This window comes from Mixophyes fleayi, chromosome 11, assembly GCF_038048845.1.
Source record: "Mixophyes fleayi isolate aMixFle1 chromosome 11, aMixFle1.hap1, whole genome shotgun sequence".
Taxonomy (NCBI): Eukaryota; Metazoa; Chordata; class Amphibia; order Anura; family Limnodynastidae; genus Mixophyes; species Mixophyes fleayi.
In genome coordinates, this window is record NC_134412.1 from 93,981,882 (window position 1) to 94,126,060 (window position 144,179).

Here is a 144,179-nt window from a genome sequence, read left to right on the forward strand (position 1 = left end):
CCCCTTCAAAGGCAAAATCTATCACTTGCACAATGAGTTTATGGGCAGCACGGTTGCTCAGTGGTTAGCACTTCTGCCTCACAGCACTGGGGTCATGAGTTCAATTCCCGACCATGGCCTTATCTGTGTGGAGTTTGTATGTTCTCCCCGTGTTTGCGTGGGTTTCCTCCCACACTCCAAAAATATACTAGTAGGTTAATTGGCTGCTATCAAAATAGACGTGTGTGTCTGTGTTAGGAAATTTAGACTGTAAGCTCCAATGGGGCAGGGACTGATGTGAATGAGTGCTTTGTACAGCGCTGCGGAATTACTGGCGCTATATAAATAGATGATGATGGTGCATAGAACAATATACCACTGGGCATATATTGCATGGTATAGCAATAATGACAGGGAGGACACATACACATGAATCTCAAATTTACGTTTGTTATTAATCTCCTGCATGTCCGCAGACATATAACTGTCTAGATAAACTCCTTACGAAGGCATATTAAGTTAGTACTTACAAAACATTTTTTCCTCCGGGACATCAACTTTCATATACAATGATTTTACAGACTCTTCTAGTGTTTCTAGGCCAAACACAAGGTCTCTCTCTCTCTCTCTCTGAAGGATTTCAGCATGTCCTAGCAGACATAAGGCAAGGCTTGCTGGGAATTGTAGTTCCACCACAGCATGAAAGTCACAGGTTGCATAAGCCTGTTCTAGGCTTGTCACCAAATGTGCATTAAAGATACATATCAAATACCCCTCACTGTGACTCCGTTATAACAAGTCCCTATAATAAAGCGACATACATATCATTGACTTACAGTGCTCAGGACCATGTGCTGATCATCGCCCCGTGGCTGGGAAGTCCGGTCATCTACAGGAAGAGACAAAGTATAATAATTAGCCAACCCCTCCAAAACTCCCCCAGTTAATACAATATCTGTGGTGCAACCATTACCAACTTGTGAATCATATCTACGGGCGTGCATGATATCTGCAAGTCACCATTACAACCCAGCAACGTCCAACAACTTCCTCACAGTTTATAGTAAATTAGAGTGGATACAGAACTAAACAGACGTAGCTAATAAAGTGTATAGTGCAAAGCTGGTGCAGATTCAGAAATATCCTTCCAGCGGCTCCATCTACTTCCTATTTACCAACACTATTGCCGAAATACAGTGCAAATAGCAACACAATATCTGTCTTCCTCATTCACATTAGCCCCCCGAACCTTTTCACAACTATGATACCAATATTAGCAAAAGTCTGTTTAGGAGATGCAAAATGGGCGGCTTCTAATTTATTGCAAGATGACAAATGACAGCAGAAGAAACTAAACAAAACAAAAGACAAGAAAAACTTTGGGTGTAGTGTGCTGAAACCCACGGCAACCAAAGCAGATAAAACAAATCTGATTGGTTGCTACGGTAACAGCACCCTTAATAAATGCCCCCCATTGTGTTTTAATACAAAGAGTTAAATAGCATTGCAATGTGTGTGCGGAGGTCTGGCAGGTGTCTAATATACATAGCTGACCTGCTGTGTCCTGGAGACAGGGTTATGTGTAATGTAATTCATATCATATGTCTGTCATCAGCCTCACATCTGATCCAACAGCAGAAACCTTGAAACATATATTAAGATATATACATACTTGCACACACTGTACGGATAAAGGTTAATAAATAATATATAACTGCAGCTGTATTTAAGCCAAACGACGAAGTCTAAATAATCTTTGATCATAAGGCCCTGCAGTAAAAGATGCTATAGCTACTTTATAGAAAATGTGCCCAGTTTACAGACAGGATTCATTTCACTTTATCCGTCTGTAAATGTTCAATAAAGGAGCTGAAAGTTATCCTGCACTGATTATTGCACTTTATAAGCCCTTTATTGGTGTGACAGAGCTGAAAACTATAATCAGCCATAAATCAAATGGACCTCAATGACCAAATGAGTGTATCCTTATTTACTACAGCGAGAGGAGAGCACTGACATAACATTTACAGTACCTACCATCTACAAACTAAACAGATATCTGAACAGCCAACACATAATGACAAGTGGAACATTCAGGGCCCCATGGCGGTCATAAGTCTGACTCCTTACTTCTGCGATACAAACAAAAAGAAAAACAAAGCTATTGCCGCAATTTAACAACAAAATATTTCCCAGTCATAGGGTCCCGCAGCGGGGAGGGTTAGGTAACCTGTAACAGAACGGTCGTGGAAACCTAGAAATTTGTGACAAATGCTGAAATTCTTCATTAAGGTTGCAAATTAGGACACTTGTAAAAGGTGTTATTTCATATGTTATTTTCATTATTTGGCTCCATTACGGGCCCTCCTAAAGGTTACCCCACGTTGAAGTTTCTGAAGTTAATTTATTGTTGCAACTCCGTTTGTACTGAATGGAAAAAAACATTCAATTAGTGTCCTGTTTGTTAATTACTTGATAATTCTTTATTTTAGCTAAAGCCAATATTAATTAACATAAGAACGGAAATAGCATTATAGAAGTATATGATCAGGCTTTTTCGGATGTTAAGGACATTTAGATGCTATTGTATATTGGATACATTGTGGAAACTTGCAGGAGTAGGTAACTGTGCTCAGTAGAGCTTTATGTTTACCTGCCCTTAAAGCATCGTTTCTGCTTTTGAACCCATTAGAATCACTTTAGCACACACCGCTCCTACTCCCACCGAAATTGGACTTTAAAAAAAAAGAAGAAAAAAAAAAAAGAAGCATTTTCTTAATTGTAAAAACCAAATGGGAAAAGGCATTAACAAAGGATAAAAAAAAAGTGTAATGGCCATCGGGACAGCTATAAAACAAAATTAATGATGCATTGGAGGGAATTATACCCTCTAAATACCAGTTCCGAAACTCTTGTAGAAAAATGATCTGGTTTATATTGCCAAGTTTTTTTTTTCCTTACAGATACAAATTGTCTATGTAGTGGGCAGCAGAATACATACTACAAATATACTCCTAACAGCTACAGTGTATCAATGCTCACAGTCACTCACTGACCAGTTATCACAAAGCCCTTTGTGTGGCACACTCATACACCAGTTATTCAGAGATTACTGCCCCTGTCGGCTGAGGAGGGGAAGGCAGTGGGCCCCTGGCACCTATTCTCATTGCCCCCTTATTGTGAGCTCTGTGCTACTAATAGCCATGGACTGAGCCCGTGAACCCATTACTAGTTATGCATCAGTTTGTGTCCTTGTCATGATAAAGGACTGCTCAGGAGTTTCAAATTGCACTTCATCTGACTAGAGCATTTTTAAAGGTCATAACCATTCCACTAATGTGCTTAATAGTGCAGCAAGGAGGGGTCGTTATTAAGAACTGCCTATCCCTTACGCAGCAAGAACAAAGCACCTCTTAGATACTAAAGCCAGCCAGTTCGTTATCATCCACACCAACATGGCTCAAAAAAAAATTAAAAAAAAAATTACTGCAATGGAAAAAAGTAAATTCATTGAGGATTAATCAACAAAAATTAATATGATCCAGACATGTGAGGGTTAATAAGCCCGAAAGGGATTTTGTAGGCATGACATTTATAGCTGCAAGACCAGCGGGTAAATTTATCAAGCTGCGAGCTTCCAGTTGGTTTGAAAAGTGGAGATGTTGCCTATAGCAACCAATCAGCTTGCAGTTATTTATTTAGTACATTCTACAAAATATAGCTAGAATCTGATTGGTTGCTACAGGCAACATCTCCACTTTTCAAACCCACCAGAAACTTGCAGCTTGATAAATTTACCCCAGGTCCGTTTCTCTATAGGACAATGTTCACTAGGAGTTTCTCATCACAATTGAGTTAAAGTTTGGCTAGTACGCCTACTGAAAAGGCTGGCACCCAATCAGGAGCAGCCTCTCATTTTGAATATTGAGAGACCGCTCCGGATTGGCTTTACATCTATTTAGTAGGCGCAACTGTCATTTTTACTGATATCATGCTCTCAGTATCAGACAACCCTTATCACTAGGCCACATCCTCTTATTATTGTATTGTGATAAGATTATCACATCTCAGATTTATTCTGGGATGAGACAAAAAGTGATTATGGAGAAAAGGCGGCAAATAATGGAACTGTGCTAAATGGTGGGCTCTATAACTAACTTTCACAATCATAGAAACTAGGTAAAGAATATATTTTAAACTCCCTTTAAATCTACTACCTGCTTTCAACATTTATCTGTACTGGTCCGAAATTATCTGCTTAAAGTTTACTCCTACAATCAAATGCACTTTTTGTACATTTTGTTGTACATCTGATGAATGGTATCTCCATGGAACCACATTGAGCCATTATCATATCAGTGAAATCTAGGGGGGGGGGGAAATTTGGTGTGATGTTCTGATGAACATCATGACTGAGCACATTTACGGGTACAACAGTACCCCACACTGCAGATTTAGAGTTGCGAGGAGAAACACACAATGTTACATCGCTACGGAGTGCTCCTGCGCCCATTCCGGAGGCACCCCGCAAACAACTAAATTCTCCCCGCTAGAGTCTCCCACACAGAATGGAAGATTAGGCCTGTGGTAGGGCAGTGGCATTAGGAGCCATTAAACTGGTAGAGGAATTAGGACCCCCGCAACAAAAATTAAAGGTAATGGATATGATAAAATTGCATCATTAGAGTAAAACAAATGCTTTATTGGTTCTATTAGTTCTTTATGCAAAGTGCAGTTTCCAAGTACTCTGTGTTCAATATGTTCTTTTACATCCTTTGTCTCAGAAGAGTATTTATATTTTAGGACAGAGATACTTTACATCTAATAGACAAAACTAAGTGACCAATTTATATCTTGGAATCCATTACAAGGAATAATGAAAATCTTGCAGCGGTTAAAAGAATTAATTAGCGCACACTACAAACCAACAACGCATGGAAGTAAATTAGAAACAAACAAATACCAAACTGCAGCCACTTAACTCAGTTTCCATCATCGCATTGGGTTTGTGAACGAGTGAGTAAAGTCCGAGAAGGAAATCTTGAATCACTAAAACTTACGATTTCTTAAAAGTTGTACACTATATACATTTATGTTTCAAGATATTTTTAAAAAAGTGGAAGTTCCAGTAGCAGTCATTACGTTGGGGTGGGAGCAGGTGAGCCACAAGGTGTGATACACATAGTCAAATTACACTCCTAGTTTTCCTATATGTGCCATTTTCTTTTTTTGGTACAGTGGGCTACATGTATATAAAAAAATAAAATAAAAATGAAAAAAATGTTGCTTTCAATGTGCACACAGAAATTTACATAAACACATTAACCTCACCTACTTTTATATCCAAAACGCAAACACAGCGGGGATGTGGCAATGACAAATTGTGTACACAACGTGCACCATTTACTGCACACGTTTACTGATGCTATTCAGTGTCACCAGCTCTCCTGTGCATTCCCATCTTCTTTTACTAATGCAACAAGTTGAAAACAGTATAAAATACAAATATGGTCATAAAAATTAGTGCTTTTAAAGATTTTTTTATTAGGTGCATCACATTCCATATGGGACAAAAAGGTTATATCAGTGATCCCTAAGCTAAATCATGCATGATATCAATATAAGAAACTATCTGAATAGCAGCACAGAAAGACCCTCTAGGGAATAGCGCACAAATGATAACACAGCACCAGCCACTATCACTGCTACACAATACACCAATTCTAATATGGGGTCTATTCTTGATATCTGGACAAGAAATTCAGTATATTTCCCATTACTCACCTGTACCACTGACACAGTCACCAACCGCTATGTGTAAGAGCCTCACACACAATAAGGTCTCTGCGCTCCCCCCGGAGGACTACAATCCCCATCATCTCATGTTTACTTAATCTGATACGACCTCAATTAATAACTGCACAATGTTGATTTATAAACTCCAGTGAGAATTGCACTCAATGTGCAGTAAAATAAAATAAATGTTATTGTAAAATTGGTCAATATTGAAAATCTGGAATATTTAAATAGTTATTTAAAAATTAGTATTGTTCCTGGTAATTAGGATCAGGGTGCAGGAAAACCCCCCACACAAGACGCCTCCATGACAGGAGAACAGGCATCTTACACTGATTAATGGAGGGTAATGTAATGCACCTGACACAATGTAACCCCACAGACACTACACTCCTCATCTCTCCACACCCTGACTTAATAAACACAAACTACAATGCCAGCAGTTCTGGAAGCCTAGTGCCTAGTGCCTCACGCCTCGTTGCCTCTACACCAGTGATGGCTAACCTGTGACACTCCAGGTGTTGTGAAACTACAAGACCCAGCATGCTTTGCCAGTAGATAACTAGCTGATAGCTGGCAAAGCATGCTGGGGCTTGTAGTTTCACAACACCTGGAGTGTCACAGGTTAGTCATCACTGCTCTATACCACACCTGTGCGACCAATCTCCTCACCTCCGCACGTGCCGTTAGGGCGGCTCCAGTCATCCGCGCGCAGCGTGCTGATTGGCTGACACTGCTCTGACACATAGGTTGCCATGGGATCAGAGAAATGGCGGGCTCGGCTCTTGGTGATGCTCGGAGAACACGGAGCCTTCCTCACGTCGCCATTACAGGTACATGTCTACTAAGTACTTGTCTTACCTGGGCCACAGCTGGCTAATGTCCTTGTTTGATGACAGATAAGTCTATTAAGTCAGTAGGCAGGGAGAACGTATTAATCAGGAACCAGCGACGTCCCTGAGGCACGGAACCTCGTGCCTCAATGACGCCATTGGTTGTAGAGCAGTGCTGGACAGTCTCCAAATAAATATTGCTTTAGGCTTGATAATGTCTTCCTGGAGGTCATTTATGATTAATGTGTACCACAAAGCGCCTTTGCTTTGCTCTGCTTGCGGCAGTGTGGCCCTTACCCAGTCTCCTCAGCAAATTAGAAGGGCTCCTGGACCCCGGGTGTCTGTGCGCCATTGTTCTGGGGACCCCGGGTGTCTGTGCGCCATTGTTCTGGGGACCCCGGGTGTCTGTGCGCCATTGTTCTGGGGACCCTGGGTGTCTGTGCGCCATTGTTCTGGGGACCCGGATGCCTGTGTGGCCCCAGGATGGGCTTAAAACACGTGTATTAGTATATTATGTGTAATAACTATTGGGTTTACCATATTATTTCTCCCCTTGAACCTAGTATCCAGAATCGGATTTTCTCAAGTTTACTAACATTCAGAAATGACTTCTAGTAAAGGAGGAAGGAATCAAATAACTGGTAAGTTTCTGGCTACTATCAAAGGTAGAATATAAAATCAAAGGAAAATGTATTTTGGGGGTGCACCAATAATAGTGTATTACATATCTGAGTATCACCCGCCTCCTTTGGGGCCTTATAAGTGAACAATGGCATGCTAACACTTGGGATGTTACCTAAAAACCCCAAAAACAGTCTAGAAGATAACAGCATTTCTTGACATCTTGTGGAAAGATTCTGGTATGTTTGGCTGCTCTGGGTAAAACACTGCATTTAATGTGTTATTACTACATTTCAATATTTAGCTGGTTACATTTTTGGGTAAATTTCTAGGGTTACAATTATCTAAAAGTAGTTTGGGTGGGGGGAATCATGGAAATGTTTTTTTGTGGGTGGTTTTCTTATTTTTTCCCTATAACATATATATAAAACATATTTAGTCCAATATACTACCAAATAAAAGCCCTACCAACAAAATAAAACATACTTGGATAGACCCTGTGGTCATTAAGTAGTTAGTTAAAATGGTGATAAGAATAGGAAGGGGTGTAATGTGACTGCGCACATAGACGCTAATCTGTAACATGTTCCATCTCTTCTGGCTAACAACATAAACTATAATAATAAGCAAGGCTGCTTATTCCTTTTCTAATCGTGGCCCAATATTCCTGCGCACCGTGGCAAGTACCAACTGTCAGACATCACTATTTACAGCAGATAGAGCTACTATCTCGTAAAGTATAACCGCAGTCATGATAAATATCTGTTTTCCCTTCACTAGTAACAATTACCGAGCATCAGGATGGTGAGGGCCCAGCTCTGTTGTGGTCTGTGCTTGTTGCAAGTGTAACTGTAGAGTACATAGCAGAGTAAGGGGGGTATTCAATAGTTCGGCTTGACGGCCGAAAAACTCGCTATCTAAAACTATTACCGTTAATACGGTAAAATTGCGCTTAAAAACCGTTCATACGGTAATTTACTCGCTGAATTTCAGCTCGCAGCTCAGGGAGCTGCGAGCTGAAATTCAGCGAGTAATTACTGTATTAACGGTAATAGTTTTAGAGCGCGAGTATTTCGGCCGCCAAGCCGAGCAATTGAATACCCCCCCCTAAGAGTTATACAGGAGTGAGAACAGTCTACTTGGAAATACTGTTACAAGATGACAAAATATAACACTTCATTTTACCTTCAATCTCATGCACCTGAATTCTGCACTGCATGGACACTCCCTAATGAACTTTTTACATCCCACACATCCTTAATCTTAGTTTTAAAAATGCTCGCACCAGTTTTATTTTTGTTTCTCATTGTGATCATTTTTCAACCCATTGTAACTACTTACCTCATCCAGCTGCACACTTTGTGTTATTAACCATCGTTTACTAAGAAACACTGCACTTTCTATTGAATATTGTTGGATAAGTCAAAACGATCTGTTGGACACTGATAAAGGTTAGTTTTGGGGACGAAGGCTAAACTCACCTTGGCAAAATAGATACACTCACAACTCAGTCTGCCATTTTGTTTTGCAATATAACTACAGTACCTTGCAGCATGCTATCAGACCTTGGCTGGATATACTTGCAATCTATCTTATCTGTCTAGCCTTTTTACCAATACAGCACTTATCACCTTAGATCTACTTCCAGAAGCCTGCTAATGGTCCTATATTCAACAAACAACCCCATCACTCTACATTTGCTTGCCAGGCAACACATGCCAAGAACCATCTACCAGAGTGTTAAATCTACCTCCAGATTTTAAAACATCTGTAAATTCATAAAAGAATGTGTGTAATTGTACTGTATAACTGCCTTTTTCTGTAACCAGAAAAACCTGTATGATGTACCCAGGACATGATGATAAGAGGTAAGTCAATAAATAAATTGGTCAGCAGGGTTTCCAGGCAAGTACAGGATCGCAACTCTGACAACTATAATCGCATGGGATAGCAAATCCTGGGAAGCACAGTGAAGTGGTCCCTGTCTTTACAGGCCATTTAAAAAATCAGGGCTTAATTTGTGTGCGCTTCCATTCGTCAGGTTGTATTTTCTAGTCACCATTTATATTTCATATATTTTGTAATCTGGTTGCTAATTCTTAAATACTATTTTGATGTTATATAATAGTAATCTTACCTTACAGCATGTGATGATACATCTAGCAGACCTAGTGACAGGGAATATAGACAGTACACATTTGCTGACAGGCAGCTGATAACTGACTGTTCTGTGTCCAGCAATCACTTATATCCCCAGGCCGTGACCTTACAACCACTGATTATGATGTCGGTCACATGGCCAGACTGGTTACAGCTGTTATACCGCTTGCATTCTGCAGCTCACACATCTGCTTGCTGTCACTTGTAGTGCTACAAGTATGTACTTTTAAATGGTGTCCACATGAGAAAACATTAAGTGTTGTCACATCAGAAAAAAAGTATTATGTCCCCACTGGTAATCAAGTAGTATGCCCTAATGTTATTTAAATTACCATTACATATAACCATACATGAAATTTGGGCCACCAATTTATTAATAATAATAATTTTGCCCCTCTAAACAAGAAATTATGATTACCCTCATAATTAAAACTTGTATGATGCCTCCTGTTATGTTAGGACTGGTCAGAGAGCTATAACAGCAATGCTGTTGGAAATATTTTGTCAAATCTATAGCAGATCTATAAAATGCATCGATTTCTCTGTTTCTGACGATTTTGCAACGAGTTTAACTAAACTGCCAGCGGGATCGGTGTTTTAAAAGCAACACCCGACACCAGAGATTGGATTTGGGACTCTCAAAATCGCAGTTCAATACATATGGCGACTTTGGGCATAAAATCATCTGCGATCACAAGCGATTTCATATCACTGAAAAAAATCGCACTTTGTTACACTTACCCCTAGGAGTATTACTTATCTAATGAAACGCACATATAGCTACACCATAGGGGACAATGTGATGTATCTGGATAGATCTATAAATCATTTATGTCTTTGAAGTAGGAGCTTTGTTGAACAAAATGTCAGTCACATTGGAAACTGAATACAAAAAAAAAAAAATAACCCACGTGCAGATTTGTTGAAGTATACCCTGTCTCGTTTATAAAACTTTCATTTGTAACATTAGCCACCGTAAGGATTCGCTGGTGTCATGTTATCCCCCCCCCCCTCCCCCAGGTCATGGAGAGGGTCGCACTACACCAAGAACAGCTGATGAAAACAGCTGCCTCCCTCAAGCTGGGTCCTGGGATGAATGTGACGAGTCATCTGACCTATTGTGCAGCCCAGAGGTGTACAGCAAGTTACAGCAACTCAATATTTAACACTTTGTGAAGACTCTCAGAGTATAAAGGACACACTGAGAACATGCGGATGATTATTAATGTATGATGCACCAGTCCTGCCTTGTGTTTCAGGCACCGATCTTCATGCATGGAGGAAATAAAACATTACTGCTTAAAGTGATACTTACTCTCACCGAGGCCCCATAATAAAAATCCCCAAATTCCCCCAGACGCTCTCCCTTGACAAAGCATTACTTACATTCCTCATAGCGGAGACGGCCATTCATCGTATTTCACAAACTTTCCCTCTGCACCATGTAACGTTCCACAATGCTGAGCTGAACACTTTCAACCGTGTTTGTAAAATCTATAATTTATTTCCAACACATCTCATTTTTCTTCTGCCTGTTTCATATAGGGGCTCATAGCTTGGTGCATGTCTGCTAGGGTTAAAGTGCATTTATGCATAATTTGACTTAATAATGTTCTAGATGCTCAGAAAAATACATAATAAAATCCCGAAAATGTCACCTACCAGATGTCAATGACACATTGATAATCATCATTTATTTATATAGCGCCACTAATTCCTTAGCGCTGTACAGAGCACGCACTCGCATCAGACCCTGATTCTATAGAGCTTACAGTCTAAATTCCCTAACGCACCCAGACAGACAGACTAGGGTCAATTTGATAGCAGCCAATTAACCTAGTTTTTTTTGGGAGTGTGGGAGTAAACCAGAGTGCCTGGAGAAAACCCACGCAAACACAGGGAGAACATACAAACTCCACACAGATAAGGCCATGGTCGGGAATCGACCTCATGACCCCAGCGCTGTGAGGCAGAAGTGCTAACCACTGAGCCACCATGCTGGTCACTAATCCCTATTAACCAAAGTGTTGGGCTTAAGATTTAGCCACATTGCATAAAAAGTCCAGAATTTGCCAATTGTTCTGTTTAAGCCTCAGACAAGCACAGAGAAAAATGAATTGGGAATAAATATATAACTGGCATATTCACGCAATGTGTACACAATATGTCCTAGAAAGCGGAGCAGGGTATAGATAGCTGAAATTGATACACACGGAATGCACAGTGCATGCTGCAAGTCGGCAGTCTGTCAGTGTAGTATGGATTCTTTACAGTGATGATGACATTGGTCACTGACTGAGCAGACACTGTAATCTTTAAATTCAGGATGAGAGGAATTTTCAAAACTGTTCTGTAAAATTATCGCTTCATTCTGAATTTCGTGCATATTGCCCACGAAATTTTGCTTAAATATTCCCAGTCCAGTCCCAACTACACTAAACCGCTCAATGAACTGACTGCATAGATTATACATTTTACCAATACATTGCAGAATGGCGAAGCAGAAGTGGATCCCAAGATTGTGTCGCTGGAACTTTGCACTTTTGCAAAATGCCCCATCTCCCCTCACGCATACACAGAGGGCCAGATTCATTAAGACACGTAAATGCCGATATACGTGCTGTATTTTGCGTAAAAACACTCTGCACATGCCCAGAAACTAACCATACACCAGAAAACACAGCAACGTCCAGTTGCTCTTTGAGTGCAAAGGACCCTTACGTGTCAGGCGCCGTCCCCGCTGAGCCTTGTCAGCCAGGGAACGGACGCCCTCCTTCCTTCCGGCCGCAGCGGTCTGTTGCTAGGCAACAGACGCGCTGCGTCTTCAGCTGCAGAGTCCTGTCGGGCGCATGCGCCCTGTCTCGTCCCGTTGCCTAGCAACGGGACGCTATCTGCCCCGCTGGATCCCCGCCTCCTGGCGCCTCCAATCATCAGGTAGTAGCATCTATTTAAACCTGGCTCTGGTGCCATTAGCGTGCCAGAGTAACAGGTTTATCCTAGTATCCTGGTTCCTGCTGCCTTGTCCCGCATTGTGCCTATATTCTGCTCTCCGTGTGACCCGGCTTGGCGACCATCCTATTGTCTGTGACCCATCTTGTACTTCGACCTCGGCTTGCTGACCATTCTCCCTGGTACCGTACATTCCTGATTGGCTTTGACCCGGACCGTCTGACCCTTCTACACTACACCGGCAACTGGCTAGTAGGACTGCGACCTGCGTACCCTGTGCAGCGAAGTCCAAACCCCCTTGCGGGGGTCCCTGGCGAACACCAGGGGTACGTTAGACTCCGCACCTGCTAGTTCAGTGGCGCTAATACCGGTTAGTGTTCTGTTCCGTATACTTCTCAGAAGGCCTGCGGCCTGACATTACGATTTCAGGGGAGGGGAAGGTAGGCATTGTACAGTAAGAGTGTGCCAAGCTTGAGCACACACAGTAGCATACAACTCAAGCTTTTTGGCATCCAAAGTTACTTGATTTTCTGCCGTTTCACTTGCACCAGCTACAATGCGAGTGTAAGTGCAGATTACTAGTGATGACGGCTATGTATATATACTATTACATGTGTTTGCAATCAGGAGCAACTGTAAAAATGTATTTTATGTACAGTAGACATTAATATTATGATAAATGTATTTTATGGGGGGAAAAAAACCTCTTTTTTTATATTTGGTTATTAATGACAATATTATGAACAGATAACATTAATTGAATTTTTTTGTCCTGTTCGTTCTTTTGTGACTTTATATTCCACATAAGTATTTAACGTATCCTGCAGTGTATTGTCTGTTAGAGCAAAGCGCACCTAGACCCGTATTCATCACCAGACTTGCATCCGCTCCTAGTTGAATACGGACATGCGTATGCCCGATGTATATGCGTTTTTTAAAGAACGCACATTACGTTTGTTTTCTGTTTGTTAATGAATCATCCCCAGAGACACTTTCTCCTGGTTAATAGAGCAACAGGCTTTTGCTTTCATTCTTAGGATATGTAAATAACATCTAGAACCCTTTAAGTCTAGATTTTCTTCTCCATGACCAGTCCAACATTCATATCTAATAAATCGATTACATTGGTGATAACCTTTGCTTACTCTTCTTACCAAACAAAATAGGGTTTTGTTTGGTAACATATAGGAATAACTTGTGTGACATGGGCACACTTCAGGTGATGCACACATGAACGCCTTTTTGCTTTTTATAGTCAGGATAGCAAAGTAAATTCATAACAAAGTTGCACGCACTTTCTTGTGACCCTAATGCGAAAGTAAAAGAGACAGCTCCCTAGACATCGGTCACTGTCTAGCATCGGTCACATTGCATAAAAGAAAAAGACAAATTTAAAAAGTTTTCCTCCCACAGCCCTAATTTGATGGACAGATGACACTCCCATCTTGTCTTTAAAAGGGAGTTATTTGCAGGTGCTCTTTTTGATTGCAAACACACCCTGTCAGCCTGCTGCAACCTGTGGAACAGATTATGCTTTTTCAAAATAAGCAAGTTAAATCAGACTCGTTGCTGTTATTTTGTCACACATATGCCCTTTACCTGTATCTCTTTAACCTAGGTGCATTACCGTACAAATGTGTAACTGTTTGCAGCCTTTCTCTACAGATTGCCATCTAAATACCTAACGCCTCTCTTAGGAGCCTGTGCCAAACCAATCCCTTTATCACCCTTGTTCTTTATTTATATAACAGCTTATTCTGCAGAGCTGTGCAATAACATAACTTTATCCAAGTGGCCTAGTGGTTAGCACTTCTGCCTCACAGCACTGGGGTTATGAGTTCAATTCCTGACCATGGCCTTATCTGTGTGGAGTTTGTATGTTCTCCCTGTGTTTGCGTGGGTTTCCTCCGGGTGCTCCGGTTTCCTCCCACACTCCGAAAACATACTGGTAGGTTAATTGGCTGCTATCAAAATTGATCCTAGTCTCTCCCTCTCTGTCTGTCTCTCTGTCTGTGTCTGTGTGTGAGTGTGTGTCTATATTAGGGAATTTAGACTGTAAGCTCCAATGGGGCAGGAACTGATGTGAGTGAGTTCTCTGCACAGCGCTGCGGAATTAGTGGCGCTATATAAATAAATGATGATGATCCAAGCACTTTCCCATTAGTTCTCATTTCCCTAAGACAAGCACATACACACCAAGTCCCATCTTATACAGAAGCCAATGAACTTCTAGTATGTTTTTGGACATAGGACACAAATTCCACACATATAGCGCTCCTGGTCAGATATAAGCCCAGAATGACAACACTGCAAGGAAATAGTGTAGCAACCATGTTATTTTACTGTATTATATATAAATAAAGTAAAGGACAGGACTAAGATCCTTCCTTAATATTTTCATACTGTTAATGCAACTCCACAAATTTACCCATTCTGTACTGTTTGTAGGGACTTTATTTTATTAGAAGTTTGGGTTGCTTGTACGGGCCAAAGTAAAGGTTATTGTGTGTGTGTGTGTGTGTGTGTTTTTTTTTTTTTTTTTCAATTGAATGTTCTATTAACCTGTTACATCCCAAACCACACCCCACAATGACCTCTGATAAAAGTCTATCTGCCTGTCTGTGTGTGTGTGTGTGTATGTTAGAGAATTTAGACTGTAAGCTCCAATGGAGCAGGGACTGATGTGAGTGCATTCTCTGTACAGCGCTGCGGAATTACTGGCGCTATATAAATAAATGGTGATGATGACGATGATTGTTCTCATTTACATCCCATAGCCACATCGTGAATGACACCCCAGTTTTGTCACATTACATTTTACCAGGTATTCTCCATATTTATTTATTTTATTATAGATGTCCCATTATGAGTCATTATTAATTCAGCATGTTGTACTCTAAGGTCACGCTAATTCAACGCGCAAGATATGTGCGATTTGACACGCCTGTCAACACAATCTCTTTTTGAATTTGCCTTTCCAAGACACCCTATAGTTTTTCTATAACAGATGTGAATGTATATATAGCCTGCCATTCCTACAATCCTCCCAGAAGCATACATGACAACAGTAGCTCATGTTGCCTGGATAGAACAGATCTCTCAGTATTTGTGCATTGGACACGCACCGCACTGGCCAATTAATCCACCATCGTGTGTCGGTCCCTATCCCACATTTGCACACACAGCTCAGCAACGAAATGTCACATGGAAATTGTTGCAGTTAGACGGACAGGAGGACTACACAGCGTGTCATTGAAACACTAACCATGTCAAACTCACAATTACTAGCACAAACTTCCTTCAAATACGTCTGCTGCGTTATTAATTAGATTAACACAAAGACTGTCTTGTTGGGATCACTCGCCTGACTAAATGCTGAGCTCTCTAAACAGGAAACAAAGGGTGCAGGTTATGTCTGGTAGAAGGCAGAGCCCCACACCAGCAGCCACAACATGGAGAAGGGCCAACATGACTAGGTATTCACCATTGCCACACTTAGGCCGAATAAAAGGCTCATTGCGGGAATGTCTGGGAGCGAACTGGTTAATTGCAACACAACAGGATGCAGACAGAGAGCGTTGTAGATTTTTTTTGGCTCCTACAGTAGCAGCAGTCATCAAGCAACACTTACATACAACTACCCATTTCAAGAGCACAAGTCTATCAGTCATAACTGAGTGTGCACAGCAAGAACATGGTGCTGTCTGGACGTATATGGGAGAGTCACCTATATTTCATCTCGCAGAAAGGATGACTACAAGATTGAACCGTCGTGTTGTATATTGAAAGTGTCCTGTAGCATTTATGTCACCTTGAAAGAATATAGAATAGAAGAATGTAAACTAGAGACTAGCTTGCACTGCTTGGTTGCTTGAATCAATTAATGACCTACAGAGGCCTCTTACCAGCAATAAAGGAAATAATGAGAGCAGAAGATTGAACACTCAGTGGGGCAGGTAGCATTCCCCCCACCCCCCTCCTCCTGTCCCCTGCATTAACTCTTTGCAGCATTAATCGTCTTTCAGTGGTTTCGCACTTGACGTGAAAGTTGTTTGTCACAGAGTTAAATTATTACTAATGTATGATGGTCTCTATTAATTATCTGATTAGTTATACTTTAAGAACTTTAAACTTGTTTTCTGATTTAAATTGTGGACACTGCTCCTTACCTTAATCTAGGCACAGATGTAACATTATGTTAATTGTTCTTAATCTGATTGGAAGTCAAAATAAGAATAATTGCCTGACCCACATTACAGTTTTAATCAGAGCAGAAAGACATTTACTAGGCACGCACAATTTAGGACATATGTAGGACCATTAGCCTTTAATCTCATGATTGCTATACACACATTTCTGTCATCTTAAGGCTGGTTACCCAGTGACGTTCGAAGAACACCAATGACACGTCATGGCACATGTCATGGCACACGTCATGGCATTTGACGTGATGATGACCATCACTTGCAGTCAGGGGGTGTCAATGGAGGAACTGTGAGTATATAGAGCAGGTAGCTGCAAAAGATGGCACCTCTGCTCCCAACCACAAATGCAATTGGATGTAGGGTCTTGGGAACCAAAAGAGAACCTTTCTCAGATCATTTTCAGATAAGACAAACTACAACAAACACTGGATAATCGATCAGTTTGGCCATCTACATTTTAACAGTCTGGCAGGTTTGTAATCCACACATGTATTGACTCAGTACTCCAACATTCAGTGATTGAATTGTAAAGTGTGGTCTTAGTGTTACCAGCTATTATGCATAAGTAGAAAGGAACTGGATGTATCTTCTGCAGAAAATCCCTACTAGGGCAGATCAATTATTAGGACTATTATTCACATAGAACGAAAAGCGGCATCATAAAAGAGCAAAAGGAAATCTAACAAAACCTTTCAGAGCTATGTAAATAGGAAGAAACTTTTCAAGGCACTGTGGTCTCTTCTTCAAACATCACATTTTACCTTTGTACCAGTCTAAGTATAGAACAAGGTTGTATGTTTATATTTTGCGTGTACAGGCTACTTGAACAAGCATAAAATACAGAACAAAGAGATACAGCTGCCCGCATCAGGTATTAGTATTCAATAATGACATCATTTATCGCTGTGCCACCAGCTGAAGACAGTCACAATTATACAGTATATGATTCAACAAATTCCTTCTCATGTACACTGGTCAAAGAACATGTATTGATGTTCATGTTTAGTCATATGGTATCTATGTGTCATAATTAGGATGATATCTGAAACCCTTCTGACTTTTTTCTTTTATTCGGAATATAATAAATTCAGTTGATTTTGTATGGTTAACGTAGTCTCCCACAACAATGACGCACTGTATAGTCTCTTGTCTATCGAATACCTCAACTCTTTCCATGTAACTGGACTCCATCTTTCCTAGTAAGCTCGAAGATAATTCGCAAAGTGCAAAATGGCCAAGGTACAGCGCAAAATTCCCTTATGGTGATGTTGTACACCTCAATATGCACAGGATTGGCTCCAAAATGCGTTGGTTTGTGAAGTAAGTGCAGACACTAGTGCTCCAGATGTTATGGAATAGTGCAGAAGCAACATTTCATTCTACAAAGACATTATTAAAATGGAGATGGAGCATTGTAAAAGAGCTTTTCTTGCTATGTACGGAGTAGATGTAGTAGTGCTCCAAGTAGATGTTTCTACTGTTGATAACATGACACTGCCCAATATTTAGAGGAAGAAAAGCATTTGTTTGTGACGCCTACTCTCTGTTCTCTATGGGGCCCGAGCAGATGCTATCAGCGAGACACTCATGGAGAGAGATGCAGCTCACATGCATGAGGTAAATGGGGTCATCAGTCAGCAGAATGCAAGGGCTTCCTCACAGCTTCGTGACCAGGAGATGACATTAATCTCATCGGTTCAGACATTGTCACCTGTAGCACTTGTTGTACACGTTATGAGCACTGGAAATACTTGTGGGCTGCTTGCCCATCATGCATGCAAAATGATGCAAAATGAAACCTGAGGGGTGAAACTAAACTATCCCAGCTGCTGCTTCAGTCTTTTTGGTGCTGTCGGTCACATCCTAAACAAATGTAAATATATCTGCAAGACCTTCAGTAATTTCCTATACATATCTCCTAATATAAATATTACATACATCTGTAAACACACTTTTGTATGAAGAAAGAAGCAGTAGTGCAAGTATGACATGACCGTAAAGCTGAAGTACTTCCATGCTTGTACAAGACCTAAAGACAAGCTTAGGAACATTACAACTCCAGCAAAAAGAGTTCTATTTTGGAAGTAGTTGTAGAATGGATGTATATGTTGCTGTAAACTCTGTGGTCCTTTAGGTACATATACTCAATGAGACTTCTCCCAGAATTGTTGCTATTTTGAAGCTTCGTATCTCGCTTAGACTGCTGGTGCGATTATTGCTTTGAGATACGACCTCACAGACTACTTGCTGATGCAGTTGAGAAACTCTTGATCTCAATGAGATTACTCACTGGATTACGTCATTCAGATGCTCTTCATCTCAATTAGGCTATTTGTTGGACTATGTCATTGAGAACATTTAGATTTCACTGACCCTACTGGTGGTACCATTGTTTTGAGAAGTCTCTGATTTCACTGAGATTACTGGTGGGATTATTGCCTTGAGATGACGCTGAGATTATCGAGATTACTGGTTGGATTATTGCCTTGAGATGTCTCGGAGATTACCAAGACTACTGGCAGGTTTATTGCTTTGAGATATATATTAAGTTACACCGAGATTTCTGATGGGATTATTATTTTGAGATGTCCCACAGTTACAGTGATTGCCGACGAGGATAGTGCCTTGACGTCTCTTGTAACTGACTCTATTTTTGGTTTTGTCATTGAAATGCTCTTGACCTCACTGATTTTACTCATGGGATTATTGCCATGCGATGCCTCAGATCTCAATAGTCCTGGAGAGAAGATTGTCTGCAGTGTCTTTAATTTTACATAGACTATCCAGGAATTATTGCTTTGCGTTATGTCGGAATTATGTGATTATATCATTGACTCTGTGGTTTGCGATAATAGTTTTGAAATGACTTTGCTGAGACCCCTAGCAGATTTGTCTTGAGAAGCCTCAGATATCGCTTAGACCACGTTTGGGATTGTTGCCTTGAGATGCCTCCAACCTCACTGATCTATTGACTAGATTATGACTTTGAGGTGCCTCAGACCTCGCCAACCAAAATAGTTTGTTTATTTTTTGATTCTTTCAGTACAGTATCTTCACTCTCACATTCAGTTTAGAAACCACCTTTTCTACAAAACTTAAGTAATTATACGATTAAACCTACAACTAGGAATCGTTGTAGAATCATGAACATCTCATCTTTTACATCAAGTCCATTGTGCAGAATATGACACTGCTTTTTCCCTGCAATTAATTAACGTCTTGTAATCCAAGCTTTGAGAACTTTGTGATATTGAAGTTTTTACATTATTATTAATGCAACATGATTATTACCAGTCTGCTCGTGTCTAGAACTAATTTGCTTTTTGGGGAAAAGCAAAACATATTTGCTGTAGTCTACATAAACAGCTTCTTGAGTAGAACTCGCTTCTCGTCAGTGTCTTATCTGTCTTCCTCTCTGCCTCCGGGACTGCGTGCGTCTCCCTCATGTCTGTTAACAGTCCCTGGCATGTTCTTGGCACAGTTGACATAAACAGAAGGCTATATTTAAATGGAAAAATTAACAGCTTGAAACAGTAAAAATATAAACCTTCCCACAGAAAGATGCACAACTACTCTATAGAATTTTATATACACCATAAATTAGAGCTTAGAAAGGAATACTGCGCCACTCATTTGTAGAGGGGGGGGGGAGGGATTAGATTTATCGCCAGGGAGTATTAAAATGTCTGAAACCGCTTACATTCACCATCCCAGCGTGAGCTTGCCAGGGGACAGGGAAGATTGTAATTGCTGCTCTAAAACAACTCGTGTACCTGAAAGAAACGTTTAAACACAAGTATTTTAAAGGCTTCACAAAGGGCTTTAAATAACTTTGCCCAAACTTAAAACGGCAATGAAAGTAAGGAGGCTGAAGTTCTGTAGAGGGGCAAATTGTTTATTATTGTTAATATTTTTCATCCTTTTGTGATATTTCAGCACAGGTCTGACATATCACACATTCAGCTTCCCTGTGGCTTGGAGGTCTTGTGTTAAAGGGCAAAACATGGATCCAAGTACTCCTATTAGTTTATTGTATTATGAAACGTCCACATTATCTGTAAAATCAGTTTACTTTATGAATAATTTAACATAACCTTTAAGATATTAATATCCTGCATGTCAGTTTATTGTAAAAGATACACTCGGTGACTTGTCTGGACAAGATGCACATTGCAGGGCTTATTTAAGGTTGGACGTACGTCTATATGTTTTTTTTGGTCGTGAGATACACATTACCGTGCTGCCGATTGGACTAATTTGCAGATATGCCCGTCAGGAGGGGTATCTCTTGCTGGTGCAATGCTACTCAATTGCGATGATGACTATCTGCAGCACTAGATAGCCACTTTGATTGGGTAATTGCACATTGACCCTTCCAGCTGATACTTAATTCATTAGTGGCGGCTATATTACATGTAGTGGCGGATGACTCTTCACTTACTTATTTGTCATTTCCGTTTGGTCTACTGCAGAAAATACATTTGCCGTTTGGATTTTTAAAGGGGTAAAACAACAGATGTTTGTATTTAAGTTTACTGAATTTGTATTTAATTACAATTTATATGGAAAAAGCGACTTTTGCATTTATTACTAATGCTGTCCAGACATTGCTCTCTTGTGTATACAAATCTTCATTATATTATGTTTACAAATACAGAATTGCAATTTTAGCATTTACTACTAACAAAAAGTCATATCTCTACACCTTATATACCTATGCTATTATGGGGTGCAAATGCTGCTGTTTTGGATGCAGCTTGAGGTGTATCCGACTCAACATAATTCACATAAATACTTGCTGCTTGTAGGTTCTAAGCGCATATAAGTCTACAGCTAAACAAGCTCCGGATGTACTTATGTCCAGCAAGACGACACCTTTTAAACAAGTATAGTTATCTGAACACCAGGCCACTGTACACCTAATTCTCTTTAGCATGAGAAGCTTTCAAATTGAATAGAAATCTTCTGCAAACTCTTCCTAAGGATTCTGAAGATAAATTACAGGTAAACTGTTCACTAAATATTTTGTTTTATTTTCTCTTACAACAAAAGTGATGGAATTAACACTTTCTTTCATTCTGTCAACACTGGAGTTGTGTTTCACACGCCCCTGCGCTCGCTTACCGGAGAATGAAAGGTAGATATCTAGGCAGTGTCCCGACTAACAGGACAGAAGCTTCTAATTTATTGATACAAGACACAGGAGATGAGGTTTAAGGTCGCAGGTGCTTGTTGTCTGTACGAAGGATTCACTTCTCCTGTTCTGTGACCTGCCGAGCAATGCCCAAAGAGAGGGTTAACCTAGCACAAAACAAGAATATTGTTTTTGTATATTGCACATAGGGGTGAAGTTGTAAGCACTTGGCGTTGCCATGAAAAATTATGAACTTATTACACCGTATAAGTGAATACTTGGCATGTGTGCTTCTGTAGAACGGATTGCTTGGCGGTAATGCTGTCTCTTTCTGGCACAAGCTTGTAATAGTTTTTTGTATGTCGTCGTCCCCCCTCCCCCCTTGTCTGGGGTGCATGTTGACTGTTAAACTTAGTTAAGTTAGAAGCGGCAGCAGAAGAATAGTCAGCATGGGCAGGGGGGCAGCCAGCCTGATATTCTGCATGCTTTACAACACAGTGTAAGGGATTTGAGAAGTTGCCTATGTGACAAGCCTAAGAAATGACTACAGATTGAAAAGCAGTGGATACCAGAACTTGCATTGACGCAGAAATATGGTTTAAACAGGGACATAGACTATACAGTTTTCTTATGATAAGCAGTAATTGTTCCCTAATAGGCAATTAATTAAGCATTCAGATGATTTTAGCAAGTCTCTTCAGGTCATAATGTCTAGAAATATGTTTCATATAATTGTTTTTAACATGCTTGAGAAAAGCGTAATTGCAGATTATTCTCTCTGTCTGTTTTTTTACATCTCCTTGTATGACACAGAACGTTTGGATTCTTGCGATGCATTTTGGCTGCTGCAGCAATTGGTTTCCAGTAGTATTGGTCCATATATTGGTCCGTATAGCATCCATACACCCGCTCCAGGACTCTACTATGAAGTATAGCATCCATACACCCGCTCCAGGACTATACTATGAAGTATATCATCCATACACCCGCTCCAGGACTTTACTATGAAGTATATCATCCATACACCCGCTCCAGGACTTTACTATGAAGTATAGCATCCATACACCCGCTCCAGGACTCTACTATGAAGTATAGCATCCATACACCCGCTCCAGGACTATACTATGAAGTATAGCATCCATACACCCGCTCCAGGACTATACTATGAAGTATAGCATCCATACACCCGCTCCAGGACTCTACTATGAAGTATAGCATCCATACACCTGCTCCAGGACTATACTATGAAGTGTATCATCCATACACCCACTCCAGGACTCTACTATGAAGTATATCATCCATACACCCGCTCCAGGACTCTACTATGAAGTATATCATCCATACACCCGCTCCAGGACTATACTATGAAGTATAGCATCCATACACCTGCTCCAGGACTATACTATGAAGTATATCATCCATACACCCGCTCCAGGACTCTACTATGAAGTATAGCATCCATACACCTGCTCCAGGACTCTACTATGAAGTATAGCATCCATACCTTAATGTATAACACTCCCTTGGCGCTTGAAACAGATGGTACAGATAAGAAAAATAGTAAACAGATTTATTGATAGGCAGTATAGGTGGGTGGCAACCCTGCAGTGTGAATCACACTGACAATTTAAAAGGCACATAAACAATTTATATAACTTGAAAGTAGGTAAACAGTTATATATTGTAAATAAAGTCCATGTTGGCCACAAAAACACGGTTCTCTGATAGGGCTAATAAAGTCCACTGAATAGCAGAGACAACAACACAGTCAATCCTATGCAGATGTGGCAAATGTGAATTCTCCTTTCGGTTTGTCAGCCGACAATAGATTCCAATGGAGAAAGCCTGAGATGGGCTGGTGGTAGAGGACTTGCCCTCACTTTGATGGGCTGGTAGTGTCCTCTCAAAGAATCCTGCTTAGTGCCAAGAAAGCTGATGCGATGAGCACGCTTGATCTGTCCCGCTAGAGTGCAATGATGCAAACCCGGAAGTCGCGGGCGGTATCGTTTGTTTATGTGCCTTTTAAATTGTCAGTGTGATTCACACTGCAGGGTTGCCACCCACCTATAGTGCCTATCAATAAATCTGTTTACTATTTTTCTTCTCTGTACCATCTGTCCCAAGCGCCAAGGGAGTGTTATACATTAAGATTTTCCAATCTAGGGTTGAGCTATCCCTTTTTTTCCCCCAACTCCCATGTGGCTGCTCGTCCACTGACTTATTACAAATGGGGAGCGCTGAACATAAATCCTCTATTATTATAGCATCCATACGCCTGCTCCAGGACTATACTATGATGTATAGCATCCATACACCTGCTCCAGGACTCTACTTTGAAGTATAGCATCCATACACCTGCTCCAGGACTCTACTTTGAAGTATAGCATCCATACACCTGCTCCAGGACTCTACTTTGAAGTATAGCATCCATACACCTGCTCCAGGACTCTACTTTGAAGTATAGCATCCATACACCTGCTCCAGGACTCTACTTTGAAGTGTAGCATCCATACGCCGGCTTCAGGACTCTACTATGAAGTGTAGCATCCATACGCCGGCTCCAGGACTCTACTATGAAGTGTAGCATCCATACGCCGGCTCCAGGACTCTACTATGAAGTATAGCATCCATACACCTGCTCCAGGACTCTACTATGAAGTATAGCATCCATCCGCCGGCTCCAGGACTCTACTATGAAGTATAGCATCCATACACCTGCTCCAGGACTCTACTATGAAGTATAGCATCCATACGCCAGCTACAGGACTCTACTATGACGTATAGCATCCGTACACCCGCTCCAGGACTCTACTATGAAGTATAGCATCCATACACCGGCTCCAGGACTCTACTATGAAGTATACCAGCTATTCGTGTTTCTTCAAATCCTGTTTCCAGTCTCCCTGACAACAGCACACACTTACACCGATACCTGCATTTCCATCTGCAGTGTTTTCAGCAGAGTTCTCATACTAGCTAAGTTCTCGGCTTATTTCACGGAGGGACTCAACTACATCGTGACGCAACATGGATCCTCCTTGAGAGAAGTCCTTATCCTCTTGCAAGGATCACCGGTGAAGTCTGGTGGCGGTCTTAGACTCCGCGCCAGTGTATTTGGCTGTGCCAATGCTGTCTGCTAGTTTTTGCCATCTGTGTGTATGTACTCCGCTATACAGGGTCAGTGCGATATATTCCATTGTACCCATTTGTTTATTGCACACTACGTGCTGTTCAAACTGTGCCAACACATCCGTGTACCTCATTATACGCTACACGATCTTCAACCAATGCCAGCACACCTTATTACATGCTACGAGCTGTTCAAACAGTGCCATCACCTCCATGTACCCTATTACACGCTAAGCACTGCCAAGTCAGTGCCTCCAAACTCTGAATACTCCGTTGCACGTTACCAAACCCCACACTTCGTATACTCAGCTGTACCCTCAGCATGTTACCTACAGTGTCAGTGAGTGTGTTCCCCCATAGATACAAAAACCCAAGCTTTAACACCGTGTTTCTCTCTTTTTTTTTTTTTTTTTTTTTGCTTTTTTTTTTTTTGTCCTTCGTTCACAGGCTTTTGGGCCATTGAGGTATCTGAGAGAATTGAGGTAGTGTCTTCCCATGCACTCTAGTCCACTTCTATGTTTTAAGGATGATGACTGATCCAATCGAAAGAGATCACTTATGGGCATGTTCGTTGATCCAGTAAGCAGATGTTCACCATTTGTCTTTCTATGCAAATGTTTGGAACAGGCCTTAATATGAATAATCCAATCAGCCTGAAAGCCAGGATTTCACCCTATTGGAAAAATTAAGGTAATCATTTCACCCGGCGTTTCCTTGGCAAAATATCTGTTGATGGAGTAATAGGCAAGAAGTAGAGCAAAGTACAGGAAATCTCTTACATATCAGTGAAGTTGACAGCGAGCATTTAGGTATATTCTAATACTGAAAAATTATTAAATAACAGTATTAAAAAAGCCTTTACTGACAGCTTTATGAATGTCTCTCAGATGGAGATATGCGCTTGTTCTAGGTTAGGTTACACATGCACCTCACAGATTAGATCATTACAGCCCCCTTGCAAAAAAACATTTCATTATTTGTTTTTGTTTTTATTTTAAAATGTTTATTTTTCTTTTCTTTTTTACTGCAACTCCCTATCTGCAGCACAGGAGATGGGGGCACATTGACACAGATTGCCCTGATGGACAGCTCTGGCTGGTGATCCCACAGGAGCCTGTGCAGTTACCTTACATTCCGCTGTCCCCATCCTATTCCTGAAGGTCTATTTAGTAAGATGCAATCGGCCATAAAAACGGAGAAAACAGCAGTTTTCTCCATAAAATGGCCATTGCATAATTTATGAAGGGTTCAATGCTGGAGAAATCATAGATTAACGTTTCTCAACGCAGACCCCATGTATTAATATGAGGTCTGCAAAGTTCTCTTGTTCATTAAGCTTTGAAAAGCTCTGTTCTTCCATCTCAGGATGGCGTTACCTGTCATTTTCTATGGGATCCAGCTGACACCCCTCCAGCTTTGCTGGATCTCTCACCAGTAGAAGTGCTGTGCACATGCCCATAGCATTCCCTCCATTCACCGCCAGTCCAGTTCATGGAGAATGGGGGACTCCGCCGAGGTTCCCAGAGCAGCCCAGGCATGGTACATTACAGCTGTGTTTAAATATGCATCACTGCGATTTGCAGTGATACATATTGATTGACACAGCATGACTTTAATAAATAGAAACCTGATATGAAATGGATATATAGGCTAATGATGCTTCATATGTCACAGTACAAGTCTCTCACTAACAGAACTGCACCGCTGCTCCAGCTATATACCTGTTTCCACAAAGCAATTGCCGCTTGATCTGTACAGGAATATAACATTGAACTTAAATGACCTCACATGCATTTCATAAATATGTAACGGCTCCTCGGCTGCTGTGACAGTCCATATACAGTCTTGGGTCGAGGCTGCTGGGTTCATTCTGATGTTCCATATCTCATTTTCCATGTCAGGAATTGTGTTAATTTTCATCCACTTGGCTTCGTAGCTTTGACTGTAACTCATGTTGATGTTTTTTTTCCTGTTTCACTCTGGCTGAGTTAATTTATGTGCATTTGAGTTAATTCCAAGCCATCTGTCCAGAATTCTTTGAGCTTCATTGCTCTGTCAATTTGCATTATTTAGAAACAAATGGAAAAAAATAAACCATAAATATTTTATGTTCTTGGACCTAACATTGGCTCTATATTTTCTCCACACTTCACCAAAACACACCCTGCTTTATCCCCAAGTTTCCCGGGTCATTCGGTGCTTTTAGAGTGATGTATTCGGTAGAATCGGCTGAATGAGTTCTACATGATAAAAATACAAACACACATGGTAACAATATGCTGTTTCGGTTGGAAAACTGACTTGGACACTTTCCCAACCACTATTTAAATACCATTAGTCAGTCATTTACAAAAGATGCTGCAAATAAAAATATGCCATATTAATAGCAATCCGTTTTATCCACCGGTGGTAAGTGGTTCTAAAATTGCCACAGTATCCCGCCATAACTGTGTGTGAGCAATGTGTATTAGATATAAACAGCTACTAAACGTTGTCGCCTTTCTCATGCCACTAAACACAGTTAACTTTCCTAATCATTCCCACACTAACTTGTAGCAGTACTGTTCAAAACAACCATCCATTATCTTTCTGAACAACCCTCCAGTGATGACTATCATATACTTAATACGCTTTACTTAATCTGTTCCCTTTAGATTGTAAGCTCTAGTGAGCAAGGCCCTCTTCCCTCCTGTTCTCATTACTTATAACGTTTGCTCACTAGCTGCATTCTGCACCTCCTCTTTGGGCTCTTCGGCCATTGACTCCACCTCCTCCGTTGTGTTCGCTAATAGGCTTGCGCTGAATGTACCCCTTGCACCGCAGAAGCTGTGCCGAGAGTTGTAGTGTTATCTATTTACTGTATTGTGCTGTTATACCATGTACTGTCTTGTTGTTTGCCCTCTGTACGACACTGCGGACCACATGTGGCAGGCATCCTATTAATAAAGGTTAGTAATAATAATACGCTATGTAAAAGTATTGTTTTACATACTTCCTCTTATCATTAATTTGCTTTACCTGCAACTCCCACATATGACAAACTCACATCAAACCTCTGAAAAGGATCATTGACAGAGCTAAAGCCGTCCGCACAGAAGAGCGTTTGTGGTTTATCAGTTTTGTCACTTCAGCCAAATCGACCAATCTCTCTGTGATCATACTTCAAACGCTACAATCCAATCTGAACCAGCAGAAATGATAATCTGGTTGGGCAGTATTCCCCATTGGCACCGTCATCATCCTACTCCTGTCATGATAGCAAAGGCAGCAATCATTCATTACAGCGGATCTTATGGGATCATTTCAATCCAGTTGGGTCTCTGATCGGATAATTTTGCCCTTTAGAAATGTGTCCCAGTGTATCTCAAATTGGATTGGATCACATTGTGTGGGTCGAGCATTACTCACGGGACTTACTATTTGATGGCCCAATAAATACTCAAAGTCCTCCTGCTGGGAACAGTATTTTGGACCTGTACTATTTCTTATTTTGAAATTAAAGTAAACATATTGGTAAAGACAGAATGATCGTTTTTGTGAGGTTCATTGGTAGAATATCCATTGCTGATCGAATTAAAGACAATTACACATGTACTGTCCTGATTTAAATGATCTTCTGCATGCAATATCAATTGGAAAAATAAATATAAGGACTGGATAATGGAGAAACTATCCCAAATCTACGCATGCGTAAAGCATTGACTAATGAGAACAAAACACTTAAGAAAATTATTTATTTATTATTCATATACTTTATACCATGTATTTTATTGAAATATTAATGAATTTACCATCTGAAATGTAATATCACAATGTAGATTCCAGTGGGCTCTGGCTATAAGCCAGGCTGCCCTCACACCTATAACACGTTACAGTATCACTATAATGTATTATTATAGTTTAGCACATTATAAGAAGACCAGGGCTAGATTTACTAAACTGCTGGTTTAAAAAAGTGGGTATGTAGCCTATAGCAACCAATCAGATTCTAGCTGTCATTTATTTAGTGCATTCTACAAAATGACAGCTAGAATCTGGCTGCCATAGACAACATCTCCACTTTTTTAAACCCGCAGTTTAGTTAATATACCCCCAGATGTGTCAGGAGAACCAAGGAATGCTGGACCTTACAACCTTTATCAAACAATTACAGCCAGGTCTTAACATAAGAGCAAAGTCTGCAAATATAGCAGCGAGCACTGGATCGTCACTATATGGTAATTATAGCTGGTCAGCGGTATTACAATATGGTACTCCCGACAGAGGGATGGGGAGACACAAATTTAAGGTGAAGAACACCTCAAAATAAAATGGTTCTCTAATCTATTGTATTTATGGAGGGGTATTAGTGAAAATTTATGCTTTGTGCTAAATAAAGAAACAATGAGTGTTGATCCTGTAAAATAGTAACATTCTTGTAGTGTTACATTTATTTTACAGCCCTGGAATCGATCTGGTTCAGTACAGTAACTCCATGTACTGTATCAGCGCTCTATTAATAGCGAACACAAGAAAACACATACAGAGCTTGCCCTGGGGCTCACACACCATTAAAACTAATACTTGTGTCAACATTTGATGACAATAAATTTAGCCACAGAATACCCAAGAATCATGTTCTCAGGAGTGTATCGTCATTCCAGTTTCTAGAACAAGGAATAATGCCTCAGTAATTAAATAAGGAACTCGCACTGTAAACCTAGCAAGCTGTAAAATATGTTTCATGGTGTTTGTGGCACCTTATTAATGTTAAAAGCTAACCTATAACATTAATCGTGGCTTCGCCACACTTTGTTCCATGACACTGTCCAAAAATAGACGACTCTGACGCAAGCGTTGTTTCTCTGTTTGAAGCGCACACCGAAACATGAAGACAAGCAGAATTAAAAGGGTTATTCATCATCATATAGAGGATTTTCCATTTCATGTCCCTGTAAACTCTTGGTACTGACAGCATGAGCGAGCGATACACTGTTTTGCTTCGCTGCGGCAGACGTCAGATTTAACAGATGCTTACAAGTTAACCCTTTTAATTATTTACACAGGCAATTCATGACTGTCCAATTTTTTGGGTTTTTTTTAAATCACGTGGCTGACAATGAATTTTCCCCCTAAACTAGCCTGCCTTTCAGTTATAAGTCTGGTGAGAACCCATCCTCATGGAGTAGAAACTCCATTTTAAGTGGAATTCTCCTTTAATCATGAGGCGAATGTTTACGTACCTTCAATTGCTAATTAAACACATTATTTTGCAGAGCTTATAATATTCCTCAACCCTCTTAAGCTCTCTAGGTTACCTTATTACCTTCCTTTACACAATTCACAAAAGACAGCAACCCATATAGCCCACTAAGCACTTTTTACCTTTGCAATCTGGCTGGAACAATTTGCAATATGTAGCGCTTAACCTCATGTATCAAACTCTCTGTATTACCCAGTATTGTTTTATTACTGTGTTTGCTCCCAATTGCAAAGTGCTACGGAATTTGCTGGTACTATATAAACAAATGATGATGATATGTTTCTAGATGTATTAGCAGGACATTACTACAGGTGCTGTCAAACAAATTGTCATGTTATTAAATGAACAGTCTCTAGTCTGTTTTTCACGAATGTACAATTGTAGTGAACTAATATATGAGTGTGTTTGTGTGCATATAATCTGGGACCACAATGCTGGACAAATCTCAGTCCTTTTGTGCGGATTAAATTTGAAAGCAGTAATCCTTGAAGGGGTGAGAAGCCTGAAGATCACTTGTCTGTTGGGGACAGCTTATATAAAGTTTGTATTCAATACAATGGGTCTAGGGAAGTATAATTAAGAGTAGTACTCTAGCGCGGCCAGATTACCATTTTTTGTTAGGCTGTGGACTCGAAGGTGGTCTAAATTTTCACCATTGATCAAACGGAACTTTCAGTGGTGCATCAAGTTGTAGTGTATCTGTAGCTTTGTGTCTAACATAACTCATGGGTTATAAAGAGGGTCACACAAATGAGACATGGGGCTGTGAACAGCTATGATGGTATCTTTCCACAGTGCTGAGGTATTGAGCCAGTCCACTATCATCTTCATCCATTTATATAGCGCCACTAATTCCGCAGCGCTGTACAGAGAACTCATTCACATCAGTCCCTGCCCCATTGGAGCTTACAGTCTAAATTCCCTAACATACACAGACTTAGAGAGACTAACAGCAATTTAATAGCAGCCAATTAACCTACCAGTATGTTTTTGGAGTGTGGGAGAAACCGTAGGACCTGGAGTAAACCCACGCTAACACGGGGAGAACATACAAACTCCACACAGATAAGGTCATGGTCGAGAATCGAACTCATGACCCCAGCACTGTGAGTCAGAAGTGCTAACCATTAAGCCACTGTCTGGACCAAGGACTAATATTAGGCTCATATCTGTGACTCCTGTACCACCCTATTTCAGAGGCTTATTAATGGCCGGATATATCTTTTGTAAAGATGACCCGGTTGACTTTCAGAGTAAAATTAGTTTTTGGGGAGTTTTATTGCCGTGTAACATGAGGCCTGCACATACACATTCTACAGTGTTACATTGTAACCTGGTTTGTAACAAAACACTACCTCAGACACCAGCTGCATCACACAATGCTGTTCTTTACCTTCAGTTGGTCATTAAATGCAGTCGTAACAAAGTTAATTAGCAACTGACTTATAACTGGTACACGGGAATGACTACATTCCGATCATTGCCTTTCTGTTCAATTAAGTGGAGATCAGCCACCACCAAACCATATACAAGCACAACTGTTCACATAGCTAGTTACAACATATGCAAAACAAAAACAACATAACCTATAACTAATCAACACAACTGCACATGGAGCTGTAATTTATCCCAAAATAATGACTTTTCCCTATATAGCAATTTGTGACCATATGATTTTAGGAATTTGTTTCTTTTGAGGGTCTGAGCTATCAGGACATATCAATCAGGGTGTTATTCTGTGCTGAATGCAGGCTTGCAGAAGTAATGCACCGGATTCTGCACTCAAGTTAAAATACAAGATTATTTTTTTTTTTGGACTCTTGAACTTCAAGGGGTTGAGGCAGTACATTTAGGGGGGGTGCACAAAGTTCATTGTGTGTCCGCAATATCATTTTAGACTATCAAAATTTCCTGCCTTTGCACATCCTTTTTTCAGTTTAATCAGGGGAGCACACATAAATCACTGTAAATAAAATACAGTACATCCTCTTAGTATCACCAGTATAACATTCTGGATAAGACTATAGCATAAGTGTCGTTAAGAAAAAAAAGTGACATAACCGAATGATCTGCTCTCAATGCACTCACAAGAAAGGTCATGTTGGTAAGTAAGGGTGGCTTAAAGCAGGGGCATTATATAAAAGTATACAAATGCAACACATAAAATAAAGATAGCCTTGGTCTCCCCTTACTCTGATGGCTTAATCATGATATACTTCAGAGTGCTGAGGTTATGAGTTTGATTCCCGACCAGGGCCCTATCTGGGTGGCGTTTGTATACTCGCCCCATGTTTGAGTGGGTTTCCTCCTTGGTATGTAAATAACATGATATGAATATGGTTCTAGTAAGCATCATATTAAGTAAGAAAAGAAGAGTTGTAAATAGTTTAGAGGGTTGTCCAAAAGGGACGGTGGCCAGAACTTTGAAGTGACGTGTACTCTCGGCAAAGTGTTACAGACCGCAATCTCACCAAATGTGAAAAGCGTCTGCGCAGACGACAATGAAAGATGTGTGCAATTTATTTCTCCTCTACATATTATGCCTGAACAGAAGTCTACAATGAATATATAAATGTTGTCGTTTTTGTGCTGCATTCAGCCCCAGAACAGCACAACCAGACACAATTACTTACAAATGTTTAGCAGTTGATTTTATCATCCTGTCTGACTAATGAAGCAAAGAAATAACTAATTAGAGGTCATTTGTTTTAAGCAGGAAACAAATTCCAATACCCATTATAAAGTCTGATGTAAAGGTAGCAGGAACGTATGCAGTCATCTCTGCAGCAAGTGCTTTCACTCTTATCACTGGCATCATTAAGACCGGACGCACTGAAGAGTGGCTGCACGTTAGTGACAAATTAAATATCAAATCGTCCTAATAGTCTGCTTCCATTATTAACTTTCTCCAAATGAAATGAGGTTGTAAAGATGAAATGAGCATGCGCTTCAGGCATGTGTTTTCTGTGCATCGCACTTCTATAAATATGATCTTTTGCAGCACGCAGTAAAGCATGAGAAATAGGACATATGTTCTAATATTTTAGAACACCGCTGTGTGAACGGCACCATTGACTACTATTTATCCTATTTTTAATGCATGTATGTATTTATTAAAACATTTCCACCCGTGGTGGTGGGACACACCTTGCCTACCTCTGATTTTATGTATTATTATTATTAGCGTTTATTTATAGGGTTACACATGTTGTCCGCAGCGCCATACAGAGGGCAAACAACAAGACAGTTCAAGGTATTACAATGTAATAAACAGCATTACCACTCTCAACACAGCTACTGATAGCCTGGATGGGTAATGGGGTGCAAGGTGATACCTGTTCCCAGGTATACGTACACACAGCAGTTCTATACATTATAACAGAATGATCTTTTCATTAGACAATGTGTACACACACAGAATGATCTAAAGCTCATACACACACAGAAAAGCTTCATTCTTAAATCTTTTTTGAATCTTCATTCTTATATCTCCCATTACAATGTAGGTGCTCTCATTAGCAGAGGGCCCGTCCTACCCATTGTTGTCATATCTGTTGTATTATGTCTACCTGGTATGTCCCTGTTTTCTCCACAGTCCGGCACTACGGAGCGCTGTCTACAATAGTAATAATGATCGTTTCATCTAAATCTTTATCACACATAACAATAGATTACTTTTCATTTACTGGGCATTCAAGACTTTATAACTTGTATGGTCATATTTCTGAATTAACATTTTGATTACAGTGTTTCATGTGTCACACGCCTACAGTTAATTCCAATATTTCATCAAATAAGATCTTATTATGGCAAAAAATAAAATCATTGTGTGTGGGCACCCTTAGACAATGTCCACGTTACATTAAACATGACAGAGCTCAGTTTGCATCTACGGGTACCAATATCTGGTATCTGTTTATGACAAAACAAGGTTACAGATTTTACTATTTGAAAATGGAGATTTCTGTATTACATACATCTCCCATTCACAGGAAACCTTTCAGCACTGTGTTGAGAAACCACAAAGTAAACCTGTCAGCCTGTAATGTGCCCACGCTCACTGAGACCTCAGCATCCCCTGAGTGTTTGCCAAGAGAGTCAAGTCAAGGCTTTAAGATATTAATCATCAGCCATGAATATGATAACTATGACTGTTCAGTCTCGCATGAAAAATATGGAAATAAATGGCATTGTTTTATAACAAAAAAGAGATGTCAATTGGAAGCATAATGCTGCTGGGAGATCATGTCAAACATATCAAGTGGATTTTTTTTTTTACTCTAATGTAGTAGGTCAGGGTGGATCAGTGGGCACTGTCCTCCCCAGCCCCTATTTCCCGAGTGCTCCACCCGGCTGGTTTTACTTGCCACCCGGCTCTTGGAGCCCAACAGAGTCCTGTTATAATAGAATAAACCATTGTTTCTCTTATTAGAACAGGCAGTATGTGAGCACTACAGCCAGCAGAGTGTGTTAGACCACTGACCACTAGTCCTGGAAAGTGTGGGCAATAACCTCCAATATTTTTCGATATGATTGCAAAGTATTATAATTGCCCCCACCCGGCTGGCAACATTTTCTAGGGAGAACACTCAGTTGGTATAGTTTATTTTGATTTTAGCAAGGCATGTTTTACAGTATCCCAGGATAAATTAATTCAGAAACTGAAAACCATGGATTTGACTCAATGATAAAGGAAAAGAGACAGGCTAGAGAGGGCAAGATTTATTAAACTGCGGGTTTGAAAAAGTGGAGATGTTGTCTATAGCAACCAATCAGATTCTAGCTGTCATTTTGTAGAATGTACTAAATAAATGACAACTATAATCTGATTGGTTGCTATAGGCAACATCTCCACTTTTTTGAACCCGCAGTTTAGTAAATATACCCCAGAGTGTTGTAGCCAGTGGTGTAAGCTCAGATAAAGGGCCAGTAACCATTGAGACAGCTCAATGATCAGTCCTAGGTCCTGTTTTGTTTAGTGTATTCATTTGTGATGTCATTCGAGGTCAACAAGGGAAGGTGTCATTTTGCAGATGATGTCTTAGAGGAGAGAAGGTACAGAGGTGATAGAGAAACTTTTAAATATATGAATGATATTCATAGATTTGAGGGTGGCAGTGTTTTAAAAATAAGAGGATTTGTAAAACAAAGTCACAGAAAGGGTGATGGACAGAGCACCCCAGACGAAATTCATCAGAGTCTAAAAGTGTGTATGAATGTAAGGAGGTTATATTAGGTTAAGGGTCTATTATCAGGAGAGGAGAAGAGCTCAATGCATCATACATTAAGTGGCCAACAAGATCATTTATTCTTTAGTACTTATATAATATGCAAGCAATGCCTACTGTAAATTATTACGGGTATTAGAAGTCACCTCAGACTTCTGTGACCTATACTAGAAAACTTAGAATTCAGCCTTATAATTTTATTATGGTCACATAACTCCTTGCTAACTACTGTGTCCATATAATTAACAGTAGGGTTTACATTATCTGTATAAATTGTTTTCAAAGTAATTTATAATGTTTATGTTGAACTTTATGCAATACACGTTTTTTCCATATGCATTTGACAGATTTTTATATTTCTGTGTTTTACTGATATCTAGACAAATAAATGCCCTTCGCACTGCACACAGTGGTCAGGATTACAAAGACAATATGAAGCTGCCAGGAGGAGGTAGGAGAGAAACAAGGGGAGCAACTAACTGACTTGTGTACTGAAGTTACTAAGCACATCTATGGGCTTTTATTATTCATGTATTTTCAATTGTTATGGGGTCTTGTCATGCCTAATTTAAAATAAGCAACTGTCGACCTTAATGTCACATTCCTAAAATTACAGTAGCAAGGAACAACTAGTATACACTGGCATTAGGGAAGGGGCTGAAGACATTGAAAAAACAAAAAAAATACACTTTAGAAGCTGAACTATAGATCTAGAACAAATGCCTAGTATAATATGTATGTAGTATTTTATAGCAGGTCTTTACATTTACAATATTTATTTTTTTTACTTAAGAATTTCCGTACTTTTGTCCTGTTAAGTATCATCTGTCATCACAAGGATGACAGGTGACTTTGAGGCAATTTACTATAAAAGTCATTTTGGGTCTGCGCATTAGATAGGAGGCTGTACTGGCGATAACTTTTCTAATGATGACTCTGTGTTCTGACACGGAGCCTGTACTGCACATGCTCAATTGCCATTTGTGTTAAACAGCGCTGGAGAGGGATCCGAAAATCCCTCTGCTGCAATACTCTCCACATAGGATAGAATGGCTAACACCAACTTAAGATGTCATTAGCCATCTGGATCAAGTTTGATAAAAGTGTCCAGCCCGCAGTCCCCAGTATTATAGGGACTTCTGTATTGTGCTGCACTTTGCCTAATGCAGGAGATATCTCAAATATCTCATGCTTTAGGCTTTTTATTAAATGGCCACCTTCTCCGCATGGCATAGAGCTCCCTAAATAGGCCCCATAGTCTGCCGCATACATGACTATTACTTGCTGAGGTTGCAGTGTGGATGGAGTAATGGTACAAGGCAAGGTCACCAGGTATGTTTTGCTTCCTGGTTAATTTATATTTCTCTCATTGATAATATTACTGAATTTTCTTAATAGTAATAGTGCCAAATTGTGCAGGTGTCTGACCTTACGTGAGGACCATTCCCTGAGCTTTTATCCGTTCTGGTTGAGTTCAGAGAAGTTTTGCTAATTTTGGAGATCTCTCTACTTTTTTTTTTCCATTTTGCAGACGCGTAACCTTTTTTTTATATATGTCCTTCCATAACCTTGATGTTTTTATTAGTTTATTACTGAGGACACTGACAAATGTCCACAAACGAAGATTCTGGCACAATACAAATTTCTTGTGTAGAAAGGCTGATGGTCCTGTGACGAGCATGTAAATGAATGCAGCCCTCTGTCTCTGAGATTTCCTGCTTTGTGAAGTAAATCAATGCGTTACTATTTCAGATCTCTTTGATAAATTTACACTAAGAGACTCATTTAAAATGCCTCTCGGCATCGGTTTAACTGCAAAAACACTGTTTTGTGATGCCCCATTGAGTTGCAAATATCTAAGCCACACTACACAACTTGGAACATAAGCAGTTTCAAATTGTGAGAAATAAGGGAACGTGTTTCCCATCTGCCTGGAGAGCTCATGATTTGTTACTGCTAGGATAGAATATATTGTCAGTCTATGCATTAACACTTTCAATGCCACTTTGGGTCATATTTCTTATGTAGTATTCTAAATATTGAACAATACACATTTGTAGTTGTCTAGAAGGACAAGTTTGTGATAATTATAGGTTTAAAAGGGTTTTTACCCTCTATATATTTTTGTTAACTCCCCATACCCCCTTCCCACTATCATCACAGTAGTCCATCAGGGAGGGTCCGTTTGCGCAATAGGGTCCTGCTACTTATAATCACTGGACAGTAATATAATTTATGAGCGCTGGAGGAGAGCTATTCAGCTCAGCTCAGCTCTAGAAATGATAGCCAGCTCCTGGTCCTCAATAAAAACCGTCCAGCAGATGTCCTCAGTACCAGGACACTGCCGATTTGAAGAAGCAATGGATATCTAGAATGGGGTAGGGGTTGGAGAGATGGAAAATGTACCTTACTTAATATTTTTCAGACTTCCATAAGAATAGTAAGCTTTCTATTGAAAATCAAAGCTGGGTACACACCTATGCACACACCTACTTCAGATGCAATTGCTATAATAATTTTATCAATGACTGAAAGTCCAAATGAGCAATAAGATTCATGCGTACACACCTACACGACTTACCTTCAGCACTGTGATCTTCATCTCTCACAACAGTGGATCCTAAACTTTCTCAGTTCGAGGCACCCTTAGGGTCTCCGTAATCTTTTCAAGGCTCCCCTAAGCCAAAATATTTACCAATTAGTCCGCTGTCTTGCTTACTACAGGCCCAGGCCACGGCACCCCTGTGAGTTCGGTGCAACACCAGCGTACAGTTTGGGAACTAATGTCTAATAACCATGTGCTGAAAAGATTGTACACTGTACAGATATCTACTTACGCTGCTGGTCATCATCAATACCATCAACATTTATTTATATAGTGCCAGCAAATTCTACAGTGCTTCACAAATGAGACATGAGTGCGTACACACTTCCACATTTGCCCAACATGGTTGATCGTGATTTTCAGGAAATTTATAAAACCGAATCCACAGATGCAATGTGCTTTGCGATAAAACATGGTGGGAGCGTACACACTATACACAATTTCTGACCAAACGGTCGTTTATCGTGTCATCTGCACAATAATTGCATTAGTGTGTACCCAGCTTGATATTTTTGCCTTAAATTAACTCCGTTGACAACGGATGAAGCCTCGCTAAAGACAGGTAGGGGAGACTTGATGTAAAAGAAGAGTTCAGCCATCTTTTATTTTAATGGCTCATTCATACAGCCTGATCGCATAGCTAAATAAAATCAGCAGATAGTTCAGCTGGTATACAGATATCATTGACCCTATGTAATATGCTTGCTCTGTGGATCACACACACACGACTTACTAAACTTATTTGTGTTTGAGACCAGAGAATGTCCACATAAATTGACTTTACGATATGCAGAAGGGGCTGTCAGATTATACTATTATAGATGGCTGGTATATGACAAATGGGCACACACAAAATGGCGGATGTGCAGACCTGATAGTTAAATTCACCAAAAGAGAAGATTACCATGCAGTCCTTTTCTTGCAAGTATGAGCGATAATGAGTTCCAGTTTTACCTCCGGCCCTCTGATATTAAGCCAGATTTTTAATAGAATACCGTATTTGCCCCCAGCACAAATATTGCGAGGATAGGGAAGATGAACCTTTTATAATATCATTTTTTTTATTTTAAAACGCTGAACCGATGAATATCACAAAATCGTATTTTCTAATTCCTGAGCTACCCCCAATACAGCTTTAGAGAGTACTGAAAATACTTCTGTTTTATACTATAACTGAAATCTGCAATGTAATAAACGTTTGTTTTGTCCCCCTTTCTCCTCTTATTACATGGTAAGCTTTGTGCCGAAGGTCCGGCATCCTTATTGCAGACTTTTCTTATATTACCAGTAACCGTTGAGCCCATATCTTCAGAAGAATGAAACCAGAACACTCTTATGTGGGATTTAACTACAGCTCTGTACAGTTTAATCAAGACCTCTAATCACTTTGCCTATGCAGCCAAGAACCCTGCTAGCCTAACTACGTCTAGAGCTACACAGGTTACTCGCTGTATAATGTATGACATAATTATCTCAATCCCTAATTTTAGCAATCCCTGTTCGCCCAGCCAATGACTAGTCTGAAATTGACAAATGTGACAAGAAAAGTTTCTACTTTAATTCATTTTTATTTTTGTTTGTTTTTTTTAAAGCCTGAAAGAGGTGCTTTCTTGTCCAAGTGCAAAAAAAGATGAAAAAACAAAAAAGTGCACAAGACACATAGAATTTGACGGCAGATAAGAACCACTTGGCCCATCTAGTCTGCCTATATTTTAAACTATGGTAAACTCGAACCCTATTTGATTCTTGGTTCTTCGTAAGGTTATCCTTATGTCTATCCTAAGCATGTTTAATTTGTTCTACTGTATAGGCCTCTACCACCTCTGATCGGAGGCTATTCCACTTATCCACTGCCCTTTCTGTAAAGTAATTTTTCCTCACATTTCCTCTGAACCTACTTCCCCCCCAGTGTCAGTGCATGTCCTCGTGTTCTAATCCTTCTCTTCCCCCCAGTGTCAGTACATGTCCTCGTGTTCTAATACTTCTCTTCCTCCCAGTGTCAGTGCATGTCCTCGTGTTCTAATCCTTCTCTTCCCCCCAGTGTCAGTGCATGTCCTTGTGTTCTAATCCTTCTCTTCCCCCCAGTGTCAGTACATGTCCTCGTGTTCTAATCCTTCTCTTCCCCCCAGTGTCAGTGCATGTCCTCGTGTTCTAATACTTCTCTTCCCTCCAGTGTCAGTGCATGTCCTCGTGTTCTAATCCTTCTCTTCCCCCCAGTGTTAGTGCATGTCCTCGTGTTCTAGTACTTCTCTTCCCTCCAGTGTCAGTGCATGTCCTCGTGTTCTAATCCTTCTCTTCCCCCCAGTGTCAGTACATGTCCTCGTGTTCTAATCCTTCTCTTCCCCCCAGTGTCAGTACATGTCCTCGTGTTCTAATCCTTCTCTTCCCCCCAGTGTCAGTGCATGTCCTCGTGTTCTAATCCTTCTCTTCCCCCCAGTGTTAGTGCATGTCCTCGTGTTCTAATCCTTCTCTTCCCCCCAGTGTCAGTACATGTCCTCGTGTTCTAATACTTCTCTTCCTCCCAGTGTCAGTGCATGTCCTCGTGTTCTAATACTTCTCTTCCCCCCAGTGTCAGTGCATGTCCTCGTGTTCTAATACTTCTCTTCCCCCCAGTGTCAGTGCATGTCCTTGTGTTCTAATCCTTCTCTTCCCCCCAGTGTCAGTACATGTCCTCGTGTTCTAATCCTTCTCTTCCCCCCAGTGTCAGTGCATGTCCTCGTGTTCTAATACTTCTCTTCCCTCCAGTGTCAGTGCATGTCCTCGTGTTCTAATCCTTCTCTTCCCCCCAGTGTTAGTGCATGTCCTCGTGTTCTAGTACTTCTCTTCCCTCCAGTGTCAGTGCATGTCCTCGTGTTCTAATCCTTCTCTTCCCCCCAGTGTCAGTACATGTCCTCGTGTTCTAATCCTTCTCTTCCCCCCAGTGTCAGTACATGTCCTCGTGTTCTAATCCTTCTCTTCCCCCCAGTGTCAGTGCATGTCCTCGTGTTCTAATCCTTCTCTTCCCCCCAGTGTTAGTGCATGTCCTCGTGTTCTAATCCTTCTCTTCCCCCAGTGTCAGTACATGTCCTCGTGTTCTAATACTTCTCTTCCTCCCAGTGTCAGTGCATGTCCTCGTGTTCTAATACTTCTCTTCCCCCCAGTGTCAGTGCATGTCCTCGTGTTCTAATACTTCTCTTCCCCCCAGTGTCAGTACATGTCCTCGTGTTCTAATCCTTCTCTTCCTCCCAGTGTCAGTGCATGTCCTCGTGTTCTAATACTTCTCTTCCCCCCAGTGTCAGTGCATGTCCTCGTGTTCTAATACTTCTCTTCCCCCCAGTGTCAGTACATGTCCTCGTGTTCTAATCCTTCTCTTCCCCCCAGTGTCAGTACATGTCCTCGTGTTCTAATACTTCTCTTCCCCCCCAGTGTCAGTACATGTCCTTGTGTTCTAATACTTCTCTTCCCCCCAGTGTCAGTGCATGTCCTCGTGTTCTAATACTTCTCTTCCCCCCAGTGTCAGTGCATGTCCTCGTGTTCTAATCCTTCTCTTCCCCCCAGTGTCAGTGCATGTCCTCGTGTTCTAATACTTCTCTTCCCCCCAGTGTCAGTGCATGTCCTTGTGTTCTAATCCTTCTCTTCCCCCCAGTGTCAGTACATGTCCTCGTGTTCTAATCCTTCTCTTCCCCCCAGTGTCAGTGCATGTCCTCGTGTTCTAATACTTCTCTTCCCTCCAGTGTCAGTGCATGTCCTCGTGTTCTAATCCTTCTCTTCCCCCCAGTGTTAGTGCATGTCCTCGTGTTCTAGTACTTCTCTTCCCTCCAGTGTCAGTACATGTCCTCGTGTTCTAATACTTCTCTTCCCCCCAGTGTCAGTACATATCCTCGTGTTCTAATACTTCTCTTCCCCCCAGTGTCAGTACATGTCCTCGTGTTCTAATCCTTCTCTTCCTCCCAGTGTCAGTGCATGTCCTCGTGTTCTAATACTTCTCTTCCCCCCAGTGTCAGTGCATGTCCTCGTGTTCTAATACTTCTCTTCCCCCCAGTGTCAGTACATGTCCTCGTGTTCTAATCCTTCTCTTCCTCCCAGTGTCAGTGCATGTCCTCGTGTTCTAATACTTCTCTTCCCCCCAGTGTCAGTGCATGTCCTCGTGTTCTAATCCTTCTCTTCTTTTGAAGGATGTTTCCCTTCTGTAACACGTTAAATTCCTTGATATATTTGCAAGTTTCTATCATGTCTCCCTCCCCGTTCCCTTCTCTGCTCCAAACTATACATAGTAATATTAAGATTTTTTAATTACAAGGGTGAGAAACTAGCCCTTCTCCATAGAGAGAGGGCCCTAATCGCCAACATCTGGGAACCAAAAGGCCTCACGGGAGCAATAGTCTTCAGACCTCCTTCACCACAAGGCTAAGGGGTTCCCTTTTGCCCTGGGATCCACCAAGTCTTTACCCCAGGCTTGTAAAACTGGCCCACCCCAAAGAAATCAGTGAAACAAAAAACTCATTAACGAAAGTGTAATAAATTAGTACCGAATGGTTACGTTCAGGCTGTTATAAAAATACACATTTGTAGTTGTCTAGAAGGACAAGTTTGTGTTGCTTATAGGTCTAAAAGTGTTTTTATCATCCTTATATATTTTTTTTAACTCCCCCAACATTACACTATTCCATCAGGGAGGATCGCAACTCCAGGGTCACATTTAGTCCTGGGCTTTACACTCCGCCTCCTAGCCCCTGACCAGAGGACCAAACAGCATTGTCACTACTGCACTTCATCTTAGCCAAAGGGCAGAGAAGCGATTGCTTGTACTTTAATTAACAAGGTCGAGAATTTAGACTGTATGCTGTTGGGACAGGGACTTTTGCGAATGGTTAAATATTCTCTGCAAAGTGCTGTGGAATATATAACTGCTGTATAAGTAAAGGATAACTTATGGGTCATGTGGTTAGCACAGGCAGAAGCTACGGGAACCCTCTGAAATGAATGATTAAGCAACCTGTGAACAATCCCCTCCCTCTTATTAATCGCTAGTACACATTGGACATTGTTAGTCATTGGATGAGATTTAAATGTATACATGAAATGGAGAGTAGACCCCATTGTAATATGCTTGGACATTTCAGAGAGATGGCAGGTATAAAGGAAATGATTGGTCTGATAGAGGATTATTACAAGCGGCAGCATTATATCCAGTTACTGGAACGTAGGCTGTGAGGTCGCACAGCTATTTATGTTCCCCAAGGAAAGTAATTGACAAGTGAGGAATGTTTCCCCATGAGGATGTCATCGTTATTTGACTTAATGTGTCCTGACATTTCCCTTCAAACAGGAGGAAATACACTGAGGCATTCTGGCACAGAAAATAATTGCAGCATAAATTATTAGAGGTGCCGTGTAAAATTTAATTAATGATTCTGAGATTTGCCGATTCTGTGTTCGAGGCTGAGTCCTTCATCATTCCATTCATATTAATCAACTGATTTGGATTCCTGATTTAGCAAGTTACCTCCCAGCCAGAGGGACCAGCTAGAACCAGGAGGGTCTAATATCCGTAAAGAGTTACTTGAGAAGACCGTATATCCAACAAGAATTGTTTTTGTAGTCAGTACACCACTTAGAATGTTATATTTGTAAACAGAAAGTAATGACATTTATAGCAAGAAATATTCATAGGGCATAAAAAATTAACTTTTACTAGGTGGTTGCTCAAAGCCACAAATTAATTGTAAAGCGAAAAAAGCAAACTGTTCCCATTTAGACATAAAAGTGAGGCCGGGGGGGGGGGGGGTACTTTGCTCTTGATTGTGGACCACCCAGAGTGATAATATTTGCGGCCTATATACAACTGTTCTGCTATACAAATAAGATTTATGTATTATATTGTTACGCTGTATTGTAAAATAATAAGCATATCACCCAAACTATCCATCAATCAATGGGTTTTATTGACACCGTATATATTTTCACTCAGCCTAGCCCAGATAAGAGTGGATATGCTGATTCTGTCTTTTAATAAACATGCAATGAATGTCTGTTTCCAAAATTAAAAAGAAATGCACCACTACAGCTGATCTACTATGCTTTACACATCTGAATTTTAGCACTTCAGAATGACCCGTATCTCTGCAGCCATAGGTCCACTCATTACCCTAACGACCAAATGTCACGAGCCGCAGCGGCTCCTGGCACCGCCGTGACTCGCTTCCTAACTCGGCCCAGCGACGACCGGGATGTCACTTCCCCTTGATCCCGGCCGTTGCCAAGGCAATGGTCGGGACGCTCTCTTACAGTAGCGCCGCGTCCCGGCAGCCGGGCGCGCGCGCAATTAATTCATCATCAGCCCCCTGTGACTGATGATCCCTGCTGTGCCCCTATGTAGGCCATTGGCTATTGCCTATATATTAGGCATTGAGGGCCAAGCCTCCCTGCCGGTTATAGTCCCTGCTACCCTGCATACTTACCCTGCTGTGTTATTGCTCCTGCTATCTTGATTATCGTTGCTGACCCCTTGCCTGGATACTGACTTCGTTGTTTGCCTGTGACCCTTGACCTCTTGCTTGGATTATGACGCTCCTTATTTGTTTGTGACCATGACCCATTGCTCGGATACTGACGCTGCCGTATTGCCTGGACCTAGTCGCTACTGTATTGCCGGCGACCCTCAAAACCTTTGCCGGGATCTTCACTCTACCTCTGTGTGAACACCAGCACTACGTTCTCAGGTTATCAGCTCCTACTACTAGAGTACAAGACCTGGGGGCATCAGAGTACCTGTGAGCGCATCTAGCTCTACGGGAAAAGCGGTTCCAATAGGCGAAGAACGCTGAAGAGGTTCTAGGATACCTGGGGCGTGAGCCGTAACACCAAAATCACAACCTGAAAATTATGTTCTGTTAGAAATCTGAATGCTGCTTTCTCTGTATATGCCAATAAGGAAACCTATATCTAAAGTTCTTCCTTCATGTTTAACCATTCATTTTACTAGTGCCCTATCTTTGGTCTACTAACAAACCTCCACATGTCTATTATATCTACACCTTAACTCACTACAATACCATCAGTATCATCCAACAATATTCATTAAACAGATGTCACCAATCCTTTTGGATCATCAGCAGCTTGGAGACATTGATATAATAGTCTTCCGAGAAAGTGTTGATGAATCTTGTGCCGAGTGGTGAATGATGCGGCAGTGACTTCGTGCACTAGACAATTCACTATAAATAGCCAGTTATGTCATTTGATTGATATTATTCCAATGGCTGAGAATGAAACTAAACAAGAAACATGCTCAGTTCACAAGGACCTTCAAAATGAAAACAGTTCTTTTGACTTGCAGCTAAATTTATCAACTCAGCAATTTTCATATGACTTGGTTCATTTTTAGCTGTGATTTTACCCCCCTTCTCCACATCACTACTGGTGTCAACCATGACTAGACAAGGCAAGATATTATTGTTTAGGATAACAGATGGTTTGGAAGTGTCTAGTCATTTCAGTACAGAGTGGTTGGCTTGTGACGGTACAGCGTAATTGGACTAAAGTGGATGAGAAGACAAAGCTGCTCTTCCTACAGATCCAAAAGACAATACGCCTATTTAGACCACCAACAGCTACATGGCTCCTGTAGTTTCTCCAAATCATGGCAAACAATCTGCTCCTTAGAACTAGCCCTTGTCACGCTCTGAAATCCCAGTGGATAAAACATGATCCAGTAGACAGCCAAATAAATGGATTTTTATCAGAAGCCTTTTCCTGAATAGGAGTAGTTTATTTACACGTTGTATCTCTGAAGCAAGTGGCCCTAACTACTCACCTTGTTTCACTGAGTCCGTCTTTGGCTAAAAATATGTCTTACTCAGTAATGCTCTGCAACGCCACCTACTGAGCAATCGGGGAATTGCTTCTCGCTCATTTGGCTAAGATCGTCCTAGGTTGGATTGGAAAGCCACCAATAAGGAACACTCTTCTTGGTTATTTTTTATATATTGTACCCACTACAAATTGACTATTATCTGTGTACAGACCACTATAAATAAAACAATGGACATCAGGGCCTGAAGAGAAAATACAGATGAGGTTCAAGCATAAATAAGGGCAAGTTACATTGCAGAATAAACCTGGTGTGTGCAGTTCCAATCTTAACAAATCCCCAGGATCTATCGTTACAGTGACACATATTAAATACCAGCACAATCCCCCAACCGATAGAGATCACAAGTTATTTTACACTTCAATTATGTGTCACTTCTTTAGCAGACAAAATGCTTTTTTATTTGTGGTTAAACTGGCACAAGAAGCTAGGAATGTTATGTAATGTTGTTCTTTCCACTTCTTCTGCAAATATTATACATACAGAATTCACCATTATTCTGGCTATAAAGGCCCCCCCCCCCAAAAAAAAAATAATATATAGAATCTCACGTCCTGAAGGTCAAAAGGAGTGGATTTTATTCTCTAATATGGCAGAGATTTAATCTGTTTACAGAACTGCATCTGCTTTTATGATACTTGTAGTGTAGATAGAATACTTATAGATACTTATAGAATGACTAATGCATTCAGCATAGCTGCCTACTAATTGTATATAAGACCAAGCTATATATTCAGCATAGTTTCCTAGTAACTGTATATAAGGATCTGGCCATGCATTCAGCATTGCTCCCTGGTAACTGTATATAAGAACCATGTCACACATGCAGCAGTGCTCTAACTATATAAGGATCAGGTAATGCATTCAGCAATGCTGGTTGGTTAGTGTATATAAGAAACAGGCCTTGTGTTCAGCTGACCTGCCTAGTAACTACATATAAGAAACAGGCCTTGTGTTCAGCTGACCTGCCTAGTAACTACATATAAGAAACAGGCCTTGTGTTCAGCTGACCTGCCTAGTAACTACATATAAGAAACAGGCCTTGTGTTCAGCTGACCTGCCTAGTAACTACATGTAAGGATCAGGCCATCATCTCATCTTTGGACCATCCACTTCTCTGCCCACTGTACCTCCTCCCCCGCCTCTCACAGCCTTTGACATTGCTGGCTATTTTAAAGACAAAACGCCATTCAACATTTGGCATCCATGGAAAATTTTTGGGCATATTTAAATAACGGCCCACAAATTTTCCTTAATTTGGTGTGACTGGTTTATCTAATAGCCCCTCTACCCTCAGTGCTTCTTCTCAAGACCTGTTGGACCTTTTCCTTTGACCTTGGCCATTAGATTGGTTTGATTGTTACATAGAACCAATATCATCCTCTCATAGTAGCTGTGTGGCCGATGGGGGTCCCGCCTCTGGTCTCGGTTATTCCTTCCCACCCTCCCCCTCTCACCACCCAAAATACACTATTGCATATTTCTTTCTATTTTGTTATGTGTATATTTCCCCATTGCCAGTTATGGACTATGTAAGATGTCTATCCTGGTCACTGGTAACTATATTCAGTTTTTTACATTGTTTTTGAAAATGTAAATCATTAATACATTTAAAAACAAAACACCATTTAACAAGATATCTTCTCTTACACTTCCCAATCCACCCTCAGTTCTCCACAGAAGTTCCTGCACATATCCAATCATTTCATCTTATAACCTGCCCCCTGGACTGTATTCCCTCCCAAAATCTCCGCTCCCTCTCCACTGCATGTCCACGTCTAGATCACCTCTTAAACCTGTCTCTCTCAACTGGCACATTCTCCTTTAAACATGCTCATCTCACCAATCTTAACAAAGCCTCTCCAACTACTGTCTTATTTCTCTATTCCCCTCAGTCTCTAAATTACTTGAGTGACTTGTGTACAAAGACCTATCTCCCTTTCCCCTCACTCCTTCTTGACTGTGCAATTGGGCTTCCACACCCAACATTCCACTGAGACTGTCCAAAACAGAACTTAGCAGCTTCCCTCCTCTCTGAGTCACCACCTCCACTCAAATATCCCTTACCGTCAACACCACAATTTTTTCAGTCTCTCAAACAAACCTGCTGTCTTGGTTTCGCCCTCACATCCAGTCTCTCTACCAGCCTCCAACTTCAATTGCTAGAATGTTACCAAAACTCTTACCCATGCTCTCATCATCTCCTGCTTCAACTACTGCATCCTCCTCCGATCTGGTATTTACCCATCTATCCCTACTTCAGTCTTTCCTAAATGCTACAGCAAGATTGATGTTCCTCTCCTTCCATTCTGCATCTGCCTCAGCACTGTGGATATTTTTACATTCTCTCCCCATAACCTCCAGTTGCCAATTGAAATTGCTCAGCCTGACCTATGAGGCCCTCAACACCACCTCTTTATACATCTCAAACCTCATCTTGAAATACTGTCTAGCCCTCTTAGTTCTACCTCTGACCTGCACCTTGTCTTGTTTCTGGTAGCCATCTCTCACTCACGCCTAAAAGATTTCTTGCGTGCTGCTACCTTGCTCCCCACTTATGGAATTCCCTACCAAGTCCAATCAGGGTTTCCCACAGCCTTCAAATATTTAAATGCTCTCTGAAAACCCATCTCTTTATTGGAGGTTACGCTTCTCCCGCCAATGCTACTCACACTGGGACACCCTCACAATTGTCTCACTCTTGACTCTGAGCCACACTCATTCCTCTTCTAATTAGAATGTAGGCTCTCTCATGAGTAGGGCTCTCTATACCATTTGTTTTATGTCAGCACTAATAAAGGATCAGACCATGTGATCAGCACTCCTTCCATAGGCTTTAAAACGTCATTATTTTAGAAATAGATTTGTACTATGATTGTTGAAGGGGTGTGAGCCTGAAGTCATTTTATTGTACTTCTGAAATCATTCTGTTGCTACATTCTTTAGTTACATCACCATGAATGAGCCAATCCCAGATGCCACTGTTGAGTGCCCAATCCATACCCGTACCGACAACATTTCACAGATGAAGGCGTGGTCTTGATTTGTGAGAGTTTCCTTCCATCCACCACACTTCAACCTCTGCCATCACATTGGTCTCGTATCCCTCCATACCTCTGTTTTGTAGAATTGTACCTCTCAGGGACCTGTAATCATTCTATGTTCAGTGCTGCTGAGAGGTTTGTTTTGCATCTTGCAGGATAAGCTTTATAAATCTAGAATATATTTATTATAATTTGATTTATAATTAGAGTTGTCATCTAAAGTTCTGTTGATTTTTCTATCACTGCAATTGTTTTAATCATCTGGCCTTGTTGCTGCCTAGTTTCTAAGTCATCAGTATATATTGTTTTTCAGAAGAGTTTGCAAACTGTTTATTTTGCTATTTACAGTTTGTGTTGTTGTTACAATTACTCACTTCTGAATTTTTGTTAAGGGTCTGAGCACCTTATTAGATTTAATATTCACCTTCTGCTTCTTTGTGTGTTTCCTGTTTATTAGCCAATCAGATTACCAGAATGGTCACAGCAGCAGGAGATGAGCATGCTGACCTGTGTACTCATGTGATGTGTTAGTGAGGATAGGGCTGCATGTGACAGGGACAGTGACATGATGTGACAAGCAGAATGAGCGTCTGAGGCTGAGAGTTAGATAATGAAAGGAGCAGGTTCCTCCGACAGCACAGAGCAGGGATAGAGGAAGATTATGGTATCAAATGCACCTTTACAAAAAAAATATTTACTTTTATACGTCCAACTAGTTTTTTTTTCAGCAACCAAAGGTGTTGTTTTTCTTAGTTTCCTGGTCTTCATACTGCTTTAGGGCTACTGGTTCCAAGTTCAGACACCAAATGGAACTACAAAAAAATAACTCCAATACAACTTGTTCACCACTTAATGCAAAATCCCCTAACATTTCCAGTTTAAAAACTGGGACATATAAGGCCGCTACCACAGATCTGCAAATCCACATACTTTTTTGACCCACAAGGAAGGGACATTTGGGGAGTGTGTCTGTTTGCTCAGTTAATGAAAGAAGACGCCCAGTTGTCCCAATTCTTACTCTCCTTTGAAACAAGAATAATATAAACAACGCTATTATTCTAAGATGAATAACATATCATTATAGAAATACCCAAAATCAGAATGTATCGGTTTTTTATTTTACTGTCCCAATACATTTGGAGGGCACTGAGGCTCTGGATCTATTCATGCAGCAGCAGAACCAAACAGAGCGGTAGTCTCTTCTGAGCATGAATGGCTCCGGCGCATGTGCACTAGAGCCCCAAATGGCCCCAACTCTACTCTTCTAACTAGACAGCACAACTTTGACGGCCTCCGTACAGATAGGAGCCAGGCGATATAATTGTATCCTGCTCGTGGGGGCCTGTCTAAAAGATTACTCCTACCTAAATATATGATATGATACCCATACGCTTCCTGAAAATGTTTTATTATACGTGGTAATAATAAGGCAGATATGCAGTGTAGCGTTTTCAAACAAAGGAGAGACATCTTCTAAGTTAGATTACTTAGAGCTGCCTACAAGTAAAATGAACACAGAAAATGTAAACACTTCTTTGGAAACTTTAAAGGCATACGTTTATACAAGTTGAAAATTATAGTACATATTTTATACTGATTTAAATCAGATTTGCAATCCCAATCCCAGCTGCTGGGATGATGAGAGTGGGCGGCAGTGTGCACATTAACGCTAGCTTCAAAACTGTGTGATTTAAATTGATGTTTAAACAGAACCTTTAGAAGTGCATAGTTGATAGCTGTCTTGGGTGGATAGTGTTTTATACACAACGGGCTTCATTTAAAATTAGTAACAAATCCATCTGAAGGGAGCAAAGTTGCACCTGGACAAACGCAGATGCAATTAGCTGAGTCTCTGGGGCATATTCAATTGTTGGCGTTTTCCGCCGCGATAAAAAGTATTACCGTTATTACGGTAATACTAAGCCGGATTTCAGCTCGCAGCTCCCTGAGCCGCGAGCTGAAATCCAGCGAGAAAGGTACCGTAATAACGGTATTTACAGGCACTATTACCATAATAGTGCGCGCCGCGTTACTTTAGGCGGTAACGCCAACAATTGAATATGCCCTTCTGTGTCCTGTTACATATCACTATGCTGCTGACAACAGGTACCTGGTGTTACCTCTGATTTGCTGCTGGTGTTGTCTATAAGAGGATGGAGCAAGAGATATCACAAAGTGAGATGGGACAGCGGCTCCAAATCAATTACACAGAGAGGAAAACCTTCACATTTTATTGTGAAATTGATAACAAACAACACTTTATATTTGAAGGTCTAAAATAAAAAAGAAATCTTTTTGTGTCCCTTTAACTGTGGTATGTTAACAGTTACCAGATCAACTGATTTATTGATTATGTACTTTATCTTTTAGGTAGAAAGGTTCACAACACGTAAAATGTGTGCCGGTTACAATGTTATTTAATGAAGTTGATTTGGCTACTTTAAGAAAAAAAAGTGTTACCCCGCTCAGACCATGGAAATAAAACACTAAATTATTACTGCTGGAGCCAAAAACACCACTTAATTTCCTTCATAAAAAACACTATAATTTGCATTTCAGCATAGATTTACTCTGTGTTTTCCTGCAATATATAACGCTCTCCAGCGCACAGGAGTCTGCTGAAGCTAATGAAACACATCTTGGCCGAGCACTGAGCTGATTCTGTGTAACCGCAGCTTAAAATGTTTATGAGATGTGGTGAGAGCTGCAGCCGGGCACACAACACACTCTCCTAAGAAGCAACTTCATGAAACAATGCAATAAATACATCGCTCTGCAACACACACTGTCCTGTGCCCCACTCAGGGAACAATTATGGCTGGGCACATGGGGCTGTAATTGGGTGGCAGAACCCTTTCTGTAATGGTTATGGGTGGCTTTTCTGTATATTGCTTCCTATTTATCTATCTACTGCTTCCATGTGTTTTACCATTGATTATTTAATCCTGCCTAGGTAAATGGAATAAACTGGGACTTATCACTGTGTACATGGTGTTACTAGGTAAGATACAGATAGATAGGACACCAAACCTTCTAAAAAGGAATAGTGGAGGTGTTGTCCAGAGTATCCAATCAGATTCTAGCTGTTAATGTATAGAGTGTAATTGATTAGTCATATGTAGGATCTGATTGGTTGCTGTAGACAACACCTCCAGTTTTCTTTTATAGATGGTTTGATACATTCCCCCCAGGCCTATTGTATGATTAGTTACCATGCAAGGACAAATTACAGAAAGTTACATTTTAAATACATGTTCATTTCTATTAAGTGCATCAAATTAATGTCAAATAGTAATTAATGTCAATTAATGATAGGACAATAGAGGGAAGAGGTCAGAAGATGCAGTGTCAGTCAGAACAGCAGGGTATCAGTGGGAGGGTAAGCTGTACATAGGAAAGGTCAAAGTTTATCAGACATTAAGGGGGGAATTTAATTCCCCCTGAATTAGCGCGGCGTTAAAACTATTACCGTTATTACAGAAGTTTTAACCCGGCTTTCTGCTGGGAGCTGCAAGCAAAAATCCGGCGTTGAAACTACCGTAATAACAGTAATTAAGCGCATTATTACCATAATAACGGTAATAATGTGCAGGCCATAATAATAATAATAATAATGCGCCAGTAACAGCCAATTGAATTCTCCCCTAAGAGCTCATTCACACCCATACACCTTTAATGTGTTTTCTGCCGCTAACTTGCTTAAGTTACCTGAAAGCCACATTATAAGTAGGATGAATGTTTTCCATTGGTTTTTCTAGCATTATGTTCTAAAATTTTAGCACATGGCTAATGTGTTACTGCCCGCTTCCAGTACAATAGAAAAAAAGCACTCCTAAAAACGTCTCTAAAGTGTGTTTTAGTACTCATACATTTCTTTCCAGTGTATGCGTATGAAAAAGCCGTTAGAGACATCATATCACCAGTCTTCACTTAATGTAAAACAATCTATACAAGGCTAATAAGAAGTCACATGACCTCACCTCCATCCCACAAGTCAACACACATATGTTTGGGTTCTGTTCATGTTGTATTTTATTTTGCAGGTTACTGTGTAATATTCAGCTGTTCATATTTGTTGAAACTGGCTCCACATTTCAACCGTTTTACTGGCAGGCGAGGGCTGCTTGGCCAATATTAGGTCTGTACCGTGAGCTTATTATTGGTTTATCAGGACAGACCTGTATTATAGGGCAGCACAGTGGCCTAGTGGTTAGCACTTCTGCCTCACAGCACTGGGGTCATGAGTTCGATTCCCAACCATGGCCTTATCTGTGTGGAGTTTGTGTGTTCTCCCTGTGTTTGCGTGGGTTTCCTCCGGGTGCTCTGGTTTTCTCCCACACTCCAAAAACATACTAGTAGGTTAATTAGCTGCTATCAAAAAAATTGACCCTAGTCCCTCTCTCTATCTGTCTGTCCCCCTCCCTGTCTGTGTGTGAGCGTGTGTCTATATTAGGGAATTTAGACTGTAAGCTCCAATGGGGCAGGGACTGATGTGAATGAGTTCTCTGTACAGCGCTGTGGAATTAGTGGCGCTATATAAATTAATGATGATGATATTATTAAGAATCATGTTTAACTTTCTGGTGCAACCTCTAAAACAGTTTATATCTTACCTGTAATCTTATTTTTTTTAGTGTTTCTTTTATAAAATGTAATAAGTTTTCATGCCAGGAAGGTTGTTTGAAAGCACTCACAAATTACATAGCAACTAGCTCAGAACATTATTATAATTGTAGAATATGTATCACTATCAATGGCGACTTCCATAGCTCTATCACATGACCCTGTATGGGGTTTTGGGTCTGTTCCTGTTATTCGCCTCCAGTTTTTAATTTTAGAATCAAAATAATACTACTCTCTTTGACACATCTCAGAGTTTGTGCATCAGTTATATATTTTATTGTGAATTTATAGCATCTTATAATTAATATTAATCTCAGGTCTCTCAGTTGTATAACTTTTTCAATAGATTATACAAAAGAACTAGGGAAAGGGCTAACAATGTTGACCAGTAATCACTAATGAGTGTTAATTACTGGGTGGATCTCTAATTTTTTTTAGCAGCTAGAATTGTAATATTTTACCCATAATGCATGTGTGTGTGTGTGTGTGTGTGTGTGTGTGTGTGTGTGTGTGTGTATACATGTATATATATATTTGTCCATTTTTAGTGTTCATTATATTCATATCATTAATATCTCAAAAGATTTTAATGTAGACAAGTTGTAGTTGGCGGAGAGTTGATATTTGTAATGCTTTGTAAAAGATGTTGGGTTTGCACCAGGGCATCTCTTAGGCAGAACTTTATAAGGTTAAGCCAACCTGTTTTCTGAAATCACTGAATCAGACATAGTAATTGTAGGTAGAAGTATTTATTTAAATTTAGACACTACAAAACTGAGCTGATTAACTCGTACTAAACAGACTTAAATCATGTACAATAAATTACACCATAAACATGTCACAGGTAAAACAATGTACCAAATTAATTGATGTTCTCATTTAATAGATAATCTGTAATTCACAGAAACATCTCACTCCAGAATCCTTCATTCCAACATTCCCAAACAAAGTTTTCTTTAAATGGTAAAATAATCCCATGAAATGAGGAGTAACAGAGGCTGTTTTTGTGCACATACATATAGATCTCGTGGGCATAAGGTGGTGCTTGGTGTAATATACATTACAGTTAAGCAGCTACAACACATGTGGTCTTGGTGACCCTGTCTGAGGTGACAGTGGTTTATTCTTGCAGAGCTTAATGTACAATGTTATATCATTGTGTCTTTCTCAGCAGCGTCCCCTTGCGCTGGATATAGATCCACCGCTGGAGATTATTGTGCCATAACCATTCTTCTCATATGCTTCCAAATACTCACTGACCATTACTGCCATATGCCATCACTAAGATACACCCACAGCAACAGGAATGTCTTACGATAATAGATCAGGGGACCAGTCATCTCCCATCCAACTCACAACTGTATTAAATCTAATTCCAGACATAATGATCTCATTACTACTCGGTTATTGAAGATTTCTGATGATGGTGGAGACTCCTCTTCAGCTAGCTCTGTGCTTATTAATCTACATGTGACCATATCCGCAGGTCTGTGCCTATCTGTGTCTGCCGGTCGGTGTGTGTCTGTGCCTATCTGTCTGCCGGTCGGTGTGTGTCTGTGCCTATCTGTGTCTGCCGGTCGGTGTGTGTCTGTGCCTATCTGTATCTGCAGGTCGGTGTGTGTCTGTGCCTATCTGTGTCTGCCGGTCGGTGTGTGTCTGTGCCTATCTGTGTCTGCCGGTCGGTGTGTGTCTGTGCCTATCTGTATCTGCAGGTCGGTGTGTGTCTCTGCCTATCTGTGTCTGCGGGTCGGTGTGTCTGTGCCTATCTGTGTCTGCCGGTCGGTGTGTGTCTGTGCCTATCTGTATCTGCAGGTCGGTGTGTGTCTCTGCCTATCTGTGTCTGCCGGTCGGTGTGTGTCTGTGCCTATCTGTATCTGCAGGTCGGTGTGTGTCTCTGCCTATCTGTGTCTGCCGGTCGGTGTGTGTCTGTGCCTATCTGTCTGCCGGTCGGTGTGTGTCTGTGCCTATCTGTGTCTGCCGGTCGGTGTGTGTCTGTGCCTATCTGTATCTGCAGGTCGGTGTGTGTCTGTGCCTATCTGTATCTGCAGGTCGGTGTATGTCTGTGCCTATCTGTGTCTGCCGGTCGGTGTGTGTCTGTGCCTATCTGTGTCTGTGCCTATTTATGTCTGCAGGTCGGTGTATGTCTGTGCCTATCTGTGTCTGTGCCTATTTATGTCTGCGGGTCGGTGTGTCTGTGCCTATCTGTGTCTGTGCCTATCTGTGTCTGCAGGTCGGTGTATGTCTGTGCCTATCTGTGTCTGCAGGTCGGTGTGTGTTTGTGTCTGCGGGTCGGTGTGTGTCTGTGCCTATTTATGTCTGCAGGTCGGTGTATGTCTGTGTTTGCAGGTCGGTGTATGTCTGTGCCAATCTGTGTCTGCCGGTCGGTGTGTGTCTCTGCCTATCTGTGTTTGTGCCAATTTATGTCTGCAGGTCGGTGTGTGTCTGCGCCTATCTGTCTGCAGGTCGGTGTGTGTCTGCAGGTCGGTGTGTGGCTGCGCCTATCTGTCTGCAGGTCGGTGTGTGTCTGCGCCTATCTGTCTGCAGGTCGGTGTGTGTCTGCAGGTCGGTGTGTGGCTGCGCCTATCTGTCTGCAGGTCGGTGTGTGTCTGTGCCTATCTGTCTGCAGGTCGGTGTGTGTCTGCAGGTCGGTGTGTGTCTGTGCCTATCTGTCTGCAGGTCGGTGTGTGTCTGCAGGTCGGTGTGTCTGCAGGTCGGTGTGTGTCTGTGCCTATCTGTCTGCAGGTCGGTGTGTGTCTGTGCCTATCTGTGTCTGCAGGTCGGTGTGTGTCTGCAGGTCGGTGTGTGTCTGCGGGTCGGTGTGTGTCTGCGCCTATCTGTCTGCAGGTCGGTGTGTGTCTGCAGGTCGGTGTGTGGCTGCGCCTATCTGTCTGCAGGTCGGTGTGTGTCTGCAGGTCGGTGTGTGTCTGTGCCTATCTGTCTGCAGGTCGGTGTGTGTCTGCAGGTCGGTGTGTCTGCAGGTCGGTGTGTGTCTGTGCCTATCTGTCTGCAGGTCGGTGTGTGTCTGCAGGTCGGTGTGTCTGCAGGTCGGTGTGTGTCTGCAGGTCGGTGTGTGGCTGCGCCTATCTGTCTGCAGGTCGGTGTGTGTCTGCAGGTCGGTGTGTCTGCAGGTCGGTGTGTGTCTGCAGGTCGGTGTGTGGCTGCGCCTATCTGTCTGCAGGTCGGTGTGTGGCTGTGAATATTTATGTCTGCAGTTTGTACCTATTTATGTTTATATCTTATCTCTATAATGTACATCAGTGTGATCATGTTTGTGTATTTATTTGTTTTATATTGATGATTGTTTAAGTTAATAATTTAGTAAGAAAAAATCTGAAAGATAGTGGTGACACTAATGAGTGCAGGAGGGATAATTAATAAATAATCTCACATTTTCCCACCACTGCTATTGAAAACCCGAGCAGGACATTATTCCTTTGTTTAATTCATTGTTGATTGCAATGTTTACATGAGGAGCAGATAAGTATATGTGATACAATGTGCGCTGGTAATAAGCTGCTTTAGTGTAATGATTTGTGCTGGGTTAGTATTGACTGCCAGCAGCGGCATTATAGGTAGCTACACTCGCTCATATTGTGCCTGTGTACGGCACCCCGGAGACCGGATGAATGCTCTCATTCCTCTCCTTTCCAAGAAGCTAGACTATCCGAGCCCTGGAAATAGAGCAAGCCTTACACATATAGAAATAGCAGGCCCAGAGGACACACCAGCCCCTGTAACCCTTTGTGCTTCTCTCCACTGTACATCCATTTATTTCCAGCACTGTGTAGTATTCCTACATCTCACAATATTTATGTATTTTATAACCCAGCCTCTGAGGCCTTCAGCATACATTCCCCAGTTTTTAGATTCAGGTGGATAATGGATGATCAGGCGATTTCATCTTCTAAATATGAATAGTATATTTTTATTTTTCTCTGTTCTTAGCACCAATATTATCGGCAGATATATAATGATGTCTTTTCATTGTGAATTATATCATATAAAACTTTATTTGTGCTGATTTCTAAAGGCGTAATCTCTGCAGTTAGACTGGTAAGGAGGAATGGGGAATCCAGCTGGGCTGTATAAACCCTGGCACAGGTTGTTATATTAATAACGCTAATTACTGGAACACAATATCTCACTATTTGACTGATTGCACCCACACAGGAATGATTGCACTCTATAGTACGGGGGTTACAATTCCCCTCCCATAAATCCACTGGCTCTTATTTTACCATTGACTTGCCTTAATATATATATTCATTAATATCTCTTTCTACATTACTTCTAGTGATATAACATTAAAACACTGTTCTAAATTCCACTTTTATGTGGCAGTGTACAAAATATCTATGTATGTACGTATAATAGAATACTACATACCTAGCTAGTTATCCATAAATTGTAATATTTACTTCTTTAAACACAACTACATCATTTAAAGTAATTCATGTAACTTATCTCTGCAGACATCCATGTCTTACTGCTTTATACTTGTATGTAATGTCTTTGTATCTTTTACTTTCATCCCCATTGTAAAGCATCAATGTTAATAATAATTGTACGGCACTGCATAAAGTCTCTGCACTTTATAAATACTGTATGATAATAGCAATCACCTTTATATGGTGGGACTTATAGTTCCAAAACAGCTGCCGAAAACTATTGCAAGTATACTTTGTCTTTTATTCGAAGATAAATGAATACATTATTTTTACCATTTAATCAATAAGCAATACATACATCTATTTTACATATACTACATCTATATTATAAAAAAAATTATATTAATAATATTATGTCACATATATTTCATTTATGCTAGTTTCACTATGAAGGTCTTATAAAGGCCCTTGTCGTAATATTTTTCTGGGAATCAGTAAGTAATATGTAAAACAGCCGAGCGAATTGTTTATATTAATACGTAGGAGACCTTACAGTCCCCTCTCCTATAGACTGGCTTTATGAGACTTTCTGCACAGTTTGAGATCCAGCAATACGCAGAATAGACTGCAAATCTAAATAGATTCCCGCTGCCACTTTAAAACAAATTGCAGGACTAACAAGTTTAGCACCAACAAGGAAACAAATCCAGCATAAACAGATATTCTACATGCTACCTTTCATTCATGTGTCCATATCTCTGACAATGGTGTAAACACAACACTCACTTCCTTAATTCAGTGCAGAACTGGAGATTCACAGACCCGTTATGTTCCTGCCACATTATATACAGAGTTTTCCATTAAGATACCATGTCGTATAACCAGTTTTACTCCCAGAAAAACAAGATATTGCTACATTAGTAAATGTAATCTGGAGGTTTTAATATACTTAGATAATATACTTTATGTGCACAGAATTATTTGCAAGAGACCTATTTGTAATGACGCAACTAAAGACACAGTCACACTTGATAAATAAGTCGTCTTCGTTTTATGTAATATTCCAGCTCGCTAGTCTCGTCTAGCACACGGTAAATCGGTACACGCGAAAAAAGTTTGCCAAAGTTTATATGCATTACTGTTTTTACACCAACACCGAGAGCAAAAGAATTTGGCAACATTATCCAGTACAGCAAGTACCGTAACCGAACCATTCGGATCTCAGTACGCCCTCCCCCTCTCCCCCCAATAGCAGATGTAGCCGGGTCCACAGCTACACAACGCTGCTTCCTTCCTTCTTAATTGCTACAATTAAAATCCTCGGGAAAAATTATTACCACACGACCCATCTGCAGAATGCAAATGAAAGCTCCTTAAACTGTGTATTTTCACAAATTAAAACCTCCATGAAAGAAACGTATCTGCTATGGGTTCTAGAGGGAAAAAAAAGTTTACCACACGAATAATATTTTATCGCTCAAAGCCCTAAAACGCATGAGAACAGGGAGCGAAACCCGTCCCTTCACCGATTGGCTACATAAACTTTTTGTTTTGTTTTCTACAGCTAAACTTTCATTGTTCATTAAACAATTTTTTTTTTAACCTACTGATGCACAATATATTGTGTTTCACATCAGTTTGAATTTTCCTGTTATTAAGCAGATTAACCTCTTGACAAAGCCATGACCAGCACCTGATAATGTGCACTGAGCCTATCATTATACTCAGTTTGTATTGGAAACTAACTGCGAGGCATGCATGATCAATAGTGTTGTCAATTAAACACAGAACATCAGGGGACGTGACAGACGTAGAACCTGCTACATTTCATTATTCTAAGCTAATGAGCTCCTCAGAAATCTCTGTGGATATATGAAATATATACTGTACACAAGCAAATAAAATTATTTTCTAAATATATATTCATACTTTAAATTAACAGTGCAGAGTAGATAATGTGGCAGTGTAATAGACCATTTGTATTTGAAATAAAAACAAGTTGCAGCATCTAAAAGCACATTTAAGTAGGAAAGTTGAAACCGCTCAGTATGGGATTAGTCAGACTTAATTAGAACAACATGACAGGATCCTAAACGCCTCAATAGAAGATCCTGACTCTCACAACAATGACTAGAACTCTTCAGTACAATGACTGGATTAAAGACAAATTGAGGAAAAAAGACAAATACGTCACAGGGGTCCCAGCGAGGAGTGTAATACAATTCTACCAGAGATTCCCGAGACACACACAGAGAAACATCAATTTCAAAATAAACAATTATACAGAAAGATGTATCTGAAAATCAACTGTAAGAGATGCTAAAGATCACACTCCTCTCGAAGTATAGCAACACATCTCTTTATCTTCTAATAATGTAACAATCTCCTGCCAGCATAGAGTAGCTAAATGCCGTGATATTAACATGTATCCACTGTTTATATTATAACTCAGCTTCCCATGATTGCATTTGTCACTGATAAACTACACTCTAACTTCAAGCCCTATATCACAAAATACTAAGCAACAATGCACAAATGTCTCCCCCCTCACACACACATACACAAAGCGCCACAAAGAAACAAACCAGGAAATCACAATGTCAAAATAATTTCAGTGTACAACAGACTCCGCCGCCTGGGCTGTCATTACTGCGTTCACAGAGGTACCGAGTCCCACTGAGCAGTCATTAAAATAGAGGAACTGCAGCCGAAATATATGTTTCCCAGAACAGAAAATAGTGGAGAGTTTGTTAAATATAATATCTATAAATATATATATATATATAATAGTGTGTGTGTGTGTGTTAAAATGAAAATGTATCAATATTGTCAAAAATGTATCAATATTTTCCTTTGCTGCTTGCTTCATATGTTAAAAAAAGTGTATTTACAGTTTGTAAAGCAAGTGTCAGATAAAAAAAAATATTATTTGCAATTTTTATATTTATCTGTGACATATATGTGTTTTTATATTAATAAGTGTGTGTAAATGTGTGTCTGTATATGTGTATATATATATATATATATATATATATATATGTGTGTGTGTGTGTGTGTGTGTGTGTTTTTTTTGTATAAATATGTATGTGTGTGTGCATGTGCATGTATAAATAAATGTACTGCTATATATCTTTATGCCAGCCATATGTGTGTGTGTGTATGTATGTATATGTATATATATATATATATATATATATATATATATATATATATATATATATATATATATATAATGTGTGTGTGCATGTATAAATAAATGTACTGCTTTATGTCTATATACAGATATATATATATATATATATAGATATATATATATATATATATATATAGATATATATATATATATATATATATATATATATATATATGCTAGCCATATGTGTGTGTGTGTGTATGTGTGTATATATATATATATATATATATATAATGTGTGTGTGCATGTATAAATGAATGTACTGCTATGTGTGAAATCCGCGCTGGCATAGATCCGGGCGGTGAGGGGTAATTGCATTAGCAGTAAGGTTGCCCTGCGCTGCCTCCTCCTCCAGTGCCCTGTCTGTATGTAGAGCTCCGGCTATGGGACTGTAAGAAAAAAAAAAAAAAAAAAAAAGAGAGAGAGAGGGAGAGGCACACGCTGCAAAGACAGCACACACACACAGCGGCTGCAAGCAACAACAGCGACGGCAGCAGCCCGCAGCCTGGAAAGCAGCTCCTGACATTGAGAATGAATGACAGCTTACCTGAGTGCCAATCTTCATCAGACTGACACTGGCGTGACAGCACAGCCTATACTTCCCAGCAAAGGCTGTGACGTCACTGGAGGGGGTCTGAGCACACGCCCCCTTCTGCTTTTGGCTTTACATGGGGCCCTGTTTATTGTTAGATTATTTGCGCCATCTAGTGGACACTTGTATATATCATCATTCACCTACTTTCCTCTTTGATTGACTTCTTATGACAGCTGGAAAAATGGCTTCAGATATTTACTCATATCTACCAGGAGCAGTTGTTGGAAAGAATTTTTAGTTCATTGAGAAAATGTAACCAACCAAACATGAATTTCTTCGTGCTGCCCTTCACGTTCCACAATATTTTGTGGAAATAGAACACTCTATTTGCTTTTTACACTTCTATGTGGAGACTGTAATATGTATCCGTCTTTTTATTGAAACTTTGTGTATGGACGATAAGCTTTGAGAGGAAATAACTGAGACTTCAACCTAGAAACTTTTTGCTGTGCTGTGAAACTGCTAAACCCAGGGAACATTGGATAACATTTTCAAATGTTCTGTATAAACTTATTACACAATACACTATATTGTAATGATTATTCATGCGGAATTGTAAATATGTTATTGAAACCCAATCATTCAGGGAAATCGTTTCTGAAATACATTATTACGTTTAAAGAAGAAGATATGCTATCCATTGCTCAAAACTTATAATAGGACATAAACCTGCATCCGATAAGATGTTAGTCTCATTCTTTAATTCACAAACATTCCTCTCTAGTGTGAAATGTGAGAGAAATTTAGAATGGGTAACCTCCGAGAGATAGAAATGAAGAGTTTAGAGGATATAACAATATCATATTTTAATTTGGCTTTGTGTATATTTAACATGTCATATAGTGAAAGCACTCTTAAGGAGTTTTCTGAAAACTGTCCTAAGTGAGTAAAACTATTGATTTAATTCCAGAACTCATGAGACTTCAGGCACTTCCACGTATTTTTCCTACTTTTAATCATACGCGAGGCAAAATATTATATCTGCTGTATTATATTTATAGCGCCTAATTGTGAATGTGTGGTTTTTGCTGTCAAAACAATTGCTAACAAACTTTGCTTATAACCTGGTAGTGTGTGTATGTGGGTGTCGGTGCGCCTGATGTAGGCCTGACATAAACCTGGCTTTAGCAGTAAATTATTTTATTAATGTCACAAATGACGTTGTGTGTGTTGGATCTGATTCTAGTTATTTTGTATGTGAATAATGTTTAACGTATAATAATATTTGGGACTTGGTACTATGTATCCAAGTGTGTAAAATAAACGCACGTCTGTTACCTCCAGGAAGTGGTTTGTAAATGAAAGGAGTAATATCGAGTGAGGAAACAATTGTGTAGAAGTTAGAGGCCAGCTTGTCCTGTTAGGAGGCAGGGACCTATTAAAATGTCCTGCTAACCTCAATCTCCATGGCTACCTGCATCCTGGGACTTGGCCAGTCCTGATAAATGGCCAATGCACCTTCATAATAGAAAAGTAGATTACATTTTAACCTAAATATGCCAGATTGCTGTTAGATTGAGCAGTGTCAAGTGCTATATCGGTATGATTTAAGATGTGTACACACCTATGCAGTCTTACTTCAGATGCTATTTCTATAAAGATTTTACCAACAACTAAAAGTCCCGATGAGCAGCCGATACATGTGTACACACCTACACAATGTACCATCAGATCTGTGATCTGCATCTCCCATAACCATCTGCTGAAAAGATCGTGATTCTGTACACTCTACAGATATCTGCCAACACTGCTGGTCCTGAGTGTGTACCCAGCTTTACTCTGAGTATGTTTCTCCCAGAGATCGACACCTCTCTCCAGAGATTTAGACATTGTTACATTATAGGTCATTTTATAATAAAGCAAAAGAAGATTTGTTATTAAACTTTTATATATATATATTATTACTCTGTACAGGTGTATTTATTTACTACTGTTATCTTTTATATTGGGAAATAAGACTCGGCAACATATTAATATTTAATATTGCTCTACAAATCAATAAACCTTTTCTGTCAAGTCTCCCGACTTCACTCTTTGATATCATGGCCACGTGGTAAGGTAAGAAGACAGGTGGAAAATTAAAATCCATTGGAGGAAAGGGTCATGTGACCCATCACCGCAGACTCGCTCCTGGATTGTGGACTCTGCGGAATGCGTGAGGTGTGAGTTATATAGTATTTGAATGAATAATGAGGATTTAAAATAATGCTGTGATTTTGGTCTTCCCCGGCACATGGATGGTTCTCAACACAAATTCTCCATAATAAATGCAAAAAAACATGGTGCAATTTTGGATAGTTAATTTTACCAACCATTGTTCAGTATGTCAGATTATAATTGGTCATAACCGAATCTGATTTGATTAGGTAGCACAAAAAAACTGGTTGTTTAATGACCCATATCACGGTGTATATGGGATCCTCATTGGATCCACAAGTAGGTGCCTGGGCAAAGCATTGTCATCCAGTTGTTAAAACCATCGTCTGGACAACTGGATCAGTGCAATGCGCCTATCCTTTGCTAGATGATTTGGTCATTCAGCTCTTAGCGCCAATGACTAGATCACAATTTTTGTTTGTATCGTAAGCATAAATGGATGCCAAAATTAATTTTATATTACATTACTTCTAGCACTTTTCATTTGCAGGAAGGATGTAAAATGCAGCTGGCATGTTCACCAAAGCTGGCCCCAGTCTAGATGACACCAGGTAATAGTAAAACGTTACAATCTGCTTTATTTTGGCATGAGAAAGCCACCTAATTAGAAGAATCTGGCTTCTTGCCATCCATTGTGTCCCGTTATACTTCTACCACCATCTATCATTACTGAAACTAGAATGGGTTTAGAGACATCCCTCGTTGGGGTATCTTCTACTAATTACTAGCTCGCCCCATTCTGTATATTATAGCATGATACTCTTCCTGCATGCTACAAGTATGTTGTAGCTCTGCCTGGGATTTCTACACTCACCGTATACAGTGACCATAGACAATCTGTCACACTGTAAACATCCATCAATCTTCTTTATCAGTGGGTTAGTAGGGGTGGGCTCATTAACCCCCCTCGGCAATATGACACCGGCACAGGTCTACTATATTCTTCAGTGTAATGTATATGTTTTCTCTTGAAATATCTGAAATGTGTTTTCCTGTCTGGGACTGTAGCCTCTCGGTTTGCTCTCAAATAATTCAGTTTATGGAGAGATTATAGGGCCATTCCCATAACCCCCAACACATATATTTACTGACAAGTGACATTTTACAAGACATATCATTTCTTTTAATGGCCTAATTCAGATTTGTTCTAGCTAACGCATTTAAAGGGAAATCATGAAAATCCCTTCTGTTGATCTGGGCATGGTCTCTGGGAGTAATATCCTAAAAGCTGGCTAAGAAATTAGATATTAATAAAATAAGTATTCTAACATAAAGCACAGCTGTTGTTTGAAAATATGGCATTCCCCAGGTCTTGTTCTTTTGTGTAAGCTAATAAGGATTTTATGACAGAAAATTACATCTCAAAGACCTATGGCATAAAAGGGATTTTCTGTGAACAAATCCGAAAGAGGATTGGAGTTTGCTAGAAATACATGTAGAGCAGTGAATTAGATGGCTCCTATTCACCATGTTTATATCTAGAGCTTATGGTGAGAAACTTACACTCTGTTACCACAAAATGTGCCTGGACATTGATGTAGTCTCTGGGTTTCGTCATGTGAAATTAGCCAATAAGGTGCAGAGCCGAAACTTACTTTCCCATATTAGAATATCCTTACGTTTCCTGGCTACATTTGCTGAACTGATATGTGTTATCTGCTCCACACAATCCCTTCTCTCCTCTAAACTTCCTACGTTTTAAAATAAGTATCGCCACTTGGGGTTAACATTATTAATCTATTGTCATGCGCCCAGGGCAGATCTATAAATTTATTTTACGGGGGGGGGGGGGCTTTTAACATCTAAGAGGCTGCAAGAGGCTGCACACGATTGTGTTAGAGCAGCCGGTCAGCACACTCTCCCTGCCTGTCTCTGCCGAACGGACCTGCACATAGTGTGCAGCCGCCGGCAGCAAGCCCCTGCTAGGGCGCCCCCCACCCTGGATTCGCCACTGCATGCGCCAGACCCTCCAGTGCACTTATCGGGGTCCGGAGCGCTCCTTTTCTTTCTACCTAGGCCATATACAGTAAGGGCATTCTGATCACTTGCACCCACTATAGATCTGGTGTGAAAGCCAGCTGATAGTGATGACTGACCCAGCATAGTCTTTGATTGAAAAGTTACACATATGCATGCCAGTAGCTAACACAGAACATCTGTATGCAGCTAAGATAGACTATATAAACACATTGTATGTATCTTGAAATGTAATATTTCTATACAGTCATGGCCAAAAGTTTTGAGAATGACACAAATAGTTTTCCCAAGGTCTGCTGCCTCAGTTTTTATTATGGCAATTTGCATATACTCCAGAATGTCATAAAGAGTGATCAGATAAATTGTAATTAATTTCAAAGTCCCTCTTTGCTATGACAATGAACTTTATCCCAAACACAATATTTCCACTGCATTTCAGCGCTGCCACAATAGGACCAGCTGACATCAGGTCTGTGATTTTCTCGTTAACACAGGTGAGTTGATTTTCTCGTTCACACAGGTGACTGTTGGCGAGGACAGGGCTGGAGATCACTCTGTCATTCTGATTGAGTTAGAATAGCAGACTGAAAGCTTTAAAAGGAGGTTGGTGCTTGAAATCATTGTTCTTCCTCTGTTAACCATGGTTATCTGCAAGGAAACACATGCAGTCATCATTGCTTTGCACAACAAGGGCTTCATAGGCAAGGATACTGCTGCTAGTAAGATTGCACATAAATCAACCATATATCATATCATCAAGAACTTCAAGGAGAAAGGTCAATAGTTGTGAAGAAGGCTTCAGGGCGCCCAAGAACTTCCAGCAAGTGCCAGGACCGTCTTCTAAAGTTGATTCAGCTGCGCGTTCAGGGCACCACCAGTGCAGAGTTTGCTCAGGAATGGTAGCAGGCAGGTGTGAGAGTATGTGCACGCACAGTGAGGCAAAGACTTTTAGAGGATGGCCTGGTGTCAAAGAAGCCACTTATCTACAGGAAAAACATCAGGGACAGATTGATATTCTGCTAAAGGTACAGGGATTGGACTGCTGAGGACAGGGGTAAACTCATTTTCTCTGATGAATCCCCTTTTAGATTGTTTGGGGCATCTGGAAAAATGCTAGTCCAGAGAAGGAAGGGTGAACGCTACCATCAGTCCTGTGTCATGCCAACAGTAAAGCCTCCTGAGACCATTCATGTGTGAGGTTTCTTCTCAGCCAAGAGAGTGGGCTCACTCACAATTGTCACACATTGCACCAACTAACCTGCATTTTGGTCACTGTTCTTACCTGTTTCCATTGGTTCTTACTCCCTTCATTCGCTTGCTGGTCTGAACTGAGCATGCGCACACTTGGTCTTTTCAAAACTTCCTGCATTCTCTTGATTGGCTAATTGCCTGTCAGCTCTGTCTATTTAAAGCACCTGCTTCTCTACCAAGTTGCCAGATCTTCAGGTCTCCTTACCCTGTTCTCTCTGGCTCCTGTCTGCACATCGGTATCCTGTGTTACCTGTTCCACGATCAAGACCTGCGGTATTGTTGCAGGAACCTAGTACCTCATAATCAGTCCTGATCTCAGCTATTCGCTTTCTAAAGACTTATACGCTTTGGTTCACTGCCATTCATCCGAACCTCTTCATTTGTCTTTCAGAAGTCCTGCTCCACTCCATGGTTCCATCTCACCCTGCTCTAATCCCCCTTAGAGGACCGCAACCTGAGGCTAGAGAGCAGCTAAGTCAATATTTCCTTGCAGGGATCCCTGATGAATACCTCTCTACCGTTAGACTCCGCACCTCTCTGGGGCTAAGTCTATCTAGAATGTGACTTTGAGGACTATTCCAAATTCAAGCTTCATGACAACAATTTTGCCTAAGAACACAGCGATGAATAAAGAATGGTACCAAAACATCCTCCAAGAGAAACTTCTCCAACCATCCAAGAACAGTTTGGTGATGAAATTTTGGGTCCATGGCCAGGAAACTCCCAAGACCTTAATCCCATTGAGAACTTGTGGTCAATCCTCAAGAGGCGGGTGGACAGACAAAAATCCACAAATTCGGACAAACTCCAAGCATTGATTAGACAAGAATGGGCGGCCATCAGTCAGTATGTGGCCCAGAAGTTGATTGACAGCATGTCAGGGCGAATTGCAGAGGTCTTCAAAAAGAAGGGTCAGCACTGCAAATATTGACTTTTTGCATAAACTTAATATAATTATCAATAAAAGCCTTTAACACTTATGAAATCCTTGTAATTATACTTCAGTATACCATAGCATCATCTGACAAAAAGGTCTAAAAACTAGAGATGTTCACTGCCCCCCGTGTTCTGGTTTTGGATCTTGATTAACTTCGTGTTTTGGTTTTGGCAAAACCGCCCTTGCGTGTTTTGGTTTTGGATCCCGATTTTTTTTCTAAAATCCCGATTTTCTTTTTTTGCTAAAATCACATATTTTTGCTTCCCCCCCCCCCCTACATTATTATTAACCTCAATAACACTAATTTCAAGTAATTTGCAGTCAGTTTTTTACCACCTCACAGGTCACAATATTATTTTCATACAGTTTCAGACAAAAACTGCAGATTTGGAAGACCAAGCCTGCCAGACCTATTATTTCTATTTCAGCAATGACAATTAGCAATGGAGCTCTCCTCTTTGTGTGTAATCTATATAACACAGTACAATGTGACTGCAAATTCAGAAGACCAAGCTTGCCAGCCCTAGTATTTCTATTTCAGCAATGACAATTAGCAATGGAACAATGAACCCTCTTCTTTGTGTGTTACCTATATAACACTGTACATTATGGGACTGCAGATTTAGAAGACCAAGCCTGCCAGACCTATTCATTCTATTTCAGCAATGCCAATTAGCAATGGAGCTCTCCTGAATGTCACTGTAGACTTTGAAAAACACTGCTACCCCTCCTCTTTCTTTTCTACCTATGACGCTGCCCAACTGCTCTACAGACTACCAGAACTGTGCTAACCCTTCTGTGTCTGTGAAATGGCGCTGCATCGCCGTGGAGGGCGGTACTTATAGAATCCAAAACTCGCGAGATCCGGCGACGCAACAATGAAGTTTTGCCTCATTTTAAATTCCGACGGTACACGAAAATACCAAGCTGCCTTGGTACTCGGATCTGCTAAGTTCGAGTTTGTTCGGTTCTCAGGGCACGGAGCCTGAGCATCTACTAAAAACACTGAAGCAGCAAACGTTGTGAAAACCAATACTTGTGTCATTTTTCAAAACTTTTGGCCATGACTGTAAATGATGATACTGATAACAGTTGTTGTTTTATTTGATGCTCAACATTTTTCTTTATGTATTCTGATGTGAACTTTTATTGTACATGAGCTCGTACGGAACTGCAGTCTGTTCTGTTTGTCTACATACGGCCAGTAATATGTAGGCATAGGGTACTTCTACCAAGATTCTAATGGAAGCTTATCCAGAGATACATTGGATTTGCATACGATTGGAACTACGTACAAGTTCCGCGCTGCTTTTTTAAAATGTTGCTTACGTGCAAGTTGTTTTCAGACATGAATCAGGCCCAGAGTGTTTTCTCCTCACATTCTAACATAAAATGAGAAGATACCGTTCATTTTCTGCTTTCTGTCTCATCTATTCAGAGTTCACTCTATATCATTGCTCTCCTGCTTCATTCTCTGTATAATGTGTGCCTATGTACCATCTTAGGTTTCAATTCAAGAAACACATCATGTTTTAATTGCACAAACAGGAATGTTTCTTTTATTGTTTTTAATGAAATCTGGTACAAAACAACATCAGAAGATTTTCCCTCGTTAATGATAAATTGCAAATTTTTTGTTCTTATTTATTTTGTTTTAATTAATTTATTGGAGGATTTGTTTAGTCGTTAAATGCTCAATAATTTCCAGAGTTATTAGTGTTAAAGATTATGCAACAATGTACAGTAGCATCCTATATATTTGTGAGGTTCAAGAATAATACGTAAGATATATATGGCATAATTCATTATTTGCTTTTGCAATTAATTGCATCACTGATTATGGAAATGAAGCCTTAGGGAATGTGCTCTTTTAATAATGCATTATGTCTCTGAATGATGATTTCGCTGCCCCCTGCTGTTCCACTTGTCACAAGGATGAGTAACGTTCCCTGGCCAGCCAATCACATCATCCCTTTCAACAGGACGCTTGTTAAAGGGAATTGCCTGAGACCCTATAGATATATCTCACTGTCAGATGTGTTTTTCATCTTTAGTTTACATGTAATGTTTGTACATCCAGAATGCTTTGATGGATAGTTATATATGCTGTGTCCGGAACAGTTACACAATTTCACAGTGTTGTCTACTAACCATTTGCAGATATCATCATCATCAGCATTTATTTATATAGGGGCTGCAAATCCATAGCGTTTTACAATTAAAAATAAACACAATAATAAAACAATAATGGGTAATACAGACAGAGGTAAGAGGGCCCTGCTCGCAAGCTTACAGTCTATTGGAAAATGGGAGTCTGATACTGAGGGTAAGTGCTACATATTGCATATTGGTCCAGCCAGATTGCAAAGGTAAAAAAAGTGCTTAGTGGACTGTATGATCCTGCCACACAGCAATGCTGGTCAAAGGTTTGTTGTCTTGTGTAAAGGGTGGTAATAGGGTAATTTAGGGACGGTAAGATGGTGGATGAGGAATTTTATACACTTGCCTGAAGAGATGGATTTTCAGAGAACGCTTGAAGACTAGAAAAAAGTCTTATTGTGCAAGGGAGGGAGTTCCACAAAGTATTATATAATACAAATATTATTCATGTAATTCATCTGTGCACACCTTATGTAAACAGATGAAAGGCTGTTTTTTCACCCAGATAAAATAAGTCTTCATATGTTTGTAATATTATCATTAATTAGATCTTATTCTAGGGTCCGTTTAGGTTTCTGCAGTACCTACACATTGGAGACAGGGATCAATGTATTTGGTGCTGCTTGGTTCAGTCAATAACAACACAGCTGAATAATTGTGATCAAACAATGGATTTGGTGGAGTGTACAATGCAGGTAAGTGACCTTATATAGGCTGGTAGCGAATGTACTTAGAGAGGAGCAGGTGATAAAGTAATGCTTTAAGTAAGTTGGAATCACTTTATTGAACATGAAGACATTTAAAATAGAATCCAGTGTATAAAATTTAAGTTCATGTTTTCCAGGAATCAATGAACAACATATTTCAAGCCAACAATTGCTTGTCATCAACATTTTCTATATCCTTTCAGCGTTCTCTGCCTATACTTGTGATTTAGATGGTTTATTAGAGTCAAGCATGTGGATTACTAAAATATCTCTAAGAGCAGATTATTTATTGTTAATAAAGTGATTGTCTGTGGCTCATTACTGACGGCATTGTATCACCTGGAGCTGTCAGAGGTTATATTAGCCTCTGGATATTTAAGAAGTAAGATCAGCCACTGCAAACTTTCTTCTTTCTAAGGTAAACTTTTATGATGGAAGTAGGTTCACAAACAGATACAAAGTCATTAGTTTATTGGATTCTGTTAGTGTTACTGTGTCTGATCACTAAGTCTCATAGTTTGCATTCCCTTTCTTTATCTCACTATGGAACATATAATAATATGATACAGAACATTAAACAATAAAAGTAATTCAATAACGTTGTGGTTAAGTGCACAAAATGTACTATTTTCCTGAGTCATCTTCCTTCATAAGACACTGAGTTCTCACAGCCTCCATAACTTCAGCACTTAATAGACGACAGATCTTTTCATTCGTATTCTATGCAGCAATTCCGAGGAATATGCTGGAAAAATAGTTATTCATAAATATTGTGTGTAATGTCGTCGTTCTGTCCCCCTTGTGACACCACTCTAAAACATCCGGCACAGAAACTGCAACAGTTTCAGTAAATGTCACAACTTATCTACAACATTTAGGCATCATTTTAACCCACATTCTCCACCCTATTAAACAGATACCCTTCATAGCCTATACAGTATCATCAATAAACTGCAACCAGCAGGGGTCTGGTCATTTGGCACTCCATAGTAGCACGTGGTGGCCTCAGACTTATTTACATGACAGGACATCAGGTTCGACCCTCAACATTTCACTCCACTACAAATTAACCTGAACCTACACTTTTCTTGCACTGAGACCAACTTTCTAGAAATGAGAGATAAATACAAACATTTCTATACCAGACACCAATCCTCAGATGAAAGACTGTGATGATTATGTAGTATATCTAATGACTGACTGTTATTTTCTGTTGAATTCATGTATGACCATGTGAATATTTTATGTAACCTCTCAAAGTATGCTTTGCTGACTGACCTAGGTGACCTGTGCAATTAACAAAAGGTTGTTTCAAACTAACCAGATAGATAAGGATCTTGGAGGAGTTTGAAGCCCAAAGTTGTCATCTAGTCAAACAAGCAGAGCAGAGGTGAGAGGTTCTCTGAGGTGCCCAAACATATATGTTAGTGATAGATAATTTACTTTGGTAAGCTCTGTGTCATTTTGGAAATTAATGTGTAACTCCTAAGGTGGGGATGAAGAGCCTGTAAGAAGGGTTTAAAATCTTCTGCTTTAGACATTACATCGTGCATTTCATGAGGGAGTCTATCAAGACTGAAATGTCCCATCTTCCATTGTGTTCCCTCACACATATCAAGTCTACCTAGTAAGTAGTACTCTGGTTTTATTTGCTATCTTATTTTGTGAAACTCATTTGTGCAACATATTGTATGTCTTGTTATTAATATTTGTAAATAAGCCTTGGAAACATTTTTAAGATTAAATACATTTCATCTAGTGGGTTAATTGGCTGCTATTGAAAAACTAATTGGCTGCTATCAAAATTGACCCTAGTCTCTGTCTGTCTGTCCCCTCCTCTGTCTGTATGTGTGTGTGTCTATATTAGGGAATTTAGACTGTAAGCTCCAATGGGGCAGGGACTGATGTGAATGAGTTCTCTGTACAGCGCTGCGGAATTAGTGGCGCTATATATATAAATAAATGATGATGATGGCGTATTCTCCGTGCTAAATGACTATGGTGACGCCAGTCACGGAGAGCTGTTCAGATTGCTGTATCTGGGACAGGCTGGGAGTTTGTGACAAGGACCTTTTAAAACTCAATCATTAAGTGGTAATATACCGTACTGTCCAGAGAGATTGTAGACTGTCCTTTTACTGTGAGGCACTGTGCTTTATGAGTAAAAGATAATAATAATGTTACCTAACCAAGTTTCAAAATCTTATTCTGTAAAAATTGTTACTTTTCATTTTATCCTAAGATCCTGGAGGTAATATATAAAGCTTCCTTAGTCCATACTGCAGCATGCTTTGGTCTTGCACCAGTGTGCCTGGACCGTCCATCCAATGCACATCATGGCGCTCGCTGTCTAGAGGTTTTGTTTTCTTGTACTGGAGAAAATATTAAATTAACTTCACAATTGTCATTAGCAACACACAAAAGTTACTTTACTGCTACCAATTTATATAAAATCATTAGCCCATCCAGTTTTTTTGATTAATGAACATTTTCTACAACAAGCGCAAAGTATCACCTGGGGACACTTCTTGAAGGTGTGATTTGCATTTTGTATAAATGTTGAGTATTTTATCCTATTCATTACATATGGTGATTGCAGCTTCTCAGTTGCAGTTCTGTACATACATAATTTGAGTAACTAAGGTAAAGAGTGTCCAAACTCGCTTGTGTATGCGCTGGAGTACCAGCCACACAAAAGTTTTCTATACACACACAGACATGGCTCTCTATCCTGGGTCTTAGCAGTTCCTCAGACTAGGATTAGATCATATAATCTGTATTATTTCGGAAAATATCCTACACGAGACTCTGATCGATGAAAACGCCTCCTTTACTCAAGTGATTATTATCAGTTCTGGATTCAGTGTTCTCCCAGTATATACAGAAATATTCATTCTACAATAAAAGTAAATCAATCATTTTACTATATTTAAGTGTAGTAGGATTAAAACACCAATTACGCTGAGCTGGATAATGGTCCATTAACCACCCACTGATACACCTCAGGTCATTGAGCCTGTACCCCGCAGTGCTGCTGGCAAATAAATGATGTTTGCACTAGAGACAATTTACTTGCATAAAGCATAACGGGGAGGATGTTCCTCTATCCTGCAGTTAACTCCTTGCTGCCAACAACTGCCCCACCTCACAGTGGACAACGGCTAATTTCAGGAACCTGTTTCAGCATTGTTTTATTATTGAAAAATTGAATGGACAATCCTTAAAACAAGATTTAGGTTTTTTTACATTTTATGCTTTTAAATATAGGGCATTCTCTTGTTATCAATGTTATGAAGTAATAATTGTCAGGTTAATATTTTATTGATTTAGAATTACTGTGTAATTGCACAAGACTGTTGTACAACAGACAGGTCTCACTATGATGGTATATCTTTCTCCATTCTCTTACGTAGCTGAGCCCAGATGACTTATGGTATTGACAACACAATCAGTTGATTACTGCTAATCAATGGGATATCACCAGGGAAATAGTATAGCATGGAAAGCTGATCAGGTCTATGACATCCCACCTATGCTGTCCACATAGTGGAGTTTTTAAAAGTTTAAATCTCCTGCAAAACTGATTGTCCTGATTGTGTGTTGGGGTATTGGCATCCTCCCGCAACAGATAGGAAATTGCCTATGTTTTTTTTCTATTTCTTGTTATTTTATGAGTCTTTCTTGCAAAATCTTATATTACGGTGTGTCATTTTGTTATCTTATTTTTGATACCTTAAGCATTGTGACAAAGTTATCATATTATTTTGCGTTTAATAACGTTCTGTCCTTTTGTTCCTAACAAATTCATGTGCTAGATAAGCTTGCTCATTTTAATAAACCCTACATGACTGATAGACGGGATTTTTTTGGCTAACGATAACACTAGTTAAATTAAGTTGAAGTGTAGTGGGATATAAGTTGTGATGGTATTTAGAGTTAATGGGAGTAATCTAGTACTTCTTCAAAGTATAATGTAAAAAAAAAAAAGTAGGCGATGGCAGTTATCGATTAATAGTTTGAAGTATAAGTTTTAGGGGTTTTAATCATTTTTAGATGGACCATGTGGTCTTGTAGTGATTAACCCCTTCTCATATACACATCGTACACGCTCAGGAGAGTGCTAATTGTGCTAATCTGTATCTGATATTTGTATTACTGGCACTTTATATATTGATATCATATTTACATGCCTCGGTAATCTCCCCTAGTTCATTCAATCTACATCAGTAATATATAAGATATATAGTGTGTCCATGTGAGGGGAATAGGTACCAACTCCTGGGGCCAATGACAGCAATAATCACATAAGACCAAGGTCTGCGGTGTAACTGACCTCAGCCCGATTTATTAGACACAAAAATAAACAAAAACGTAAATACAAACATTGCCTGTCCAGCGATAAACATTCTCCAACACCCTCTCTGAAGTGTTGAACCTTGTGTCCCAGACACATGCCAAACACAGTAATATAGTTGCTCACCACAGCAGTGTTTCTCAGGAGGCATCCAACCTCCTCCCCAGGACTGAGAGAGTGATTTAGGGATAGCTGCAGCCTTTTACCTGCACTGCTCATGTGCACATCCTAATTAGCAGCAGTTTACCTGAAAGACCCGGCTACAGGCCTAATGGATGGAACCCACCCTACTCTTGCTATCTATAAAGCCCAGGACCCTTTTCCAGCTTATCTATAATCCTATAGCCCTTCAACAAGCCTTTTACAAAATGCATAGACTCTCCTGGGGTTTTTAATGTGCACATGGCGGATGGCCTGGGACATATCCCTTTGTAATTCGGCCTCAATCCAGTGTCTCTGTCACAATAGTTGTAGCAACTGTCATTTTTCTGGCCCAGTTTAGAAAATTAAAGCAAATGTTATGAGTCACAGCACCAGTGTTCATAACTGTCTCCAATATGTTTTGTAATGTGTAACATTATCCTTGTCTTTTATTGGACAATTTCCAACATATTCTGTAGAGCTGTACAACAATAAGAGGTAATAACAGACCTGAAAACAGGAGAATGTCGTGGAAGCCGTTGGTAAGGATCCTGTCGGTGTAGATCAGTTTGTGAAAGAATTGTGTCAGTATGTAACAGAGGGGTTAGTGTATTATAGTGCCATCTAGTGGAATAATGTGAGCATCATACAAATGTGAGATAATACATTAACATCACATCACAGAGTGCACTTAGTAATGTATGCAACTAGTGAATGTATGCTAATCTATTATGATACTGAAGTTCCGATTAGCACAATGTGTTCATCATTACAGTATTGATAGTCTTCCTTACTATGGAATGTGATGGGCAAAGCTGGTCAATGGGGGTATTTCTGGGGCTGTTTGAAAATGTCCAGGATGAAAAATGTGGGTTTTACATTAACCTGCTACTGGTTAGGTTGGGTAAACTTAGTGCTCTCATCCTGTAATGTTATAATAGATTACAGAGAGAGTTGGCAAAATAATACTTTCTCTCTTACTGTGATACACAAGGCTCTTTAGTATCAAGGGCATTAAATACTCCTGCTGCTTCACGGAGACACAATAGATATAGATGGATAGAAAGTGTACTATACAGCTGTACACATCTGTTTGTGGATTACAGCTACTTACCAAAACTGTTACAGTAATCTCAATTTTATACAACCTTCTTCAATAATTACCTAATTTGACACACCCCTGCCCTCCCGTGCCTCATTATTCTCCCCTGGTTTATACAACTCACCCCAGTAATCTTCACTAGTATACCAAAAGTACTTCAGTAATCTCTCTTTTTCCCAAACCACCTCAATAATCTCCCCTAGTTTACCCAACCTATCTGCCATCACTTAAACAACTGTCATTGTCTTATGGTCGCCTACTCCAACAATAAGCCCCTACTGGCGTCCTCTCAGATAATGTCTTGTCTCTATCCCTCAACTATACATCATTTATAACTCTATCTCTTCCCATCATACTCTCTGACATATTTGTATCCTTTCCCTCTTTTTCTAAATTATTCTCAACTTCACCTCTTCTATTGAATTGAGCCAACTTCACAAAACATACATCCTATCCACCTCAACCATCAAAGTTGCACCATATAAGTCAGTTTGTAAAGCATACCTGCATTCTTTTTAACTCCCTTGCAGGAGATTCTGGACGGGCGGGGAGGGCAAGGGCAGGGGGGCGTGTCACCACAAATTGCACCATTTTTAGCGAAGACTCTGCTGTGCAATTCTGCAAATGGATCATTTTGCTGTAGAGATGGGGCCAAAATGCTGCATTTCGCAACAAGTCACGACATCAGGACAAGATCCAGGAGAAAGGCCTGAAATTTCTCCCAGAGTGGCTCGAAGAGTCGGCAAGTATGTTATTCTGCTTACATATTCATTGTACGTCTGACCTCGATACTATGATTAAAGAGCACTTAAAGTAATGGCAAAAAAAATGTTGTAACATAAGATAAAATGTATTGTTCTGAAGTAAAACATCTCCCACATTCAGTACATTGAAGTTTAGTTTCAATGTAAAACAGGAGAGTTTGACCGTGGTTAAAGGGCAACAAGGAAGATTTACATGCATCGCAAATACATGAATGATTCGTGAACTGTACCTTGCTACAGATAGTACCTGTGGCTTTTGTATGGAATGTGTGGTGATATAGACAGATAGATATGATATGTATATGTGTATATATATGTATATGTGTAAATATATGTATGTATATATATATATATATATATATATGTGTGTGTGTGTATATATATATATATATATATATATATATATATATCCGAAAGAATAATGTGTTATGTGCTTTTTTTCTTTTATAAGTTGTGAATCAAAGTTTTGTTGGGCCAATTTCACTGATGTTCTACAAGGAGTTAAACTTTCCATGGTAGAGCAATCAGCGGAAGCCTGATTCAAGGCTGCAAATTTGCCAGTTTGACAGCCCTGTGCCTCTAGTGCACCCAGGACATGAGCTATAAATCACCGGGGAGGATGGACATGTTCCTGAGGCTGCAAGAGTCTCATGTCAGCATGAAAATGATCATTTAAGGACTGACTGAGAGAAGCTTTTCTTCCCTTCTCTGTCACCAATTCTGCGGAGATTTGGAGGAGTGACAATTTACAGCTATTTCTTGTCATTTATACCGTGAATTACAGCGGCTGCGGTGTGTGTGCCTTGTAAATCACTATCCTAACGCTGCCATTAATATTCCACAGGAGAGACACATGATGTGGACGCATAAACTCATATTACAGAAGTCTCTGCGTATCTCCGCTGCCTGCAGACTGGAGAGGAAATATTATTTTGTTCTCTGAGTTATTTGCCTGGGATATAAACGGGAGTTTGCAGGGGAAAAATTGTTTTATTCAGTATTATGGCAACAATCTGAAATAATCTGTTATTCATTGAAGTACAAACAACAAAATGCAGAGATGTAGGACTTCAGGCAGTGTGGTCACACAGAAATACACATAAAGCTTTGACATGAATTTACCCACTAGAATGTGTGATCACTGCTACATCATCCATATCAAATAGATGTACTAGGCCTCCCCTTTATGCACCACCATCCATGGTAGCTATTCTGGGGTAACACATGAGCAGGGGTAAATCCTGCAGCTCTACCTGTAATACATAGCCGGTGGGCCAGTCAGCAAGACTCTTTTAAACAGTTATTGTGGCCCAAAAAAGTGGACACCATGGGGTGAGACATAAGTAATAAGAGACTGCGATCCAATGGGGACAAGTAATGCCACTCATGGGTTTCATGCATAATAGTAGGTTGTAATACCCATTTATTATTATATGAGGCCAGTGTGTAAGGAGCAGTGATATGTGAGTACCGTGTATTGGGAGCAGTGATATGTGAGTGCTGTGTGGTGGGAGCAGCAATATGTGAGTGCAGTAATATGGGAGTGCAGTGTGGGGTGCAGTGAGATGTGAGTGCAGTGTGTGGGGAGCAGTGAGATGTGAGTGCAGTAATATGGGAGTGCAGTGTGTGGGGAGAAGTGTTATGTGAGTGCAGTGTGTGGGGAGCAGTAATATGGGAGTGCAGTGTGGGGAGAAGTGTTATGTGAGTGTAAGGAGAACTGTTATGTGTAGGGAGCAGTAATATGTGATTAAAGTGTGTGGAGAGAAGTGTTATGGGAGTGCAGTGTGGGGAGCAGTGATATGTGAGTGCAGTGTAGGGAGAAGTGTTATGTGAGTGCTGTGTGGCGGGAGCAGCAGTGTGTGGGGAGAAGTGAGATGTGAGTGCAGTAATATGGGAGTGCAGTGTGTGGGGAGAAGTGTTATGTGAGTGCAGTGTGTGGGGAGAAGTGAGATGTGAGTGCAGTAATATGGGAGTGCAGTGTGTGGGGAGAAGTGTTATGTGAGTGCAGTGTGTGGGGAGAAGTGATATGTGATGGAATTTTGAACTGGTTGGTAAGAATTACATTGTTACATCTGCTTAAGATATTAACCAAATGTTGCTCTTTTGAGCAGGATAAATAGTGACATTCTATCAGTGAAGCAAAATATCTAGCTGTGAGATCAATAGTATTGATCATGTGTTAAATTTGCTGTGTAAATAGTGCTATTGATTGTTGTGTGATGTGTCAAGACTTTTAGTAACAAATGTTGTATATAGCTAATCAGGATCAGTATTTAATTATATTGTTTCATCAGCTATAATCACATTATTTTGTAGTTCAGTTTTCCTTGATTTAAACTGCCTTGTTTCCTGCAGCTCCTCTAAAGTGTTGTTTATTTGAAAGGTTCTTGGAGTATTTAAAATAAATCTACTTATTCTTGATAGCCCCCCTGTCTCACACTGGTCCCTCTTCAGACCCCAACACCCAAATTACCTAATGTTTGTATTTTCATTGCCAATCTTTATTGCACTTATAAATAGGTCTAAAAGGCAACAAATGTATCAGAGCTTTGGTGCTGGCAACTGACCAATCGGTGACGGAGGGAGATGTTTGCATTTTTTTTTTCCCAGGGTTCAAACCTGTTGACTGAATTAAACACAACTTTTTGACTTGTAGTCATTAAAATGTCAGATTTGGTTTAAAATCCCCTCTGTAGACAATTATATTGTGTAGAATGTCACATAACTCTTTCCCACATTTCACATCCAGCACAAAAGGAGAACAACATTTTATTGCTTCAATTTACACTGAAAACCCCACTGTGAGTGTCTGACGTGTGGGGAGTCTGCCTGGAACACTTGTCCTGGATTCATCTCCAGAACCGTTTCTCAGAGAAGCCCCGCGGAGTCCGTGGTGACTGAGTTTTTACTTACAGTGTATTAAAGTCATATTGTGTGAGAGCAGATTTTACGCTGTCTGTTAACTGTGAGAATTAACAGAAGACAAAGATTCTATAGCGCGACGTAGGCACAATATTTGTCATGCTACAGAGTGCAAAATAGCACCTTGGTACTTGCGGCAACGTGTGATCGCTTTTGCACTCTTCACACACATTTGTGCATGCCTGGTGGTGCGTGTTCCTTTCACATGTGCAGGTTTGTCATGTATAAGGACTGCCATCTGTGTCCATTTGTCTCAACCCATGATACGGAACTCGGCGGCTGGCTGGCAAATTTTAACCTGGAGAGCAACATTCAGCAGCCTATTCAGAACATTTTAAAGGAAAGGAAACCCAAGGTGGCCCACTATGGGACCAGTCCCAAGGGCAGATGCACCCCTGACCTCCATCGCAGCCCACCCTTCGACTGAACTCGTGTTGTGGGCACTTAATGTTCCGATTTATTTCCCACTGAAATACTGGCCCCCATCTGCACGAAAGGAAAGTTTGCACAACTCAACCTATTGCAGTTAATTTACATACTAGCAAAACTAAACTCATTTATGCCAAATTTAGCCAATCTTATTGTGTGAAAGTCATAAGTGACCTTCATTGCATCCTTGTGAAAATGTAACATAATTTGTGACCGTCAGCCTTGTTCAGTAGACATGATTCCAAATACTACTGACTGATTTGTGGCATCAACTAAACCTTTCAGGGCTTCGCAAAACCATACTGCACTCCAAGCGGTGGGCACAAATTTAAATGTGCATATAAATTTAGAGCTTGGAGGGAGGGGGGGACATGTCCTAGCTCAACTCTAATTTGCAGAGTAAAAATAAAGCTGCCCAGTATTTGCGCGCTAGCTGCAAAAGAAAATCCATATATGACAATTGTAAATTTGTTCCCTTTCGCTGGACTTTCTCCTAATGCTAAATGATGTACAAGCCCTCTACGGTAACAGTGAACAATCCTGGAAATCGTCTGGAGGAATTTCACTTTCTCTTGTGTAAAGTATATTTATCCACTTACATTCATTTTTCTGCTAGTTCTGTTCCTTTCAGTTTCCATTATTCATTCCTAGACCACCTGGAGATGGACATTTCTGAGAAGCTGGCAGAGTTTCTGGCTTTTACTGTGGGAAATTCTCTGATATTTTGCACCCGGGACTTGCCTGTTATTTGTGGCAGCGGGTCTATACGAAGTCCAATCTGCTGCCTGATACTCACACATTGGGGTATCAGTGTAGCCGCTGTGCTATTCCAAAGAACAGGGTATATTACACATGCAGGGCGTAACAATTGGGGGTTCAGCGTGGGCCTGTAGGTGGCCCAGGCCAAGGCACCGGCCCATGGAGGCGATGCCCTGCTCAGTACTCGGTCAGCACCAGTGGTCAGTTTACATTGATGCTGCCTCTGTGTCCTGCAGCATCCTTTCTTACCCGTCCCTTACTGCACTGACCATGACTGTCTGTTAGGTCTCTCAGACGTTGCCTGGGCACTGGCTGTCTGAACAGTTAAGAATGGTGGTTATTATTATTATTATTTTTTTAAGTTCTATGTTTGTATTTGTAATAAATGTTACAATACACATTAATGCTCATTTATATATTTAGATATATGTATATATAAACTCCTGTATATAAGATCTGTTTAAACTGTGGTTTGTGATGTCATTACTTATATTTGATGTCATTAGGAAAATGTGTGTTTTATAGGGAATAGTGCACCCAGGGCGGGAGCTCGGAGCCTCCCCTCACCCCCTGCACTTGCTTAGATGTCCCCCCTCTGGAAGGACGTGTAAGACATAACAGCACCCACCAACCAGCCTGCATCCAATATTTATATTTCTTTTTTTTTTTGTTACCATAGGCAGCCTACAGATCACATGGCAGACTTGTCTCTCAATCTCAAGGCACTTTCACCAGTGTAGCCAAATATTGACAGTGACGATTGACATATACTATTAATGAAGGTCAAACAAGACCACCTATGTGTTTCTCCTATCTGGTTCTAATCCCTCTAGCTCATTCTCTAGTTCTCTCCCATTTACGAAGAGCAGTCAATATGTATTGCAAAACATCCTGGTGTTGCACTGTTACAAATCCTTTTGCACAGTGGAAATGACCTTCTGTCCCTATGCACAGAAAGAAAAACCTGTAAAAATACGCAGTCACCACCCCGTTATCTCATTTAAATGTTCTCGCTCTTCAAAGTAACATCTCTTTTCGTTTCTTACTAGGAACTCCTTAACTCTGCCTAACTACTACTCCCCTCTGCCAAACTCCTCTTGTCTAACCCCTCCCCTCTGTATAACTCCTCCCCTCTATAACTACTCCCCTCTGCTAAACTCCTACTATCAAACCACTCCCCTCTATAACTCCTCCTGTCTAACCTCCCCCCTCTCGTGCAAGCTTTTGCTCATCCGCAAATGCCTCCATCTTTCTCTATAAACCCATACACTTCTGAGGACATCTAAATGCAGTTCCACAAACTGAATTGTCCTGTGGGTACAAAGCTGCAGACAATTTGTGCTCTGTATTTTGTTCATGTGCAATATGATGTCACTGTGGGTAATATAGTTACTCTATTGCACACACGTCTTAGTAAATATATATGAACCCCTGTCAATAAGATCTGTGTAACTGGTGTCTTCACTACAGTATGCGAACATTTATGGGTTATACACAATAACACTGAAGTAAATTATAAGATAATCGGTTACCTCAGAATTCTATGTCAGTAACCTCTAACATCTATATAGTTAACACTAGAGGACCCAATATTCAATACATAATGTTACCATGTGCAGTATTTTATCATCTTTCGTGCACCTAGATGTTTCTGCATTATGCTAGCTTCTATTGTCAGAGACATTTTGGGGGTATATTTACTAAACTGTGGGTTTGAATAAATGGAGATGTTGCCTATAGCAGCCAATCAGATTCTAGCTGTCGTTTTGTAGAATGTACTAAATAAATGAAAGCTAGAATCTGATTGGTCGCTATAGGCAACATCTCCACTTTTTCAATTCCACAGTTTAGTAAATATACCCCTTAGACTATGTCATTCCTCCATCAAATGGTGGACTCTCTCTTTAAACCCTGATTGAAAGATCCTCTAACTCATTAATACCCTATATAAGGGAGGGTACTGCAATTACTCAGTCCATTATCAAGAAAAGGGAACAAGAAGTGTAATTTCACGCTCCTTCCCTCTAATGGTATGTGGTAATGGGCACAAGGTCTTCACTACCCTTGGACTAGTTCATTATTGAGTTATGTAGGCCGAGTGCGATATTTCTATTTAATTGTCCTTCATGTGACTTATGAGAATCCAACATGTTTTTGCTCACAACAATGTTCCGGCACTGTCTGATATTACATTTTCCATTTTATATCTGTCACACGTGTATATTGTCTGAGTCATTAAACTTTCTGTATTGTGTCATCCTAATTGTTGGTGTTGGTGGTACTTTTAGTGGGACACTTCCAGGACCGCTGATATTTAAGTATCTTGCCTAACATTGCACTTACAGGACTTTTGATTTAGGAGCAAAGAAAAGGAGCAAATTTTCTCCTGGACAAACCATGTTACAATGAGTACAAATTGACTTATTTTTTTGCACACAAGGAAAATACTGTCTGTTTTTTCATGTGGCACACAAATACTTGATAGCTTTATTTTTACACTGAAATTAAAGTTGATCTGTGACATGCCGTATCCCAACTATAAATCTGTTCCTACGTTTTAAATTTACCTCCCCCCTCTAATGCAACATGGTTTTGCCCAGGTGCAAAGTTACTCATTTTCTTTGCTTTGCTCCTAACTCAAAATCAGGCCCACAAGGTGTATAGATAGCTCAGGCCTGTTACTCGATGGACCATACACTTGTGTTTTGCCTCAAGCCAAACGTTGTCAGTTCTCCATTGTCCTTGGATGTGTGTCCTTTACAGAGCTCTGAGGATGGTACATGACTGAAACTCATTTATTGGTTTCATTTCACCTTTACTGGGTCTTTAATATGGAATGTTCTCACAGGCACTGACCTCCTGACTTCTATTGTCCTGGCTAGTGAAATGCTGATTAATATTCCGGTGGCTAGTGATCTGCTGGAAAATAATAACTCTGCTTGTGATCTTCTGATTGTCTCAATGCAAATAATCAGCTGGTTTCTATCCTCCCTTCTGGTGTACTGCAGGTTAATGCCTTCTGCCATTGTTCTGCTGGCAAGTGACATTCCAGTGTGTGGTCTGCTGGCTAGTGATCTTTCAAATAGAGATCTGCTGGCTAGTGATCTCTTAGATAGAGATCTGCTGGCTAGTGATCTTTCAGATAGAGATCTGCTGGCTATTGATCTCTTAGATAGAGATATGCTGGCTAGTGATCTTTCATATAGAGATCTCTCGGATAGAGATCTGCTGGCTAGTGATCTTTCAGATAGAGATATGCTGTCTAGTGATCTTTCAGATAGAGATCTGCTGGCTAGTGATATTTCAGATAGAGATCTGCTGGCTAGTGATCTTTCAGATGGAGATCTGCTGGCTAGTGATCTTTCAGATGGAGATCTGCTGGATAGTGATCTTTCAGATAGAGATCTCTCGGATAGAGATCTGCTGGCTAGTGATCTCTCAGATGGAGATCTGTTGGCTATTGATCTCTTAGAGATATGCTGGCTATTGATCTCTTAGATAGAGATCTGCTGGCTAGTGATCTTTCAGATAGAGATCTGCTGGCTAGTGATCTTTCAGATGGAGATCTGCAGGCTAGTGATCTCTCAGATAGAGATCTGCTGTCTAGTGATCTCTTGGCATTTATTCTATTAGGGTGTCTGGCTGGAATTATGCTCCTGACATCACCGGGGTGCAATGCTTTGCTACCAAATAAAGATAAATCAGAGAACATTATTAGTACCTCTCTCTGGGTTTACAGTAGAACCTGCTATTATTAGTAAGTAACATGTGATCTGTGATGTGCAGGCATCCTATACTCCTATAAAGTGATATATGTCAGTGTGCAGCAGCTGTAAGTCCTTGTGAAAGCAAAGACGGCAGGGACGACCCCCTCCCACATACCCAGACCTACAGACGGTCACCCTAGGTGGCACAGGATGTGACACTCAGTAAGACGCCCTGTCTCTTCATGGTTACAGCAGGACGTGCTGATGTGTGATTGGGACACCTGGGTTTCCCCGTGTTAATGAGCCTGTGTGTGAGACAGTTATACAGAGCTGAGCTGGGGACGCTGTGACACTGGCCAGCTGGTTATTTAGATGCTGACCAACAAGGCATGCTGGGAAGTACATAGTCAGTAGCTCTAGCTAGCATTGCCACTATGCTAGTTAAGCATTAGTCCTGGGCTAGACTTTCAGTCCATGGAGACTCTAATCTAAAAGCTTTTATCTCAGTCTGCTGGTGACCTAGGAAGGTCTTCCTTCTCATTCAAGTGATCCTATCCTAGCCCTCTATAGTCCTAACATTAACCCAAATCCTGACTGTAACCCCACCAACCAATCCAGGCCTATCTATAAACTGTGCTCAGGCACCAGATGCTGTTCTTTCCATTCTATATATACAGGTAAGTGTCTCCTGGACATCCTGGGAAAGTAGACAACTATAGAGTCACTAAATATACACATATGTGATACAAGAGCATATTATTCATGAACACTTATTTATACATTTGTGGAACCAATTGGATACTATCTGTACAAATATTGTAGTGGATATGTGTGCATCATTTACTAAGAAAGTAGGCAATATACAGCAGTGTATTAATATAATAGACTCTTAGTTTTATAGATATATATCTATATAAGTGCTTCAGTATGTGCTGTAATAGGATGGAACGTTCAGCTGCTGACCACTATTGATTAGTCCGTGAATTATAAGGGAGAAAGCATTTATATTGTACCACAATATGTGGTTATGGTTAGCTGGTCATTATGGCTTTGACATTTATTTTGTGGTGTTTGTAATAATTTGTAATGTGTAGTATTTAGTGAGGATCAGTTGCTACACAGATGTTAGGCTGTTGGTTTAGTTGATTCTCCCTTTGTCTCATTATTATTGGCTGTGTGAGAACAATACTTGTTTAAGTGTTAAGTAGGATTCACATAGGTCTACGGTGCAATTATGTTAAAAATGGCTGACACTCTGAACTATTATCACCTTTTGTGCATTTTATATTTGTATAACTAATTTTTGTCATACACTTTGTGCAGAACACATGTATCATCATATATTACCTTCTGGGAACTGGTAATGCTGGTATTGCTTGATAATTATGGCCAATACTGGTAATAATGTTTTGGACACTGCTGGAGAATGCTGACCATTACTGGGGATAGTATTCTGGGCACTGCTGGATAATGTTGACCATTACTGGTGATATATTCTGGTACTACTGGATAATGCTGCCCATTACTGGTGATAATATTCTGGGCACAGCTGGATAATGCTGCCCATTACTGGTGATAATATTCTGGGCAGTGCTGAATAATGCTGACCAATACTGGTAATAATATTCTGGGCACTGCTGGATAATGCTGACCATTACTGGTGATATATTCTGGGCACTGCTGGATAATGCCGGCTATTACTGGTGATATATTCTGGGCACAGCTGGATAATGCTGACCATTACTGGTAATATATCCTGGGCAGTGCTGGATAATGCTGACCAATACTGGTGATAATATTCTGGGCACTCCTGGATAATGCTGACCATTTCTGGGAATAGTATTCTGGGCACTGCTGGATAATGCTGACCATTACTGGTGATATATTCTGGGCACTACTCTCTGTTCTGATGTACAAATATACTCTTTTGTTTCCTGAACTGTAGGTACTGTACAACTATGATGTAGTTGTACAGGGATTGTGATAGTATAGTTGTACAGGAAAGAGTATAATTGTATAGTAAAAAGAGTACAGGAGTAGAGAAGAGAGTATAAAGTAGTTGTATAGTACTTACAGGAGACAGTATAGTTGTGCAATACTCACAGTAGAGACGATAATGTACAGTAAAAAAGTAGATCAGAGAAGTCTGGTTTGTGTGACTAATACAGATGAAAAAATACTATTTCAGGTGAGTACATAAAGACCTGAGTAGGGTTGGAAATTAATGCTGGAATTAACTATTTCACAATCTTGAAGCTGTCAATGGACATAGAATTCTATAGTTTAGGAAAAATTAACTATATGATTCAAGTTTGTTCTAAAAGGGACAATTCGTGTCCACATTGGACCATACTCACCAATGCATCTCAGCATGTTACATCTTTGGTGTTTACAGTCATTAATACGCCCATGGTTGAAACTAGACTCAAAGGGGCATATTCAATTAGCTTTCCGGTTCGTTACCGCGAATCCTGCGCAGTATTGCCGTTAATACGGTACCGCATTAACACGGATTTTCGTACGCAACCCTATGGGCTGCGAACGAAAATCCACGTTATTGCGGTACCATGGATTGACTACGCGGCCCGTTTCGGCGCGATCCCGCTGACCGGAAAGCTAATTGAATATGCCCCATAGAATGCAAAATAAGTAAAGTAAAAGTTTGTCAATAATCAGGCTACAGAAATTAAACTACACACATAGTGGGGCAAATTATTGGATAAGATTTATCTCTTTGACCCCTAACAGTGAATTCCTTCCAGTATGATTGTGTTCTGTTGGATGATGACTACACACACACAGTGATATACGTGTCGAGTTTGCACCCCTGTGCATCAGGTAATCCCTACTACTTACAATGATTCAACTTTCACCTAGTCTGGGAGTGTTTTATAAATGATATCCATTTATATATGGAGCACATTTACTGTGAGTTTGACCACATTCCAATGCATAAATGATGCACAGATTGACCCCGCCCATGCTTTTGGGGTGAGAACATATTTATGTGCTGTACATCATGATAGGATCAATTGCAGATTAAACTGGTCTGCCACTTATAACGTTTAGTATAATGAATAAGAAACTATCTGGCTATAAAAGCCAGCATGTAACATGAACAATCAGCGTCTGCCATTTTTCTTGATGTCAAATGCCCTTACAGGCTGTAACACCTAATTAGGGCTTGGAGGTTGGTGCTGTTCCTCTATACTCACTCAGGTAGGCTATTTTGTACATACATGATGCAGATTTACTTATTAGAAACACATGTCCTGAGTGAGAGCTCAGTTACTTCTGTTTATATCCTATAGATAGGATACAATGTGCGGCTGGGACCATGGAGATCTGCGAAGGGGGCAGGAAACTACGGCGTGTCACTATCCAGTGGCCTAAAGGGGGGGAAGAAATGTAATTCCAGTGTTTGTGTGCATTGTGTCAGGAGTCACACTAACTGGGGAAGTTCATAAGTTAATTTTTCTTAAACAGGAAACGTATTGGCGCCGCAACAAAGACTCTTCTGATCCTAAATAAAATCTCAAGGCCGGACGTGTGTGTATACATCATATGTGTCGATATCCAGGAAATGCATGGTCAGAATGTGTCTATTTTAACTCACTATCTTTTTGGGGGTGCCGCTATTGTTAGCAATTTTTCGCTGGAAAATGACATCCGTCTCTATTGTGGAGGAAATAAACATACATAATATGATTGTTGCGTGTCACTAGCAAGTTACATATATAACTTTGACTCAGAGTTCATTGCTTCCTCTGCAATACCTCCAGAACCAGCCGGATAAAAATATAATGCACAATTATAAACGATCAACAAGGCTATGTGGGGACCTAGGCAAGATACTGGTTAGTGCCTCCTTCCATCCCCTCTGTTCAGCAAAATAATAAATAAAACAAAATACAGGTTAGGGTAATCTGAGCCCTAGGCAGGAGGTTATGTTGCCTAGTTGATGGTTGATTATCTCTGAGCTCAATCTATAAGGCAACATGACTTCAGTGACTGTGGCTACCTTCAGGTCTAAAGGTACTGAGACGCGAGTTAGAAGAAAGAGTCTCATGTCTGGTAATCATCATCAACATCATCATTTATTTATATAGCGCCAGCAAATTCCGTAGCGTTTTACAATTAGGAAATTGGATTGGTGAGTGTGAAATTACATTTGTCAGATCAACTCCAAATCTACAATGCCACAACAAGCAGTCTTGGGTGCTACGGTGGCACAGTGGTTGTTGTCTCACAATGGTGGAGCCCTGGATATCAACCAAGACCCTACCTGTGTGGAGTTCATATGTTCTCCCTGTGTTTGTGTGGGCTTCCTGTTTGTGCTCTGGTTCACTCCCACACGCCAAAACATCAAAAGTGTTAACAGTAGCAAGTTCCTCATAGGAATCTTTAAAAGCTTCAACCGGAGTCCCACCATTCAGCACTATGACCGCTTGGATTTTAACTTGCAGCTCCCCTTTATTTTTCTGATCTCCATGTGATTGAAGGAAGAACAGGGGGCACTCCATAGTGCATGAAAAGGCTTTGTTAACAATCTTTCCCTTTAGTACATAAATATATGTACCAGGTGATAGCATTAGAACAGCTTTGTACACTCTCGTCGTACTGAGAGGTATTCAAGAATTTGCTCCAAGCCATGGTACAGAGCGTTTAGTCGCAAGAGGACTTCAGCAGGAGACGGTGGAGGCCTGATAACACAGGCACTACAGTGGATCATGAGGTTACAGAGGAAGTAACAACTATAATACTGTCACTATTTTCACACGCAGGGGTGTCAAGAAGGATGAACAGGAAGAAAGTAACCAGATCTCCCTTGGGGATCCGGTGGTGTAAATGATGGTGGGTGGATGGAGGCGAATGCACGCACTGCATAAGGCATGGTCACACGTCCCCTAGGCTGTGCATGCAACACCATGTTATTTGCAGGGCCACACGGCTTGAAGAAGCGTCCGCGCCGAGGCCAGATCTTGCTCTTAGCCATCCTGCTTATGCATCCTGTGTCTTAAAACCTTGCAAATAATTTTCATTTTATTCCAGTTGTATTCACAAAAGGCCATGTGATAAAGCAGTTTTACTATTATATTATTATATTCTTTCTATATTTGGCAGTATTAAAAATTCTGGTAGTACCATGTGAGACTGATTATAGGAGATACATGGTTTCATAAATGCACCATGTCTGTTGCAGAATTCAATGTAAGGCTATATTATCTCATGCCGAGGAACAACTAAATTAATATGGATTAAAACATTATATGCACATTAAAACCCAGAGAAGGACAAGGGTTTTAATCAGATTACAATAAATGTCAAATAGAATTATTCATGGATGGCCATATTGTTAAAGGCCCATCAATATATTTTCTGTGCTTCAATGCATCTGTTGGAAAGAATTCAAGTACAATTATCATCCATATTTGCCATGAGGAATTACAGCACTTGAATTCTTTACGCCACGGACAGCCAGACGAAGGAATCATACTTATAATGGATACACCTAGATAATATCATACCTGGGGAGTCCGTGGAATACAGCAGGGAATTGAAGTAGGTTCCTGTCCGTCATCAGCAGAGACATCTGTTCTTTGCAAATTATTCTGGGCGGGATGTGTAACACCATTTAACAGGTCAGAAATATCTGATACTTCAAAGCTTTCCTCAGTGCTCGGTAGTCTTCAATTCCTCAGCTTTATTCACACTATTTAAAGGACCACTAACCCCCAAAATTGTCATTTTCATGTATGAATAATGAAGGCAAAATACATTCTGCAATAGCTCTGTTAGAATTTACGATCTCCACATTCCATGTCCGACATCTGAAGCCCCTTACACATATTTAGGATAGTATCCAAGTGTTTTGGGGGTTTTAAAAAGTTTATGGTATAATGGTTAGAGGTTCTAAGAAGGGAGAGGGTGTAGTGTACACTTTGTACCCATTAGCCGTAGGCAGAGCTCTTGTGGTTGAATCAACCCTCAAACCAGAGACATTGTGACTGAGAAGAAAGGAAATAGAAGATAGAGGAGAAAACGAAGAGTTTACATTAACTTGCATCTAGGTAAGGGCATACACAGTATTTCTACATATTATTATTAGAAATATGTTAATATATTTATCTTTTAGGATTACAAAATAGCCTTCCAGGTGCAGAATATTTTAAATATATAATAAATAAAATGTTGCTTTTTTTTATTTTAAATGAAAGTTATTTGAATAAATCTTCAATCTTCCTCTGCCTAGTTGACGTGATGACTCATCGACTAGAGACAGGCAGAGGGATATGTGAAAACTAGCGGTTCAAGAGGAAGAATTGGTGCGGCGCTGTGAGCTATAGTGGCGTCTATATCTTAAGTACCTTTTATAAATAAAAAAATATTGATACAGTACAGCTTTAAAACAATGTTTTATTACAGGAATAAAGCATTTCTTTAATGCTTTTGTTTTGGTAACGCCATACGAAGATGGTGTTTTTAGAACAGGGAGTAGTAATGCCAATATATAGTGTATATTACATCATAAGGCAATAATGAGGTAGATATCACTGACATAATTATACCAGCCTAATGCCTGCAATAACCTTAATACCGATCAACGTTAAGTACAATGAGGAAAGCATAAGTGCAATCAATAAGGTTATGTGAGGCTACAGTAACAACTCATTCATTTCACAAAGTTAAAGTGCAATGTGCTTAAAGCAGGTTGAGGCCAAACACTGAAATATTTAATGAGGAATAATTCAATTTATAAATCGGCTACATGACTGCTAGATCTATGTGATCCGTTGAGGAAGAATGACTGCTAAGCTTGCTCAGTCTGTTGAATTCACAAACATGGGGTTAAAATTCCTATAAAAATGGCTAAAATGTAAATAAGTGAGCGTCAAATTCACACAAAGAAAACGTTGGTGAATTTGATGTTAGTAACTCCAAAGGTAATGCAAAAAAACGGGTTCTATGCATAGCTCTATTACCAAATACATGAACCCTTTCACTTACTGCTCCCGGCCAGTATCTCCGGTTTAGCGGAGTGTCGCTAATAGGCCTCAACAATAGTGTTTTCCATAAATTGTGGTAATTATTTTTTATTTATTAATCATCCTTATTGATGCTTTTTCATAAATAGGCCCCAAGTACCGGTTATATCCCTTTTACCTGACCCCAAAGTCCACACCCTAGCTGGAATTTTTCCTCCCACGCGTTTTGAGTCGTGGCTCCGTCCTCGGCTATCTTTCTCCCCCTGGTCCACTCCAAGCGGATTTATATGACACAATAAAAGATTAATAGCTACTTTACGGATATGCATTCTTTTCTTTTTTTTAAATTTGGAACCCTTATAGTATCATTTACAGGGCCGCCATCACAGGGGTACAGGGGGTACTCTTGTACCGGGCCCGGGCTCACCAGGGCGGGTGCTGGTGTTCAGGGGGGAGCAGGCTAGAGGCAAAAAAAAAACCAAACACAGATACTCACCTGCAATGACAGCGCTGGTGTCCCTCCTGCCTCTCTGCACTATTTACACTGAATGTCAGGCGTGACATCATGAAGTCACGCCTGACACTCAGTGAGGAACTGTGCAGAGAGGAACAAGACAGAAGAAAAGAGAGGAAAAAAGCTAATTCAAAAGTAAGTAAATAAAGGGATATTTAAAATGGACAACTGACAAATTCTGTACAGGCCTGTGGATCCCATGACAAACATTAGGGTTTAGACCAGCGGTTCCCAAAGTGCGCCGCGGCTCCCACAGGGGTGAAAGTCAGGAAAAAACACCAATCCGCGCGGCGCCGGGACCCAGCAAACTCCTCTCTCATGCAGCTTGTCACGACAAGCTGCGTGAGAGAGAGGGAGAATGCTGAGTCCCGGCGCCGCGCGGATTGGTGAGTTTATGTTTTGTTTTCTTCTGGCTTTCCTGCGGCAGAGGGGACCGAGTGAGAGGGAGCATGGCAGAGGGGAGGGGACAGCGTGACAGAGGCCAGAGGAGGGAACAGAGTGAGAGGGAGCATGACAGAGGGCAGAGGAGGGGGCAGCGTGAGAGGGGGCATTTTTTGCATACAACTAAATAGTCGGAAAGATGGCCCTGGTTCATTTTCATCGGGGGGCCCTGCCTGCTTCATTTGTGCTGGGCCCCACGATTTCTGATGGCAGTCCTGATCGTTTAGATGATCCAGTAAATGCACTCCCACTATGATACAAGTGTTATCATTTTCATGATCTATATGCTTCTGTATTTCTACTCATTTACTGCCTGTATCTTACCGTGATGCCTCTGCAGAATGAATACATTATTGATATAAAATATTGTAACCCGTATCTCTAGAGTGCTTCAAGATTTCTCTGCCCATACAAGGTGATGCCCGTGTCTAGAAAGTTAACAGATTATCGGGTCAGTTTTTAAAGTCACTTGAAGTCTATGTTGTGGTTGAGGTCACCGATAAATAGTAAAAAAAAGCTCAGATTGGCGTCCCATTGGAGGAAGAAAACCCCATAACTTCACATCTTGTTACTTTCAGGTTCAGTTTGTCTTCAAGAATAAAGCGGAGAGACACCAAAACTCCATTGAAAGAAAGTGATATTCTGTGTTTATTACCTGATTATCTGTAAGGCAACGGACATAACAGCGTGTTTGTTCCCTCAAAGACGTCTTAATAGTCGCTGCAGCACTCAGTGTCAGATATTTAGAGAAGTTTCACATAGTTTACATAAATAGCTGGCAGGCTACAAGAAGAATCTTGGTAATACCATTTTGCCTTGGTTTGTTTCTTCAGACTGCTATAAATGGTTTATAATTTCAGGGTTTGCATAGAGTACATGTGAATTCCATGGCAACCACAGTCACATGGCACATGATGTTGTGAGCAGACAGGCTTTCATATGCCGCTGCACTGTGTACTGTAAAATCTTCCCCTCTGCCATCACATTACATGCTGAGTCTGAATCTGTGTGTGTGGCTGGCGGGCATACTGGTTTGCCCTTCAGAGAGGTTTTGAAAAGGAGACGATTAGTAGAAGGACATCTGATATAAATAAATTAAGTCTTTACAGGTACTTAAGTTACTATTTAAAAAAAACCAAGTGGTATTGCTGCTTTAAATCTTGTTGAAATGTACTTGCCTTAGTTTCTTTAATATAATTGTCCATTTTAGTAATGTTTTTACAATTTGCTCAATTAAAAGCAGTAAAGATTTAATAGATTATTTTTATCCTTTCAGAAGAAACTGTAAAAAGTAGCCTCCCCACCAAGGTATTTCTCCTATGCTGAAGATAGTTAATTACTTCAAATGTAAAAACCGTGAAGGTTCTAGCAATCCCTTTTCTTGGATACTGCCCCAGAGGGATACATGATTGCTGGAACCCAGTAACTTAGCATGACTGTACAACACTGGCCCCATGCTGTATGAGGAACATACGAGAAAGTACCTTTCCCTAGATCCACAGCTGCCATGATTTTTTTTCTGTAAGAATTTAATGATGTTCTGTCCTAGTCAACAATCACTATTGATATTCTGCATCTGAGCCAACTGCTTATTATCACTCCTGGCATCTCTCCCCGTCGCCATCTAGTGGTCTCCTACCGTTTATAGGGCTGTTATGTGAGATAGCAATTTAACGCCATTCCCCAACACACCTTCATCTCTGCAGCCCATGAAATTACTTCTTGCCTCAAATGTGCTGCTAATAAAACTATTTACTTATACCTCACTTAAATTAGTGCAGGAAATTTATTCTTCGCCTGAGTGCTGGTTTATTTTAATTCTGCCGTTTAGTCTCGTGTACTCAAAACTTTCCGTCATCTCCGTTTTCGGTCCTTTATTAGTTTAGTTTTCAAATCAGTGTCTATGGCTTCTCTGGTTTGCAGGCAGCCAGGGCTGACAGCTGAATAAAACATATATACTGATGCAATACATACACTTTCTGTCTGTGTAATGGTGCAGCTCTATAGAGAGAATTAAACCCTGTACAAAATAAGGCTGCTAGGGAAATACTGTCTCCTAATGAAAATTCAAGTAAACATGTGGATTATAAAATCATATTTTAATATATTTTTATAAGTAAATGTGTTCTGAATGGGAAATTTTTTAATAACAGCATATTATTCGTCAAGCCCAATTGTAAACATATTTATGTGAATTTAATGGCATGAAGCAAGGGTTAGGACAGTTATTAGATGAATTACGGAGCAGAGACAGTCAGGAATAATCACAATCCTCCCTCCTTTCTGTATGGAACTGCAAAATTAGCCAACATTCCATCATTGAATTAGAAACCTGAAACTGTTACCTACTCACAGAGAAAGCAGACATTTTGTGGGTTGAACCCTGAGTTATGCCCAACTTGTCTACTGCCTGAGGCGGCAAATGAAGAAGGCGGCCTTCAATCGCTTATACAAACTAACGTAAACATTTCCATACAAGTTGTGCATTTTAAAAGATTGATATTGTTATTTTAAAGATTATTTGATCTACCAACAAAATAAAAACTACACAGTATATGAGTGAAATTACATGTTTTGTGGTGAAACATTCATTTTTGTATATGTGAAAGTCCCAGCGACATATATGAAAATATGTTATGTAACAAGTACCAGGGGGTTCGCTGCACTTCAAACTACACACTCCTGTAGCTCACCAGCACATTTGTCACAGTCACTTCTAATTGTAATCCTGGCTGCTGAGCAACGCTCTTCACTCCACTAACCACTTGGTAAGGACTGAGTTCAATGTCCTCCTGCTTTTTAGTAGGTATACAAAGAAAGCACAGTCCACGAAGGCACAATCCTGGACCAGTCTGACGGGAGTAGAAACTCCTAATCAGCCCTATCAGGCAGCAGCTCTCTGTGTGCAGATTCTCTCTTAAAAAAATAGCAACACATCAATACAATTACAACACACTAATAATAAATATAATGTTATAGTTATAAACCCACCTGGCATTATTAAAGACAAAAAATACATGCTTAACACACTGTAATTTAAGCAATATTAAGCAGAGTTTGGAAGATAATGGGTGGTCCAGCAGGCTAAACCCTTATTTTTAAGGTCTTGACACCTCTCTCATCACAGGTGCAAGCAAAAAATTATAATTTTGAAAACATCATGCAGAAACAACGGGGTTAGGGTAGGATTAGAAACAGTCAAATTCTGCCAGTGAAACATGCAACATGCAGATCAGCTTTAAAAATTTAATTCTTCTATAGTGCATTTATCCAGACTTGCAAGATTTTTATCAGCCTGCAGTTGCCTCAGGTGCCACGAATGTGTAATGTGAAGATGGTTATGGAGGAGATGGCATCAAACTTGGCAAAAAAATTACATTGCAGGTAAAAATGTATAATATAATTATTATTTCTATATTTTTGTTTCTAACATTTATCATTTACGAATGATAAGAAATATGGATAACAGAAATGATTCCCGGAAATATGTTACTCAAGCTTCCATAACAATCAATATATGTCATAGAACACGATTGTCAAATGTCATTCATTGTGGAAAGAGAGAGAAGACTAGCTGTCAGTTATCAGACAGACTCCCTTGTACAGCAGAGAATTTCCCTTACTAAGTAGAACTGAGAAGCAGAGTCATTTCTAATTCCCATTAAAGAAAAGTATGAAGACTTTCTGCTTGGTGGAGACCCATGGATGCTTTTCCCAGATGACCCAGCCATCTGCTGAGCCTGAAGAGGGCCCAAAACAATCAATGAAGATGCCGTAACAATGACTTATTCTCTGTCACACAGAGGGGGGAAAGAGGGACATTAAGAGGAGCAGGCAGAGGGAACACGGAAATAAAGGGTGGGGGGGCACCAGCAATAAGACACTTCTATATGGTCACACAGTAGGAGTGGCAGAGAGAGGATAGAAACCTCGAGTGCCCTCGTCTTACGCAGCTGTTCTGCTCGAGACATTAAGTTGCGCTAGCAGCGTCTAGCGAGCTCCGCTTGGAATGGCATCCAACTTGGGACATTTCCAAAACCATTTCCAAAGTTACTGAAAAGCACAAGCTCGCACTAAACTCTTCTTGCTTTCTCAAAACAAACAATCAAAAATGGTTTGGTTCAAACTATTCATGTCAGAACATTCAACAGTTATTGCGAAGAAAGATTCTTTCTGTGCTAATACACATAGAGGGCCTGATCCATCAACTAAAGTGAACGCAATTTGCATTTATTAAAATCGGATGGAAATTGCCTTGTATTTTCAAGAAACCTTTCCATTTGAATACAGGTATACGTACGCTCTGGGTATACGGTACTTAATGTATGCAGACAGACGCAGCACACTGCACAATGTATACGTGAAGTATAAAGTCCTATCAGAACGCACAGAAAAAGAAATATTAAATACATTAACACCTGTTAATGCTATTATCATGAATAAAAATACAATTTCAAAATATTTAACATGTTTTTTTAACATTAAAAACATTTAGCAGGTGCTATTAATGCCATACTTACCAACTCCCGGAAACTTGTTTCCGGGAGAGGGGGCGGGACGAGGCCAATCGCGTCATTTTGGCCCCGCCCCCGTGAAACCCGTAATTTGGGGGGCGGGGCCAAAATGACGCGATTGGTCTCGTCTCCCGCCCTCCAAAATGGCGTGATTCACCGAGAATCGCGTCAAATGACGTGATTCTCGGTTAGATTGGGATGCGGGAGAAATGCCAGCTTGCCCGGGAGACTCACCCGAATTTCGGGAGTCTCCCGGACTTTCCGGGAGAGTTGGCATGTATGATTAATGCCTACTGAACATAAAATAACATTTTTACATTGCTCCTGATTGCAAACACATGTTCTAGCTGTATACGTAACCGTCATCTCTAGTATCAGCACTTACTCCTGCCCTGTAGCTGGTGCAAGTGATACGGCTAAAAGTGATGAGTGATGTCCAGAGATTGAATCGGATTGGATGTGCGTGCACGTGAGCTTGACACGCCCTTAATGTATATTGCCTACGTGCACGCGCCCCTTCTGTCCGCCTTTCCGCCCTTCAAATGGTAGGCTATCAGAAGTGTCATTTGCGCTCACAGATGAATTGCATGCACTTGCGTTCACTGGCGAAAAATCTGTTTCTAAGCATGCAAAGATTCTTTTTTACACAAAACACGGCATGCAACGGGACTTAACGTTCCTTAATGAATCAGGTCCAGAATTCCTAGTGAATTGATAGGCTGAATGTTTGTTCGGTCTTGTTGTTCAGGTGATAGGTTCAATTTACAGTGTAAAGGGAAGAGGACAGAGAATCTGCACAGATTATCTACCATAATTTTAGGGAGTAGCAAAGAAAAAAATAATAGACTGCCCAAAAATAAGTTATATTCTAATTACTTGAATATTAAGTAGCTTAATATGCACTCGTAATAGTTCATATGAGCAACGGGTGCTTCCCCTAGAAAATAGAGACCATGGATAAAGAAGAAAAAGATTCTCATATATTAGGGGCACTCCTCTATTCTTAATGTTCAATATGTATATATATAACTCAGTCTTTATTGGTATTGATAGTTATACACATATGTTATAATTAGCGAAATATCGTTAAAACCAGAAGAATTAGTGTGCATAAACAAAATAGAAAAAGTTAATATTGTATGGTGGTAGTGAAAATGTATAAAAAAAAAGAATTAGCTCATTTAATAATTGGTACTAGTGATTAAATTAATTATTCATATCTTGATATTAATCATCTATCTCATGATTATTTAGAAGTATATAAATTCCACTATCACTTATATCAGAGATATATGTGATATAGAGTATTCTCTCGGGACTATGATTGTCTCTGCTTTAGAATACAGATCAGTTAGATATAGTTCTCTAATTTTGAGTGTAACATAGTAGTTTCTGTGAGATTCCTTGTTACATTCCATAATAATTGTCTGAGAATCTGTTACATTCTGTTATATATGCGCAGACATTAGTACACAACAATATGTCTACTGCTATTTATCTTATTGTCTGCTCATTCAATCTACTATTAATCAACAGTAAGAAGAACAAATTAGGTTTATTATTGTATGACTATAGATTTGAGAGATACATGAATGCTAGATCGTTGGTATACGTCAAATGTATTCTATATGTGATGATCTATAGATCGCTCTTGTGTATACAGTAAAATAGAAGTAACATACACTGATGAGAACATTAAGATATATACACAGGGATAAGGTGCTATTTACCAGAAACGTGTGTGTGATATGTTTATTAACTGATCATTCAGTTCCGTCTGAAAATAGATTATTCCCAGCGGTGTAGGTACAGTTTAATATAGTTTCAGTATAATCAAGGTATACTTAATGTCTATTATATCTGACTTCCATAGCCACAACAGTATCATCATATTGTCCTACAGCCAGAGCCGGATTAACAATAGGGCTAAAGGGGCTACAGCCCAGGGGCCTCAGGCTGCTGGGGGCCTGCCGGCATTCATCGGGTCGGAGGCGTTCCCGCCCCCCCGGCTCCGACTGTCACCTGTTCAAGGAAAATGGCAGGCAGCTGACAGCAAATGTTATGCTGTTAGCTGCCTGTTGTCACTGTAGAACTTATGCGGCGCGCAGTAATCTCCTTACTGAGGAGAACTCATGAGAGTGAGATTATGGGGCATATTCAACTCCGATCCCGATTCGCGGGATCGCGCTGGAACGGCCGCGAACGTAATCTGCGGTACCGCAATAACGTCGATTTTCGTTTGCAGCCCATAGGGCTGCGTACGAAAATCCGCGTTATTGCGATACCGTATTACCGGCAGTACTGCGCATCTTCCGCGGTAACGCGCGTTACCGCGGATCGGATCGGAATTGAATATGCCCCTATGAGTCATAGTCTCACTCTCACGAGATCTCCTCAGTAAGGAGATTACTGTGCGCCGCATAAGTCCTACAGGGAGTGGGACAACGGAAGGAGGTGAGTTCACGGGTGTGTGTGGGGGGGGGACCTCATGGCTGGGGAGGCCTCATGGGTGGGGCCCTCACAGTACCCTCCCTTCCCTTAATCCGGCCCTGCCTACAGCACAAGATAAACCTGTGCCGATTATCATGGGCACAACTAACAGGTTTAAAGCCACTAAAGGAGGTGCAAAGACAATGGAGGGGTGGTGTCAATGGGCATAGAACCCAAGGAGGAGATGCACAGTGTAGCCTGTGAGCAAAAGTTAGAAGTAATGAGAACAAGAAGGAAGAGGGCCCTGCCCACTAGAGCTTACAATCTAAAGGGAAAGGGGCAGACAATGGTTGGCACATGGGGGTGAGACAATTTAAGGGGATCTAAGGGCAAGAGAGGGTGAACCAGGCGCTTTAAAATCACACATTGAGTTTTAAAGAAAATGAATAGGAGCACTGTAGATTTAAAGGACAACTTGGTAACAAATGGGAAATTGCCACTATAGTTATTTAAACACTTGCTTTCCTTGCGTAAATGCTGTCTTCCTTTACTGCTCAGCTTCTTGTCTAGCAAGTAACGATGTATCTCGGTAATGGCAGGCCTGAGGATTGAGCTCGGAAATGTTTTCTCACTATGTAAGCTGCACTCCGCTGATTGCCAACTCTCTCTGGCTTCGTGTCAGCTGATTTTTGTCCAGCTGTAAGCATCCTGCACCAATCAAGGGCCACAGACGTGGAACGCAAGTGTCACAAAGGGGACACAAAAAAACCATCTCAGCCGAATTCATGAGCTAACAGCTAAACAGATAAAAGTCTAATGGCTCCGGCATAAGACCGGTCAGCACTTCTGATCCCTACCCACCGTGTCTCGGTGTCACAGCGATGACTGAAGGTCGGGACACTCAGCAGATTACTCTATCAATTCTCTAGAATGATATTTTCTGCTGCTCTGTATAATGAGCAAGATTATAATTGCTTGCATTCAAATAAGAGAGATCGGAGCTGTGTGAGATGGTAGAAAGCTCTGACCTGAGAGCTTGCAATCTAGATAGGAAATGTGATCAGGACATATAAGGTGAAGACAATAAAGTTGGACCATACAACTGGTCTTAAATTAATGAATTGATCCTCCAGTACTCCAGGGGGTATATTTACTAAACTGCGGGTTTGAAAAAGTGGAGATGTTGCCTATAGCAACCAATCAGATTCTAGCTGTCATTTATTTAGTACATTCTACAAAATGACAGCTAGAATATGATTGGTTGCTATAGGCAACATCTCCACTTTTTTAAACCCGCAGTTTAGTAAATTACCGCCAAATGTCCTCTCCAAACCTAAAAATATGGGAAAATGTGACTTTATTTTATCATAAAGCTTTCAGTGCATTCAACGGTAATTTCATTACAACTTTTGACGTTATAAATTGATAGAGGAATTTTCCCCTCCTATGTACAACAGCTGCTCTCCGTTAAGTCCCCATGGGGTATTTGCCTGTCTTGAGTTCTGGGAGTATTTCATAGTAAGTTTCACTCTCATTTGATACATTTCTATATGTGACGCAATGTTGGTACTCTCTGATTATAGTCAGGACCATCCTATAAAATGATTGAGCAACTTCCTTTGTTTCTTTTCCCATCTAATTTGTGTGCATTATTCTGTAATAATAATGTATGTATGTAGTTTGTATGTTCTCCCCGTGTTTGTGTGGGTTTCCTCTGGGTGCTCCGGTTTCCTCCAACATTCCAGAAACATACTAGTAGGTTAATTGGCTGCTCTTACATTGATCTTAATCTCTCCCAGTCTGTGTCTGTGTGTTAGGGAATTTAGACTGTAAGCTCCAATGGGGCAGGGACTGATGTCAGTGAGTTCTCTGTACAGCGCTGCGGAATTAGTGGCTATAGCTGATGATGATAACACAAAAACACCTCTAATTATAAAATATTTTAATAATGAAAAATGAAATGTTCACCCAACTGTCACAAAGTCCATGGTCATGTCAGTGGCCTATGAGAAGCAGCATGGTTTCTCAGTTCACTCCATGGAGGGGTGACGGTATTGTGGTGAGCGTGATGGTGCAAAGTTGAGAAAGTACAAAAAAGGTGATGTTTTGTTGACTTGTTTGTTATGTTCATTGAGCTCCCTCTACTGGTACAGTAGCAGAATATATGTCCTATGTCCTGCAGAGTTGGTTGAACATTTGTTATTATCGATAACTAGAGTTTTTCCAGGCGTTTCATATACAAGTTCACCAAATACAAATCCATGAAACACAAATATGCATTAAGCTTATGCATTATGGCTCAGAATCAATACTTTAAAATATATGGTGGTATGTCATACTGTCACTACCTTATTGTAACACTAACATATTCCAGTCGCTTACATTGTATGTATATATATATATATATGTGTGTGTGTGTGTGTGTGTTATGTGCGTGTGTAATATATATACACACACACAACAACCTAACTATAAAGAAAACTCCAATCCTACTTCCAAAACTTAGAATATATATATATGTATATAGATGTGTGCGTGTGTGTAATATATATATATATATGTGTGTGTATATATTACACACATACACACATATAATATATATACATGTATGTGTGTAATATATACTCACACACACACATATATATATATTACACACACACACACACACATCTATATTGTGTGTATGTATATATATTCTAAGTTTTGGAAGTAGGATTGGAGTTTTCTTTATAGTTAGGTTGTTTTGCAGAGCTGAGAGGTTTGTCTGGGTGTGAGAGTTATTATTATTATTCTTACCATTTATTTATATAGCACCACTAATTCCACTGTACAGAGAACTCACATCAGTCCCTGCCCCATTGGGGCTTACAGTCTAAATTCCCTAATATACACAAACATTGACAGGGTCAATTTGTTAGCAGATAATTAACCTACTAGTATGTTTTTGGAGTGTGGGAGGAAACCAGAGCACCCAGAGGAAACCCACGGAAACACGGGGTGAACATACAAACTCCTCACAGATAAGGTCATGGTCGGGAATTGAACTCATGACCCCAGTGCTGTGAGGCAGAAGTGCTGACCACTGAGCCACCGTGCTGCTCAAGTGAAATACTGTAGATTATGTGTTGTTGTCAATTTATCCTTTAATATACATAGATAGATATTATACACACATATGATTACAGTGTTCTGGGCTAAATAATTTGGAGCTGGTGAAATATACACCCAAGATTATCATATAACCTGATCCCATCAGCCATTAGAGGAAGTTATACACCATACATGGGGTACATTTATAATATATGATGATGTATGATAATTTCTGTGTGGTATAATGATAGTCAACAATTTCTATAATAGTGTAATGATGAAATAACCCCTGTGGTATATTAGGTATAACATTAATACTATGTATAATATCCTATGTGTTTCTGTGTGCTATCTGTCACATATGTGAGTATGACGTCTCACAGAAATAACATAACCCCTGTGGTGTATGAATATGACATCACACATGTTTTATGACGTCACACAGAGATAAGAACCCCTGTGATATATGAATATGACATCACACATGTGTTATGACGTCACACACAGGTAGAGTATCAGTGTGAGGCCAGTTCCCAGGTAACAAACGCCAAACCTGTGTGTTGCTAGGAAACGCGAGTCTGCCAATAATGACACGAGTTGCTGATGAGAGCTGAGGTGTGATTGGTGCAGCTGTAGAGGTGACAATGTGAAATTCATTCTGATAGGACGCTCCGTTGTTGTATCCAGCGTGGCTAGCGGCCAGGTATAAAGGGGGACGAGGGAGATATGGCGGCTCCGGTCGTCCTACTGCTTAGTGGCTGCGGATAATAACAGGTGGCGTGGACGGGATCCATAGTGGTACCGAGAGGTAATGGGTTGTTTGATTGTAATACACCTCACATCCGGGTATCATGTATCCCAGACACTGCCTCTTATGTATAATGTTATCATGTACCCCAGATTATACTATACACAGCCTGTGTATTCTTCCATATGTATGTACTATGTGATGTCTGCCTGTAGCTGTGTGTAGTATTACTTGAGTTAGTACTGTCTGTACCTGTGCACTGTGATGTGTGTATTACATTTATATATGACTGTCTGTACCTGTGTGTGTAGTATTACATGAGTTAGTGCTGCCTGTACCTGAGCACTGTGATGTGTGTATTACATTTATATATGTCTGTACCTGTGTGTGTAGTATTACATGAGTTAGTGCTGTGTGTAGTATTACATGAGTTAGTACTGTCTGTACCTGTGCACTGTGGTGTGTGTATTACATTTATATATGTCTGTCTGTAGCTGTGTGTGTGTGTAGTATTACATGAGTTAGTGCTGCCTGTACCTGAGCACTGTGATGTGTGTATTACATTTATATATGACTGTAGCTGTGTGTGTAGTATTACATGAGTTAGTGCTGTCTGTAGCTGTGTGTAGTATTACATTAGTTAGTGCTGCCTGTACCTGTGCACTGTGATGTGTGTATTACATGTATATATGACTGTAGCTGTGTGTAGTATTACATGAGCTAGCACTGTCTGTACCTGTGCACTGTGATGTGTGTATTACATTTATATATGTCTGTCTGTAGCTGTTTATACAATAATGAGCATTACATGAGTCAGTGCTGTCTATCTGTACAGTAAGAACTGTGTATTTCATATCTATGTGATGTGACTGCCTGTAGCTGTTTACAGTAGGAAGTGTGTATTTGTTCCATCAGTCAGTACTGCCTGTGATGTGTATATGTGATTGTCTGTAGTGCTGTATACTCTGATGTGTATTACATGAGAGGGTGCTATCTGTGTATAGTACATGATTCAGTACTATCTGTAGCTGTGTACAGTAAGGTTTGTGTGTGTGTGTTATGTACATCATTGCTATCTGTAGTGACAGTTGTGGCCAAAAATATTGGCACCCTTCTACTTTTTTATAATAACTAACAATTTCCTCTAAACACAAATTGTCTATCTGGTCTACGCAAACTTTACTCGGTTAATATTACAGAATCTTTGTTTTTTGTTTATTAATTGTTTAATAGTGTGTATTCATTTTAAGTCAGAATATTAAAATAAATAGCATTGACGAAATGATTGACCTCCTTTTAATTAATATTTGGTAGCCTTTGGTAAAATATCTGCAATCAACAGCTTCCTATAGCCCTGGGTGAGCTTCTTGCTGTTCTCAGATCTCTCCACTGGTGTTACATGGACTGTAGATATGATCTCATGGCTGGCACCTTTACAACAGTCCAGCATCCTGTCTTCAACCGTTCCTAGGTGCATTTGAAGTGTGTTTGGGGTCATTGACCTTTGATGAAGTTTTCTGACATTGGGCTCATGGGATCACAATTATGCTCCAATAATCTGCTTGATAATCTCCCGAGTTCATGATAGCATGGACACGTTCCATGTAACCATTGCCGGATGCATCACAGCACCCCCAAAGCGGCACAGAATAACCCTCCTCCATGGTTGTCTATTGAAGGTGTTTTTTTCTTTGAAAGCTTCATTTTGTTTTCTCTAAACATAAGGATAATATGCTTTGGGGGGAACCTTCAAATTTGTTCTCATCTGTCCACAGAACATTTTCCTTGAACAAATTTGGTTTGTTCAGATGTGTTCTGGCAAACTCCAGTTAGGCTTTCTTGTGTATCTCTCATAGTAATATAGCCCTTCTGGGCCTCCTACCATATAAACCCCGTTCATTGTAATGGTGAGTGATGATGTGCGTTGAACTGTTGTACCTTACGTCTGTCGGTCAGCTTGAATCTGCTTGGGAGTTGATGGAGATGCTTTCTCCAGCAATTCTGCACTGCTATCAAGTTTTCTCTGGCAGCTGAGTCCAGGGAGTTTGCTACATTACCACAGGCCTTAAACGCCCTGATAAAATTACACACTGGAAATGGGAACTTTAAGGTCCCCGTAGATTGACTTGTGGCTTTGAGATTGTCTATGCTTAGCTACATCCTTCAAAAAAATGTTTTTATGTGGAATAAACTAAGACTTTTTTCTGTTTTTTATGTATTTCACTGCGAACCGTGTGTATGTGTATGTATATCTTCCTGTTCCTGCTTAGGGCAGACGTGCCCTCTGAGCTCTCCGCTGGAGCCCAGCTTGTTTTCTCATCTGGGCCCGGTTTTATGCCTATGGAGATGCCTTCCGTGCTGCCTGTCTCTGCTGCTAGCCTACCTATCCATGGATGGTAATTGTGGTGCTCTTGAGTGCTCCGTCCATCGGATGCCATCTACCGCAACCCCTGGCTTCAGGCCTATTCTCCGGGCGATCTACTCACCTCTACTCTGCGGTCTCTGCCTGCTGTCCGTGGCCCGATGACCTCCTGCAGCCCTTTGCTCTGCCGCCGCCGCCTCCCGCTCCAATCCCGACGGTGCTGCCACTCTAGGACACGGTCTGGTCATCCCGACGACGCTGCCTCTCCTGGAAGCGGACTCAGCCTTCTTCCTCCTCAAGCCGTTCCTGCTGCCTCGTGCTCTGATGTCATGCTGCCTCCTGCCTCTCGTCGACCTAGCTCCTGATGCTGCCTCCGTTTTCTGCACCTCCCCCACCCATCCGGAATCGGCCACGACAGGCCGCGGCTCGGGCCTGCTCTCCTCCTCTCCATCCACTCCCTGGCCCTGTGTCTCCCTCTGCTGCCACGGCCTGTCCCCACGGATGCCCAGTGATCCCCCTCCATGACCTCTTCATCTCCAACTCCTTTAACCTCCTTGCTATCACCGAAACCTGGCTCTCCTCTGCTGACACTGCTTCCACTGCCGCTCTCTCCCATGGTGGTCTCTCCTTCACCCACTCCACCAGACCGGACGACCGTCCAGGTGGGGGAGTGGGACTCCTCCTATCCCCTAATTGCTCTTTTCTGGTCATTCCCTCCGAACCTTCCCTCTCCTTCTTCTCCTTTGAAGTCCATTCCATCCGCCTCTACTCCCCCATCCACCTCCGTGTCTCAGTCATATACCGCCCCCCCGGCCCCACTTCCCTCTTTCTTGACAACTTCGCTTCCTGGCTTCCCCACTACCTATCCTCTGACCTCCCCTCTATCATACTTGGTGACTTTAACATCCCCATTGATCTCCCCTCTGACCCTGCCTCCATCAAACTTCTCACCCTCTCCTCCTCCCTTGGCCTCACACAGTGGACCTCCTCCCCCACCCACTGCCTTGGTCACTCCCTTGATCTTGTCTTCTCTCATCGATGTGATCTCTCTGACTTCTCCAACTCTTCATTCCCACTCTCTGACCACCACCTACTCTCCTTCAATCTGTCCTCCTCCCCTGCCCCACCCCTCCCTAAATCTATCCTTACTAGGCGCAATCTTGATGCTGTTGACTCTACTTCCTTCTCCTCTCTTGAAACCCTACTCTCCCCTCTTCCCTCCCTGGTCTGCCCTGACCAAGCCACCTTTCTCTATAACCACTCTCTCACCACTGCCTTGGACGCCGTCGCCCCTGCCACTTCTGTCTGCCGACGCCCCTTAACTCCGCAACCCTGGCACTCCAAGCTCACCCGCTTCCTCCAGAAGTGCACTCATGCTGCTGAACGCCTTTGGAAGAAATCTCGCTCCCTGGCTGACTTCCTTCACTTCAAGTTTATTCTCTCCTCCTACTGCTCCGCCCTATCCCTCGCCAAACAATCCTTCTTTAAGTCCCTCATTTCTTCTCAGTCCTCTAATCCCCGCCGCCTCTTTGCCACGTTCACCTCTCTCCTCACCCCTCCACCACTCTCCCTCTCTGCTACTGACTTGGCATCCTTTTTCTCCTCCAAAATCGAGGCCATTAGACTTGGTATCTCCTCCTCTCCTGCTTCTCTCCTCGCTCCCCCCTCTTCCCACATCCCACCCTGGTGCTCCTTCCGCCCTACTACGGGCGATGAAGTTAACTCCCTCATTCGTTCCTCTCCCCCCGTCCACCTGCCACCTGGATCCCATCCCCTCTCGCCTTCTCCGCTCCCTCTCCCCCACTGTCTGTGCCTATTTAGCTCACCTCTTCAACCTGTCTCTCTCCACTGGTACTGTCCCCTCCTCCTTCAAACATGCCCTTATCACTCCTATTCTAAAAAAAAACAATCTTGATCCCACCTCACTCGCCAACTACCGCCCCATTTCACTTCTCCCCTATGCCTCTAAACTTCTCGAGCGAATTGTCTGCAACCGCCTCACCTGTCACCTCTCAGACAATTCCCTCCTTGACCCCCTCCAATCTGGTTTCCGCCCCCTCCACTCCACCGAAACCGCACTCACCAACGTTACTAATGATCTCCTCTATGCTAAATCCAGGGGTCAGTTCTCCCTCCTCATCCTCCTTGACCTATCTGCAGCCTTTGACACCGTTGACCACCCCCTCCTCTTGCAGACCCTTCACTCTCTCTGTCTCTGTCCTCACTTGGTTCACCTCTTACCTCGCCAAACGCTCCTTCTCTGTTTCTATCTCTGGATCTTTCTCCACCCTCCCTGTAGGAGTCCCTCAGGGCTCTGTTCTTGGCCCTCTACTCTTCTCACTCTACACTACCTCCCTCGGTGCTCTCATCACCTCATTCGGTCTTCAGTATCACCTATACGCCGATGATATTCAACTTTACATCTCCTCTCCCGATCTTTCCTCCGCCCTCCTCTCTCGTGTATCTGACTGCCTCTCTGCCATCTCCTCTTGGATGTCCTCATGCTTTCTCAAAATTAACATTGCTAAAACCAAACTCATTGTTTTCCCTCCATCTCAGTCCCCATCCCACATGGATCTCTCCATCACTGTCAACAACTCCACTATCTCATCTGTCCCCCAACTCCGCTGCCTGGGAGTCACCCTCGACTCCTCTCTCTTTTGCCCCCCACATTCAATCCCTTGCCCAATCCTGTCGCTTCCAACTTCGCAACATTGCCCGCATCCGGCCCTTCCTATCTCATGAAGCATCCAAAACTATTATCCACGCACTTATCATTTCCCGGCTGGACTACTGTAACCTTCTCCTCACCGGCCTCCCCCGCTCTCGCCTCGCCCCCCTTCGTTCTATACTCAATGCGGCTGCGAGGCTTATCTTCCTTTCTCGCCGCTCCTCTTCTGCCTCCCCTCTCTGCCTTGCCCTACACTGGCTCCCTTTCCCTTACAGAATCCTTTTTAAACTTCTTACCCTCACATACAAGGCTCTCTCCCACTCCACTGCCCCTTACATCTCCAATCTCCTCTCCATCCACACTACTGCCCGGCCCCTGCGTTCAGCCAATGACCGTCGCCTCTCCTCCACTCTGATCACCTCATCCCACTCCAGAATTCAAGACTTCTCCCGAGCTGCCCCCCTGCACTGGAATGACCTCCCACGGTCCATCCGTTTGTCACCTAACCTGTGCTCCTTCAAACGGGCACTCAAAACTCATCTCTTCCGCATTGCCTACCAGCCTTCCACCTAACCCTCTCTCCATGCTCACTCTCCTCAGTAGAGGGGAGCGCTTGCTCCCCTCCTCCGACATCCTCTGTGCCTGTCATATGTCTACCCTCCCTATAGGATGTAAGCTCGTATGAGCTACCTTCTCTTCTGCTCCAACCTCCACTCACTTGCCTTGCCTGGAGCCTCTGAAGTGTTGGTACTACTCGTTTATTGTATTGTACTGTTATTTCCTGTACTGTCCATTGTTTGTATTGTGTACGGCACTGCGGAAACCTTGTGGCGCCTTATAAATAAACGATAATAATATATATATTTATAATATATAGTGTGTGTGAAAACCAAAACATTTTTGAATTTCATCAATTCTCTAAGGAATGGTTGTTATAAGAAACTACAAGAGGACATTATTTTTGGTCATGACTATGTGTACAGTAAGTTATGTGTATTACATGAGTTGATGCTGTATTACATGAGTCCGTGCTGTGTGCGGTATGCTGTATTATTGCATGAGTGTGTGCTGTATTACATGAATCGGTGCTGTGTTCGGTATACTGTTACATTAGTAAAAATATGTGAGCTACAATGGGTTACATCGGTGCTGCCTGCTTCCTAGCAGCCATTGAGGGGTTGAGCCTGTGATCTGCTCCTGGAGGTCCCTTGTGTTTTGAAGTTATCAGGGACATGTTTGGCAGTGTTGTCCCCAGCACCTATTTCCCGGGTGCTCCACCCGGCTGTTTTTACTTGACAGACGGCTCTTGGAGCCTCTAATAATATAAACCATTGTTTCTCCTATTAGGACAAGCACTAGGTGAGCACTACAGCCAGCTGTGTGTGTTAGACCACTGACCCCCAGTCTGACCAGTCCTGGCAGGTGTGGGCAATAACCTCCAACATTTTTCATTATTATTGCAAAGTATTACACTGCCCCCACCCGGCTGCTCCTTAATGCCACCCGGCTGGCAAATATTTCTTGGGAGAACACTGGTTGGTAACATTGTGTTCTGAGCAGAGAACTATAAATATTATCACACTAATTCTCTAGTCTGTGAGCTCTGCCTTTCGTGTGACCCATACCTGGGATATTGTGTGATCCCACCCGGCAGCTGCCTCCCAGATACTGTCTCCAGGTATCTGCCAACGTTTGCTGTATATCTCACAATTTGTTAGAGGTGCTATAAATGTTATGTGTTTCAGATCTGTCACTAATGTCTTCTCGCCCAGCACTGACCAAGTTCTTCTCACCACAGCGAGTCAGCGCAGATCTTACCAAGTGGTTAAATGAATAAGCTGTTGACGGAGGTGTGAGTGGGACTGTGTTGACCTGAGCTATGGAGATGCTGGAAGTGCATGTCTGTAGACCCCTATAGAAACAGCTTGTTATAGGTTTCTAATACTGTGTATGCCATCTAGTGGTGATATATGAAATTGCTTCTTGGTCTCTTTACAATCTTAAATACAATACTTTGGCTAGATGTTCTTCAGGAAATGTGTGCACAAAATAATACCAAGATAAGGGCAAGGGAATCGGATATCACCAGTTATATAGAACATAATATGTTCATTAATAATACAGTAATATTTAAGTTCACTTTTCATTTTAATGTGTCCAAGACTGGTACAACTTTGAGTAATGTTAGTGTTATGCTACAGTACGGGGCACATGAAATGAAATCCTGTTCATCTCTGTCCTGTAGAATGGCCATCACAGTGCTCGGCGTGGGCCCAGGAGTGTGTTTGATCGCTGTAATTTGGGTGGTAACGCTGGTGTTGTGCATCCTTATGTACCGAGCGTCTGCAGCAGCACGGTAAGTAATCACGGCTGTGCAACTAGTGCCCACCAAGTGTTCTCTCACTGGGGGTACCACAGCCTAGGCCATTATGGTCCCTTATTTCGTGATGATTTCTTTCAGCAAATATAGATCTCTAAACCCATAATAATCTCAAATTGCTGTAATGTAGATTTTGTTCAAAAAATACTGCAATGAATGATACAGGGCTGTAAGGCTGTCAGTAATAGCTGCTGAGACCGTTCACTTCGGCCCTGCCTGGTTCTCTGTAGTATGATCAGCAGAGGTACCAGATATATGTGTGCCAGGACCATGCTAAATAGAGTAAATGGTGACGGTCCCTCACCAGAGTACTGTTATTGGGATGGGATTTGGGGAAAAACCCACTTGTATTGTCTCCCTATGTATAAAAGCTTATATTAAAGGTAAATCAGATTTTAACACAAATCCTCACTGTCGCATTGTATCACTGTCGCACCACTGTTGTGTTAGTGATAATGACATGTAATCAATCACCTGCACACGTATAATCCATGACCCTAAACCTGTATTTTACCTCTTGTTCCACTGCTTGAAACTGTTTCTGTTCCCGTCCAGATTGGCCAGCGGTGTCCTGGTCTTCATGGCTGCGATCATCACAATTATTATGGTGTATTTTCCACGTGAGAGCAGAACTCCCTCACCTATAAAGGAGGTTCAGGTATTTCATGTTTTTTGTTTTGTTGTAATTTTTATTTAATGTTGTTGCTTTTTGTTTGAAATTTAGAGACAGATGAACAATATTTTATATAGTGGAAAATATTCCCCAGTTTGTCTTTATTACTATTACTGGTATTAACAGCACTCTACTAGAAACTACTGTGTATGAATGGGATCTAGTAGTCACTATTTCAGGTGACATACAGGCAGGTAAGTAATGTAACAAAGCAATAAGTAAGGTAAGTCAGATGCTTGGTTGTATAGGTAGAGGAATCAGTAGCAGAAAGAAGTAATAATACCACTGTATAGGTCATTGGTACGGCCTCATCTAGATACTGTGTTCAGTTCTGGAGGCCATATCTCTAGAAGGATATAAATACATTACAGACTGTACAAAGAAGGGCAACTAAAATGGTGCATGGCCTACAGCACAAAACTTACCCGGAAAGACTAAAATAACTTAATATGAGTAGTTTGGAGCAGAGAAGGGAGAGGGGGACATGAGATAGATAGATAGATAGAGAGATATATAGATAGATAGAGAGATATATAGATATATATATATATATATATATATATATATATATATATATATATATATATATATAATATATATATATATATATATATATATATATATATCAAGGTGCAGGAGGGAAACATTCTACAAAGGAAGAGAAGTATTAGAACACAAGGACATGTACTGACACTGGGGGGGAAGTAGGTTCAGAGGAAATGTGAGGATAAACTATGTCACAGAAAGGGTAGTGGATAAGTGGAATAGCCTCCATCAGAGGTGGTAGAGGCTGATACAGTAGAGCAATGTAAACATGCTTAGGATAGATATAAGGGTATCCTTAAATAGAAATAAGAATTAAATAGGGTTGGAGGTTACCATAGGTTAAAAAATGGCCAGACTAGATGGGCAAAGCGGATCTTAGCTGCAGACAAATTCTATGTTTCTATATTTACAAAGTTAAGGATGGAGATCAGTCAGATACTGAACACTATTCATCTCTCCCAGTGAGTTAATTCTCAGCCTCATCAATATCCCACCAGTTTGATCAGTCCGAGACTCCTCTGGAGAGGAGGCGACACTTCAGTCTCACTCACTTCAAGCTCCAGTATCAGACGGTAGCCATGCACTAAGACAGTGTCCTCATGGATTAATGAGTGGCTGCTTCCTATTGAATTAAGGGGCTGCCAGCTGCTGAGTGTAGGCGACTGGTCTGCTTTATGGTGAATGGATCTTAATTCGGGGAAAGTTCTTAGTTGCCATCTAAGTTCCATTAAAATTACATGAACAGAAAACTTAACAAGGACAGAAATGCTAAAGATTTCTGGAAAAAATTACATTACATCATTAACATTAATTCTGTTGTAGATTGTAATGTTGTGATTGTCCCGCCGCCCTTTGTCTGCGCCCCGTCTGTCCCGCCGCCCTTTGTCTGCGCCCCGTCTGTCCCGCCGCCCTTTGTCTGCCCCCCGTCTGTCCCGCCGCCCTTTGTCTGCCCCCCGTCTGTCCCGCCGCCCTTTGTCTGCCCCCCGTCTGTCCCGCCGCCCTTTGTCTGCGCCCCGTCTGTCCCGCCGCCCTTTGTCTGCGCCCCGTCTGTCCCGCCGCCCTTTGTCTGCCCCCCGTCTGTCCCGCCGCCCTTTGTCTGCCCCCCGTCTGTCCCGCCGCCCTTTGTCTGCCCCCCGTCTGTCCCGCCGCCCTTTGTCTGCGCCCCGTCTGTCCCGCCGCCCTTTGTCTGCGCCCCGTCTGTCCCGCCGCCCTTTGTCTGCGCCCCGTCTGTCCCGCCGCTTATGAGACTTTCACTTTAAAGCATACTTGCCAACTCTCCCTGAATGTCAGGGAGACTCCCTGAAATAGGGGTGATCTCCCTCACTCCCTGAAGAGTCTGGCATTCTCCCTGATGCTGAGCCCGTACAAGACGTGGTTGGCTTCGCCATCTGTGGCATGATGACACAGTTCAGAAACTGAGTCCTATGTCCAAGTATTGATGCCTATGGAGGTGGCCATTTTTATGGAGACCAAGATTTAATCAAAGACTGACAGGTAAGACAACATGACTTCAGTAATGGAGACAGAAAAGTAAAAACACTTCAGTCTCTAGAGATTCATTAGCTGCTTTCTTTAAGCATAGTTGCCTACTCTCTCGCATTTCTGGGAGACCTCCCGGGAGAGCAGGGCAACCTCCCGGTTCTCGTCCCCGCAATAGATAAGTGATGGGGGGGAGGGGGCTTAATGACGCAAATATTACATCATAGCCAAAATGATGTGAGTTGTTAAGCCCCGCCCCCGCACACCCACCTTCCGCGGGATCTCCCTCAAGCCAACGAGGAACAGTTGGCAAGTATGCTTTAAGGTCCTCCTCTTGCCATTGCTCCTCCTTCATTCACATCTGCTGAAGTATCACTTTGTTTATTATATATAATTATAATGCATACATTTACCACCATTTTAATATAAGCCAGTATCCTCTATCAGCTTAATTTATTTGGCATTCAGCATCTTTACATAATCTACTACACAGTCCCTCAATGTACAACCTGGGATAAGGGTGAGTATCCTTCATGACCTGCTGTATCCGGAGCCTCTTAGATTGTATAATGCTCGCACTAAATTCTGAAGGATTTATTCTCTAAATGTATAATTTGTGTTGCACAACACGGTATCTTCATACGTTTAACATGTTCTTGGCGTGTTCCATACGTCACCCTGTGTTTCTGCAGTTCTCACGCTGCACATGGGGGACGTTCCTGAGATTGCTGTGATCACACTCTGCGTTATTACCGATCATTGTACAACAGATAGATCTATCTCCCAGCTGCTGCGCTTGTGTGCGAGCTAATTAGAAGATTGGTGTTAGCCTCCCCCTTCCAAGCAGAGCTCTATAGCCTATCAATAATACATAACTTTTATGCACTGAAGGTCCACTAATTGGCTAATTAAAAAGCCAAGCTAGTCGTGCGGACAAACCTGTCATCCACCAGGGACTCGTTCTGTGCTGAGGCCGAGGTCAGACTTAATACAGACTACTCAGGCTGACCTTTCTTGTTGTAGCAGCATGTTGGCCTGTCCCTGGAGCCAGCTCACAGCACAGGATATCACCTCTTATCTTCACACTTGTTTCAAGTCTGCCAGCTTAACAATTACTATTCTTTGGCCTCTTCTCCAATTTATTTCATCCTTCTGCAATGGATGGAGAATTTCTACTGTCACTGGTAACAATCAATAAGGATTATACGGTCCTAAAAATAAATTGGCACCAACACTGATCAATATATTGTCATACGATACATTAGGGCCAGCTCTGTGTATTTGTCAATATACTGTATGTACATTTATATTCACCTACTGTATAATAGACCAGTGCTTAGTAAACGGTCATACCATATATTGGCACTGGGGCTTGGTATGCATACTGTAACCTATGCTGAATAGGGAGATGTATTATATACCGTATACAGAGTATATGCACTTATACTCTCTAGACAAGAATTAGGTTAATTAGATAACATCATTGTCTATCTGAGCTGCCACAGATTCAGCAGCGCCGTACAGTCAGCAATACACAAACAGAACATAATACAGATAAATAACAATAGCAGAAGACAACTTGGAATGTGAAGAAATCTTTACAAGAAGACAAGGAGGTGATGACGGGAGATAGAGGGGACTGCTCATTAGGGCTAACACTGGAGGGGAGAGGAAACTAACAGACAATGGGGTAGTGGGAAATGAGTGGAATGGGTAAGTGGAGCATGAGGAAGCCGTCTTAGAATTGGACGTGGAGAGGTGAGGGAGTTTGAGACGTTTGGGTCGAGTCAGACAGGGTGGGAGTGTGAGGTGGTGGAAATAAGGAGAGAAGGCGACAGTCATCAGCAGAATGGACTGGGAGTGTACAGGGGTATTTCTTGATAAAGTCGGAGATAGAATAGTGGAGGTATTAAAGAGGGCGCTATAGTTGAGGGTAAGCAGCTTGAATTGTATTCTGCATCGAATGACCAGCCAGTGGAGAAGCAGAGCGGAAGAGGACCGTGCGGAGATGAAGATAAGAAGTGACTCCGCATTCAGGACAGATTACAGGGGGAACATACTACTCTCGGGCAAGCCAGAGAGGGAGAAGATGACTAGAGTGTGGACAATGGTCTTTGGGACATCCATAGCGAGGGAAAGGCTAATCTTACCATTGTTGCAAAGGTGAGAACGACAGAATTGCGCAAGGGACTGAATTTGGGGAGGGAAGTTGAGCTGGAGTTGATGATGCCCACTAGACAGAATTGTTAATGTGACCCTTTCTTGTTACCCATGCACACTAACCGAAACGGGAGGAGGGGACGTGACAATGGATGGTGAAAAGATAACCAGCTAAGTTTTGGGTATGTTGAGTTTAAGGTACCATTCTGCCATCCAAGTGGAGATGGTTAAGAGACAGCTGGTCACGTGCAAGTGGAGAGAGGTCAGGAGTGGAAAGGTAGTTTAGTGTGCCATCGGTATAGACTTGATACTGGAAGCCAAACGAGTGAATGAGGTAAAAGAGAGGAAGTGTAAAGGGAGAAATGCAATGGGCCAAGAACAAAACCTTGGGGCACAGATAGAGGAAGAGACCCCGGAGGAATGATCGGAGAGGTATGTAAGCCATGAATGGACTGTGCCGCAAAGGCCAAAAGAGTGAAGGGTGTTGAGGAGAGCGTGGTCATCTATGTCTAAAGCAGCAGAGAGATCATGGAACAACAGCAGGGACCAGAGTAGATCATTTGTTACCTTAGTAAGGCCAGTCTTGTGGAGTGGAGAAGACAGAAGCCCAATTGTAAAGGGTCAATGAGCGTGTGAACAGTGAAAGATTGTGTGTTCACTGGCTGTAGACCAACTGTTTGAGAAGAAAGGAACGGTAGTAGGTATTTGGAGAGCGAGGCTGGTCGAGTGACTGTTACTTGAAGGCTTAAGGGAAGATGCCAGTAGTTGGGCTAGGTGCTGGCAACCATCAACGGAGAGAGATCAGAGGAGGTGGGTTGGAGCAGGGTCTAAGGGACAAGAGATTTCTTATATTCTCCCCATAGCTTAATATTTGTTTTCTCTTTATATCTAGAGAAAATAATTGTCTGCCAAAGGTGGGATTTAGGCCATTGTTCTGGTATTATATCTGATCTACCCATGTATGCAGAGTAATAACTATGCTTGTGTGTTCTGACCTACATCTGTATACAGTATAATATAATGCTTGTCTGACCTATACCTGTGTGCAGTATAAATAATAATAATAATAATGATAATAATAATAATGCTTGTGTGTTCCGTCTGACCTATACCAGTGTGCAGTATAATAATAATAATAATAATAATAAATAATGCTTGTGTGTTCCGTCTGACCTATACCTGTGGGTAGTGCTTTTTTTGTAAAAAAAAAAAAGGTGCCGGAACTCACGTCTTATTAATCTTTTATGAAAAAAATGTGTGCGCACACACACACACACACACACACACACACACACACTCCCTTCCTTGCCCCTCACACACTTGACAATTGTAAAATAAAAATAATAACTCCTACCTCCTCCTGGTTGGATATCTAGAGGGGAGGCCCCATATGTTAATTTAATAAAACAAACATAACTGGACATCACTCATCTGTTACACACTGACATGTCCCCTGCTGCGGCTGCCTACCAACTTTTCTCACATATGGCCGCTAGCTATTCTCACCCCTATTCTGCACCCTGGTTTTTTTGTGGCCCTCTCTTTCCACCTCCCTCCTTTTTCTGTAGCACTCTTTCTGCTCCCCCTTTATTCTGTAGCCTTCTTTCTGCTCCCCCTCTATTCTGTAGCCTTCTTTCTGCTCCCCCTCTATTCTGTAGCCTTCTTTCTGCTCCCCCTCTATTCTGTAGCCTTCTTTCTGCTCCCCCTCTATTCTGTAGCCTTCTTTCTGCTCCCCCTCTATTTTGTAGCCTTCTTCTACTTTCGCCCCTTCCCGCTTTCTGTAGTCAGTATTACTTACCTTCTTTGCATACTTCTTTTCACTCTTCTTAGTTCGATCGCTGCTTCCGGCCGACGGAAGCAGGACGGGGACACACACACACACACACACACACACACACACACACACACACACACACACACACACAGTGCTGCACTGTAGCAGCACCGCAGAGAAAAAAAAAAGTTAAAAAAAAGGTGCCGGAACGCCGTTCCCAGCGTTCAATGGGAAAAAAAGCACTGCCTGTGGGTGATAATAATAATAATAATTTAATGCTTGTGTTTTCCGTCTGACCTATACCTGTGTGCAGTATAATAATAATAATAATAATAATAATGCTTGTGTGTTCCGTCTGACCTATACCTGTGTGCATAATAATAATAATAATAATAATTTAATGCTTGTGTTTTCCGTCTGACCTATACCTGTGTGCAGTATAATAATAATAATAATAATAATGCTTGTGTTTTCCGTCAGACCTATACCTGTGGGTAATAATAATAATAATAATAATAATAATAATAATAATGCTTGTGTGTTCCGTCTGACCTATACCTGTGGGTAATAATAATTAATGCTTGTGTGTTCCGTCTGACCTATACCTGTGGGTAATAATAATAATTAATAATTAATGCTTGTGTTTTCCGTCAGACCTATACCTGTGGATGATGATGATAATAATAATAATAATAATAATAATAATGCTTGTGTTTTCCGTCTGTCCTATACCTGTGTGCAGTATAATAATAATAATAATGCTTGTGTGTTCCGTCTGACCTATACCTGTGGGTAATAATAATAATAATTAATGCTTGTGTGTTCCGTCTGACCTATACCTGTGGGTAATAATAATAATTAATAATTAATGCTTGTGTTTTCCGTCTGACCTATACCTGTGTGCAGTATAATAATAATAATGCTTGTGTGTTCCGTCTGACCTATACCTGTGTGCAGTATAATAATAATAATAATAATAATAATAATAATAATAATAATAATGCTTGTGTTTTCCGTCTGACCTATACCTGTGGGTAATAATAATAATTAATAATTAATGCTTGTGTGTTCCGTCTGACCTATACCTGTGTGCAGTATAATAATAATAATAATGCTTGTGTTTTCCGTCTGACCTATACCTGTGGGTAATAATAATAATAATAATTAATAATAAATGCTTGTGTGTTCCGTCTGACCTATACCTGTGGGTAATAATAATAATTAATAATTAATGCTTGTGTTTTCCGTCTGACCTATACCTGTGTGCAGTATAATAATAATGCTTGTGTGTTCCGTCTGACCTATACCTGTGGGTAATAATAATAATAATAATAATAATAATAATAATAATTAATGCTTGTGTTTTCCGTCTGACCTATACCTGTGGGTAATAATAATAATAATAATAATAATGCTTGTGTGTTCCGTCTGACCTATACCTGTGGGTAATAATAATAAATGCTTGTGTGTTCCGTCTGACCTATACCTGTGGGTAATAATAATAATTAATGCTTGTGTTTTCCGTCTGACCTATACCTGTGGGTGATAATAATAATAATAATAATTAATGCTTGTGTTTTGCGTCTGACCTATACCTGTGTGCAGTATAATAATAATAATGCTTGTGTGTTCCGTCTGACCTATACCTGTGTGCAGTATAATAATAATAATAATAATGCTTGTGTGTTCCGTCTGACCTATACCTGTGGGTAATAATAATAATTAATAATTAATGCTTGTGTTTTCCGTCAGACCTATACCTGTGGATGATGATAATAATAATAATAATAATAATAATAATAATAATAATAATAATGCTTGTGTTTTCCGTCTGTCCTATACCTGTGTGCAGTATAATAATAATAATAATGCTTGTGTGTTCCGTCTGACCTATACCTGTGGGTAATAATAATAATTAATAATTAATGATTGTGTTTTCCGTCTGACCTATACCTGTGGGTAATAATAATAATTAATGATTGTGTTTTCCGTCTGACCTATACCTGTGTGCAGTATAATAATAATAATAATAATGCTTGTGTGTTCCGTCTGACCTATACCTGTGGGTAATAATAATAATTAATAATTAATGATTGTGTTTTCCGTCTGACCTATACCTGTGGGTAATAATTAATTAATGCTTGTGTTTTCCGTCTGACCTATACCTGTGGGTGATAATAATAATTAATGCTTGTGTTTTGCGTCTGACCTATACCTGTGGGTAATAATAATTATTAATTAATGCTTGTGTTTTCCGTCTGACCTATACCTGTGGGTAACAATAATAATTAATGCTTGTGTTTTCCGTCTGACCTATACCTGTGTGCAGTATTATAATAATAATAATAATAATGCTTGTGTGTTCCGTCTGACCTACAACTGTATGTAGCATAATAATCATAATAATTAATGCTTGTGTGTTTTACATGTGGTTTAAACCTATGTACATTAGAATCATAAAATGTTGCATCTGGACTAAATCTATATTATAGTATAATAATGCTCTGTCTAGTTGAAAGCATTTCTGTTCCAAAATGTTACCCTGCAGTCTCATTAATCTCTTGTGTTCTGTGTTTTCTAGATTGTGGACACGTTCTTCATTGGCCGCTATGTCCTGATGTCCGTTGCGAGTCTGATTTTCCTTTGCGGCGTCTTCCTGGTTCTTGTGTACCATATTTTGGAACCGGTCTATGCCAGACCTCTTCGCGTCCTTTAATGGCAGAGGGAAGGAAACTTCTATTTCTGTGACATGATGATATTTTTTACTTTCCAATTATTCATTGGGCTTATTTTTATATTGTAACTTTTTTGATAAAGCATATATATTTGTAATGTAAACATTGTGTACTTTATTTTAATAACAAATAGTGTATTTTTCTGTCAGAAATGTTTTGTTTACTTGAAACATTCCTGAAGATACCAGGTTCATGTTTAACTCTTGCTGCACCAGTTGGTTCGTTTGCTCAACCATGTGTACCAGCTTGGCACATCCTGTATCTCATTTTTTACGGCATTGCCTAGACAAGTACCTTGATAAAAGCAACTGTACTTTTATTGTGATGTGCATACATCGCACTGTCAATGAACAAGCACCAAGGGGTTCATGGCACCTTCTCAGCACCCACAATACTAGCCCAGGGAGAGCTTTTAGTCACCCTTACCAGAGCATGTCTCTGCCTGGCCTGCATCTTTTGTTCTTCTGCAGGCCAGGCAGTGACTAAACCCACTGTCACCCTGCTTTTTGCAGGCACACAGGAGTATTTAACAGAGTTTTGCGGCCACTTCCAGGGATTCCTGTTACTGTTCCTGACCAGCTCCTCAAGACCTGTAAACTCTAGTCAAAACTGTTTGCGTTAAGTCTTTTGATTCCGGGGAGAGGCCCCCTTATATGTCCGGTCAGGTTCCCACAGTGATGTGGCTTGTACTAGGGAGGGAGTCTTATAACTACCATTGGCAGAATTGAAAACTGCTTATCAGAGGGGCTAACACTGTCTTTACTCATTCCTCAAGTATTCAGTAGTTCCCTTGCAGTTTTCGGCTCTGATATATCTGCTAGACATCTTTTTTTAAAAGATAATAGGGTACCACTTATAACCGCCCAGATATCTGGGTTAGATAAACACCTACTAGTTTAACTCCTTGCAATCCTTTTGCATGAAATCATGCATCTAGTGACCGGCACTTCCTTAGTAATATGATCGACTGCTAGCGGAGGAAGTCCCGCAAGAATAGTGCCAGTTCTTGGGCTAATAGGCTTTATGATGCCAGAAGCCTGGGGCCCCAATAAACCCAAGTGATACTAGCCCTGTTGAAAGTAATGGTGCAGCCACGTGGTTAAATGCATAAACAGTAATTCAATCAACATACTTGTGATAGGGAATGCTAAGCGTGCTCAATCTTTAATTTCTAATAGCCGGGCACCCTGCTCTCGCCACCGTCCTCCTTCCTGCAAGGAGCTGGCTGTAGCTGTTTGTAATGTGGGATTTACCAAATCCTGCACTTGGTGGTCTAGTTCAGCTTTGTCCATGAGCTTTATCAACTCCAAACTGAAACCAAGCTGGAAATGGGACAGAATAACTTGCCTTTGTTGTATTTCCACCTATAACTTCTTTATTCCTTATTTGTAGCCAGTTCCCAAAGCTTTTCTTACTATGTTCGGTGTTCTCTTTCCATAGGCTTTGGTTTGTGCTTCTGATTAATACATTTGAGAATTTGAAAGTACCAATATTACAGGATGTGTTGAGTTGGTTTAATGATGAATGTTGGCGGCATTCAGACTGGCATAACCGGCATATACATCTGTGACATTGGTTTTATTGGAACAAGGATATAAAGTTAAGCATCTAAAGCTGGGTACACACTACACTGTTTTCATCCAATAATCGGCTCAAACAGCCGACATACGACCGCTCGTTCAAAAGTCGGGTCAGTGTGTGCAGTGACACAATGGTCGAAAGTCTGCCCAAATGGACGATTGTCGCCTCATTTGGTTGGTCGTACCGTTTAATATTTTCGTTCCAATCTCGTTTCTGCTGTGTAGTGTGTACAAACTTCCGACCGATCCACGACAATCCGCCAATACTTTCTTGACCTGGGGGGCGGGTGTATGTAAATTTTTTGATGTCTGTCCCAGTCCCACTTGGTTCGGAATGCGCACATAACTGTTTTGTATCGATGTATATTACACCTGTCTGGCTGCAGACCATTACACTTGTGTAAAGCACGTGGGTTATTACCCTTTGCATCTATGTCGGCAATATATTAATATTTACTCTTTATACACTTATACCTTTATAACCTTTTAAAGTTATATAAACCTTTTATTAACTTATAATTGTGAAATACCCAGAATAAACCACAGTGTTCAAGCAACATTTTTATTGCAGGAAAAAGGTACAAAAATTTTAACACACAGGTATCTGAAAGATCCGCATGAGAAGTGAGCGCGCCCATACCAATCAGAGAGCTGAGTACTGCAGAGTATTATTTTTAGTATTTTTAAAGGTGCTACTGGTTTGTGGCAGAACAGGTCTTGATCTCGCTTGGGTTTTTATCCCCTTTGATTTCTTTATCTACGATACAAGGAAATAAAAAAATGTTTACCATTTAACTTCTAAATCTGTAATTTATATTCAACGACATAAATACTCTCATTTTCTCACCTTTCATGCTAATGTCTTTGGTATCTCGTTACATTTCCCGCAAATGTCGCTGCAGTGTGTACAAAATTAAAATCATTGTTCACGTCAACATGGCTGTAAAAAGTCGCTAAAGGGATGTCCGCTCTTCCCTTTATCGTCCTAAACAAGGCTAGTGTGTATGCTGGCCATGGACCGAGCGATCGGACCATTGGTCGCATGTAAAATCGTTCGGCATAAAAAGTTGGTCGAAATTTCTGTAGTGTGTACCCAGCTTTACGAAATGACCAGTCTGAAAATGTTTGTCAGGTGATGGAAAAGTAGGCGTTACACATAGCAACCAATCAGATTCTGTCATTTCTTAGTGCTGTTTACAAGACCAACGCAAGTGTCGGTTTGTTCTGGGTTACTCCATTGTTTCAGTTACCCTTCATAAATGTCTTACCATGTTTTCATTGTTGCACCTTTTAAAAGTGGACTTGTGTATCCTGGCACAAAGCCCACACTGGATGCTGTAAAGCAGGAAGTAACCCATGGTTTACCCTCTCCCGGTGCTACATTTCAAACAGAGAAATATGTAATTGCCTAATGCAGCACCGTCCCTTCCTGCTGTGAATAAAACCATAATACTGTGAATAATATACTTACTTTGGTTTTGCGGATGACAGAATGACTAAACATATTGAAAATGCTGGGCAGACGTCCATCAGATATCACAATGGGGCGATTTGCAATTTATACAAAGAGTGTAAGTAATGACGGCTTCTTCTGTACCACTTAATCTGTTCTGCAGCACAGGGGCAGGAGTATAACTGTGCCCTCTTATTGCGGTATGCCACCCGCATACTACTGTCTGGTTTTCCTCCGTGCAGACACTTTGGGGTATAATTTTAAGAAATAACGGTGGTGCACTATCGTGCGCTTACCGTGTAAATTAGTCCACGATGTCTCCTACTCAAATTTATTAAAGGAGCATCGCAGCAGATATCATGGACATCTGCTGCTTTGCACTCCTTATCGTTTTTGCGAGCAGTCACCATACAACAGTATGGTGACTGCTCTGGCCGCAATCTAACAAGTCCCGAAAAAAATTTTTTTCGGGAAGTTGTTGTGTTAATGTACCAGCTGCAGCTGGCATACATTATCAGAATTGAAGAAATCCAATGCTTTCAGCTCTGCTCTTCGGAGCAGAGCTGGACAGCGCATGTGTGGAGGGATCACATGATCCCTCCCTGTCACTCAGCGCTCTCTCTGCAACGATAGTTAGAGAGACAGAGAGGGGATCTGTGTGCGCATGTGCAGTTCTTGGAACTGCACATGCGCAATTGAAGAATGAAAAGAACGAGGAGAAGACCCGGAGGCAGCGCTTCCGAAGAGGGGGGTAAGTATGTTTTTTTACATCACAGAAAAAGCAGTTTTTCGGAACTGCTGTTTCTGTGCTGGGTTGTACATAAATGTGAGAGAGAGTTCAATCCTCATCATTGCAATAAGGATTGAAAACTACATTTCACTTTATGTGAATATTGATAAATGTGCCCCTTTGTCACTTGTGGAATTTGGTTCATGGGTAAAATGTGAGTGTGGAATTGTCATCGCACAGTCCTGGTTATTATCACGCTTGGACCACACTCTTAAATTAAACTCTTCCTTTGTTTTGATCCTACGGGACTGATTACCTGACACCCTGTCTTAAGTGACTTGCTGCTTTGTAGTGTCCTTTAATTCGCTTCTGGAAGGAGCACATAGCATTTGATTGAATGTAGCCGTCTACCTTTCAGGCAGAGCTAAAATCCAGGTGCGTTGTGGTCCGAATAGGACGGAAGTAGCAGATAGTGTGCTTGAATCCTGACCATAATGGCATGTTGGGCGCACCAATAGCGTTTTGTCCAGCATGCCGTAAAGACCCCCTGGACTATCTGAAACGGTCTGTGTCGCTGTTTTCATATGAATATAATGCAGTTCATCAGTCCTTGCTGCCTCCTAAAACTTCTTCTTTACACTTTCTAGTTTCTGGATCCCAAGTGTCATTCTGCAATTCATAAGTGTTATCCACAAGATTGCTGCCTTCTCTGGTACTTTAACACGATCCAATATATGTTCATGGAGTGGGAAGGGGACAGTCTGCGAAACAGTACAGTCTGCTTGTCCTAATCTATCATTTGTTTTATGATGTCATGTGTCCGGCACTTGCTGCTGACAATACACAACGGGCCATAAAACTAACATGTTACTGTTTTACAGTGAAAGGTGTAGGCATGTTCTCAGATCTATGGCGTCTCTCATCCATCCATCCAGACCCGGCCATTCCCTGACCTTGTGCTTTCCTTATACTGTCAGAGTGCTGAGAGTATGGAACTTGGCTGCGTTACTCCGTTCAGCCTTCCAGTAGATCAGTCTCATTTATCCTGGCTCAGGAGCAGGAATGCTGGGTGAACACCGGAGATTTATGTGCACAGGGAAAGTGGATTTGGCCAGCTGGCCGTGTCCCCATTATCACAACTGGTTAACATTTCATGTACCCATGGGGCATATTCACACAAATCAAATTGTCATTATCACTTCCTCACAGCTATAGCAACAAGATCTAGAAATGACCCCAGCAAATCAGTGTGTTGTCTTCAGAAGAAATATCCTGTCCTACAGCAACTTTTCAAAGTGTGGTGTGGAGCTTGGCTGTGTACCATGTTATATTACTGCTGGATACTGACTGCACTCACGCTCTGAATAAATGCAGTTGGAGAAGGATTTGTTGTAGTTACTGTATCCTATTATGATTTTCCAGTGGGATGATCACATCCAGTGCATTGAGGTATAGTTTGGTTTTTAACCTAACGCAGTAGTGACAGCACCTACTCAGTTCAGCAAGCACTGGGCAGCTGCTGGTCATCCTCCATAGGGATATCGCCTAGTACCATATTGTATACAGCTAGTAATCTCAGGATATAGGTCCTCCGATGCTCTACGATCACAGCGGAGGCTGACAAGCAGAATTCTGCACTGATTGTAAACTCTGTAATAGTCACATTTCCCACTTCTGAACTATATTCAGGAACATGCACAGAAGGTACCCCTACTGAAGTGTGTTGGGGGGGAGGGGTCAGATAGGTGGTGATTTACTGACCAGGATACCGTGACTGTGTAAAGCGAGGATAGGTAAAGGCTAGTGTAGATTAACTGTTCTAGGCTGAATTCTAATGCACCTGTCTGACCTTAGTCGTCTTTATCCTGTGATAGTGGACATTGATGTAAGTAATGAGGCATTGTGAGACAGGGTGTATGTATGATCTTTATTTTATATATCTGGACAACACTGACATTACCTAGTGCAATAAGCAGTGCCACTCCAGTAAACACCTCTATTAATAATCGGATATGTTCTATAGCTGTAGTAATACAAAATTTACAGTTGATGACAAAGTCTCAACGGAACAAGGAACGTACAGCATGGAGGACAAGGTACACAATAAGACTGTGCGGGAATGCAAGGACTGTGATTTATATAATACTGAGCCACATGCAAATTATACACATACATGGAGATGGGAACATTAGGAGAGACACCGAATTTTGTATTTGTAGCATTTATGTGAAACTGTTACATGTACTGTGTGTGATTCTTTGAGGGCAGCACGGTAGCTTAGTGGTTCGATTCCTGACCATGGCCTTAGCTGTGTGGGGTTTGTATGTTCTCCCTGCGTTTGTGTGGGTTTCCTTCGGGTGCTCCAGTTTCCTCCCACACTCCAAAAACATACTACTAGGTTAATTGGCTGCTATTACATCGACCTTAGTCTATATCTGTCTGCGTGTGTGTGACCGATGTGCGTTCTCTGTACAGCGCTGCGGAATTAGTGGCGCTATATAAATAGCTGATGATATGATTGTTTGTAACATTGTTGTGTAATTAAGATGCTGTTCTATACCTGTATCTGCACTTTGATTTGTGGCCTTTCTATAATGTATACAGCTGTATTTTGAGTGTTTTTATGTAATGAAGGACTGGTGTATTTGGTCTAAATAATGATAGGAAACTTGTGGATACAATTGAACGATGAGGTATGCTAGGAAGAGTACGGAGGAAGCCAGTGACCTCTGTAATATGCTCCTATTTCTGTAGGTAGACTACGGATCGATGTTGTGCAGTTTGTGGTAGTGATTATCATTCTGGTAACTATTATAATGATGTATTCCATATGGACCATTTTTCAGCCTAGGTTTATTTATTGAAGGGATATATTCTTTGAGGTGCAGCAATTAGAATTGTTGTATTTTATTGCTGTGTGTGTTTTGGCGCAGTTTCGGGCACACAAGTGTTCTTAGTTAATTAGCAGCTTGGTGTCTGCTCAACAGAGCTCCGTCTTAGTAGGAAATGGTGATATTGATTTAACCTTGAAAGCTATAAAGTGACTGAAGATAATACTGAGGAATAATAGTGGCGGTTATCCATGAAGTTTATCCTGGCATTACCTCCGCACTTAGCGCCTATTCTCTCACTGTGTTTTCTTATTGTCCAGACCGGGACATTACACATTTCTATTTTTCCTGCCCCACGTTCCATTTCCTTGTCCCCATTGTTTCTAATATTTAGCGACCAAAGTCTTTCCTGAATTGTAACCCGTTTAGTTATTTTCCTATTTAATAACAGGCCCCATTGTGAGGTCCCACATTACCCAGAACTTGCTGCTCAATACTAACCTGTAATATTATATTGTCCGCACATGTGTATAGTGCAAGGAGGAGGAAAACTGTATTTAGTCTGAGTAACCCGTCTTTATCCTCTGCAGCCTGGGACATCTCTGAGGTGGATGTTGGGGGATTATTTGAGCATAGATTAACCTGTCTTTTACCTAGAACAACTTACAACCAATCAAATCGTCTGAATGTTCACAGTAGAAGATAGTACTTCAGGGGATGATTAGGCTGATCATATGGGAAGCAGGGACCCATCCACTAGTGTAACTGTCAGTGAAGACAGGACTGCATTGTGGCAGGGGCTGTGGCATGTGAGGAGCAGAATGGAGGCAGCAGGAAGCCACAGAGTTATATAGTGGAAGGAGCAGGATCCTACATTAGCTGATGGTGGTGTTAAATACACTGCTGTTAAGCAGAGTACACAGCTGTGCAATCTTACTCCAGTAAATGTATCAAGCGGAGAGTTTCAAACCCGCCGGAAAAAGTGGAGATGTTGCCTAAAGCAACCAATCAGATTCTAGCTGTTATTTTATAGAATGTACGAAATTATAGCTAGAATCTGGTCAAGCTCTCGGCTTGATATACAGTCAGGTCCATAAATATTGGGACATCGACACAATTCTCATATTTTGGGCTCTATACACCACCACAATGGATTTGAAAATGAAACCAGCAAGATGTGCTTTAGCTGCAGACTTTCAGCTTTAATTTGAGGGAATTTACATCCAAATCAGGTGAACGGTGTAGAAATTACAACGGTTTCTATATGTGCCTCCCACTTTTTAAGGGACCAAAAGTAATGGGACAAACTAAACAATCCTACATCAAACTTTCACTTTTTAATACTTTGTTGCAAATCCTTTGCAGTCAATTACAGCCTGAAGTCTGGAACGCATAGACATCACCAGACGATGGGTTTCATCCCTGGTGATGCTCTGCCAGGCCTCTACTGCATATGTCTTCAGTTCCAGCTTGTTCTTGGGGCATTTTCCCTTCAGTATTGTCTTCATCAAGTGAAATGCAGCTCCATTGGATTCAGGTCAGATGATTGACTTGGCCATTGCATAACATTCCACTTGTTAGCCTTAAAAAAACTCTTTGGTTGCTTTTGCAGTATGCTTCGGGTCATTGTCCATCTGCACTGTGAAGCGCCGTCCAATGAGTTCTGAAGCATTTGACAGACTATGAGCAGATAATAGTGCCCGAAACACTTCAGAATTCATCCTGCTGCTTTTGTCAGCAGTCACATCATCAATAAATACAAGGGAACCAGTTCCATTGGCAGCCATACATCCCCACGCCATGACACTACCACCACCAGGCTTCACTGATGAGGTGGTATGTATTGGATCATGAGCAGTTCCTTTCCTTCTCCATACTCTTCTCTTCCCATCACTCTGGTACAAGTTGATCTTTGTCTCATCTGTCCATAGGATGTTGTTCCAGAACTGTAATGGCTTTTTTAGATGTTTGGCAAACTCTAATCTGGTCTTCCTGTTTTTGTGGCTCACCAATGGTTTACATCTTGTGGTGAACCCTCTATATTCACTCTTGTGAAGTCTTCTCTTGATTGTTGACTTTGACACATATACACCTACCTCCTGGAGAGTGTTCTTGATTTGGCCAATTGTTGTGAAGGGGTTTTTCTTCACCAGGGAAAAAATTCTTCTGTTATCCACCACAGTTGTTTTCTGTGGTCTTCCGGGTCTTTTGGTGTTGCTGAGCTCTCCGGTGCGTTCTTTCTTTTTAAGAATGTTCCAAACAGTTGATTTGGCCACACCTAATGTTTTTGCCGTCTCTCTGATGGGTTTGTTTTGATTTTCCAGCCTAATAATGGCTTGTGTCACTGATAGTGACCGCTCTTTGGATCTCATATTGAGAGTCGACCGCAACAGATTCCAAATGCAAATGTCACACCTGGAATCAACTCCAGACCTTTTACCTGCTTAATTGATGATGAAGTAACGAGGGAATAGCCCACACATGTCCATGAAATAGGTTTTGAGTCGATTGTATCATTACTTTTGGTCCCTTAAAAAGTGTGAGGCACATATAGAAATCGTTGTAATTTCTACACCGTTCACCTGATTTGGATGTAAATTCCCTCAAATTAAAGCTGAAAGTCTGCAGTTAAAGCACATCTTGTTGGTTTCATTTTCAAATCCATTGTGGTGGTGTATAGAGCCCAAAATATGAGAATTGTGTCAATGTCCCAATATTTATGGACCTGACTATATTTACCCCCAGATGTTCCAGATTTCTGGAACAACTGAAAGTCCCGATGCAGATCCGTGCGTACACACCTGCACAATTTACCGTTGGTCATGAGATGCAGATCTCTGATCTATCTGCTGATAGTGATATCTGTTAAGTGTATAGACTCACGATCAGCAGAAGTGTTGGACAGACTGTTGTGAGAACGTACACACTTCCAAACTTGCCTGACATCCAAATCTTTGATTTTGGTTTTATAAATTTCCTAAAAATCACATTGACAGATGCGTGTGTTTTTGTTATGATAAAACATGATCGTGGGAGTGTACACGCAATATCTGAAGAAACAGTTGATTGTGTCATCCGCACTATGGTTAGAGGTGTGTACCCAGCTCCTTAGAAATCAAGTTAATACATCCAAGTTGTTGTCCTACAGGGTCAATTTTGTGTCTGTGTATTTGTACAAATATATATATATATAATTTTATTTTCATATGAATTGCTTCCCAGAGCTTTGACAAAATTATGAGACTTAACTGAAGTTTTGACAGACTGCCCCCTTACAGCACCAACAGGCATAGTACCCCCATGGGTCTACTAGTTGGGGGAGGAGGGTTCTGTAAAAAACAAACCTTTATAATATAAAACTATAGATCCACACATTATATACAGACTTGTGAAAGAGAGAGTACTCTTTCATATCTGTGTTTTTCAGATCTAAAATGTGATATATATGATGTCAAATAAACCATAACCATTTTCTTTTCCATTATTTATTCAAGAAAAAATAGGCAGGCATGCAGGCACGTGTGATAAAAGTAAGTACACCCCATGATTGTCATTTGTAGAACCACCTTTTAGCAGCAATAACTTGAACTGTTTTCTGTATGAGTTTGATGAACTTAGTCTCGCCCCTACGGCTTCAGCTCATTGATATTTGATATTGGTTTATGTACAGCTCTCGTATGGCCCCAGCATCTCTGAGGGTTTGTGGTCTGGACTCTCAGTTGATCATTCCAAAACCTGGATTCTTTTTAGCCGTTCAGTTGTAGATTTGCTGCTTTGGATAATTTATTATCCTGTTGCACAATCTGATTTCAGCCAAGTTGCGTATGGCGGACAGATATCCTCACATTTTCCTCTAGAATCCGCTGTTTTCCGGGGTGGACTTGTTGTCTGTAAGCCTACAGCTCCACGCTGATGCGCTGTGCTTGGTTTTAGACAACCATGGCATTGTGTAGAACAGTTTGCCAAGTGTCTGGTTATTGGGTCCTGTAGTGGGGTTACAATCAGGAAGTATGACGTGTAGAAAAATCCCTTCCCAAAAATCAAAACTGTTTCACATATTTTCCTTTATGCAAAGTTCCTGTTTCTAACTTGTTGGCAGCTATAAAGTTAGTAACAACATTAATATATGATTGACTGAAAAGTAATCTACTTCAGCCCGCATGTTTCAATCTGGTTTGAAAAGATAATGGTCTGAGCTTTGATATTTGCCAGCCTTCCTTATTAATTGTTGCACAACAGGCATTTAGGGCTAATGATATGGTCCATATTGACTTAACTTGTCCTAAGTGCATAATAGTGACATTAACTATTTGGTGATGCTACTAGATAATCATACTACATTTAAAATACAATACTAGGTTATATTTGTGTTGACTAACCAACACATGAAACAAGAACAGTTCATTATCGCCCTCCTAATAACAAAAATTAGATGTCTAAAATTATTTTTGTAGTTTGGATGTATGAAAATGTGACTAATGTGTGAATATATGAATAAAATGTAGTTTGTAGGAGATGGATAGTTGCATTTTTGGTCCGTAAATGTAATGATCTTTCAGCTACGAGGGGCTGCCAGGAACTGTTGTTGTAACCTGGTGGCTGAGTACTGAATGGTCTAATCCTTATTTAATGACTCCCAACGTATTCCCCAAAACACTGAGTCCAAGAAACCGAGAATCGGCCGCCTGCTGTTTTTAAAGGCACACAACTGGCAAGAAAGAGGAGGTTGTGAATGCAACATCAATTACGTGCTTAAATAAATAACATGAGCGCCAATACATGCAGGACTGCTGGAAAGGTCATAACAAAGTGATATTAATCATCGGCCCATTCCTACTGATCCCAGCGGGGGCTCTGGGCTGTGCCAGGCAGGTTTACACTCTGTATTATACATGCAGATCTACGCGGTCTCTGCATGCCGCCGGCCTTTGCCCAGAATCTCCGTCTTTCTTTGCTGGACCTGCAGAGAGAAAACAACATTTTTGTTTGTGTACAGATAACAGTTTCTTATCGATTCTGGGCGAGGAAACTTTCATTGTCCATTACATAAGTGCACATTATGATGCAAAGCCGAGCACTAAGGGCATATTTAATAAAGCACGATAGTGCTTTTAACGGATAATTAAGGTCCCACAGTGTCCTCTGCAAATTTATTAAGGGGGCATCGCAGCAGATATCATGGATATCTGCTGCTTTGCATTCCTCTTCGTTTTTGGGAGCAGTCACCATACAACAGAATGGTGACTGCTCCTGGCCGCAATCTAACAAGTCCCGAAAAAACATTTTTTTCGGGAACTTGTCATGTTAATGTACCAGCTGAGGCTGGCGTACATCATCCGAATTGAGGAAATCTAATGCTGTCAGCTCTGCTCCGGAGAGCAGAGCTGAACAGCGCATGTGTGGAGGGATCACATGATCCCTCCCTGTCACTCAGCGCTCTCTCTCTGCAACTATCGTTGCAGAGACAGAGAGGGGATCTGTGTGCGCATGTCCAGTTCTTGGAACTGGACATGCGCAATTGAAGAGTAAAGAGAAGACCCGGAGACAGCGCTTCCAAAGAGGGGGGGTAAGTATGATTTTTTTTTTCCACAGAAACAGCAGATTATCGGGACTGCTGTTTCTGTACTCCGGTTTTGATAAATTTGAGAAATGATTCAATACTTATCCGTCCGATAAGGATTGATAACCATTTCTCTATTTCAACGATAAATGATAAATTTGCCCCTAAATCTTCAAAGTCCATTTAAAACTTATTTACCATGAAGATACTTTTAACGTCTACACTGCCCTCTACTGGTTTAATGACACAGGTGCTCCTATAGCTGTTTTCTAGTTCTACTGAAAGATTGATCATGAATGCATCTTGTGTATCTAGTCTGATAAAATGTGTTTCCTTGATTGATGCAATATACACAGATGAGTCAGAGCATTAAAACCACTGACAAGTGAATAACATTGATTATCGTGTTACAATGGCACCTGTCAAGGGGTGGGATGTATTGGGCAGCAAGTGAACAGTTCATGAACTTGATGTGTTGGAAGCAGGAAAAATGGGCAGTGTAAGGATCTGAGCGACTATGACAAGGGCCAAATTGTGATGGCTAGACGACTACCAAAAGTGATCCAAGGAAGGGCTGGTGAACCGGCGACAGGGGCGTATGGAGAGTGAAGGTTAGCCTGTCTGGTCCAATCGCGCAGAAGAACTATTGTAGCACAAATTGCTGAAAAAGTTAATGCTGTCTATGACAGAAAGGTGTCGGCACACACAGAGCATCGCAGCTTGCTGCGTAGTCATAGACCAGTCGGAGTGCCGATGCTGACCCCTTTCTCCGCCAAGAGTCTACAATGGGCACCTGAGCGCCAGAACTGGACCATGGAGCAATGGAAGAAGGTGGCCTGGTCTAATGTTTTATTTTACATCCTGTGAAGTGCTGGGTGCGTGTGCGTCATTTACAAGTGGAAGATATGGCACCAGGATGCACTACAGGAAGAAGGCAGCCGGCGGAGGCCGTGTGATGCTCTGGGCAATGTCCTGCTGGGAAACATGGGTCCTGGCATTCATGTAGATGTTACTTTGAAACATACCACCTTCTTAAATGTTGTTGCAGACCAAGTACACCCCTTCATGGCAACTGTATTCCCTGATGGCAGTGGCCTCTTTCAGCAGGATAATGCACTCTGCCACACTGCAAAAATTGTTCAGGGAATGGTTTGAGGAACATGACAAAGAGTTCAAGGTGTTGACTTGGCCTCCAAATTTCTCAGATCTTAATCTGATCAAGCACCTCTGTGATTTGCTGAAAAAAAAAGTCCGAGCCATGGAGGACCCACCTCACAACTTACAGGACTTAAAGGATCTGCTGCTATCGTCTAGGTGCCAGATACCACAGGACACCTTCAGAGGTCTTGTGGAGTCCATGCCTCGACTGGTCAGAGCTGTTTTGGTAGCACGAGGGGGATATACACAATATTAGGCTGGTGGCTTTAATGTTGTTGACCGCAGTATTTATAATCCATTCCATTGACTCAGCGGATGTCAATCCCAGTCTTCCCTCATACAGAGCAACCAGTATGAGGGGCTAAACAGCATGTGCTTGTTCATGTTGATCTGCAGTCCTGTATAAAAAGGTACATCCCCATTTTACATTGGGGTTCCTAGAAGATGGGTAGAGTTTTTACTAGTTCCCAATGGAAATCTTCGGCTATGTAATGTTGGCTATTTCTGAAATACTCAGTCTGTATTGCTGCAGTTTTAATTATGCCAGCATGCTACTGGTATGGCCGGCAGGGCAACACTAGGTCCAAAACAAGTAGATAATATTAGCATCACAAGGGGCTGTTGGTCGCAAAAATAGGTTTTTTTATATTTGTGTAAAATCTGTTTCTAGTCTATATTGGGGGACAGCGGGAACATTGGGGTAGGGGAATAGGTGTGTGGGCACTTTAAGAAACTTTATTGCCTGACCTTCGCTGTTCACCCTCCTCTCCTGTTAGGCCTCAGTTTGTTTAACCAACTTCCACAGAAAAGGAGATAATAGAGAGAGAATTGGAGAGATAAGAAAATAACATCCTCTCAAACTAAAAAAACAATTTTTTCTCCCGCATCCATTGGAGGATGTCCCAAAGCTGCCATCACGGGTAGAAACACTCAGAAGCAACAATGCAAATAACCCTTTCTCCCAAAACTGACATCCCTGGATGCAAACACAGGAAAACTATAACCGTGTAATAGTGTAAACAGAGGATCAGGTGGCTGCCCAACCCAGCTGCTCAGTCGGAGTGCCGTGCCGCCCAGGAAGCCCTCGCCAGTCTCGAGTGAGCACAGCCCCACCGTAAGCCTGAGGAATTACAGCTGTAATCAACTGAGCAATAGTCGCCTTAGAGGCTGGCCAGCCGCTCTCTGCGCATCATAGAGGACCAAAACCTCTTCCTCAAGACCAACATTTGATCAGGGCAGGAATGATCATATCCTAATCTATGTGGAACCGGGACAACACTTGAGGAAGGGGGGCTTTGTCCAAAGAACCAACCTATCCACGAAAAACAAGAGGAGATATGAAGGACAAACCAGTAAGCTCTGAAACTCTTCTACCTGTAGAAATGGTCAAAAAGAAGACCGTCTTCCACGTATGGAAATTTTCAAGTCCACTGTGCCCAGAGGGAGGAATTTTGCAAGTTGATGGATAGATGGGGCCCCCAGGTGTTGTGTTGCTGCCCTGCAGCAAAAGATTCGCACTGACTAGAGTGCGGAACACCCCTCCAAGTTTCAGCACATTTATCGGATTCCTCCAAAGACCTGAAAACAGGCGTGAAGGTAAACAGGACTTCATTCTGTTATTGGTAGGAAATTTATAGTGTTCTGTTTTTTCTTTCTAGTTTAGGTTTTTGTTTTTTTCCCAATTGAGTGCAGTTCCTCCTTCTAGCCTCCAGAGGGCCCTATTCCATTTGCTGTAGTTAAAAAGTATTTGTACAAGGAGTGGAGCATACTGGAGACCACAGTAGAAATGGTGGCACATGCAGACTATGCAGTAAAAAACAAAACATTTTACTAGTTATGGGGCACTCTGTCTTTAATTAGTGGAATTCGCTCTCTAGTGGATGTGGTTATGAAAGGCTTTCAGTACATGACCATTTATTTATATAACTCACTTCTGCCATTGCTTCCTCCAGTTGCATGAGTTCCTCATAATGATCTCTTGCCTCCCGCAGGGGCAACACCATCACCTCCTCTATCTGTGGGAAGAGCTAGGACAGAGGTCAAATTCAAGCTTAGTAGCTTAGTGGGGTTGTGTATAGGAAATTACAGCATCGTTATATAGTACCCAACCCTAGAATTCTGTAAACTCTAACAGTACATATTGTGACGAGCTCATTGCCAACAGAGGGGTAAGAGAGACTGCTTGAAACGGAGACTTAAAGAAATTGCGGCAGCTAGAGATCCCGGCACAGTCCGATGACGTCACATTGAAGGGACACACTGTCATGCGTGCTTTTAAGGTAATTTTAAGGAGGCGATGGTTGTAGAATGTACAAGGCTTTGTAAAGAACCTTGTACAGTTGTTGCCTCCTTTAAATTACTACCTTAACAGCTCATATGACAGTGTGTCCCTTCAATGTGATGTCATCGGACTGTGCCGGGATCGCCAGTGGTCGCAATTTCTTTAAGTCTCCCTTTCAAGCAGTCTCTTACCACTCTGTTGGCAACGAGCTCTTCGGCCTCATCATGTCGGGGTATGTACTGTTGGTGTTTACAGCTTCGTTCTGTTGACTACCACCGCGAATACTAGACACTAAGACTACTGCTGGCAAATAGAGACCAACTGTTCTGGTTTTCCCACTTCACTTTAGTGATGCAATCTCAGGATTGACCTGTGTTTATCCTAAGCATGTGTCCTGGTTTCCCCTACACCAGGCCTGTCCAACCTGCGGCCCTCCAGATGTTGTGAAACTACAAGTTCCAGCTATCAACAGATTGTCTACTGGCAAAGCATGCTGGGGCTTGTAGTTTCACAATACCTGGAGGGCCGCAGGTTGGACAGGCCTGCCCTACACCTTGCTCCAAGCACGGCCACCATCAAGGGGGGTACAGCTGTAAGGGACCTAGACGGACGCGTCCGTCTGGGCCCCTTGGTCGTACAGACCACGTTCCTGTCCCTCTCGATGCTACATCACTTCAAGAACAAGGATAATTGGGTATTTTTGTACAATAAGCAGAGCATTTTTAGCAGAGCATTTTCCGTGACGGGGAGGGGGAGCGAAGCATTTTCTGTGACTGGGAGGGGAAGTGGAGCATTTTCTGTGACGGGGAGGGGGAGCTTTTTCTGTGATGGGGAGGAAGTGGAGCATTGTCTGTGATGGGGAGGGGGAGCTTTTTCTGTGACGGGGAGGGGGGCTTTTTCTGTGACTGGGAGGGGGGCTTTTTCTGTGATGGGGAGGGAGGGGAGCATTTTCTGTGATGGTGAAAAAGCGGAGCATTTTCTGTGACCGAGGGGAGGAAGCGGAGCATTTTCTGTGATGGGGAGGGGGAGCTTTTTCTGTGATGGGGAGGGGGAGCTTTTTCTGTGACTGGGAGGGGGGCTTTTTCTGTGATAGGGAGGGGGAGCTTTTTCTGTGACTGGGAGGGGGGCTTTTTCTGTGATGGGGAGGGAGGGGAGCATTTTCTGTGATGGTGAAAAAGCGGAGCATTTTCTATGATTGAGGGGAGGAAGCGGAGCTTTTTCTGTGACTGGGAGGGGAGGAAGTGGAGCATTTTCTGTGACGAGGAGGGGGAGCAGAGCATTTTCTGTGATGGGGAGGAAGTGGAGCATTGTCTGTGATGGGGAGGGGGAGCTTTTTCTGTGATGGGGAGGGGGAGCTTTTTCTGTGATGGGGAGTGGAGGAAGTAGAGCAGTTCCTGTGATGGTAAGATGAAGTGGAGCATTTTCTGTGACGGATGGGGGGATGGATAATTTTCTGTGATGGAGCAAAGCAATTTCTGTGACTGGAAGGGGAGGAAGCGGAACATTTTCTGTGACTGGGAGGGGAAGTGGAGCATTTTCTGTGACTGGGAGGGGAAGTGGAACATTTTCTGTGACTGGGAGGGGAAGTGGAGCATTTTCTGTGACTGGGAGGGGAAGTGGAACATTTTCTGTGACTGGGAGGGGAAGTGGAACATTTTCTGTGATGGGCAAGGGAGCAAGCGGAGCATTTTCTGTGATGGGCAGGGGAGCAAGCGGAGCATTTTCTGTGATGGGGAGGGGAGCAAGCGGAGCATTTTCTGTGATGGGGAGGGGAGCAAGCGGAGCATTTTCTGTGATGGGGAGGGGAGCAAGCGGAGCATTTTCTGTGATGGGGAGGAAGCGGAGCATTTTCTGTGATGGGGAGGAAGCGGAGCATTTTCTGTGACTGGGATGGGAAGCGGAGCATTTTCTGTGACTGGGAGGGGAGGAAGTGGAGCATTTTCTGTGACGGATGGGGGGATGGATAATTTTCTGTGATGGAGCAAAGCAATTTCTGTGACTGGAAAGGGAGGAAGCGGAGCATTTTCTGTGACTGGAAGAGGAGGAAGCGGAACATTTTCTGTGACTGGGAGGGGAAGTGGAGCATTTTCTGTGACGGGGAGGGGGAGTTTTTTCTGTGATGGGGAGGAAGTGGAACATTGTCTGTGACTGGGAGGGGAGCTTTTTCTGTGACTGGGAGGGGAGGAAGTGGAGCATTTTCTGTGATGGGGAGGGGAGGAAGTGGAGCATTTTCTGTGACGAGGAGGGGGAGCAGAGCATTTTCTGTGATGGGGGGGGAGCTTTTTCTGTGATGGGGAGGGGGGCTTTTTCTGTGATGGGGAGGAAGCGGAGCATTTTCTGTGACGGGGAGGGGGAGCTTTTTCTGTGACGGATGCGAAGCGGAGCATTTTCTGTGACTGGAGGAAGTGGAGCAATTTCTGTGACTGGGAGGAAGCGGAACATTTTCTGTGATGGATGGGGGGGATGGATAACTTTCTGTGATGGAGCAAAGCAATTTCTGTGACTGGAAGGGGAGGAAGCGGAACATTTTCTGTGACTGGGAGGGGAAGTGGAGCATTTTCTGTGACGGGGAGGGGGAGCTTTTTCTGTGATGGGGAGGAAGCGGAGCATTTTCTGTGACTGGGAGGGGAGGAAGTGGAGCATTTTCTGTGACGGATGGGGGGATGGATAATTTTCTGTGATGGAGCAAAGCAATTTCTGTGACTGGAAAGGGAGGAAGCGGAGCATTTTCTGTGACGAGGAGGAAGCGGAGCATTTTCTGTGATGGGCAAGGGAGCAAGCGGAGCATTTTCTGTGACTGGGATGGGAAGCGGAGCATTTTCTGTGACTGGGAGGGGAGGAAGTGGAGCATTTTCTGTGACGAGGAGGAAGCGGAGCATTTTCTGTGATGGGCAAGGGAGCAAGCGGAGCATTTTCTGTGACGGGGAGGGGAAGCGGAGCATTTTCTGTGATGGGGAGGAAGCGGAGCATTTTCTGTGACTGGGATGGGAAGCGGAGCATTTTCTGTGACTGGGAGGGGAGGAAGTGGAGCATTTTCTGTGGGGGATGGATAATTTTCTGTGATGGAGCAAAGCAATTTCTGTGACTGGAAAGGGAGGAAGCGGAGCATTTTCTGTGACTGGAAGGGGAGGAAGCGGAGCATTTTCTGTGATGGTGAAAAAGCGGAGCATTTTCTGTGACCGAGGGGAGGAAGCGGAGCATTTTCTGTGATGGGGAGGAAGCGGAGCATTTTCTGTGATGGGGAGGAAGCGGAGCATTTTCTGTGATGGGGAGGGGGAGCTTTTTCTGTGATGGGGAGGGGGAGCTTTTTCTGTGACTGGGAGGGGGGCTTTTTCTGTGATGGGGAGGGAGGGGAGCATTTTCTGTGATGGGGAGGGAGGGGAGCATTTTCTGTGATGGGGAGGGAGGGGAGCATTTTCTGTGATGGTGAAAAAGCGGAGCATTTTCTATGATTGAGGGGAGGAAGCGGAGCTTTTTCTGTGACGAGGAGGGGGAGCAGAGCATTTTCTGTGATGGGGAGGAAGTGGAGCATTGTCTGTGATGGGGAGGGGGAGCTTTTTCTGTGATGGGGAGGGGGAGCTTTTTCTGTGATGGGGAGTGGAGGAAGTAGAGCAGTTCCTGTGATGGTAAGATGAAGCGGAGCATTTTCTGTGACGGATGGGGGGATGGATAATTTTCTGTGATGGAGCAAAGCAATTTCTGTGACTGGAAGGGGAGGAAGCGGAGCATTTTCTGTGACTGGAAGGGGAGGAAGCGGAACATTTTCTGTGACTGGGAGGGGAAGTGGAGCATTTTCTGTGACTGGAAGGGGAGGAAGCGGAGCATTTTCTGTGACTGGAAGGGGAGGAAGCGGAACATTTTCTGTGACTGGGAGGGGAAGTGGAGCATTTTCTGTGACTGGGAGGGGGAGCTTTTTCTGTGATGGGGAGGGGGGGAAGCGGAGCATTTTCTGTGATGGGGAGGGGAGGAAGTGGAGCATTTTCTGTGATGGGGAGGAAGTGGCGCATTTTCTGTGACGAGGAGGGGGAGCAGAGCATTTTCTGTGATGGGGAGGAAGTGGAGCATTGTCTGTAGACTGGGAGGGGGAGCTTTTTCTGTGATGGGGAGGGGGTTGCTGTGATGGGGGAGGGAGTAGAGCATTTTCTGTGATGGTGAAAAAGCGGAGCATTTTCTGTGACTGAGGGGAAGTGGAGCATTTTCTATGATTGAGGGGAGGAAGTGGAGCATTTTCTGTGATGGGCAGTGGAGGGAGTGGAGCATTTTCTGTGATGGGCAGTGGAGGGAGTGGAGCATTGTCTGTGATGGGGAGGAAGTGGAGCATTTTCTGTGACTGAGGGGAAGTGGAGCATTTTCTGTGACTGGGAGGGGAGGAAGCGGAGCATTTTCTGTGACTGGAAGGGGAGACTCTCTCGAAGTCTATATTTACTACATGTCGCCATAACAACTGTCGGAATTTTAGTGTCTAAAACGATGTGGTTGGAATTCTCCTCTTCGAAAAGTCGTGCTCCCCGTCCATTTAGTCCTCTCCCCAGCCCCACCTTCCCCTGGGGAGCTGTAACTATTAAGGGATGAGGCTCTCTTACCTTCATGATGGACTCAAACATTGGGATTAGGACAAACTTGATGAATCCAATCTGGGCTTTGGGTTTTGTGACTTTGTCGCGGTCCATAAAGGGGGTGACTGGGAGACCCTCCGATTTCTCCCGATCACTCTGTGAAATAAAACATTAGCAGTTACTGACCACAGAGATCTAGTACTAAGTAATATCTATGACTCCAGGCTCTTCTGTCACTGTGACTTGTGATCCTGGGAGGGGGCATGCAACCATTAGTATTACAACTGAACCTGGTGACCATGTCTGCATGCCTTTTATGCAAATATCTAATCAGCCAATCATGTGGCAGCATCTCACTGTATAAATGACCACTGAGTATATACTATGTCTGTTTTTATGGCTGTATATATAAAAGTGCAGGGGGCATTCTTGGTATAGATATTCCACCCCAGATCTGTCTTTTCTCCAACCCACTGCCCCTGCGGTGGCATCTCAGCAGAAGTCACACTGTATGTCCCCTATACAAGTCCAGCTGTACTGGGAAGCGATAGTGACCATTATAGAGGATGACCTGGTCTTCCCACAGTACGCAGAGAGCAGCAAGATCCGTGGTCTGCATTGTACGGCCAGCGGAGGTTTGGTATATTGGCAATCTAATGTAATGCAATCTAATCTCCTTGTATAGTATTTATTATATAGAATTATTTCTACTGCCCTAAATTGATAACTAGATTCCTCTCTGTATTGTTTAACCGCCACTATATTGCCCTCTGTATTGTGTAGAGGTCACTAGATTAGGTTGTGCCGTACAAGTAACATGACATTACAGCCCCATCTGCCCAGTATTTTTTTTTTTTTTTTTTTCTCCTTATATTCATTGGCTGTGTAAAACACGTACATTGTTTGACTGGACACAGTATGTGGATACTTCTGGGCACCGTGTATATGTCGGCACTGTACATAGGGGACAAACCATTCTGTACTACCAACATCCAACATGACCCCTCCCATCAGGTACAAAATGTTTTGGTCTGCAATACTTTTAGTTTAATTTTTTCAATTAAGCCTGGCCCCTCACAGTAAAATAATCAGGTGGGTGTAAGTACTGCAGTCTGATCATGGAAGATGTCTCCAGCGTACAAACCTGCATGAAATACTCTTCGAGCAGACAGTCTAGCCATGGCTCGGCCACGTCTGTGGGACGAACTTCATTGGAGATATCACAGCATTTTATCAGCACCTGTTGCAGCTGAACGAGAGACGAGATTATAGACAAGATATTCTAGTCCTATTTCGTTGGAACGCTAACTCCGCTACACTCTCACTGGTCTCCTGGTCACTTTGCATCCTCTACAATATATCAAAACTGCTACTGCCTTAACTATCCTTATTTGTTCTGACAGACTAAGTCGGAATAGGTCTGTTACTCAGAAGTTGCTCACTGCATGCTGTCACATTTGTGTCTACTTTCAACCCACATCCCCAGTCCCTGACTTGGATCAATACATAAACTGTTCTCTGATCAGCAATGGATGAAGCGCCAGATTTACATTCCCTACATACTTACAGTCTCTACATGTTCCTCATTGGAGAAGGTAAAGTTGGAAATTATCACTTTAAAAGACTCCAAGATGTCACCGTGACGGGCCATGTCGGTTGCCAGAATCAGGTGAATTATCGACTGTTAGGAAGAGAATTTTTTTTTCAAAATTTTATTAGCCAAAATTGAGAACATCCCCAAAAAACTGGATAAATTGATACAAAGTAAATATGTTGCAGTGTCATTAAACAAATCTGTGCATTAGTTTAAATTGCTGCTGCCTATACTGTCATAAAGCTAAATTTTTAAAAAGTTTTTTTCTATATAGGCTACTAACCCAATAATTATCTGATCCAAATCGTTTGAATAATTTCTGGACTCATTCACAAATTAATTTGACAGGTGGCTGCTACCTACAATGGTCAGGTCTTGTACGATTTAGCGCTGGATTTTGTCAAACCTGTCCCCCCATTTATGTGACCAATTTGGAAAGTAATTCTGCCGCTCAGGCTGCTTGGACGTGGGGCCAGCTTGGTAATAAAACTAATCTGCTTTACTTCTAGTCTTCATCTTCGTTTACTATTACTTTACAACTCTAGTATTGGGAAATACAGTTGTGCACAAAGCCCCAGATCCTCTTCCAAGGTTGCGCACCTGTCTGATCTGTTTGAAGAGCTCGGGAGGAACGTTGGAGAAGATGTTGTTTTCCGGCTGCGCCAGGATTTGGAAGGCGACGGCGCAGTGATGGTTCTCCAGGGGAGACATGTCATTATACCGGATCGCAAGCTCCGTGTGGGCGTTAATCTGGTACCTGGAATGAAGATTAATGTATGAAGGATCAATCATCTGTTATTTATATACCTCCTGCCATGTCCAATTGAGCTGCAGCTTCATAAGTGTTTGTAATCCATAAGGAATATAGGCTCAATACATATAGATGATGGTGGACACACACTGGCTTCACTATACTACAACAATCACTTCTTGAGGTTCTGTTTTATCCTGACTTTCCTCTGTAACGTTGTTTAATAACATAGAGAGATGTCCACTACAGAGTGTACCTGGAGAGGACTATAAAGTGGTAGATATTACACATACTGATGCCCCTTCTCCACAGGGGGTCAGGAAAGTGACTGCGCTGACTAATAGCTTCCTATTGGTCGGCATAAAGCTATGCTGTGTGCGCAACACCAGTCTTTGTGCAAGCTCTGCGTGCAGCCTAGACAGTGGGTGGGTAACGCTCCCCCAGTCTTTGTGCAAGCTCTGCGTGCAGCCTAGACAGTGGGTGGGTAACGCTCCCCTACCCATGAACCAACCACACCAGGGCCTGAGAGTCCTCTGGAGGGCCCTTGGCATATATGAAATACACCAATGACAGGCAGCCTGATATACTGCAAGGGCCTCACATTACCAGCCCCAAAGCAGCCTTGGTACACACACATCACTCATCCCAAAATGCCCCTACTTGCTCCACAATAACCCTTAACGCCCTCAGACCTCCACTGGGGCATGTTGGCACAAAATCCCCCACCCACCCCCCTTTCATATCCGCTCTCCTCTACATGACTTTCCTCACCTTCACCACTTTTACCTACTGGCACCCACAGAGGAAGGAGGGATGGCACATGTGCTCTCAGAGGGGCGGCACAGAATGCACCAATGCAGGGAGGTTACGTAACACAACCAATCTGACTTATAAAGAGAATAAGTGAACAAAGACTATGGAGCAGCCGGCTGGGGGCCCCTGTGGCCCCACCACTGACACAGACCAGTGTTGTAACTCACACAGACTACAGTTATATCAGACTGATTTTATTCCACAGCAACTTAAGTGTTAATTGTTACATACAACTTTACAGCAGGATGGCCATAGGTCTCACTCTCCCATCCCCGATACCCTCATATGAGGATTACAGAATGGTACATTGGGACTTACGTGTTGTTAAAACCCGGATGGTCAAGATCATGACACACAGCAGCCGTCATAAGAACGCCCAACTCCAAGAGTGGCAAACCGCTCCTGAGTGCAGGGATGAAACAGAGG

General features: G+C 41.4%; 3 protein-coding genes and 2 long non-coding RNA genes across 9 annotated transcripts in view; 3 read left to right on the forward strand and 2 right to left on the reverse strand.

Moving 5' to 3' along the window:
- The window catches only part of PKNOX2 (PBX/knotted 1 homeobox 2), a 202,754-nt gene extending 193,364 nt beyond the window's left edge, over positions 1-9,390 (reverse strand). Inside the window, 2 exon segments of the mRNA XM_075190372.1 lie at positions 816-868; positions 9,367-9,390. The gene's annotated coding sequence lies outside the window, so the exon portion shown is untranslated.
- Positions 9,391-64,216: 54,826 nt separating this feature from the next.
- Positions 64,217-72,485, forward strand: LOC142107901 (uncharacterized). Of its 2 annotated transcripts, XR_012680040.1 has the most exons (5): positions 64,217-64,284; positions 70,619-70,753; positions 70,903-71,183; positions 72,090-72,155; positions 72,256-72,485. It is a non-coding gene; the product is annotated as an uncharacterized LOC142107901 (long non-coding RNA). The 2 variants fall into 2 exon arrangements; XR_012680039.1 differs by having other exon boundaries at positions 70,903-72,155.
- A 4,018-nt stretch (positions 72,486-76,503) lies between these two features.
- Positions 76,504-120,549, forward strand: TMEM218 (transmembrane protein 218). 4 transcript variants are annotated; one of them, XM_075190373.1, is made up of 4 exons: positions 76,504-77,108; positions 110,945-111,055; positions 111,635-111,737; positions 120,293-120,549. In XM_075190373.1, exons 1-4 carry the CDS (start codon positions 76,987-76,989, stop codon positions 120,425-120,427), a joined length of 471 nt encoding a protein of 156 aa, XP_075046474.1. In that variant the 5' UTR covers positions 76,504-76,986; the 3' UTR covers positions 120,428-120,549. The 4 variants fall into 4 exon arrangements, with proteins under 4 accessions (XP_075046474.1, XP_075046477.1, XP_075046475.1 ...); XM_075190376.1 differs by lacking the exon at positions 76,504-77,108 and adding an exon at positions 103,557-103,621; XM_075190374.1 differs by lacking the exon at positions 76,504-77,108 and adding an exon at positions 103,634-103,726.
- LOC142107902 (uncharacterized) lies at positions 77,610-79,810 on the forward strand. Its single transcript, XR_012680041.1, has 2 exons — positions 77,610-78,981; positions 79,077-79,810. It is a non-coding gene; the product is annotated as an uncharacterized LOC142107902 (long non-coding RNA).
- Positions 120,550-130,509: 9,960 nt separating the features above from the next.
- Positions 130,510-144,179, reverse strand: part of PDE9A (phosphodiesterase 9A) — a 43,593-nt gene continuing 29,923 nt past the window's right edge. Inside the window, 8 exon segments of the mRNA XM_075189677.1 lie at positions 130,510-132,000; positions 135,690-135,785; positions 140,623-140,751; positions 141,740-141,844; positions 142,163-142,276; positions 142,790-142,946; positions 144,072-144,139; positions 144,141-144,155. Of these exon segments, the coding sequence (XP_075045778.1) occupies positions 131,941-132,000; positions 135,690-135,785; positions 140,623-140,751; positions 141,740-141,844; positions 142,163-142,276; positions 142,790-142,946; positions 144,072-144,139; positions 144,141-144,155 (744 nt within the window). The 3' untranslated portion in view covers positions 130,510-131,940.

Coding starts and splice junctions, on each gene's coding strand:
- TMEM218 (XM_075190373.1), top strand. CDS start 76,987: ATGGATCATTTTGCTGTAGAGATGGGGCCAAAATGCTGCATTTCGCAA. Junction 111,056..111,634: donor CGAGCGTCTGCAGCAGCACG/GTAAGTAATCAC, acceptor GTTCCCGTCCAG/ATTGGCCAGCGGTGTCCTGG. Junction 111,738..120,292: donor CACCTATAAAGGAGGTTCAG/GTATTTCATGTT, acceptor TGTGTTTTCTAG/ATTGTGGACACGTTCTTCAT.